Raw genomic sequence first — 144179 nt, forward strand, 5'->3', positions numbered from 1 at the left:
GTTTAACAATTTCATGAACAATTGTTCGAGAAACATTGGGAAAATGCTCACAGATGTCATCAATTGTGACGCGCCGATCGTTCCTCACGAATTCGTCAACTGAGCTCACCAGTTGGTCTGTAATGACAGACGGTCTCTCCGAACGCTCATCGTCGTGTGTGTTCCCCCTCCCCATGTTGAAGTTGCGACACCACCGCCGAACAGACGACTCGCCCATTACATTGTCTCCATACACCTCCTTTAATTGGCGATGAATATCACATGGGCGAACGTTTCTTGCATTGAGGAATTTAATCACTGCCCTCACTTCACAACTGGCGGCGTTCTCAATTTTTTTAAACATTGTAAACAATCACAGAAACAACACAGGCAATGCTAGCGTCACGCAACTTGGCTCAGAGAAGGCAGACAAGCCACTGAAGCTATCTGACCTCGTCCAGCGGCTACTCGCGTCGTCAGCACTTCATGCGGCACGAACGGGTACTACTTTCCGGATGACCCTCGTATTTTGTTTACATGAAGTCAAATCGAGAACGCATTTAATTAATCCATCATAATCCTAATTAAATTTAATGTACGCAGACAAACAGAGCAATTATTATTCGCTCGGTTTTAATGAATGGTATTGATGGAAATGAGCTCTTACGGCTAGTAATATTGAATGAATGTAAAACTCCAATAGCCGTAAAGTTAAACTGTTTACGGCTATTGGAGTTTTACATTCATTCAAAATTAATGTATGGTCATTAGAAAAATCTCCGCACGAATGAATTAATTGTAGTTGTAATTTAACGCAGAATACAAACCTTGTTTTACTCACCGTTTGTCGTTTTCCGTAACATTTAATGCCCATGGGATTATCAAGTTTTTGTGAATGGCCACCCATCTTTTTTTAACTGTAGGTTGAAAAACATTACTTTTCGCATCGTCTGAATATATATATATATATATATATATATATATATATATACATACACACACACACACATATATATATATATAATATATATATTTTTAAAGTTAAACTGTTTACGGCTATTGGAGTTTTACATTCATTCAAAATTAATGTATGGTCATTAGAAAAATCTCCGCACGAATGAATTAATTGTAGTTGTAATTTAACGCAGAATACAAACCTTGTTTTACTCACCGTTTGTCGTTTTCCGTAACATTTAATGCCCATGGGATTATCAAGTTTTTGTGAATGGCCACCCATCTTTTTTTAACTGTAGGTTGAAAAACATTACTTTTCGCATCGTCTGAATATATATATATATATATATATATATATATATATATATATATATACATACACACACACACACATATATATATATATAATATATATATTTTTAAAAATTATATATATATATATATAATTATATATATATTTTTTTATATATATATATATAAAAAAAATATACATATATATATATATATATATATTTTTTTTTTTAATTTTGAACGGGCACATACATTTCTGGACACAATGTAATTCAAATATAGCAATTTTTGCGCCAAAAATTTGCGTGAAATATTATACAGTTTTTTCGTTCAATTGCTTTTAAATAAAAATGATTAAACGCCGACTTTGCAGTAATTCGGTGAACATTTTAGTTTGCACTTTTCGAAAATGAAATATTAGGTTGATGACTGTTATAAAAACACGTGATTATTGAATTCATAGTTCCAAGAGACCGCCAATAGGTCAGGTAACTTTGAATTAAAAAATTTACTGAGGTTCGACCAGTATTATAATTCGCATCGAATTATTTTCGCTCGTGGACAATTGTTCCAGTCACCCAAAGAACGAAAGGATAATGACGTACAACAGTGAATATATCCTAGACGTATATTTTGTATAAATAAGTACATAGTAATTTAACAATTTTATTATCTCCTTCACAGGATAAAAAAGAACAGTGTGAACATAATCACAGCGAGACTAGAGAAAGAGTATAACAATTAAAATGGCGTGAGAAATTGTTTGCGCGCCCCGAAATGGAGGCGCCGACAGCCAACTTCCTTGGCGCCAAAATACCGCCATTTTACAGAGTCCTTCGCGAAAGTCCCTTTATTATTTTTTTTTGATTTAGCACAGCTTTCCGATTCATCGAGCATCGATAAAAGAGTGAACAAAATCCAACATTGAGATATATGTATATAAAAAAACAAATGGGATACCAACAAATAACGCTTCGAATTCATGTGCACTCTTCCTTTCTCTCACTTTCTCTCTTTTTCTCTCTCTCCCCATCGGTCAGCTTTGGCGTGGTCACTCAATGGGCGCAATCTCTCCAAAGGGTGCGTGAATGGCGGCGCACAGGACGTAGAGGAAATAATGGACTTGCCAACGACCCTTGGGAAGAGAGCGCCCAGCGTTTCGCGGATGTTTCTCTCTTCGGTCCCACTTGCGAACCGCAGGGGGAAAAAAATCACACCCTTCCTCTCCCCTCCCTCCCTCCCCTCCTCCCCCCCCTCAACCATTCAACACCATACACCATATCACAAGTACATCAGGGAGTCAAAACAAGTGGTTTTCAAGTGGTTTCATTCTTGTGAAAATGTGTGTGTGTAAGAGATAAAGATAATTGAAATGTACGAATTTATTTGTTTTACAAAAAGAAAAATGTTTTTTTTTAAATAGTATTTTAACGTTTACCCCGTTTCGCGTGATTGAGTCTATTTCGATTTCATTTAGCAGCTCGTGGGAAAGGCGCATCGAGGCGATGACATCATACTTGCAGTATGTAAGTTTCGCGACACTTTATTTTTTTTTTACTAACTACCGTCGCCTACGATTACTCTTCATTTCCGAGTACTCCATTACAGTTTACATATTTTAAATTCTCTCGATCGTTTACGTTAATAACCTACCATATTAATTTTATTAATTTAAAGAGTTTAACGAGAACCACGTCAATTATTTATCCTTGCCCGTGGTTTTTTTTCTTCTTCTTCTTCTTTAATTATAGTACAAGCAAACCTAACAGCCTCTGCTCTCTATACTCACATATATGTACTACTTTTAACCATTGCAGGTCCCCTTCCTCATCTTTTATGCTATTTTAAAAATATTTTTACAACCCGCACGAAAGCGGGTTAATCGGACGCCGCGGAAAAAAATACGTTCTGGTTATCAATCGGAATCGGGTCTCCTTAGCAAGCCATGCGGTGGCTCTCGGGGGAAACATAAAAAATGAATATATGTGATTTTTGTCATTTTCGAAGGCTCGGAGAGACCCTCGCGCCCCGACCCTGCCTCCTGTCCCCGCTGCCCTCCCTGAAGGGTCAGCGAGGCGACCAGAGGACGAACGTGACCGCGGACATCCGATTTGAGCAAAGGGAAATATTTTTGTAATACATTGATAATCATTTTCCGCATCTTTTGAAAGTTGAGAGTGTGTGTATATATATATACCTAAACATACATGCATGTACATTTATATAAACATATGAGAGTCCATTTAGAATGGCGTTCGGGTGTTTCTAAGTTAAATTCTACCGAGTATCTGCTTCCTCTCTCTCCTTTCTTCAGTGCAAATGTTAATGTTGAAAAGAGTCTAGGAATCACCCCAGTCACTTCACCCAATTTCTTCTTGTTTCATCATTGATTCTAACTCAACCCCTCAAATGTATCCCCTTTTTCCCTCTCGTCCCTCGGCAATCCCACACCACCAGCACCAACACCAACACCACCTCGGACACTGGAGGTGGTGCACTACCGTAGATTCAATCCTCTTCTCTGTATATATCGCTCTCTTTCCCACCCCGCCTCTTCTTCACTCTCTCTCTCCTCCTGGTAGAGTGGGGATGCAGGGAGAACGGGGGGCACTCGGGGGGGAGGAAGGAGGAGGGGTGGAGGGACCCTTGCGCATCCTCCACCCGTCAAGGGTGGAGGATGATTCCGTCCGGAGATTCCTCCTCTCTTCACCGGGGAGGAAGGAAGTGGTCCCGGGGTCGATGGGCGCCGCCCCTGAACACCGCGCGTGGGCCTCCCCCATTCCACCCAACTACTTCAACCTCTCTTCAACCATTCCACCCCCCCCCCACCCCACACACCCATTTTCCACCATATCTTCCTCTTCCGCGGTTCGTCTTTTCTCCGGACTGAGAGATGGACCCACCGCGCGCTCTCGCACTGACTCATCTCGGGGGGAAGTTGGGGGGGAAGTCCTATTGCAGCCTCGCCTCTTGCATTTGGCCCGGATAAGAGGCTAGGGGGAAGGCCGCGGTGGGCAGGGCCTGGGGAAGTGCTGCGTATGAGTACGGGGTCATGTAGTTTGCTATAGAGAGGGATGGAGAGAAAGAGAGAACAAAAGTATTATAACAACTTGGACAAGTAGAGACATTGAATTTGAATTGATTAATTATTTAGTCATGCGGGTTTCAGTTCAGTTTATGTCATGCTTTGGATCTGGTAGAAAGGCTGAAATGTTAGTCAAAAGAAATTTTACTTGTTTCCCCCACGGACACTTATGCCAAGACTGTCGGAAATATTGACTCAGTATTGCCAATGAAAACTGATTTGACATTTTTGTAAAGGCTTTTTACGGCAGGAGGAATAAATCAATATGGTGAGATAAAAGTGGTTGTTTTCGCCACTGTATGGATTGAAACATGATAGATTTTTAAAAGCCTGCGTGCAAGAATATGCTTCAATTGCAGATGATGCTGGTTAATGTGCGATTTCAAAAAAGGCACAACATCATCATTCCTGCACCAACATTTTGACATGACAGATAAATTTCGGAAAAGAGTGAGTCAGTAATCAGTTTTAATTCGAAACCTTCGGCTAAATTAGTAACCTTAGTCGTAAAAAATGATGATAGCATAAGTTTTATTAAGATGCAAGGAAAATTAGCCAGAATTGGATTGAAAAAATGTCCTAGATCACCAAATATTGCCTTTATTCTTAATGGACGACATAGTCTCATTCTTAAAACGCCAGCGATAAAATTAAACATGCCGGGAGGAGAGATTCTTCCACTATAAGTTTCCAGCATAATATCAATAAAATTCAAACGACTCAGGCCAGTCCTGAGACATCCAAATCAGAAACTGTGATATTCATGTGGACAACAGCCGAGAGGTTGTTATGCTTAAAGCATTAATTTTTAGTTCTCTTTCGGGGTTAAAAAAAATATGAAATAGGATATAGAGTATCAAGCAGAAATACACCACTACGTCATGCTTTTCACTTTTTTCTCACAAAATTAAAAAAAATAAGGAAATAGGTAAGTCAGTATTAGAGCTCGTTTGAAAGATTTAAAAAAACTCAGAGGCACACGCAAAAGGTTGGGGTTACAGAGAAATAGAAAGAGATAGAGAAATTTGAGACCCACCGTACTCACCAGCTCCGCCAGCGTACGCAGAGTACTGCTCGAAGCCGTTAGGGTACTGCCCGGGGTAGGCTCCGGCGGCGACGGCGGCCGCGGCTGCGGCGGCTGCCGCGGCTGCAGCGGCCGCAGCAGGCGAGGGCGAAGAGGCGGGACCGGCCGCGGCTCCGCCCGCCGAGGACGTCGAGGATTGCGTGGGGGAGCCCAGGGAGGCCGCGGCGGCGGCTGCTGCGGCGGCCGCGGCCGGCGAGTAGTCGTAGAAAGGGTTGCCGGTCAGCGCGGACATACTGGCGGCGCCCGCCCCGGCGCCTCCGGCCGCCCCACATCCGGCGGCCGTCCCCGCGCCCCCGAGACCTCCTCCACCACCACCGCCGGGGCCGCCGTTGCCCGCGGCTGCAGCGGCTGCTGCCGCCGCTGCAGCCGCGGCAGCGTGCGAGATGGACCCGTGGTGATGTCCGGCCAGCTGCACCAGTCCGGCGGGTGTCGCGGTCAGGTACGGTGATGGGTAGACGTAGCTTGGTACCCTGCGGTCGGGATGTAGACGTTAGTTAAAACCTTACCCCTTGCCACACACCCCCCTGCCCCCTTCCCTTCTTTCCCTTCTTCTAAAAACGGTCCCATTCCGTGGTTAATGGAACGACAGTGCATGCAGCGTATGTTTTGCAAACTACTCAAAAAACACGTGTCACAAATCAGTCCCCATTAGTGCAGGGTTAAATAAACGTGAACTCCAATCAATCCATCAGGCCACGATGTAAGTCTAAGGAATTAGAAATCTCATTCCTGTGAGACGGGAAATTTATTTCGGAAACAATTTGAATACGTAATGCTCTAGTTTTTTTATTCCTTCCATTTAATTTGTTCCGGAACAATAATGGTAGTATCACGGAACAAGTACTTTCGAATGTGTGCAAAATGAGAGAAATTATATAAGCTGTACTTAGCAAAACAATTTTTGGTTTAAATGAAATAACATTTGAATTCATTAAGAGAATCATTGATAATATTAGCCACTGCGTTTTTGAATATCTGAATTAAAGAGTAAAGGAATGCCGAATTTAATGCACGTTGTAATCACAACCACCAATGAATCCATGCATCACTGAATAGTCTTGGCACAAGAAATCATTATTTTAACTAATATTACCCACACAATTCTTTACGTTTATTTCACAAAAGAGGATTACTTAAATTCTAGTCTAAATTTGACCCAAAACTCAAACCGTGCAAAGAGAAACAGTAGGTTCAAGAAATTTATTCGACATGAAAAACCTCAAGCAAGACGCATTCAGTATCTGTTGCTAAGCAAACCTTTGCATCATCTTGATAATAGCCAAAGTACTATGAATAACGCGCACATGACGGAAATAATGGTTTATTATTGCCCAAAAGTAAATGAGGTTGTAAATTGGTCAAAGATATCTGTTGAATCGTGCGTAAAAGGAAGTACATATTGCTATTTTTCAAGAAAAATGTCTGATTTGAAATGGCACAACATGATTTGTCAAGGATCTCGCTATAACCTCTAGCGCCCAAAAGATTGCGTGATTATCGGCCCTCTTAGGTAGCAAAAGAAAGAGCAGTGTTTTTAATCTAGGCATACTCCTATCCGACAAAACAGAGGTTGTAAATAAAATCTTCAGGTTTAGTAAATTAAATTATAAGTACTTCACTATTTTAGAACCATAATTAGGTTTTAATGAGTACTTCAAAGGGTCCAATTAATGGATATAATGGGAAAGATTTTCATAGACTCTTCCTATATTTATCTTTAAGAGGTAAAAGCTTATTGGAGGAAGCCATAGTTGGCTGGATACATGTGCATTTTTTTAAAGCGGGACACAATACTATAATAGTAAAAACTTGGTTTTAGTCTCTCGGTCTGAAATTACGCTATGGTCATGTGCATACGTACTATCGCAGAGTTAAATTCCGTTTCCTCTTTCACTTCCCACATTCCTTCCTCACTCATTACTTATTCCCCTCCCACTGACTGCTCACCAAAAGACGCGGTAACCAGACGAAGGCTGGCGCGCTGTTTTCCGCATCCCTTAAAATTATTATCAAGCTCGATTGAATTCCCCAAATATTATGTCGCAATTGTTGAAAATAGATTATTTGATTACTCCTCCCGTTGAGTAAGGTCCGAGGCAGTTAATTTTCAGAGTATTCACGAGGAATTCCTGCCCGTGCCTTGAGGAATTTCCCGCACTTAATAGTTGGGAGCTCAGTTGCGTATGAATAGCCTGGCCTGTAAATGAGTGGACTACTGACGCAATGGATGCGTTATAACTTCGTGTCCGGTCCTGCTAATGAGATATATCGTTCTCGCCAGTCATCCAAAGGAAGTCGACCTTGGGAATGTTTCGTTTTCGTACCTTCTTGAATATCGGAGGATAAACAACCCATGATAGAATCGCAGTCTCGGCTACGGTTGCCAGCTACCAGCTTGTGTAAGACTGTGACGCAGTTCACTGAATTGAATATTCCAATTCGATGATCATATTGACCCAAACGAGAGTGTTTTATTTAAGTATACAAATATCGTAGAAGTATTGTTTCAGCCAAGTTGAGGCTAATGACAATTCAGTAAATGATTGATTATATTGATTGATTTAATCTTGCGTACTTTTCTCATTAGGATGTCCATAGACCGAGAGCATACGCTCGATTTGGGGACTTCATAGATTCCTCCAGCTTAGCCTCTCTAGTTTGGGTTCGTTATTAAGGACGAGTTATTGTTTTTACTTTGTTCTGTGACCAGTACAGATAATGATTAGATTTATTTAAGCACAAATATTATTATTTGGCAGACGTGAAGACAGAAAGGACCGTATGAAAGCCAGAATTACCCTCTGGCAGATTTCACTCTGCCTCCCATACTCACTATATAAAAAAATATATATGTATATATATATATATATATATATATATATATATATATATATATGTATATTATATGTACAGTCTTATGTAAAGTCTTATATATATATATATGTATATTATATGTACATACATATAATATACATTGTAGAAGCGGTAGTCCTGGGGTAGAGAATTGGAATAATGACTGGAGGGCCTGGGTTCCATACTCGGGTATGCCTCTGGGTACCCTCATCTCCTCCTTCCAAGCTGTGTAATTTTTCGGGTGCCAAACTATCCTTGGAAACCGCTGCCGATACAGGGTAAGGAACTGGTCGCCCTTAATATCCTGTTTATGTGTGAATTTCACCCACCGTTTAGGGTGAGAGTAGCTAGTAAACCTTAGTACTAGGTGGTCTCTATCCTGTCCGATAAAACCGACCTCAGTGTTGATGATTGAAATTTTGGAAATAATTTTCGGTCCAAAGTTTCATTTACACTGTAATTACATGTAATGGCTATTATTTTTGGTGTATTAATATTAATTTTTTTCGTGATTATTTCCGTGAACAAAAATGATGTAGGTCACTTGTTTCCGGCAATTTCATTCCTTTTTATTTTCATGATGGATATAGGCGAGAATGCAGCTCGGATGGTCAACCGATGGAAAACGTGGAGAGAGGAGGATTCACTTTAAATTTATTCCTTAAATCCGGCCGAGGGTAGAAATTATTCGCGATGGTTACCCAATTGCGTTCTTGGGAAGAGTGCACAGGGATTTCACGTGAAGGACTCGGCTCTTTCTGATTTGAATAAGATTCGATACATTACAGCAACACCGCAACAGCCATTCGATTAGACCGTGAATCGAACCCGGGTTCCACGATATATTCTCCGGGCTTCGTTATATAGACAGACTACCAAGGCTATCTCATACGCTGTGGATTTCTAACGGTCTTCCGAAAAAAATTGAAGACGATGTTCTGAATTGAAGAATAAATATGTCATCAAGACATATTCGTCCTACTTACAGACAGTGAACCTAAGTACAACACATATGTGTACGCCTTCGTCTTTATTATTTGCTTAAATCCCATGCATGTTAGCCCCTTGAGTTATGTTAAGGAAGCTGCTAAAAGTGCCGCAAAATTAACTTTTGCGGAGTCGTACACCAAAAATGTTCTAATAATAAGGAACGCCGATGTACTGAAGAAGAAAGAGCACACCGGCGGGTAATCTGGCTCAAATTATTGTTGCGGCATTATCAGCAGCGGGAACGGTCGATATTTCCCTGGGACGTCCGCGACCCGCACAACGTGTAAGTGTCGCGGAACGCGAGAATTTAAGGGGCACGAAAGCGAGATTGAGCATGTGGCTCCGGCACGCTCTTCGTCCGTCGAAAGGGTTGAGGGGGCCATCCTCGCTTCGAGAGTCTTCATCCCTCCACCCCCTCGCAACACCTCGCCCCCTCACACACTCACCCCCTTCGCCATTCAGCCCACCCTTCCCCCCTGAATGTATTTCCTCCACCCACCCTCTTTCAGGGCTTCTTCCCTCCTCTTCCACACGAGTTCACCCTTTTCGTCAATCTTCACCTCTTCCTCCCTCCTCCTGAAGGCGGAGGTTGAGGGACCACACTCCATTCGGCTCACCGGCTTCAGCTGTTTCCTCTTCGAGGAAAGCGAGCCGCTAAATTAGTTTGTTTTCGACTGGGGAGCATGGGAGCGGGGATTTTTTTTACCGGGCGGGGGTGGATTGGGAGAGAGAGAGAGAGGAAGGGGGTTAACGAACTCCAGGCGATGAGGGACTGGATGGGAAGGGGGGGAAGGGGGATGGCAGGGGAAGGGAAGGGGGAGAGGTTGGGAGGGCATCATCCATCGGTTGGTGGGAGAGATTCGAGGGTGAGAGGCGGTCTGGGCGGAGGAAGAGCGACCGACCCAAGGGAATAACACGGCGCGGGGATGAGAGGAAGAATAAGGAGTGTTACGGCTAGGCGAAAGGGGGGCACCAAGTGGAGAGTAGGGGTGGGGAGGAGGATATACGTCTTGGGCTCGGGGTGGCAGCGGGTGTGGTGGGTGAGTCGGCAGTCACTCGAAGGAGAGTGGGAGGAGGAGTCTTAAGTCGAGAGAGAGATGGATTCAAGACTCGACGAGAGACGTCCCAAAAAAATGCTCATAGGTGTCTGTCTCGCGTCTCTCTCTCTTGGAAAAGGAGGTTGCTCTATCCTCACGCTTCATTTGCGCGCCGGGTATCCCCCCTTTCCACATCACCTCCGGTGGTTTGCGGGGACAAGGCGTAGGAGATGTGCCGGATTTTGAAAAGTAATTCGCCTCCATTTATTCTCTGAAAAAAGGAACAATGGAGCCTCGATCTATTTCTTGTGCCGACTTATGTGAATGCATTCGACATTCAGGTCCATCGATCAGATGTCCTAACGCCTTATTCAGGTGCCTATCCCTCCTTCAAGGAATAGCATCCCAAAGGTAATATTTGCATGTCTGTGGTTGCGGTGCTTTGTTGAAGCGCATTGCTACGGTGAAGGTCGTCCGTGGTGGACGAGAGTACGGATAGGAGGCGTTTTTTAACCTTTAATGGTGACCACGTGTTTTAACCCCAATACAGTAATTTAAGAGAGAGATTTTTCTTAAAAATGATTTGAATACTTGCATTTGTTTGAAGAGCTATGAAGGCATCATCTACGTGAAAATTTAGGCTAAAAAGTGACAATCCTACGATCAAGTTGATTGTTATATTCCTCCATGAATAAATCTGGCGTAATGCTTGGCATTATGGATTTAGCTATGATGTTTTAAAAGGTGACTTTTTGTCTGTTTAAAGACCAATTTTTAAAATGTTACGTATCAACCTCTTGCAATAGGACTTATCAGACAAATAATATGGTCGATTGTCGGTTTTCTGGTATCTATTCTTCCGTATACAGAGTTTTACTTCAAACATATCATTTCCTTACATTTGGAAAGGTGCTGTCACTATTGTACTTCATCTATCGCTTTAATCGTTAATAGTTTTCACGAAAGCTTAAAAATTCATTCTTATCTATTTAAGAATGAATTTTACTGGAATATCAATTGATGTAAATTTAAATGTCAAAGGTTAATTTAATGAACAACAAATTTGAATGCCCCTGGAGCGGCAATGCCTCGTTTCCTCCAGTGAGTAAATAAGGTCAACATTTTCTGGCGCCAGTTCTTTAGTCTGAAGCGAAGATTTTCGTTACAGTTAGAATGAGCTTTTTTAGAAATAGAATCTACTTTATCAATAGGGAATGACTAAGTTTAGTTTAGCTCAAGGAATATTTTTTCGTTGCAAGTTTCTCAGATCAATATAAAGAGAGTCTCATTATTTCATGAACCAAAATGAGGAATGTTTTGAGATCTCTAGAAAAGTTATCCAGATAGGGCTAATTTTTGTTTCCTAAAGAGAAGAATTCATTCATTTCTTGTTGTAACAATCCGAGGATTGATCTTTGTAGTCGTTCATTAAGTCCTTTTCCTCCGTAGAATAAACCCTCCATTCTTCCGTATTGTTTGATATTTCTTGAAATCCTGATACCCATCTGTTTTTGTATTTTGCTGAAGCTGTACGTCCTTTGTTTTTCATCTCGTTGGCTTCCCTTCAAAAGGAAGACAATGGGATACTGAGGAAAACTAGGAAAGACGTAAGGACATGAAGACATTCACGGGTTTCAGAAGGAAAGCATTCTACGCCAAAATCATCGCCAAGCATCGACTTAATGTTTTTCAGTTTTCAAACTAGACAAAGAAATCCTGCCAGGGAGGAGATAGTTGACCTCATAACATTCTATCTCACAAAATTTCTCGAATGAGGACATATTCGTTTTCTACCCTTCCAGACTACATTTTACTCATTCTGAGAACTATAAAGTGATACGTGGTCCCCTCACTCAGACGTCTGCAGCAGAACCATCATCACATTGACCCCGGAACTCTCGCAGGTATTCAGTTACAACCTCGGCCTTTTATATTTTTCCGCCGGCGATTTTCCATCCAGAGCATTAAAAAAAACCTCCTGCATTTATAAATACCCTAAACAATGTATCCTCCCGAGGTCCCTGGAAGTTGGAACGGGGCCCGGAGACTTTTCTCTCTTGCACACACACACCCTCACTAGCTCTTTAACCACATATTACTCTGAACTGAGAGGGAGAGAGAAAGAGCGAGGGTGGGGGGAGATAAGATGGATGGCATGGTAGGTTTTGGGTGGGAGGGGGGAGCGAAGGAGGGTGAATTTGGGAAGGGGTGTGCTCGTGTTTTACGCGCGGGCATAGAAGGTAATGGGGGAGGTGTGGGAGGGGAGGATTTAGATGCGGAGGAGAAGATAAGATATGGGCAGGGATTTTTTTCCGGGAGACCCAAAATAAGGCTCGGATGCGAAGGGAACGTAGGGGATGGGAGAGAGGGTGGAGAGGGAGCTTGAGATTTCCTCCCCGCGTTGTCCTGAGGGGACGAAGGGTCATGGAAGGTGGAGGCGGGGGGTGATGGTCGGGGGGTCGCGTCCCAGGGTCGGAGCCTCCGCTTTGCTCACTTTCCGGAGACACATCGCACGCGCGACTTCCCTGCGGTGTCCGCCCCCTTCTAGACTCTTCACGCTACTCAGCTCAGGGCTCACTAAAAAATGATCCATATCGCCCTGGTCGATATGAATCAATATCGATACGGTTTCAATGTATGTCGCAATTCGCAACAAGTATATTTAAAGGTACCTCCGATCTCAGTTATGACATTGTCTAATTGGCCTATTTTATCAAACCCCAATCGCTTGTTTGTTTGGTTCAAATTGAAGAGCTTAGGAAATTAGTAAGTTTTGTACAAAATTTCATCCATGACGATTCTATGCGTCTTTTTTTACTATTAAAATGGATTTTTTAGAATAAATTATTAAGCCCTAGGGATTATCCCCAATTTCAAGGGTAGCACTTAAGGGCGTGTCTTAGTCCTAGTTCCTGCTGAATATCATGTAAGCTCGAGATGAATATTGACGATTGAGCATTGAGCAGACTTGATTGTTTTATTTGCAGCAGAAAAAATGATAATATCCCAGACTCGAATTTCTGCCGTTAATTGAGAAGGTGTTCAACATTATTTCCATTTTATTATATTCTATTATTTCATTCCTTCTCACTGGAGGAAATTGCAATAGGTGAACGGGAAAAGTGGTGATGGTAGTTTTCATCGCGAAAGATACGATGGAATACGAGACGATTGAGAAGGACATTCGGTAATAACAATTCGGTAATTTCACATGTAATGCCGCAATGAGACGTAATTGAATTTAATTTTCTTTCTTTTTCACCCAAGTGCATGGATTCAAAATAAAAAATTGTGACGTGAAATTCGAAAAAACATCATTAAAAAACGTGATTCTCGTCCATTCATTTACATAGAGACAAAAAATTTTCACACACAGCGTAAGTGAGTTTGATTCTTTATTGAGAGTCTGATTTATTATTCTTCGAGCAAAAGGAAAAATATCACGAATCCTAACTTCCCAAGGGCTTGTGCACATCTGCATTTCGGCATCCTTTCCTCCTATCTCCTAGCCTTCTCTCGTCCTTCCCCCCCCTTCCCGTCTCCCGCGTCACTTCCGGTTCGTCATCGTCCATCTTCCGCCCTCTTTCGACGCATCCATCAATCCGCTTGTCTCCCTCCACACCCGCCGCAACCTCATCTATGTTTAGACCTGAATGACACGTCCCGCCCTCGGCGATCGAAGCGCCTTCCCTCGAAATATTCAGAGGAAAGAGAAAAACGAAGGCTTGGTGATCAGATCGTATCAAAATTGGATGCATCACGTATAAAACCACATGCGAGTAGAAAGTGAAGCGATTGGGGTTTTTTTTGCATATTTTAGCAGTTAGAATACGGCGTCGGGCGAGTGTGAATACCAGCTCAGAAAATGTGTAAAAAATTAAGCTCTATATATGCACATACTACCTTGATCAAAAAGTTCCCGGAATAACCACCGTGTGGCGCTCCCATCGTTCCGATTTGAGTTCTGTTTTTTTTGTTAAATTGGTACATCTGTTGTTGATATTCCCTTTAAATCTTAGTGTCATAACTTGACATTTGCAAAAGTTACGTAGCCAAGAGTACATCTATCTCTGTGTGTGTTGGCGATTTTTTACAATTGCAGAAATGGATTTAAATTTGCAACAACGAACTTGTATTAAATTTTGCGTAAAAAACGGATTTAGTGGCGCACGGACGTTGGAAATGTTGGAAAAGTGTTTCGGCAACGATTCTCTAAAAAAAACGGTCGTTTACCAGTGGCACGAGCGGTTCAGAAGTGATCGTGAGTCAATCGAAGATGATGAACGCAGTGGCAGACCATCGACATCGAAAGTCGGTGAAAAAATTGATAAAGTAAAAGAAATGTTGGTCAATAACCGCAAATTAACCATCAGAGAAATAGCGGAGGACTTGAACATTGCCTATGGATCCGCCCAAGACATTGTGGTTAATGATTTGGGTTTCCGTCGTGTAGCAGCAACGTTGGTGCCAAAAGACCTCAATTTCATGCAAAAAAGAGACCGTGTTGACGTCGCAAAAGACATGATTTGCGAGGCTGAATCCGATCCCACATTCATCAAAAGGATCATTACTGGAGACGAGACGTGGGTTTATGAGTACGACACGCAATCCAGACATCAGGCAAGTGAATGGCGTTCACCAAATGAGCCGAGACCAAAAAAACCACGTCGTTTTCAGTCAAAAAAGAAGGCAATGCTGACGGTTTTCATGGATTACAACGGTGTAGTGCATCATGAATTTTTGCCAGAAGGCCAGACAGTAAACAAAGAGTATTATTTGGGCGTTATGAGACGTTTGCGTGAAGCAATTCGCCGAAAGAGACCAGAAATGTGGGCAGAAAACTCGTGGATTTTGCACCATGATAACGCACCGTCGCACAGTGCTATCATTATTCGTAATTTTTTGACGAAAAATGCAACAAATACCATCCAACAGCCACCGAATTCACCTGATTTGGCTCCCTGTGACTTCTTTCTGTTCAATCGAGTTGAAAAACCATTACGGGGAACGCGTTTTAGCAGCCGAGAGGAAGTAATGGAAAAATCGCAGGAAGCACTGATGGACATACCGAAAACCGACCGTAACTTTTGCAGATGTCAAGTTATGACACTAAGATTTAAAGGGAATATCAACAACAGATGTACCAATTTAACAAAAAAAAAAACAGAACTCAAATCGGAACGATGGGAGCGCCACACGGTGGTTATTCCGGGAACTTTTTGATCAAGGTAGTATAGCATCGAGAGAATTAACACTAAATAAGGAAGAATGGAGGGCTACAGTAAGCCAATCTTAGGATTGAAATACTGATGATGATGATACATGTGTATGTGTATATATATATATATATATATATATATATATATATATATATATATATATATATATATATATATATATATATATATATATATATATATATATATACTGCATCGCCAAAACACACACATAAATGTATATCTGTGTGTTCGAATGGGTTGCGTGTATGAGTGTGTGTTTGTGTGTGTATATATATACACATATATATATATATATATATATATATATATATATATATATATATATATATATATATATATATATTTGGCGGTATTTCGTGTTTGAATGTATATATATATGTGTGTTTGTGTATATGCATATGTATGTATGTGTGTGTGTATATATATATACACACACACATACACATATATATCATATATATATATATATATATATATATATATATATATATATATATATATATATATATATATATATAGTTTCTGTTTAGCATATATTTTTTCTGACTTGTTGAAAAACCTCCGAGAATGAGATGTTATCAGCCTAATTACTTGGGTGTCCTTGAAAGTGGATTGAAATATGGTCGGCTTGAGAGAGTAGTCACCAGCTGCTGGAAACTTCAGCCTCTTACACGCCTCATTTGAGACCTGGAGATAATTGCCCCATTGGGAAAAAGGCCACTTGAGTTCCGTGGACACGAGGCGTTTTTCACGGGGCGCAAGAGAAAAAAATTCTCATTACACATTGCCAAAAGTGCTTGGAGAGAGCTAATTTGACGATAGTAATCACTTGCTCTTTTGAATGGGACCGATCTTTGAGTGCGAACATTATTGACGCAATACCTCACCTTAGCGGCAAAATTTTTCCTTAAATAGCTTTCCGTATTTCACTCCTGGGACGAATAAAAAACGCTTGTGGAAGTTTTCCAAGAGAAAAATCCGTTGACTGGATCGCTATTCGGGCGTCGGATTTCCCAATTACCAAACACCGAATGTATAGCAAAACTTACCACGAATCCATTCAATTCAAGGTGAATTTCCGAGCATGTAGATCTATGCAAACCTCTACTTGGCATCATCTTCTTGCCGGAATTAACATCTTAAGGTAATTTCAATGAATTTATTTGGCTTTCAAAATGTAATCCATGTAATTACGCCCTTTCCCAGGGCCCTCCCACTTTCCCTCTCAAATCCGGATGTGAGAATTTGTTTCGCCTCGAGAATGACGTAGTTCATTTGAATCTAGACAGCGCGTCGCTAGTTGTGGAAGCCATGGTAACATGGCTTGTTCGTTTGACTGGTCACACATTCGATGAGTAATTGGGAGATACAAGGCGCTCAGATCGCGAATATTTTAAATGGTATTTATTCGAATGAGAATCTCCAAACGGAAGTAAACTGGCTTGCGCTGTGACTGTGCACAATATCCTGCTCTCAACCGCAGTAATCACCCGAAATTCGGTTTCATAAGCGAGGGTGGAGCTCACCTAGTGCTAAGTTCAACTGTGTGTGAAATTCACACATTAACAGGGCAATAATCGGGTCTACGTCGTAATTATTGCCTCTGCTGTATTTGTGGTTTCTCAGGGAGATCTGGTACCCAAACTATCGCACAGCTGGGGTTAAGCTGATGGTACACAGACGCATTACCGGGAATCGAACCCGGAACCTCCAGGCAGTAGTCTAGCGCTCTACCCCCTGGACTACCACGTTCCCTATCTTCTCCGTATAACCTGAAAATGTATTTTTTGTAAACATGAATTGCAAACGCAGTTTGATACTTCGAAAGCAGCCAGAGTGATGATCCTCCCCCACAACCGATTCGTTTGATCCGAAAAGTATTGAGGGACCCTCGTTCCAATTCACCCTATTTCTCCTCGCTTGTACTATATTTCGAGGCATGAAACCAATCTTGTCAATCTGGCGTGATCCACCGCCAGATTGACAATTCACTCTGACCAAAAAGCATAGCGGGTGCAAATGCAATGACGAGGAAAGCCAACCACACAGTCACTCGCGAAAAAAAGACAAAAAAAATAAACCATCCCTTTTAGATTTAAAAAAAAACAAAAAATCCTAAGAATAGAAGGCTCGGGAGGGTTGACTTGCTTTCTTTCGGGAAAAATAAACGGAGAGGGTGATGAGGAGAATATATAAGTAAAAAAAAAGGAGAGAAGGGAAGGAGGAAACGAGGCGTATCCCGAAAGTCCTTGAAAATACCATGGCCCACATCTCCCGCATGCGCGAAGACGGCATTCTCCGGCTGTCCTGCCCGAGAGAGGACGGGGCCCGCCACCCGATGGTGTTTTTCATCGGATGTGTGAGAGGGGGTACGAGCGAACATGGGGGCGAAGGGGAGTAGGAGCGCGGAGAGGGTTTAGGTGCGCTCGTTCTTGTTCCGAGCGTTTATGTGAGTCCGAGAGAAAGAGAGAGATGTCGGGGAAAGCGGCGGTGGGGGAGTGGAAGCAAGGATGTAGATTCTGGAGGAGGGGAGAAATGGCCCAAGGCTTCGGGGCTAAGGGAAGAGAGGATTTAGGGGTTGGGGGTGGTGGGGAAAAGCCCACTTCGTCTCCCTCGAAAGTGGCGCGTAGGGATGAGAGATGGCGGGCAGGTGGCGTAAGACGGGTTGGGGGCAAGAGTGGGGGTTGGGGGGGGGGGGATGGCGGAGTCGGGGGCTTCGCAGTCGAAATGAGACGAGTGGGAGGGCAAGTACAGCCGAGGGTGGCGATTTGATCTGGGGGTCGGGGCGTTGCGTGGGCAGACCCCGTCACTGCGATTACGAATCAGTGCTATCACCTATGATATGAAAACGCTGAGACCGGATCTCTCCGAAGGATCTATTGCTTTGCGATTAAGTTGTTTCAATAAATTCAAGGACGGAGGCAGACTGGCGCATCGGCATTCCACGGGTCAAAACAAGCGCTGTTTCGAATGAATAACAATGCCAAATATCGCTATTGCGTGCATGTTGGCTTTGGGAACCAAGCCAAAGTCCAGTTTCATGTTGGTTAAAACCGAATTGCGCTCTGTCTTACACGAATGACAAACTTGTGCAGTCGAATGTTTGGCAACCAAAGCTGGCTCCGCCACTCAGATGGGCTAATTCATTTCCTCCTCTCATGTGATCGGACATTCTTTTCTTTTGTTAATTATTACGGTTAGTCCAATCGGAGATCTATCTGAATAGTTTTCGGGATTGTTTGAAAAACCATTATATCATTAAATCATTATATCCTCATTGAAATACGTGCCGTAATTTAAAGTGAATGGTGAGATGACACCGTTGGAATTGTCACGACGACTCAAGATGTGGGTTCGATTCATTCAGGTGCTCCATTGAGATCGCAAATGACACCCTATATTTATTTAGATGAATTATTGCGGCAGTATTGCCGTAAACCCTTTATGCCTTGAGCGGGATTCGAAGTTCCGACGCTCGGAATATCAAACCGGTGCACTTAAAACCTGGTTGAATGGATTGGCACATGGAACCTCCTTTGTCCTTCAACCGCCCTTTCTTTGACCTTCGCCGAATGCGGCGGACAACTCAGTCTATATGCCGCACCATTTTACCGGCGCACAATCCGTTAACATCAATGCTGGTGCATGGAATATTCCATAAATACAATCAATGCTAAATGATGAAGCACTTAATCCGCCCTGGACAGCGCCAAATGTCAACCTATCCAAATCCATCACCCTGGAGTAAAAGAAAATATTTTTTGGGTGAGCGAGGTGAGATGGGACAAAGACTGGGCATGTTTGACCGAATGATTAGAGTTAGAAAGTGCTATTAGCAGTAGTCTAAGGGTAGGATGTCAATCGATCCACATGCTAATCAAATCTGTACCCTATCTCATGAATAATGCTGAAAAATATCCTGAAACGTCATACTACTCGCCTTTATTGAAATAACTCGTTCTTGAGGAAGGAATGAGGAGTAAAAGTTGTTTCGGATACCTTTTATGATAATATTTTAGTTAATCATGGAGAGTAAGGAGCTTGAATAATGTAAAAATATGATTCAAGTCGTTTGTTTTGATTTTCCGGGTGCGTTAGTGAGCAATTACGAATAATATCACCCAGATATGAGCCTGAAGAACGTTTTAATTGGTGTCGTCTTACACGACACTGAGTTGTGAATGTGTTTTCGATCGTGACGATGCCATGAGAGGAGGAATGTGCGGAATAGTGCGATGGGAGAGACGGAAATGGATGAAGGAGGTGCAATTGGTACGTGCAGATGAACCGAGACCATCGACGGGGGGGGGGGGGGGGTGAGGAGAATGAAGAGAAGAAGGAAAAAAGAGTAACGCAGGGAAACGGGGGAGATGGAGGGAAAGTGATGCAGCGGATAAGGAGGAGGAGAGGGTTTGGGCGTGGAAAGTGAAAGGGAAAAGGGAGTGGGGGGGGATGAGGTAGGAGGGGTAGTCGGCGAGAAAGCTTTTACATTGGCCGAATGGAAAGTGCGAACTGCTGCGGGGTGTTCGGGGATGGATGGAGGGGGAGGGCGGAGCGGGGGGTGCGGAGAAGGGTGACGGGAAGGGAGTGAAGGGGGGGAATGGCGGGGGACGGGGTGAGGGGGTTGAATAATGGGTATTAATAGACAGTTGGCTTAGGGGGGCGACGGGGGGGGGGTGGCGAGGAGGAGCCCCTGAGAAATCTTTTTGGCGTCGACGAAGCGCGAGTGCACGGGGGGCGAGCCTTGGATGTCTTGCGGTTGTATCTTCCCCGAGTGACCGCTAAAGTCTTCCCGACGTTGCTGTCGCGAAAGACAACCGAATGGATAGAGGCAGCCATTTTGTCGTTGGACTGAGTCAAATGGCGAACTTAAACGGTCGTTCTTATGGGCCTAAAAGTTTTGAATAAATTAATTTCCTCTACCGCTGGGAGACTAGGGCAATGTGCATTGTCATTAAAAAGTGTGTTGAACTTAAAACAAGCTGGTCCTGACATATTCCATTAAATCTTTTTAGCGTGTCTCTTAGAGTGATCATTAAATATTCAAAAATATAATTTCCATTAAAATATATGGATTGTGAGGGGATGGAATGAAATAAACAAGTGTTAACTAGTAAAAATTAGTATCACAGATATATCGATACATAATCTAATGAAACTTTATTGATTTAAATATTTTCTGTGCAGATGGAGGAAACCTTGGCAGCATTTGGCGATTGCTCTTCAAGCTTTAGGAAAATGATCTCAAAGGTTCGTACATTCAAACGGCAAGAGTTCCTTGCTGTTGATTACTTTGGAGTGGTTATGGAGCGTTGTGTGTCGACGTCAGCACGAAAATTCAAATCTCCATTATATGTGTACAATATGAGATCAGATACTGCAGTTGAACCCCAGAAAAATTATGTATCCGTAAAATATAATTTTTGACGCTAAACGATGTTTATTGATGAAATAACGTTTAAAAGTGGAAATAGGCGTTTGGTTATCTACATGACAAGAGACAAATTCTTCTTGATTAATTTAGATGCCAATTCCTTTTGATACAATACTTCAGATGCATGAAAAGTACAAATGCGTGCGCGATAAACATGCTTATCACGTACTAGATAATTGCCTTCGTACTCCCCTCGGTAGTGTAATGCCATGCGGGCCCCTTTTCCAATAGGTAGTCAGTCGTGCGCTCGCTCCGTATTTTCCCGCCCCACTCCTTGACAAAAGGTTCCTGCGGCACTCTCACGAGGGGGTGGGTGGGGGGTGAAGAGGGGGCGGGCGTGGATTCTCCGATAAATCTTTCGTGCTCCGCGGCGGATCGAGGCGAAAGTCAAGGCCTGTGGGAGAAGGACTCGTCTCTTTCGTCAGTCGGGCGCCCTCGCGCGACGGCCAACCGATGATGCGCCACTTATTTGCCGTCAGCACGCCGCGGGCAAAATGGAAGAGTGGAGGGGTGGGTGGACGCATTTGGCGAGGGCCGCCGCTGATGTATGAAGGATATAAAAACGGCGGGCCCAACTCCTGGCGCAGGGAGGCGAGGGGAAATATTCCGGAAAACTCTTCCCCAATCCTCCGGTTCACTTGGCGCTCGCTTCCTATTCTTTCAAGTCGCTACGATGGGAGGCAAAGTGGAGGAAGTCGCGGAGGATTTCATGGCAATCAGAATACACGAAGTACTCAAGAACCTCGCTCTCTTTCTAGTCATCTAACATTAGTTATGCTCTTTGTCTTTTCCCAATAATCTCTTAAGATAAAACGTTGAAACGGGTAACATGATGAAGAAAACGGAAACACGATATTGTTGGTAAAAAAAAATGATAGCTAAGTGATGACTGTCTTGCGTTTTTCCGAGTATTAATGCTATTTCGTCTATAGCAGGTGCACAGGAAATTATTATATTTCCAAATGAGTCAATTCAAAGGAAGAATTGCGAATGAAATTTATGAAATCGTTTACGTGTCTCTGGTCTTGTTTTCAAAATACCACTTTAAATTATTTTGATCGTTTTCAGGATGGAAAAACTATTTACGATTTATGTATTTATATATTTGTATATGGAAAGAACAAATCTATTATTTTGTGGTATGATCAAATACATTGTTTTTTGATCGTAGGAGTATAAAAATTATTAAATTATATATGCATAATGACTTAAAATGGCATTGTAATTGATAGAGAGTATTTTATTAAATACGTTTGTGCGTAGAAGGACATCATTACATAGAATTGTAGCTATAACATCATGATGAACAGGGGAGGTACATCAGTCAGATAAATGTGGTCTGTGGTGCTACGAGTATTGTTCCAAAATGATGGAATAATGCATGAAACATTCTCCTCATAATGTCCTCAGCTGAGGACAATGCCTCGCTAACTTAAGAACTCTAAGAAACTGAGCTGAAAATCGAGGGTTACGACTGATTCTTCTAGCGTGACATATCTCGAATTTCTTATGCACATCGGTAGGTGGCTAGGGTCACTGTCGCAGTATTTCTTACAGTTATTTTTAAATGCACAACGCTGGAAATAAAGAAGGGCCATCGCGCAGGCCACCATCCGGGGTTTGGGCGAGGTGAGTTAGGACGGAGGGATGCAAACGCCCGCTACGCAGGGGAAATGCAAAGGATTGTTTGGGCTGTCAGTTGGACAAAGGAAAAGTTTTTTTCCAAGCATATCTTTGGTAAAGTGGGGGTGCGGGAGGAAGGGGCCTTGCACCCTCCTCCTTCCCCCTCTTCTCCCTCCCCTGTTATGAAAAAAAACTTCGATAGCCAAAATCGTTTCGGCGCCCTTACCAAAAGTGGATGAGAGGGATAAAGAGAAATCAGAACGGGTTAAAACGGATGAGGACAAAAAAAATTAATTATGCGAAGGGTAAACTGGAGATGGCGAAGCGGTCCGCGAAAGAGGGTGGTGCACGCGGCTAATTAGGCGGAGTCGAGGCGAATTCCGCCTACGCGTGGGCAAAGCCATCAAGGTTTCCCCTTGATCCCCTCGTCTCATTCTCCGAACTCCCTCCACCCCCCTACCCCTCCCCCCTTCCACCTTCCCCACCACGCCACACACGGCGGCTACCCAGCCTTTCATCCTTCCTCTTCGTCGTCCACGAGCTCACCCAAAGCGACGCGAAGAAAGACGGCCTCGACTGCAGGCGGAGAGCAGATCCCGGACCATCCTGCACGATTACGAAAGGAATGGATGAGGAGGAGTTGCTCGGTGGACGAAGAGAGAAATGAGAGGGACGGGGAACTGACTGTGATAGGGAAATGCGGAGAAATCCCACGTCCCCAGATATATGGGTGCTTGAAATATGGGGATCACCTTATGCGGGTGTAATATTTCTTAGTTCAACTGAAATATCCGAATTTTGACAATACAATGATGATCAATTCAATCGTTAAATAAAGAATTATTTATTCAGGAAAAACAATTCAAATTTCAGGACAGTAAAATGTTCCTTGCATTACGGACACAAGAGTTAGGAACATTTCAATGACTTAATTACTCGGATTCCCCGGAAAATTTGTGTGTGTGTTCTTACGAAAAACGATCAAAATTCCCTTTTCTCGTTTAAATAATAAGGTTTATAGACTAGAGAATAAACTCTCTTGAACATTAAGAAGCAGTATTCGTTTACAAGCACCTAATCGGCACCTAATTCAATACCTAATCGTGAAAAATTCACCTCACGTATGATTTTAGCTAATTTGAAGTATTTGTCTTGTGAAATTAGCTACTTTTTTCTTTTGATCTTTGACTATATGTATTCGGTTAACATATTCTGCACAAACTATCAACCTATGATGTGAAAATAGATTTTGTGTGCAAGACTAAATGATAGAGAAATTATATCGGAACTGTAAATCTACACAATACTGGTATTTAGCTCATAACTTTCACTGAATATGTACACATGTACTTCTGCAAAATGTTTCAGTTGTTTTGGAATGGAAATATATATAATGGGTTATATGGCATGCAAATAAATGGCCAATCAATTCTTTGAAATGAAGAGTGAAATATTGAATTCCGAGATGAAATAACAAACGTCATGGTTAAACCCGCTGAAATCCAATATTACAACTGATTACACCAAATGAATTTGCTTTCTGAAATTTTCAATTGACTAAGCGTACGTGGTACTCTAAATTAAGATCATCACGCAATACCTATACTCTATTCTTATTCATTTCATGCAATTTCGAATGCAATTTCAGGAAACTCATTGGAATGTTTGGTGTTTGACAGTATAAGACTCACGGTAAATTACCTGCTCGTTTTCAACGTATCATATAATAGCCTTCTTATGTGACGCACAATTTTATTTCTTTGGACTTGGTAGCAAATTCCAAACTGAAATTATTTATTACGATGTAAATGGGGTGCAAAAATATTATATAAATACACACATGTATTGCAGACGCGTACTGTGTCCACTTGTAGGAACGCAGCCAGTAAAGTGAATGGGCTGCATAGGAGGTGGTTAAATCTGCCAGAGGGAGATCTCTGGCTTTTATTCGGTGCTTTCTGTCTTCATTTTTGGAGCATAAAAAACAGAGATGGAAAGGAGCGAGAGTGAGGGGGGGGGGTGCGGATGGATAACAAGTTTGCTTTTCTACGTGATGGAGTTTTGAGGCCCTTGTCACGCATATATTCCCTGATATTCCATCATGATTTCCGATACCATCATTATCCGCTTGGAATTCTCTCTCGGAATCGGGGAGGGAATCACTTTGGTTGGCGGCGTTGCGCTCGCAGCGTATCAGTACGAGACGCCGTTGGGGTCGGGCTTTCTCTCGCCGGAGGGTAAACAAAAGCCCGGTTGCTGAGTGACATCGTGTGCCGCTCGTCGATTTGGACCTGCTGATTTCTCACGGAAAATACAAAATTCTCTCGTTCGACGTGGCGCAAAATGTTTGAGCGACGTTGATGTTTTGAGTCGTTTCGATATTTCCCGACGTAAACCCCCATGGATCATCAATCCGAGGATTGATCCTCATAATCTATTTGGGTTTTCCGAGCGTGTGACGCAAAAATTGTGATAAAAATTGATATTTTTAAGTCTTGCTATCTTTTTCGATATTCACCTCGATGTTTTCTATATCGATATATTCATAATGACGAATTGGCAATCAAAGGATTCCTTCCCCAGCCCTCCTTTTCTGTCTGTTTGTCTCCGCATTTACTCAGTACGCCTTCCGTCATCTCCTTTCCCATGTAATTCTTTCCTTCCATGGTCCCTTGAGTATTGTATTCGGCAGTCTATCGTTCTTCAGACCGTCTTAAACTAGTTTCTTCTTCCTCCCTCTCATTCTTCCCCACGAAGTGAATTGCCGTTCGCAGTTTCATGGAATGCTTACGGTTGCGAAAGTACGGACAACTGATGTGCAGCAAGCACTCACGGGTTAAGGGGCGAATTCACATTTTAACGCACCGCCGCTGGAAGCCTGCCCATCACTTTCATCCCGGAGAAATTTCGGTACGGAGCTCGATAAAGTGATAATATTAAGATATCTTGTAGCAGGTGATTACTTTCACTCCCGCCACACACTCCCCACCCCCTAACACACACACACACCCCTTTTCCCGAATCCTCCCTCGGGAATAATTACCCGGAACTGCTACCACGCTGGGGAGAAGGTAGGGATTCCGGGAGCGAGTGGGAGAGAGTTGGGGTGACCCACGGGGACGGAAGGAGTAGAAACGGAAGAGGAACGAAGGGAAGGAAGCGGACGAGGCGAGTGGGTGTGAATAGGGGAAGCGAAGGAAGAATGGAAGAGGGAGAAAGAGAGTACGAGGAGTAGAGGAAGGAGACGAGTGTGAAAAGAGAAATTAAGAAGGAGGGGTGGAGGTGAGAGAAGAGATTAGTGTAACGAAGGTGAGGAGGGGGAGGGAAGAAAAGAGAAAGGGAGGGGTTAGAGATGGGAGAGGAGGGAGGGAGGGAATTAATGGAAGAAAAGAGGGCGAGGGGAGTGGAAGAGAAGTGAAGGAGTGGCTGGGAGGGAGGCGGCGGAGCGGGAGGAAGAGCTTTTGAAGCCGAAATAAACGACAGAGACTGATTGCAGGCAGGTGTGGGAGGACGTGGGTGGGTGGGATGGAGAAGTTCCTGGGGGGATGGGGACAGGAGCGTGCCAGGGAAGCTGGAGGGGGCGGGGACGAAATGGGAGTGTGGTGGAGGGACGGGGAGAGCTGGATGTCGCTAGACCGAGAAAGACGGCGCCTACACACTCACTCTCTCGGGGGAGGCTTGAGGGGGCGGGAGAGGAGCGGGGGGCAGAGGGGAAGGGGTAAAGGGGAAAAAGAAGAGGTAAAGGAGTCTTTAGTCTCTCCCTGGCTGGGTGGGGAGGGGTGTTCTTCCCTCTCCCCCCGAAGGAGTCCTTCACGAGTGGAGAGTGTTTATGTCCTCTGGTGCTACGCCCCCCTCCGCCCCTCTCTCGTCCTCCCGCCTCCGCATTTCTCCAACTCCCTCTTCCCTCCCGAGAAACACCAAAAAATATCCTCACCCCCTCACTCCGTGGCTCCAAGTCCACTGGACCCTCCCCGAATCTTTAACCTTCTGTCTTTTAGCAGCGAACCCTGACTTGATGCCATCATCATTCGCGTCGTGTCCAATTCGTTAAGGCCTCCACGTTATAGTTCCTTGAGTTTTTTTTTTTTTTTTAACGGGTCACCTTTGTCGCCCGCCAGGAGTTTCAACGCGCGTAGGGTATATATTTCTGGTTGTCCGATCTTACTCATTCTAAGAAACCGTAGTAAAATATATTTTGTTTTTTTTAATCTTATCATTTTTTAAATGTCCTCAGAGTAACTACGTGCGATTTGTCTCTCTCGAATCCGAAAATTTTTAATGCTTCGGGGTGAATGTTTTTCAGGGTAAAGTACGCACAGGGTGAGGGGCGTGTCCCGTCCGTTCCCTCGTTCCGTTCCGCCAGCCATTAAAAGTGCGATTCTTGACGTTTGATCAGCACCGGGTTTGACCGACCAAAGTTTATTTTAGCCCGCGTGGGCTCACGGGGTGATATTTTTACAGCATGCGGAAATGACACCTCATATTGAAGTACTCGTCTCGAGGGACGAAACATTTAAAGTGCTGTCTTCTCCTACTTTTTTCTTCTTCAAACCGTGAAGGCGGGGGCACCGGGAGTAGGTTTCGACACGCATCTTTAACTCGCGTCGAGACGAATGCCCACGCAACTTAATATTTGAACGTCTTTCCGCGCGTGTGGAGTATTATTTAACTTTTTTTTCCTCTTGGCGGTGTAGATCCTGAGATAATTTCGTACCGTAAGTCACAATCAATTTCACGTGTGCGAAACAAAAATTTCCAGACTCAACACCAAAATTTCATCCCAAACCTGAAATTTTTAGTTGCTGTTGACATAACGGCAATCAGCCAGGAATGGATATGGAGACTCAGTAAAAGGGCTTTCTTCTAACGTTGCCGGAAAATCTTTTACTAATTACTTCAGATATTTGCAAAAAAAATTATTACCATTTCTTATTTTAAACATTTAATCAGAAAAATGTTATTTTAGTGTGAAAAAGCGGTGGGAAAACAACATCACAGCCTGATCAACAAATAAATTTAGCTTCATCTGAAATATATCCAAAAGCGGGAGGAGAGAGGGGCGTTGAAACCTTTTTACCCCTTGGATATACGGCTGTAAATTAGCTCTAAAAGATGATCACAGCTGGGTTTTATGCAAACGATTTCTTCGTATGAAGTGAATTTCTTACCTTCATCTCATCAAGTAAATTTTGGGAAAATTGTCGAAAAAAACTTTTTAATTGTTTGAATTGAGTTTTACAGAACTTTCTACTTATGCACTGCGGTAGAGAAATTCTATTTCCGACGTTGATTCACGAAATAAAAACTATTTTATCGATTTGATGAGGTATATAACGAGAAATGTCGGCATTATCGTCCATATCGATTAGCAAAACAGTAGACGAGTGTGGTGGAGCTGTCTTCGATACGCTCAGCCTTGATGTAAATGCGATTCTTTAAAAAAAAAAGTAGACGCTTTTTCGAAATGATACGCGAAGTATTAATCATTCCTAGCTTGAATTTTTGTCTAAACACTTTTTTATCTGTATTCCCTTGTAATTTTTTTTCCCTTGGTATCTCGTTTTTCTTTCTGATGCAGTCTTATCTCACCGAGAGACGTTTCACATTTTTTGGCGAGCGTACGTCTTCGTTTGAGTGAGCAGGCATTTTTTTCCTACTCTTAGTATTAGCGATGCATTAACTCTGGAGAGAAGTGCTCTCATTTAAATTGTTCCCTCGTGCGGCGCTCTGCCTCCGAGCGCAGGAAGTGGGATTCCCACATCTCCGCATTCCCACTTCTCCTCATTCCCGTCCTCCTGCCCTCAGTTCTCTCTACGTTATCTTCTGAAATTAACTCTTCCTCAAGCAGCTGCTCCCACTGAATTTCAAAAGGGAAGGGAAACGGTTAAATCTTCTCACAACGCCACCGAATGACACAAACTAACTCCTGATATCCTTGGCGAAAATTCCTCATCGAAAAGCAATCTCTCTTTCTTCTTTGCGAGGGCCTCCCTTTATTATTCAATTCACTTGTAATCTTTCGTTTCCATTCGGGCACTGATCAAAAGCAAAATAGAGACTTCTTTCGATTCCCCGGAGCGCACATCACAGGAACAGAATTCTGCTGTCAGTTTAGGTGTTAAATGCGGCATAATGAAATACTGATATGTTTCCTTCAGATAATTGCGTGAAGCCCAAACACAAAAATAAAAAAAAATATTGATATAAATGAACTTAAAAAATTATCTGCAAAATTCCAGTTTTTTTTAAATAAAACTTCACTCAAGTGATAATTATTTTTCGCTCGAAGGACGAAAGCAAAATGAGGTCTCAGAGGAATTACGCCGACATTTTGAAAAACATGTAACACATGAAAAAGTGCTATTCTTAAATTTTTTTAACTATCAAAAACTTATTTCAGTCGCGATCGGTCACTAATCATGAATTCATAAATGTATTCATTTCCGAGATCAGATTGGAAAATTCATTAACCCTGCTAATCAGTAATAAGCCGCGACTAGAGGGCAGTAAAGGAACTTTGGTAGCGTGGCGGTTTATGCAAAAACAGGATAAAATCGTGATTGCATCTGTGTGCTTCTAATCTCCGAGAAAACTTTTGGCTTCCCTGGCCTCGTGCCGAAAAACCGTGAAAATATTTTTACCCCGCGCCACTTTTCCTTTATCGGAAACACCCTGTTCGAGCATATCAGCTGAGTGAAACTTTCAAGGAGACCTAATAAAAGTTTTATCGGGTGCGGAGAACTCAATCAGAATAGGAGGAGTGTATCCCAGTTGAAATAAAATATTTCAGGATTACGGCTCGTTTGTATGAGTTAGAATACGTAGTTGCGAGGTCTTCCTTCCATGAAAATAAAATGCACGAGTGATTGATTAGAAGTTAGAGCTCCCAAAAAGATGCTCGAAAATGTGTTTATGGTTAGGTAATGTTCTACCAGTGCGGCAAAAGAATCCGTGAAGTCTTTTAAATGGGAGAGTGGCGGACGGGGGAGGGGGGGGAGAGAGAAGGGGAGAGAGAGAGAGAGAGAAAGAGAAAAAGAGAGAGAGTCGGAGACGGAATCCATGCCAAATGAGAAATACTTCTCCGAGTTCTCGACCCATTTTTTAAATTTAATCTTTCGTAGGCGCCCACAATCCACATAACGCGTAAACTCGAACTTTCCCCATTCCAACTGATTTACACCTTCTTTGTCTTTTGAGAAAGCCCACTCCTTCGCCCAAGTCTCGCTGATCCCAAAAACTCTGTCACCATCAAAAGCATCCTCCCACCACTGCACACCCTTCTCTCCCCTTTACAACCCCGTCTACCCACGCCTTCCCGCCCCCCACCTCCCTCTCTCTACCCCCACCTTCCTCAGTCCCGACCCACGAAACCCTCTTTTCCCCCTCTCCCTCCCCCACCAGACGACTCCCTCCCCTCCCACCGATTCCCTATCACTCCTTCTTCCCCCCATGCGTCGTCCCCGGATCGCGCATCCCAGCCAACTCCTCCTGCCCTTTGGACTCCCCGTCCAGTCTCAAAATAGAAGCACAGTCGTTCCACACACGCTCTCTTCCAGCCTCAAGATCCTTCTTTCCCCCTCTCCTCATCCCCCTCCGTCCACCGCATACCCTCCGCCCCTCCCGAGAGTCTCCCCTACTCGCCTCCCCCTTGCTCGCTGCCCCCCGATTCCCTTAATCTTTCCCTCCTGCCCCGCACGCCCCCCCTCCGCCACAGTCACCCTGGGCTGCCTCCTTGCCCAGAGGTACGAGCATCACGCGGCCACCCCACCCTGTCGCCGTCATAGACGAGGTACCCTCGAGCAATCTATGGACTCCAAACGAATGGACATGGGAGAGTATTTTAAAATTATAAAACGTTAGCCAATGTTTTCGGAATGTGTTTCCGTATATTTTCGTCTAGGACAAAATTTTAATGGAAGGTACTTGTCGTCTTCCTCAAATCCGGGATTGGCTTGTCGCAAGCTCGCCCGAATCCTCCTCTTTTATCTGTCACTGCCTCAATTATTAGATTTATCCGAGCTGTGTGTAACTTAATTTCCATCGTTTCGCTGACTATTTCTAATCATTTGGATCTCACACCTCATCCTCGGCCTCTCTCTCTGTTTTTTCCCTTCCATAGAGCTCCCCTTCGTGGAGTACAGTCAAATATTGCGCTTCGGAATTTGTCTGCCTGTATAGTTGTCCTCATACTCTTGCCGTGTCCTTCAATAGAATTTTCCCTTTATCCTCTTATTGAAATATTCAATTTAACCTTACGCGTCGATGTAATCTTTTGTCGGTAGAGCCATCTTTTCATCGAGTCTGTTCGTCTTTATTAAGTTACACTGTCTTCGCCGTCTCACACTTTTACAAGTCTTTCTGAATAGTTTCTTCATTTCCTTGCTCGTTGAATATGCTTTCAGTATTTCTTGTCACTGACATATTACCCTTATTCGCTAGCTGGGTTATTCGTAAGCCTCATTGCCTTGTTCGCTTGGTTTATTTCGCTTGCCATGCCTTTTCTTGCTTCTTCAATCGTTAGTGATCCAGGTACCAAGGCAGCAAATATCCTTCGACTTTTCAAGTGTGTCCTTCCCAAGTGTTCTTTGAAAATTATTCCCATTGCTTTTGCCACAGACCATTACCTTCGTTTAACATATGTTTAAGTTTTCTCTTTTCCTCCCCATCTTTTTGATACTACTTTTATCCTCGTCAGTTCAGCGTCCTTCTCTGCAAAGTGTTTACATGTTGTTCGCAACTTTTAGAATTCTTATCCCTTCTCCGAGTAGGTGTATTAATGAGAATGTTTCATTATTTCCGCTGTTTTATTTATGTGTTAATTTCTACCAGGTTCGATTAATGCCAATTTTTAGTTTAAAATACCGTGCTTCATCATTCTTGGACGACGGAATTAGAATTTATTTCATAACCGCCATAAACTTGAGAGAAATCCGCAGTGTGTTGTCTAGATGGGTGTTTCAAACACGGGTAACCACTTTAGATTGATTTTGGAGACTGAGTAAATGAAACTCAAAAATGATAACCTCTCCGTGTAGTTAGTATATGTGTTGATTATCAAGTCGATAAATGTTAGACTTCCGGAGTGCTGAACACCAGTCACGAGCCGCATTAGAGACTTTATGACCGATGATAATGATTCATTCCGTATCCATCGCGGAAATAATTCCAATCATACGTCCTCCTTTGCGTCAAGCCTTTGTTCTTCTTTCCGTGCGGTAGTTGCACTTGTCCATTCATTGACCGACTTGAACCCACTTTTGCTTCCATTCGAACTTCCCACCCTGTGTCGTCACCATTGATCTTTCCTCCCCCGTTTGATTTTCGGCCGTATGGTCTTTCTACGTCGCTTTCCAAATCCCTGCATTCGTGGGCGTCTTCCTGCGTGGGCTTTTGCTGTGTTTCCTGAGCCAAGTTCTTCCGACGTTTTTCCCTCTGACTCTCCATCTTCCCAAGTCCTTTCTCACCTCCACATCATCTGCGTGTCTCCATTTTTTCTCATTTTTATCATTGAATGTTTGCTCATCTCTGGGTGCCCACATTTTTACGCCCTCACCTAAGTGTTAAGTTTCTCCGTTTTCATATAGCGAAGTTGACCGTACCATTATGACGTAATGACGATAATGTGTTTGAGAAAGTTCTTTAAGATAGGATGACTTGATGATCTACCTACGATTTCATCTACCCGAAGTTTCGATCGCCCCCTCATTCAAAGTCGCTAGGTCTTGTTTTCTTTTTAAATTAAAGAATTAAAAGTGAATGATGATCCAGAATTTTTTTTGACTAATTGTTAGTTTTCTCATGCTATTTCCAGAATTTTTCCTAAGATTTAGTTTAATCTTTAACGACTCTTTCTCCTCATAACGCTGACACTATTGATTTCATGGGTGTATTCGGCGTACATCAACGAAAGTAATAGTGATAGGTTACTCAAATGAGGGACTGGGGAAATTTAGGAAAAATATAATGTATTCTGTAGAAGAATTTCGGTTCATATGTTAAGTATCAGAACCAACGGATCATATTAGTTTTTTCCTATGTGTCGATTTCAATATTATATGCTCCATTCAATTATTTAGTTTTTCTTTCTGAATCTTTTTGTTGTTGAATACATGGCAATAGTTTTGCACATAGCTTTATAATAGAAGAAACCGAACTCGGTATCGCACAGGAAATGACATATGTATAAGTTGCTCGTTTATACTCCTGGCTATGAATTAGAATTGGGCAAACTCTCTTTATAGTGCTGAATTTGGTCTCGCGCAGCCCGTGGAACTAGCTGTACCCAAGGTGGCAAATATCCTTGGAAACCCTTGTTTTGTGGCGGTTTGAGGTAACACGTTTCTTTTGCGGTCTCGTTTGCAGTACGTCTTCTCTACCCACACTCGACGTAAGCAGTAAGCGCCGGTGTCATTTATCAGTAATTGCAGCACAATTAAAATGGATACTGTAACTCATCCGTAGTACCACAATCATAGCATTACTTTCTTGTCAATTCTGAACGTAATTTTCTCTCGCCAATGACCTTCTGCTCCATTTGCCAATCGGGTTTAATTTCAAATATTGTATTTTTTTTAACAACAGGAAATTCATTAAGGTCGATGAAGCATTGGAGGAATGAACGGAGTTGTTGAGAACGTCAAGGTAGTGGTTCTGACTTTATGTCTAGTAACGCGTGATAATCTCAATATTTCAGCAAAGCATCTCAGAAAAGTTTTTTTCTTTCGAATCATTAATTAATAAGCTTTCCGTGCAGGTTTTCCCGTAATTTTTGCTTAAAAGAGAGTCAATTCAACAGGATTTTTTATCTGTGATGCTCATATTTTTATTCAAAAGCATTATTAAATGTATGAAAAAATGTCTCAGTTAAAAAAAAAATATTTGAAAGAGGCGTTCCTCACTATGTTTCGCCAGATATCTTGCTATTATTGCCTAAACTCTTTCCTTTTTCGAATTTCTCGTTTTGAAGGGGGAACATGAGGCGTTTGTGTGATAACATTTGGCATTTTTTATGCGTATCTCAGTTTACAATTGAATCAAACTGTTAGCTACCTATCAAAGATTAATTATTCACTTTCTGCATTAAAATTACCACAGAACAATTGTGCCCTTTAATAATTACATAACACAATAATATGATGCTTTAGGTCTAACTACATGTATTTAGGTCAGTAAAATATCATCCTTTAATCGATTTTTACGAGTTTTGTAATTTTTTTTTGAGCTAAAAAACTTAAAATCTTCTTTCCAACGGTTGGGATGAAGAGGTTTCAAAATACACCTTCGAAATGATGGCGTTTTACAACTTATCTTTCATGAAAAAAATGAGAATATTCAAGCAGTATTATTATAAACATACTGATGTAAAGTTAAACAGCTATAATTTGATACGGATATAGCCAATGAGATCAGTATTTATGGTATACATCCCAGGAACCTCAGAAGGTTAAGCGCATCCTTCTATAAAGAGTTCTCATTACTACTCAGAGCGCTCCCTGCATCTTCCATGTGATGGGTGGAAGCTTACAATGCGCCAATTTACCTAAGTGCACATCATCAATGGAAACGCATCGCCCAATTTAATGTCATTCAACAGAAATTATGAGTTGAGAACATTCGTATATTGCCGTCATAATCACGGAGATTCCGAGGCGTCGCCCGTTTAGGTATGAAATGGAAAGGAGAACCCGTTGGAAGAGATTCTTTTCCTTCCGCTTTACTCGGAGTAGTGACATACATATGAGGGATTTATATTGCTCAAATAATTGTTATATTATGATTATATGACTCAGCGCATATTTAAATGCATATTACACCTTTTGACTCGCAGTAATCACCTAAAACTTCAGCATGGGTGAAATAAATGCCTATTATTTATTCCAATTGAAGAGTTCTTCTTATATCAACCAAATGGATGTGCATGGTACCCAACTAAATACTGCAGTTGTAAGGAATATGCTGCAGGATGACAATACGACGGGAGGACTATCAGAACTACAGAATCTGCGCGAATACAGGAAATGTAAGAGTAACGCAGTCCGCACAATAGTAATCATTCCTGGATTATTTTCTTTAGAACTGAAACCCCATAGACCCTTGCAAAAAACATCTTCGCACCCCAAGGTCATGCGCCGTTAGTGTCTATTTTTGCTGTACTCCTCGGGGTACATGCCGACGTCGGATCTCTGGAGAAATGTTTTAAGTGCGGGACAAATAAAAAACTTAGAGGACTTCGTTCTGCCATTTCCATGTCGCCACTCTTTTTTTTTGTTCGTTCCCTTCCTCCCTCTGCCCTCTCTTTGCCTGCGGGGAGAAGGGGAACGGGGGGAGGGGGCGGGAAGGGGAAATAATGATCGCCAACCACGGCGTCAACAATGCACGCTCTCGATGGAATCCTGGGTTTATTTTGGAGGAGAGGACGGCAGCTGCGGATTGGGGAGGGTGGGGCGGGTAGGGAGGAAGGAGTCGGTTAAGGTGTCGGAAGAAGAAGACAGAGAGGGGATTATCGAGGGGGTGTGTTTAGGGGGGGTGGAGGGTGAGAGGGAAATGGTGAGTTGGTTAGGAGGAGGGGGAGGCGTGGGCGGGATGCTTGGGAGTCGGGAACGGGAGATATCATCTGGAGAGGAGAAATTCAATAGAGGGCAGAGGACGGCAGATTTCTCCCCAAGTCATGGGCGGAGGTGGGAGGGTGAGGGGAAGGGAGAGAGGGGGGATCGGGGTGGACGCATTCCGAGTGCGTTACGCCTGGTCGGGAGTTATTTCTGCTCTATCTGGAGTGGAAATCGCAAGCCACGGGCGACCCTTCCCTCGCCCCCCCCCCCCGAACGCGAGTTAGCGCTCGCGGTCCCCTTCATATCTCTTTTCGCGTCACCAAATGGCACATGTTTAAACAGCGGAGGGGGGTGGAGGGGATGAGGGAGGTATTGGGGGGTGGGGGAAGAGGGTGGTGTCGGTGGAGAGAAGAGGGAGGGTTTGGCCGGAAAGGAGGAGCTGACGGCAGGGAAAAGGGTGCGGGTTTGAGGGTGAACACTCAAACGAGAAATCTTTCCGCGAGGGTAATATCGCGCGCGGAAATATCAACGTGATTCCACGGCGGTCCTCCTATTTTAAATAATCGGAAGAAATCCTAAATGCACATTAAGGCGCTCCCTTAACCTTGTGAATGGATATTTTAGTGGAATCCGGTTGATACGCCAAAATTGGTAGTAGTAGTAGTTTTTAGGGGAGGCGACCGACAGCTAAGGTCATTTGCGCCATAGGGGATGGACAGGAAAGGGTGAAGGGAGGAGAGAAACCCGGCGTCGGCATCAGCCTGCTCTTTACGAAAGGCGGCAAGGGGTCCGCAGCTTAACGTCCCATCCGACGGACTCACTCAAAGTGCCCTCCATAAAGCACCTCAAATAGGGATGGAGATACCTCTGAAAAATATTCAACACCGCCGGGATTTGAACCCGCGCCCTCAGGGTGGGAAGCCAGTACGTTAGCCCCCGCACCATCTCAATCCCCGCCAAAATTGGTCGAGAGATATCAAGAGATAGAGGACATCGTGTCAGGATCAAATTTAGGTTAAAAACTGATTTTTTAAACTGTGCTTCGCATTTTTTGGTCTTATATTGGACGATAAAAACTTGGATGTTAGGTGACGACTCTTCCGACGGACTGCTTCTTTTTGAAAAATATTCCTAACATCCCTGGAATCTGTTGCAGTGTTTAATTAAAGTCTGTCCGTAACCCTTTGACGTAGGCTAATGCACGCTCATCCTAGGGCACGAGATAGCCGCCAAGCGCGGAATATTTATAGATTGTGCATGAACAGATACCTCTTACACCCGTGTTGGTTATGTGTAGTTCTCTATCTTTTTGATGTCAGTTCCTCTATCACCCATATTTATTCATTATGAAATTTACGTCGTCCCCGTTTTATTTCTCTTGACTGAATTAGTTAATCTAAACAGGTGCATCTAACTTGATTGCGGATTTAAAAAAACTGTCATGAAAAGTGCATCCGTGTGTCATTGGAACCGTGCGAGCCATTCTGAAAATTTTCAATTATTCGTAGGCTACTAGAAAACTGCATTGGGAATACTTGTCACAATAAGTACAGCGTATTTGTTAAATAAATGCCAACTGAATCAAGAGCAGGTAAATACTATTATTTAAAAATGCTCATGGGGCATTTTATGGGCCACTGCTGGTTCATTTTACGCATTCTTCAGCGATAAACTCTTTATTTCTCCAGGGTCATTTTACGAAGAATTCCTGCTCACCCATAAAATAAAGCGAAATTTGGTCCTAGAGGTGAGGTCGTTAATTTCGTATACATATTAGTGCTTTCAAGTATGTTAGATATTTTTAGGAGGAGGATATTTAGGATATTTCAAAATTATTCATATATTTGTTATGATTTGACTTTATCGTGAGTTTTTCTACTGTTAGTGGTAATTGTCGCCCCCTAACAGTCTTTTTTGTAATTGCACAGTATTTGGTGCAATCCTCCTCCTCCTTTGAACCAAGTTTCACTCGATGACTTGCCTTTAGAATTGATCTCAAGCGTGATGAATTAACAGTTTTCACAAACATTAAATGTGGTTTAATTTATGACTTCATTCGATAACCGTGATTTATTTGGAACTACGCCTTCTGAGAAAAAGCAAACCGCGGAAACACAGCGGGCACGCGTGTTCTAGACTCTTGTGGTGTCATAGAATAAATAAACAGGAAATACTTTTATCATCATCGCGCCACGTGCTGTAAGAGTCGGAATTTACGGGGGGTTCGGTGGAAAAATACCGTTGTAATTGATTATGAAGTGCGTGCTGTTAGTTTAGAAGTCCCCTGTCATCCATCATCCTGGAAAATGTTTGTTTGTGACCATAGAAAATTATTTTGAATGCGTTATAATCACAAGGATGTTTTCCTTCCTCAGGTGGTCATGTGATGCATTTTCAGAGAGAATTTTCCATACGCTTCCTCTACCTGTTAGTTCACACTTCAGTTTTATTGGGTTGAAATGCGTTGAAGCTCATCCACTGAATAACTACGTTAAAACGACGCAATACTTCAACCCGGTTTTAAATCCCCCGTCTTAAAGTGCACAATATTTTCCATCATTGAGTAGAGGGTGGGCTCGCTAATCTCTCACTTAATCTATCATCAGAAAATCATCATCCGTATCAGAATTACTCTGGGTATGACCATAAAAAGATCAGCTTTTGTTTTCGATAGGCTGTGCTAGGGAAAATTAGTACTAACAGTGAGGTCGTTAATTTTGTATATATTCTCGGAGCATATGAAAAACATTTCCGACGATTCTGAGCGCCCTCAACTTCAACAAACAGTGATTTTTCGCGTTGTAGCTCTTCCTGAGAAAACGCAAGCATCGTAGGGAAAGGAATTAGCTGCTATAATGCCCTACTGTACGAAGATACAACTTAGAGGGTTCAGGACTAGGTAAGCTCTACCGAAACGCATCGATTGCCGTTTTCATGAGTTCGGTTCTTTTGAGAGAGCTCTAATGTTCGTGTATTAGGGTGTTGTGAGTGGTTCCTGTAGCCCTGATCACTCAACGGGCACCGAACTTATTTTCCCGTTCTCAGCGGGTGATCTGCGGGACATCAACCGAGGTTCCACCGGCCCGATCCCCCTTTTATCACCCCCCATGGTGATAGTCTCGGGTGGATCGTGATGGGTGGTATAGAAAGGGGAAGTATGGTCGGGCGGGGGGCGCCGGGGTAAGACGCCGCCTCACGGACGGACGGCGGAGTTGGTGGCGGTGCTTTTGCATTTGGGGACTCGTTTGAGGGGGGATCACGTGCGCAACACGTGTGCGCCACTCCGTCCGCCCCCGGGGGCGGGAAGAGGCAGCGGCGGGCGATGCAAAGGTGACGAAGCAGGCGGGCAGGAAAAGGGAAGGGGGGGACTTGGAAGGGGAATGGGGATTCGTAGAAGGGATGGGCTGAAAACTGTGGAGGGTAAATGACCCAGGAGGATGAGGGACGAAAGCAGTCGGAGGAATACTTTGCGGGTCGCCGTTGATTTATTCTAGAACTTGATTATTAGTGTAGGGAGAAATCGACTGTAATAAACATTTACACATCTATTAATTAATGAAGTTCGACGTCTTTATGTAAGAAGTGGGCACCAATTGTGCGAGCCTTTTCTCTCCAACCCATTCAATGGATTTATCTCTTACCTAAGGCAAAACTGAGTTACCTAAAAGATACTTTTTTATAGGGGATCTATTTTTTTAGGAAATCTACCGGTTAAGGTAGATTTTCGATGGACAAAACTTCCAAATAAATATCTTGTATCTTAACAAAAAATGAGAATATTCTAATGTACCACAAGCCCCTCTTCATCTCCGAGTACTTCCTTCTTCCCTTCATTGCGTCCAACATCCCTATCCTATTCCAATCTCTTACTCTATTGGTTAAAGTTTATCCCCTCTATAACAGTCTTCAATATCTCACTGCCGTTAAAAATGCTTTTCATCCATTTTCCTGTCTCCTTATGGTTTTTCCTAACAATTCTCTCCTCCCCCACCATAGTCAGCACCTTCTCATTTGTTTTCTTCTCTGTCCATTTCACCTTCTCCATTCTTCTCCACAACCACATTTCAAAAACCTCCAATCTACTCATATCAGTCTGCTTCAATGACCACGTTTCCGCGCCGTACATAGCTTCGCTCCATATCAAAGTTTTAACGAGTCTTTTCTTAATATCCTTACTCAACGTCCCCGTCATCAACTCCCTCCTCCTTGTGAAAGCCTCTTTGCCTAGCGCAATTCTTCTCCTTACGTCCCTACTACTTTGACCGTGTTGGTCCAAAACACCGAGTTAGGTCCGACAAAGGTCCGAGATACGTGAACTGTTCTACCTGCTCTAGCATTTACTCTTGTATTTTAAAATTTAACATTGCCTTTCTCCTCCCGGAAAACCGCATAAACTGTGTTTTATTTATATTGATTCTCATCCCGTATCTATCGAACTGAGTTTCCAATTCACTCAGCAATGCTTGTAACCCCTTGGCTGACTGACAGACTAGGGGTTGGCCATCAGCAAACCTAACTAATTTTACGAATTCCCCGCCCACTTTCATTCCTGCCTCGAGTTCTTCCCATGCCTCTTTGATCATTTCCTCTGCATACAGGTTGAACAGCAACGGTGATAATGGGCAACCCTGCCTTACACCTCTTCCTAACACTGCCACCCCGGACTCCCCGTTCCCCACTCGCACCGGAGCAGTTTGAGACATATACATTTTGCCGATTAGCCTACTGTCCCTACAATTATATTCCTATTTTCTGCAGAATACTGATTAGTTTTTTCCAAATTCACTCTATCAAACGCTTTTTCGAAATCTACGAAACAGGCAAATACCTCCTGGTTGTATTCTATATTCCTCTCGATTAATAATCTCATTACTGCAATGGCATCACGCGTACCTCTCCCCTTCCTAAACCCAAACTGATCATCCCCTAAGTAAACATTTGCCCTGCTCTCCATCCTTATGCTGATGATCCTAAGAACAACTTTAGCTGCGTGGGAAATCAAACTAATTGTCCTGTAGTCCTCACATAATGTAGCCTTTACCTTTTTCGGAATAGGAACTAACATTTATCTCACAGTCTTCCGGCCAGATTCCTAAGCTATTGTTATTTCTTATAAGTCTTCACCTAGGGCCACAACTAATGGTATTCTTAGGCACTATCATCTCTTTTTATTGATTGAAGCAGATCTGAAAAAGTCGTGATATGAATATCCCACCCTACTAACGCCTCGAAACGTTTTCGGGGGTAAATTTTGGCTTTACTGCATAAAGTCGAGTGGAAGAGGAAGAGCCAGCGGATATATGAGTTACTATATCTTCTGACAGCATTTGACGTTTTCACGCCTATTACTGCTTGTTTTGGTTTTTACCGCGTAAACGGATTTTTACACCTAATTAAGAAGCTGGTCCAACGTGAAATAAAATTTGGCAACTACTATGATATATCTAAGTAATTTTGGCAAACATAATTTGACTATGTCAGTTTTTGAAACCCTTGTTTTTCATATTGTTTCTCATGTCAATCGCTATTGAGCTCTGCCCTGGTCAAAATTTGGACTAATTCGTGGGGAGGAAACTCCTTGGGATAAGTAATTAGGTAAGGGACTAATTTTTTCTCCAACGCATTGCTGTTAGCTTGCGAAAAACGAAATTGATCTGGAGCGGCAGTGATGTGGTATTTAATAAGATTAAGCCATTCCGCACTATTACGTAATATTTATTTCAAGTCAAGAACGGATATGTCTGTAAAACACTCATGTAAGTGAGATGGATGTTGGGAGATGTACTCACCAGATTTATTTGCTCAGATTCCTAAATTACTTGCAGTTGTGGCAGAGGTACGAATGTATTATTGCCCTGAGTTTGTGTTTGATTCAATGAACAGTATCCATGAGTCGGCGTTGATTCCTCCATTCGTATCTTACATCGTATTATTTGAAGTCATAGCATTGCCTAACACCATAGTTAACGCCGTAAAACCACACATTATAATTAATCATTTTTTTAGATCCACGTGCACACTTTATGCCTCACTTCATTCCGTTCAGCATTCCCATTTTTTATTCACTTTCCTTTATCACGCTTCCTCAACATTCTCTCGTCTATCTAAGTCTTCAACATCCACATTAATTTTAGTATCTTCCACTTTTCTGTAACTAGGAAATAGGATACGTAACCAGTAGAAATTAGTTGTAAAAATAGGTCCATGGTCAAATATAAAAATCATTTAACTACGCCACGATCACAATACGTAACTTCGTGAAAGAGGACTGACAGTCAATCAGTGTGACATATTCGGAAAATCTTTCAGCAACAAATCATTTGGGAAAGTGTCAAATGAACACTAATGATTAAATATCATTTTAAAATTTCCGCACTCATAAAATGTCCCAATGATGTAATGTGCTTAACATAGACAATCAACTACTGGTTGTCACTTTACATCGCTGAGTAACCTCCCAAAAAATAAGGCAGTACTATATCGAATGTCATAAAAAAGTATCCTCCGTGGATCCTTTCATTCAGCGCGGATCCTTTTCATCAAAGCCAAAGAACAATTTATGGCTTCCTAAAAGGATGATAATAGTTCGTCTTTACGGCTATTGTCAACGTGAGAAATGAGTAAACGTTTTGAATGTGGGGAAAATGGCGGATAGTTGGGCAACCATTACGAGGAATTCCCGTTATTATTTTGAATCCTGTTCCAGACCCAAGCTAGTCCTAACGCCCGATTCCGAATCAAAGACCAAGGAGTGAGTCAGTGAAGCTCCGCGTGACTCTAATGAAACCTAACAAAAATCTTCAAACTTTGGGCGAGACGATTTTTTGATATTTATCCGCGCGACGAGGGGGCGTAACTCATTCGAACGAAATGTCAGCCGCCTTCGAGAGGAAGTGCTTTTATTTATAGTCATGCTCAACTTAGGTCGGGCCCTGTTCCTTTCCGGGACTTTACAAGGAAAGCAAAAGAAAGAGAAAACCATCCCATCTCCAACGACACCGACACTCTTCCCTCTCTCTCTCTCTCTCTTTTCGGTACCCCCCGAAAAAATAAAGGAAAAGAGAAGAGACAAAGACCGCGCCCTTCCACTTCGCCCCCTCCGCTCGCCGCTCCCGAGAGTAATCCATCCATTCCGCAATGGGAGGGGCGATCTGTTGCATTCGAACGCGACGATTTGGAACAATTCGTCTTTCTCCCTCCCCCCTCCCCCCCGTTCCTCCGAAAGGGAGACGGAACATTTAAGGCCGGAAATGGGAACTGCGCGGAGAAATCCGACGGAGAACGGGGAAGAAGGAAAAAATGAAAGAGGCGACAGAGAGGGGACAACCGACCGTGGGGGGGGCATGACTGCGCCCCCCGGAGGGTGGGTGATTCAGGGGGGGGCGGTTGTCTCTGAAGGAGGCGGGGGGAGGGCAGAAAGATAGAGAGAAAGAGAGGGACGCACAACGTTTACTTTATTAGGGTGATATTGTGAGAGACAGGAATAGGGAGGAGGGAACCAAAAGGAGAGTCGATGTAAAGATAGGCGCCACCCTCACGCCATACGGTGGAAAGACGAACGGATTATAGGGTTCAAGGGGTGGGGAAGGAATTAGTGTCGGTGGCATAGGGGAGGTCAAAAATACGACGACGAGCAAAGGTTTATAAACCTCCACTTTTTCGAGAGGTGATGCGGTAGGTTGGAGAAAGATGTCCCATGATATGGGGGCGTGTTTCGTTTGACTTGTAACGGTGACTGAAAAGTGTAAAAGATGGCGTTCGTTCGCTTGGCGTACGATTCAATTACGGGTGAAGACTCTGGGAAAGGAAATGGAGAGAACAGACATCCAAATGGTGAATGTTGGGCACACGTCACATTATGGGGTCATAATTGCCATTAAGTGACAGTCCCGAGACATTTTTAACAATCTTTAAGTGAAAGCCGCACCATTACCCACAGCCACGCCATTACCCTATCCTAGGCCTCATCAGGCTCATCCGAGGGTCATGTGGTACTGAAGGACTAAGGCAGTTAAAATTAGATGGAGATAATTTACGTAAAGTTACTGAACTTTTCCACTTTTAGCGTGATATTATTTTGCATAATTACAACAATATAATAACATTATCGAAACAATTCTAGCGCGCAGTTATCGGCGAAAAATCGACGTCTAATAACATTATTCCAGATTGATTTGTGAAGATGCTCGAATGTCTAGGTTGGTCTCTTACTACGTCTGTGGCGTTTCTAATCCTCATTATCGATACTGTTTCGTATATGGATGCGAGGAATCATTAATTCATTCCCAGATAATAGGAATAATACCTGATATGCTTCTAGAGGAGTCCACTACTTGTTTGGTGGGATAATATTTTGGCATGAAATTATTTATTTTAATTTCCAATGGTAGATAGTATTTGGACTGATTATTAGAAGGGATGAGAGACAACGTATAATCGATTTTCAAAAGGGATCTATTTAACTATACGTCTTCGATTTCAAGTGATAAGCTCATATGTATTATTCATTAACTATCTCAATCGGGAACATTCAAAGAGAAAACGAGGTTACGTTCACCTTGTTCAGAGAAAAATTGAATTCCATAACTTATATTGCAGATGAAATATATTTAAAGCGTAAAATGATGCATAAGAGCCTGCCGGCCTTAAGAGCCTTATAATTTTTATTCCATGGATTATTTTTCTTCGTGGATACGATTTCTTTTCTTTCGCTTAATTTTTTCCTTTAGTGTCTTCAATGCCTCAATTAAGGCACTAAGTCGGAAGTGATAACCACGTCTATGATCACTTTAACCAATGTACATATCGGAAAGAAAGAATAACCTTAAAGATTCATCAACGTATTATTACTTAATCAATATTGGATGTATGAGAAACATCTTTATGCCATTTTGTAACTAAATTTCTATCATTTACTTGACTTTTCGCGAAAACTTCTCACTTTTGGCCAAATAGTCTTTTCGCCAAGGTAAAGCGCGAAAGAAAATTAGCGCTATAATGTAATATCCTAGATATTTGATATAATTAATTAAATTTCTATTTTAATATATCCCTCACCCTGTACCCTGCCACATATTTCGCCTAAACCGCTGGACCTGCTGACGAAAAAAGATACCGAGTCATCGAATTACGCGATCAGATTAAAAAGCAACAAGTTTCTGAGATGGGTTGCCATTTTTTTAAGGAATTTGCGTTCATTTAGGAATCGTGCATTGTTCAGTCGTCGGGAAAAATTGATCGAACTCTTTGATCCGCTCGTCAAGGAACGGTGGAGCACCAAATGCATTCACGTGATGCACGGGAAGTACATGTGTTCGATGACTCACTCCGTCGGTCGAAGTTCTCTTCTTGAGGGCTGCGAAAAGTGGTCACTGTGTCACTCTAAGGAACCCAATGGGGAAATTGTTCTACTCACACGCACACGCCAGAAACTCCCACACCAAAACTATTGACCGTGCACAGAAGGAACAAATTTGAAAATATATATTTTTTTTATTTTTTTAATGAGAAATTCGAAAGAACACAAAAACAACAGAAAGGAAACATTAAAACCCACAGCAACATCAAAACAGCAAGGAATAAATAAAACAAGCGTTAAACAAGTGTGAAACTGATGGCGTCGTCATATTTTAGATGATGGTTGCAGCCATATGGGATTGAGTCGGTAAATGAAAGGTCAAGGTGGGATAATTTTAAATCAAACTCATCTCGGTCATCTGATTTATCTTCAGAAGGTCAATGCAGATTTTTGATCATGGCGTTTCACATACAGTTGATATTTAGTTTAAAATTCTTTTTAGAAGAAATGATTATGTTAATAGTGTCGCGGTTTTAATTTTCTTAACCTGAAGTTTCCTATTTTTGTTGAAGCTAGATGTTATATTAATGATATATTAATAATCGTGGATTATGGATAGGAAACAATTTTTTTAGTTACAGTGATGAAATAATATAGCGTAAAGATCGTGGGAAATTTGAAGCGCATGTCCGATAATTTATTTATCATCGAAAAGGTTATTAATTTCTATATTTTGATTCGTGTAACCATAATGCAATTACTACAAGACGTTAACACTGATACATAAATGGACAAACTAGTATAATTGCTTAATGTGCCAGTGTTGAACGAACTAACCAACCAATTAATTGAACAAAGGAATGCAGTGAATTAAAAACTAGTAACACTATGTGCGTTAAACTAGTGTTTAAATTAGGCGTGAAACAATAGGACTTAATGAACATATTTATTAATGATTTATTTGTTTTGAAGCGATTGATGGAATTAAATTCAATATTTGAAACTCAAGCGTTAATCGTTTTAATTTATAATTATCGCGATTTAAATGTGATGTCCCTAAACCTGTTCCTATTACATGAGCTTTATTATGTGACTGATAACTATTTCATAGTTTTATGGGCAGCGAAGAGAAACGCCTGAATTCACACAGGGTGTTTATGAAATCTCAGGCCGGACTTGAGCGCGAGTCAAATTAGGGACTGGAATCTCAGAGAGGACTTGGAAAACGAAACAGGCTTCTTAGGGGGATCCACAGGAGCAAGTCTAGCGAATTTTATTGAGGAAGAAAGTCCTACGTTCAAGTCCGCGTCCGATGCAAAAGAAAATGATACGTGCTTCTAATGGCACTTATTTCACAGCGACGTACGACAATCCTCAGAGTTAAGTACCAAGCTTACTCTCTTTTCAAAACGTCATCCTGATAAATGCGTCCTCAACCGTTATTCTTAAAGAAAAACTACCTCACTACCCATTTACCCTCCGAATTCACCATGATCCGTCAAAATGGTTCTCAATAAGTTTTTCCTTTTAAGTTTGTCACATCTTTCAAAGCCTTAATAATTATATTTTTTTATGTGGAAATATTTCTTTCAAAAACACATTTTCTAAATATGTATTATGAGGTGAAACCTCGATGGCATCTCGAATACTTGGTCCCATCCATTACAAATCATATTTGAGAACCATCTGTCTTGTAGAAAAAGGGGAAATGATTAGGTTGGAAGTGGACAAGAAATCTAGAGGCTGTGGAAGAATAAAGTAGAAGCAATAACCGAGTAAAAAAAACATTTGAAAAATCTACTTAGTCGTATAAAAGTTGAAAGTACTGTCAAAAGTTTGGGCAAAAAATGACTGCAATGAATATTTAAGGTATTTTCTTATCACAACTACCCTGTATTGTGACTTTCCGAATGGCACCATTAAATCGCCTGATATCGGAATGACCCCGTGCTTAACGACCTAGGGATTGGTGAAGGAATATGCTGCCCAAGAAAGCATAAACACCCCGTGTGTCGTGATGGGAAAAACCAAAGGTAGGAGGTGAGGCAGCAGGCGTGGTAGGGGTAAGAAAGCGGGAGACGCAACACCTACGTGAGACTATGAGGAGAGTAAGAGAGAAGTAAATATGCGAAAATGGAGGGGGAAGGGGGGAGGATATGGTTTTTTTTTCATATCTGTCTAATATCAGATCATATGGAAATGGAAAACGATGATGAATGGGTGAGATAATTAAAATGCTAAATTAATCCATTTTAATCTCATGTATATATAAATATATTTTTTTAAACCGGGGGCCACACGTGAAAAGCAAAAGAAAAAACTGTGAGGGAAACATTTTCTGAAAAAATAGTGTATTAAACGCACACTCACTCCAACCAACACGCACAACCAACCAACCAAAAGAAAAAAAAAGAAACCAGTATGTAATAATAAATATTCATCAAAAGAATTACGAAATGGAAATCTTCTGTGATCCATTCGAGAGACGCACCGACCAATCAGGGCAGGATGTCTATGCCCTCAGACGGGTGCGTGGCTGAGGGAAGGGAGGGAGGAGGGTGCACACCTCTCTGCAGGCATCTGTGAGACGCGAGACCCCTCTGCTCTATCCAGGGCCACTGCCACTGCAACGGCACGGAGAGGTAAGCCAAAATCGTCCTCCACAAAAGGAAATATTAGATCTCGCAGTGTGTGTGTGTTCAAATAGTTTCAGCAGTTGAGTGTTTTTGGCGGTCGAGAATGTTCAGTTTGGGGTTTTCATACAAACGAACAAATACCTGCCGATGTTTGGCTCTTGAAAGTCTCGCCTTTTTCTTTTGTCAAATGTCTACCTGAACTCCTTTTCTCAATACATCGGCGCAGGAATAAAAAAGAGAACGGAGGGACGTTTTTATATGTCACATGAATGAGAGGTTTTGTTTGAATTTTCAGGAGGCAGTCCGAAACATAACAGGAATCAAGTATTGTTTAGCTCTCAATATGTTTAGATTAAAATCAATAATTTAATATTTTCAATTTCATGATATTTGCTTTAAAGGACTACAAAATTTGAAGTTGATACAACGTTTCATTACCATTCGTATTTTGTATTATTGTTTATGCCAAATGTAGCCGATTCAACGCTTGGCATGATGTAATTTATTAATGATCTACTGTTAAATTGTTTATGAAAACATGCAGCAAAACCTAAACCATAACAAGTTGGCGATACCGTTCGAACTTGAGTGATTGTTTTTTATTCGCATAATTATTTCCAGCCATGTGCAGGGAGGAAACTTGTAATCATATTAGAAGAGGTTCACAGGAGAGTAGCGAAGAGGTCAGTCTAGAATATTAAAGATTGAAAACCATTAAAAGATTTTCGGCGTTCCAGATATATCACTCAAAAAGAGAACAGGTAGATTTTTGAAAACGCCTAATTAAAATTAAATCAAGTATTAATCCGCTCGAATAATCACCTAATCAAGTCTATAATGACGTCGTCCACTAATATCCCAACGTCCATTGATCTACCTTACTCCAGGAATATTTGAAATTCAAATGATTGGCTTTGTATGACGATATCAATAAATTGAGGACATGATAAATCTGGCGACTGTCCTAACTACATTGTTCAAGGATGTAAGCTTCTTAGTACACGACAATATTTAAGACTGAAGACAATTCATGTTCATAGCTCATTGTTAAAGTAAATGACTTTTATTTTGGGCTCATTCATCTATTTTAAAATACTCCATTTAGCTCGGTAATAATAGCCACCTTCCAAAAAATTCGACGCCTGCCTCCATCATGCGGAGTAAAATTCAGCTCGAGACAAATGTGTCAGTCTGAGGGCATGCAGCCAAAAGGGCCGATTTGACTTAATGAATATTTTTCACTCAGACCTCATTTGACTCGACAGTTTTGCCACTTTTGTTTTCAAATTGCCCAGAAATAATTCAACTCCACAAACAATTGTGTGTTAACTAGCGAAAAAATTAGTTTTAAAAAGTACGTGGAACATTGGTATAAATCCATTTTTGAATATAAATCTAGGTTTCAATCCTTTAAACTTAAACGTGTTCGAATCCTTCGATACGTAATATAATAGCTTTAGAAGTAAATGGAAGCCGAATACGACATTCGGACTTTGAATAAATGAATATTTGTTTGTGATTTAAAGATATTTCTAATTTAATTTTGTCAGTTCTTCCCGATGTTTTGACACTTCATATTTGTATCTCATACTTACTCCGTGAATAAAATCTCCTGCGTAAAACTATGAAACTCTATCGAATTATCAATAGTCAGATCTAATTAGAAATGCTTGGAAGTACAAGTATATTCGATTTAGAAAATATCCCCAGTAATATTAATTATGTGCCCTAGAGAAGAAAGTAATTGAAATTTTTGTACCATAGTCTTAAAAGCAGATGTCCGATTGATTTTAAATGATAGATGTAACCATAATTTCTAATTCTTTCGGTCATATGACTACTGTATAATCTAACGCGATGACTGACCTCTGACTGTACTTAAGGCGATGCCTAACGCTAAATTACTTACAAAGATAGCCTTAAATGTTCAGATAATGTATTCCCTCCATTTTTTTGCGCTAATTTTCCTTCTTCAATCTTCATTTGTTCCGGAATACGACGGATTAAGGGCGCAGGACGCGAACTGGGATGGCCGCCGCTTCGTCTATCGCTTCTTCCCCCTTCCTAGCCGACCCGCTTACGACAAGCGGCCATGAAAGCTTTCCACGCGAGCCAAAACAAACATGGCTCCTCCCCATTTTTGTTTGTTGACTTCTTCAAACGCACTTTTCTTAGTGGAAGTATTTGCTGCACGTTAGTTCGACGAAAGACGCAGTGCCTGTACTTGCATACAAATTCTCACTTCCTCCATCGGGCATTAGAACTCATACGCTGGCGAATTACCTCTTTCTTATTACAATGAACATTCAAATGAATATTTTATGCAGAAAGAAGGGTAGAAAAATCTTATTTGGTAAAACATAATGGCCATACCGTTAACATATTATTATCATTGCTCGAAAATATCAAGGAGAAATATACCTCTCTGTTATTTCGCCAAGAAAGTCGTGTAATCGAGCTATCTTGATCACAAGGAACTCGGGAAATTTTAGAATGACTTCTGGGATTTATTCTTCTTTATCAAGGAATGACTTTATTTTTCATTATATTTTTATTATTTTGGATATTTAGCATATTATGAATCTTAGTCTCGGGTGGTAATGGCTAACTGTGAACTAAAAAAAATAACGTTTGGTGATAACTCTCTTTAAATTTGTTTTTCGTTAATTAAAATTTGTTGAAACGTCTTACTAAGCAGTGCACTTATTTAATAAACGACAGAGACTTGAAGCTGATTTGATTTATTTCAAAAATATTCCAAATTTTCCCTTACTCTTTGCCATTACCAATCAGAAAATTTTTGTCTCATCGGCAATATACTCGTAGCATGTTTAGAGTTGATATACATTGAATTAAAGGGAATTGAATTTTAAAAAATTTGGCTACAAAGGGTCCATTTATTATCAGTAAAACTACGAGTATTCGCAATTAATTTTCAACAAATCGCGTCAATGTGCAGCAGAGACATGGAGAAAAAAATGATCTGGGTGGAGTTAACATACACGTGTGGGCCTAGCTGAATTTTGAATTTTTCATTTATTCCTACCATCAAAAATATATGTAATTCTAACTCGTTTCAGACAACCTATGCTTCCATGATACGACTTGCTTAATTCACATCTGGCGATGAGCAGCGATATTTATAGGAACCACTCATGTTCTAAGTGTAACGTACTGTGGAACAGTGAATTGCTTTAAAATGGAAACCCAATGTTTTTTTTTCATGCTGTTCCACCAAGTTAAGGCCTCTTCAGTGAGTTGTTTAACGCATTGCCCCAAGTAAATTAGTGTAAGTTTCCTTACAGTTTGTGCCTTGTCAACTTTGCTGCATTATTTAAATGCTAGCTTGATTTAAGCATATATTTAAGTAAATTTTCTTTCTATGTCTTCAATTAAATATTACGGCAGCGCCATGAATAGGGAATTTGAAAAGAAATGGTCATTATCAGAGTGCATGATCAGTTGAGTTCTTCATACGATATTTTTTTCAATTAAATCTCTTTAATATGGGCATTCGTAGATTATCCAAAGTTATAACAACGCATTCCGTGCAATTGGTGATTTTCTATCTTCCTTTTCTCTTTACGTTCATTTTTCCACAACATTTTATTTAGATCAGTGCAAAAAAGTAAAACTTAGCATCTCTTCTTCTCACATTTTTAGACATCTTTTGCTTTTGGAAACTGCGAAAGGTCTAAGAACCAAGGGGTACAACGAAGAACACGTCTTCCTAACACAAACCACGCACGACACGACGGCCATACGGTTGAAAGAAAAGTGATTGCGCTCTGCTTACGATGACATACATTTAAATGGACATTTAATCGTCAATACCGTCATCTACAGGTATATCAGTGCTTGTACATAATGGGGTCTTTCAAAGCTGCAATTTAAATGGTTAGCGTAAACAATGCATTGGTAACCCATTTTTTTCCCCAACTTCGACCGCCTGAGACGTTTCCGAAAGCCGCAGGTAAACTACAGCCAACCGGAAGGGCATCGCCTTCAATAATATATCGCGTTCGATCGGTCGCACCTCCGGGTCAGAGACTTGCGCAGCGGAATCGTGTCGATAAAGAAAGTGTGTCTGTGGCTCGTGGAGTCTTTTCCATCAACTGATAGTTCATCTCAAATAGCTACGAAATATATATTTTTTTTTTATTTGTTTTTTTTTCTTGCAAATTAAATTCATTCCGCGTACCAGGAAGTGACTCTCGGATGGTCCGTTTCTCGACTCAAGGGATGCAACTATGTATATGTATATATATATATATATAAAATATCTTCGAAATGGAACGCTCATCGGCGACACACAAATATATAAAAACACAGATGTAGATTTTTAGAATATAGAGACACAAAGAAAGGACACTCACAATTTGTTATTTTACGTTTCGACAGCACGGCTGTCGTCTTCAGAAAGAAGAACTTCTGAAGACGACAGCCGTGCTGTCGAAACGTAAAATAACAAATTGTGAGTGTCCTTTCTTTGTGTCTCTATATTCTAAAAATCTACATCTGTGTTTTTATATATTTATATATATATATATATATATATATATATATATATATATATATATATATATACATATACGTATATGATGGTTCTGTGAAATAGCCGCGAGGGTTGGCCACGATACAAGCGGTGTGTGTGTGTCTGTGAGTACAGCATTAAGTGTAGTTATGTAGTGGGAAGAAAGAGGGATGGGCAAAGAGAGAGAGAGAGAGAGAGAGAGAGTGAGAGAATTACAAAAGCTCGGCTTATCCTCAAAAAGCGCTCAAACTCACCCATACTGGCTCTGTAGAACAGTGGGATAGGCACTCCGGAGGCTCGCGAACGGGTAAGCTGGAAAGACAAAAAAAGAAGAGTTCATGCCATGTAACCTGAGGAAAACACTTGAGCCAGCCAATAAAAACTAATCGTTTCACAATGCAGAAACAATAAATCAGTAAGAAACATGTAGGCATAACAAAAAAAAAGTGTTAGAAAAAAAAATAGGATAAAGGCATGCGCAAATTATTTTTTCACCTAAATCATACGGCCGACCGCGGTGGCCGACGGGGTAGAGTGTCTGTCTCCTTGCCATGAGGTCGTGGGTTCGTATCCCGCCGTGGACTTGGTTGTTTGTGATGTCTGTTTCATCACTTAAAATCATCAATCCATAGTCCTTAATAGCTCTATATGCTGAAAGAGGACGTAAAGCCTTGGGTAAATCAATAAATCTAGCAAACCAAAAAGATATGTTTTCAAAATTTTTCTCTAAATGATCCATCACTACTTTAACAATAAATTTGGAACAGACGTTCATTTCAGGTTAAAGCTTAACCTGAGTGAACTTCCATGCTTTTGACAATAAAACAATGGCCAAAGGAAAAAAAATACAGAATCGTCCACATCCACGACGGGACTAGTTAAATAATTTAATGATCTCACAATGGACAAGCCATACATGCATCTACCTAAAATAGAATACAGGATAATCCTGTATAAACGGGATTAGTGGTGTCCAAGAATGCCTGATGAGTCATTATTTATCCCCAATACTAAGTTAAATAAACAGCATTTTCACAGGCTTTCAAATGGCAATAGCTCTACGGTCAAGTCAACGAGGGTAAAATGAATTCCCCTGGAGGTTTAACGCCCATGGCCTCCTGAATGATTCTCATACAGTACTAACCAATCGTACTCTGTATATCAATAGCTCCGAAAATCCTTTTGAAGCGTGGATTTTTTTTTTAATTAGGAGGGCTTTTGAATTCCAGAGGACTAGATTAAATAGTATTAAATACGCATTGAAATTCTACAGGTGACTCTCTCAATTCCTCATTATAAATCCTCACTTCGACTTAACTAAGTAATTTCTTCAGGAAAGTTTCACTAGAATATTTAATTCATTTAAGTTTCAGTTATTCTCTGCTGGTGCACTTGCTTCACAATCTGAATTATTAGTTTAATCAATTTATATGCAATATTTGGTGAAACGTTTTCTCAAAACTTAAAAATCACTACAAAGAATGCTAACTCACAATGGAACTAGAAAAGAGGAAGCAAAGAGGAGTAAAACATGTATTGTATAACTGGAACCATAAGCTCAAAATATTGCTATTGTTTATGAGGCTAATGAATAATTTTATTTCACATTTTATCAAAGTTAAGGAACTTTATTGATGCCACTTTATTTGGCAGTGTACATTCCATGAGAGTCGGAGGAAACTATTGTTAACGGTTACATTATTACGTTCTATATAATTGATGCGTACCGTCTGCCTAATTGTTATTTTTGTCTTCGTTGACTTGCGCACGTCCCGGAGATATAAGACCTTGAAAGTTCTTTTCTCTCAGTGTCCGCGTTTTCAGGATGTATTTACTGTTTTTTTCGTTCCATTTATGCTGTCAAACGCCAGAGAGTGACTATTCAAGTAAATAGCACATCGATTTTTGAATAAGAGTGTTCGCTATGTGTCATCAAGATATCAGAATATTTCCCGAAAATATTTACTCCCATTTCATAAGCCGGCGAACTATTAGCGGAACCTGCTGCGTCAATCGGCTGCTTCCTACCTGAAAGGTTCCAACAACCGGCTCAAGTAATTGGTTGTGGGCGGAAGAGGGTAGGAGGGCATTTAATATGCTTTAACCCTTCTGAACAGTTTGACGATAGCAAGTTTATTATAGCGTAACAGAGGTTTTCGGGGCCAAAGAAGAGTTAAATTTATATTTCTATAATATATATATTTATTTATTTATATATAAATTTAACTCTTCTTTAGCCCCGAAAACTTCTGTTGCGCTATAATAAACTTGCTATATATATATATATATATATATATATATATATATATACATATATGAAATACTAAAGGAGTTTACTGTCCTGTCAGACTTATGGTAAATCCTTAAAGTGATGTCAGAACTAATTCCGTTTCTCAATCCATTTACGGTGCCTATTTATCCTTATCACTTCCTTATCTGTGTCAACTGCGAAGCCATGTTCTATCAGTCGAGAACCGCCTTCTCGTCACGGATGAGAGCCCATTTTTCGCCCAGTTGTACATACGTGGTCGGTTTCTCAGTCGACCGTATGCCATTTTCTCCACTCTTTTGGTACTAACTTTTTATTCTTTCCAATTACAAAACGTAGTGCCTGCGCGCAGGATGGTGAATCCAAGACTTTTTATGTCTGGTGGAGCGGAATTCTTTCCACGGCATCGTCTCCCTCGGCATATCATATTATTCCTTGAATTTTGTGATATATCGCTACAAAAATACGTTTCACTGCCGTTGTGTCATTAGGTATCACTTATTTTCCTTCGCGTTTGACAAGACCGGGTTATAAATATTTCCCCGGATACAGAGAAATGTGATACGTAAAAATACATCTTCCAGTATCTAATTCGTTAAATAAAACACACTCATAAACTCAGGATTCCGTTAATAGTTGTAAGCGTGTCGTTCCTTTTAAAACAACCTCGAATTACTATTTCATGTGTAATAAGAGAAAATCGGTCGACGTTCCCGGTACACAAATACACGCTGAATTTATAACTTTTCAAATGGCCTATGGTTCAGGGGCGTAGCGATACACCCTCACCCTAAAAGGACAAAGAGCGATAGAAAGAAATGCAGGGGTGAAGGGTAGTCACTCTCTCCAAATACCAAGTTCACGTGACCTCGATATTTTTGATGCGACGCAAACACGCAATGAACTTCCGGGAGGAGAGGAAAAGACAGTGCATTTTCTTCAATTACCCCATACCATTATAATACCCTTCGCCAAAGCTATGCTATACTCACTATCACATATAGACAATGGACGTTAAACTATTTCGAAGCCGCGACGGCACAGCGACGTGATATAGTATAGAAATGCCATTTATATTTCGCTTCGTTTTCATTCCCGTTCCTGCTGCTTGGGAACTAAAGCTTACTTTTGCCATTTCAGCTGCTTCAGTGGTTGGAAGGAAATGAATTGAGGAGGCATTCACCATCCACAGTCATTAAGCATCAAGGTGGGTTTTAATAAGTGAAAATAGAGCTAATCCTGAATTAAGTCTTAAGGGAAAGTCTTGAGGAAAGCCAATCATGACTTTCAGAGCAGGGCACCCAGTTCCATCCCCTGTGCCACCATTCTGTTTACCACGAAGTTCTACCAACTAAAAAATCTCTGCTCTCGGATTTTAGGCTAAGTTGTGCCGACGTATCACTCGGGATTTGAAGCCGGGGCCACGCGGTTAGTAGTCGAACGCTTTACCCACTACGCTAAAATCCTCCTCATTGGACATGAACAATTCGAAATTGTTTATCAGACTGCGGCTTCGGACATTTTTATACATGTATGTACTTTGAATATTTTTAAAAATTGGGAAAAAGGGTGCTCGTTGGAATTTGCAAGATAATGCCAATGGTTCTTTCGCACCCCATTACATTATTTTTTAGGGATCAGGATGCCTTTCTAAAAAAATCTGCCATCTCTGGAATTCAAACCCGGGATTTCAGGGCGGGAAGCTAGTAAATTAATTACTGCAACTCTCAATCTCCTTCTTCTTATTCTGTTTGAAAGTTAATATTTACTTATGTGTTCCCTTATCTCTTTATGGAAATCTATGATCGCTACATAATCACCCACTTGTAGCCACTCCTCAGATTATGCGAGTACACTTTCGGAAAACCTTCAGTCGGTTAAAAAATACGAAATGTGTATCTAGGATAAATCGCTTAGCGACTAGGAACTCAATGACGAAACCATTGGCCTATATTACTCATTGAATAATATCGACCTTCCAACTAAATAGCACTGCGGAAATGAAATCTTAAACCGGCCGGTCTCTCTAAAAAAAATGACTTTGTTACTATCCGGAGAGTCTTTTCATGAACACGTCACTTTTCGCATTTTATGACATACTCCATGTACACAGATCGGCAACACAATTTGAAACATAATCAACACCATAATTTAACTGCTAATGTTAAATTATTATCATAGTAATTATCCCAAAAGTTGGTTTTGGCAATAATGAGAGTAGAGGTCACCCACAACTAAGCCGTAAGTGGTTCCAAAGTCTCACATGCAGGTTTAGTTCATTTCATCTCGCCACCATTTGGTTTTTAGTGAAATTGTACTTCACATGGAATCATCGAACCGTTTAGATTTTGGATGTTGTTATCATGAGTGTTCACTGAGGACTTCATGTACCCGTAGGGCTACAAAACCTACAAATAACTCGTATTAAATTAGTATCAGCCAATACTTCTCTCGTGGTCGAGTGAATATAATAGTTTCATGGTATATCACTAAAATAATTTATTCTTCTCTCACGAGTTTGATCATATAAAAGTTATTTAAGCCAATTGATGTAAATAAATCGATCCATTTATTACAAAAATATTTATTTTCAAATATTGGAGATGTGATAGGCGATTCAGTAGAGCATTCGGATCTTTATCGGAATACCAGTTAATACATCCAACTAAATAAGTTTACATTGTGTGATTTTCTAAGCAACTGAAGTCGCAGCAGGCAAGGGGAACCAGTATCCTTCCTACACTAGTTTTGTACGATATACAAGGCTTGTGTGAAAAGTATCATAACAATTTTTTCATGACGTGCGTGAAGTGCTGAATTCAGACCGTCGGTTAAGTGTGCACATGATCGCTAACCGTATTGGTATTGATAAGATGACAGCACACACCATTATCACTGAAAATTTGATGCGATGCGAAAGTTCTGCGCTTAACTCGTCCCGAAAGGTCTTTGACGGACGAACAAGAGCAGAGTCCAGTGTCTGCATGCGAACACCTTCTACAACGGCATCGCATTTCCCCAAACCCTTTACAGTCCCGACTTGGCACCAGCAGACTATTTCCTATTCCCAAAAGTTAAATTTTCCCTCAAAGGACACGACCATGGGACCCTAAGTGTCGTCAAAGAAGCTTGCACGCGTACCCTTTAGGACCTTCCGGAATCCGCCTACCAAGGATACTTTGAGTCGCGAAAAATTGCAAAATTGTGTCGATGCTCAAGGGATGTACTTTGAAGAATTTGGAAGTATTGTAACAATATCTTAAATAAATATATTTTTCCGAAAATTTTCCCGGCACTTTTTATACATACCATGTAAGAAGAACACTACCCTCACCAGTCAGAACTAACTTTCGGGTTGATTACTGTCATTTGTGATAGTCTAATTTTTGCTTTCAAGCTTAACAATTTCTTCCCAATCACCATATCACATCGACCGTACAATAGGACGTGTATATTGACTGTAGAATTTTCCGGCAATACCCCAATTCCATGTGTCGTCTGGAGGTCATCTTAACAACAGAATTCAATCTGTCAGATGGGACGGTTTAACTGTCTGATCCTTTGTCGCCTTCTTTTTCCTCCATCCTCTAAAAAATCCCTCTTCTCCATATTTTCTCGCTCATCCCTTACTTATGACGACAAGCCTTACCTCAGAGCTTGGTTTACCACCATTAACGGCTGCAATTTGAGTCTGAGAGGCCTGACGAAATCACTTTCCTTCGCGTGAACCATTGGTTGTGCTTACGTTGAACAAGCGAGCATTATAGAGACACTATAGACTTGGAAGAGTTCCCCTATGAAGAGTTAGCGGGGTAGCTTAATTGATTCAACAAACATGCTCACTTTTTTTATTATTACCATGTCATATGTTGGTCTAAAATAACAGAATACAAAACTGTCACGACGAAATGGCTTCAAGGTTATCGAAGGGAAACTTCGATAGCGGACAACTACTTTCCGGCCCTAGTTCGTTTGGCGCATTAAGTTTAATGTTTTCCTTTTTTTCATTCAGAGGTAATCCTCTATATTAGGTGGTTTTAGATGATGGCGTGGCAAATGTTACGTATCGCACTATGGATACCTCTTATTTGCACTAAATTATCATCTACGAGGGTCATCCGGAAAGTAGTACCCGTTCGTGCCGCATGAAGTGCTGACGACGCGAGTAGCCGCTGGACGAGGTCAGATAGCTTCAGTGGCTTGTCTGCCTTCTCTGAGCCAAGTTGCGTGACGCTAGCATTGCCTGTGTTGTTTCTGTGATTGTTTACAATGTTTAAAAAAATTGAGAACGCCGCCAGTTGTGAAGTGAGGGCAGTGATTAAATTCCTCAATGCAAGAAACGTTCGCCCATGTGATATTCATCGCCAATTAAAGGAGGTGTATGGAGACAATGTAATGGACGAGTCGTCTGTTCGGCGGTGGTGTCGCAACTTCAACATGGGGAGGGGGAACACACACGACGATGAGCGTTCGGGGAGACCGTCTGTCATTACAGACCAACTGGTGAGCTCAGTTGACGAATTCGTGAGGAACGATCGGCGCGTCACAATTGATGACATCTGTGAGCATTTTCCCAATGTTTCTCGAACAATTGTTCATGAAATTGTTAAACACCATCTGCATTATGCAAAAATTTGTGCAAGATGGGTCCCTCGCGTATCTCAATGAGCTGGCGGCGAAGGACTATGCAGCAGGAATACAGAAACTTGTCACACGTTATGACAAATGCCTTAATTTGCTTGGAGATTATGTTGAGAAGTAGTTTAAAGTATCCTCTTTCAAATAAAATTTTTTATGTTTGTTAATATTTACTTTTGTCTTTTTATTTCACGAACGGGTACTACTTTCCGGATGACCCTCGTACTTCTTTAGTTATTCATACCTTCTGGCTACCTTAGTGCCACCTAAAAAGCATATTTTCTCGCTACCCCCCCCTCCCTCCCTCAGCATTCTCAATTATACCACGACCTCTTAACTATTTTGTCCTCTCACTATGTCTGCCTTTTCCAGTTTTCACCAACTAATATAAAATTCCTCCCTTCTTATTATGATCGTCATTCTTTCTCTCAGTTCAATTCATTTTCTAAATTCTTCTCTATGCACGGCTCAAATTTCGAAAGCTTCCATTGTACGCTCCATTTTTCAATAGAAAAAATAATTGGGATAGTTTTCCTCTTGTTGTTTTTGCCTTCCTCAAAAGTGTTTTTTGCTGAAGGGAACGTTTTAATAAAATAGAGAGACGACTTGGGTGGCGGTTCGAGCTTCAGTTCAGGGTGTTATATGGGTTTCCGACCAATGCATCGTGTGTTTATGATGGGCGGACCTTTCTAAGTTTTGAAAGAACTGGTATCCCTTCCTCATCCCCCCTTCTTCTCCTTCCCCTCCTCCTTTTGGGCTTTTGTGTCTCAAGCATCGATCCTCTCGCGTTACGCTGCTTGCTCCTCTGGGGGCGTCGAGTGCGTTGAAGACGCAAAGACCGCCCCCACTCCCACCCTCTTTACCCTCTAAACCTGTCAAGCTCTCTTTTCATCGGACTGCTTTTTATCACTTCACTCCTTTCCCATACTTCCGTCCTCACAGGGAGAGAGGGAGCGCATTCTATAATCCAAACCGACCCCCACTCTCCATTCATCCCTTTATCCCCGAGCGACTTAACGACTTACACCCTGCCACCTGTTCTTAAATGTTTCCCAGACTGAAGCCGTCCTGAAACATTTTTTCTTGCGCCAGTCCTACTATAGGGCGGGCGTTATCCAACTGTTAATCCGTTGCCCGATCACGGTGCCATGTAAATGCGAAATGTGGAGAAGGGAAGATAAAAGAAAGTGACGATATTTTAATAAGTCACAGGTATACATAAGCAGTAATTTTTAATGTCGAATGAAACTAATCGAAAAACGATGCAACGCACTTAGTTTTAGGACTGCTGAGGACGTTTGGTGGTAACGCTGTCGTTGTTATTTGCCTGGATTCATTGTATCGTGTAAGCAATTGGAGAACACGTTACCAAGGTGTTGCTTTAAAAAAATTGCAACGTTGCAATTAAATGCAAGTTGCCCGGTGAGTGAGTTGTCGTCACTACTCAACAGTCCTAACGGTAAGTTCCCGTCTCTTATTTTTCTTCAGTTGCTGATAGCGTATCATCAAAGCGTGACTTTTTACGTTTCTCCTCGTGGTGTTCACATTGTTCGACTCTGTGACCCTTTCCTTTGTTCAAGCTCTTCGTGGATTTCACACGGTCAACTGTTGTGTCGTTGGGTTTCGTCTATTGATTCTTTGTCTAACCATTCATTTGGTTTTTACAACGAACGTCAGGGGTTTCACTTAAGTATTCGTCTCGGTCTATGAGAAATGTTACATCACTTCATAAAATAGTTTAATGTTTCCTAATATATACATGTGGATTTTTCCCTAAGAGCTAAAATCTCTGGGTAATATTTTTCCTTTGCCAATGTTTTACAAAAGATGAAACGGAAGTGACTGTGACATTTAAAAACTAATTTCCACTTTATCGAAAATTATATACTCTTCGCTCATTCTTAAAAACTAGACTGGAGACAGCGTAATTATTTTTAAGGCAATATATTATTTTTGCATGATATTCTGATGGACTTTAAAGTGAAGAGTCGGGCAAAGGGCAGATAATCACGGCAGCAGCTTCACCGCGATCACATGACTGGGCATAAGCCAAATCAAATTCTTTATCGTTGAGAATTCATTTATTGAACAAGATGTCTTTTAGCAAATTTTCTGAAATGACACCCTATTATCTTTTAGAATGAAATGCAGAGGTGACAATACGTTTTTTCTTGAATTATTTTTACCATTGTACACCATTTTATTTTTCGAATATATTAAATCTTTTGGCGTAACCTTAAGCGGTATATTTTTCTTAATAGTAGCTCAACAATCTTCCTATTAGACCTGCTTACATATAGAGAAGAGTTAAAGAAGGTGGGCAGAGGGGAAGACTAAGGATTAAATTTTAAATGTGGCGGAGAAAGAGAGTAGGTTAAAGGCAGGAAATGTGGGTGGAGGAATTAGTGAAGGGTAGTAATGGTCGTGATGGCAAGATGCTGAAGGCTGTGATAGAAGGGAGAATATTAGTAGGTAAGTGGGGATGAATATGAAGGAGAATAGGCTTTTTAGACGGTATGAAGGCTGAATGAAGGTGAGATTAATTGAAGAAGGAAAAAACTTGAGGCGAGCAAGAGGAATTTTATCTAATACATAGCAGCACGGAATTGTAGTTAGGGACAGCCCTAAAAACCTTCCTTGAGAATTCAGGCTACTTTGAATGATGAAGGCTTTTAGCAAATGCATCGATCTTCTGCAAAATATCAGGACATCGTAAAATGCGGATCTCACTGATTGCAAGAAGAAACAACGTAACTTCGTATTCTTTGCCCTTGGGGGAGTCTAGCTCGAGATCACGTCGACGAAAAACGTGCTATCACTTACTAACTAACCGGATCGGCAAGGTACCTCCTCATGCCACAGATTAGTATGGTTTTCTCTAAAACTTTTCGAAGGCGTAAATTCAATATGCCTGTGAGCAGGTTCGCGCTTGAGCCATTCACTTATGCCCACGTGTTACAAAAACACCTCTTTCTAAAGCGATTGAAGAAATGTGGCATGCCAATAACAAGTTCAAGATAAGGGTTGTGTTATTTTGAGTTTTTCTTGTGCAGATTCCCCTCTAGAACTTGTCTGTGTTTTCAGTTATAACTTGTTTCTCGGTATTCATTCCACGATAAGGTGTCCAGTTTTCAATGTAGTCTTTCTTACTCTGCGTTGTCTCAAGGATCCACGGACAAGATTCAAGAGGAGGAGGAAGACCGACCACAGTATTAGGAGAACTTTGGAGCGGAAGACTTAAGTGAGTACCAATATAATTTTAACAGTAAAAAAATTAAATTAATTTGGTTTTTACGTTCTTGGCAATAGCAAATCACGTGAGACGAATATTTGAGAAGAAATATGATGTCATGGAAGGCGTTTAAAATAGTGGATGAGAGGGGCGTGGTCCCCTTGTACCTCCCTAAAACCCCCTGAATCCACCACTGGTCGCAAGTGTCGACAACAATTCAACCACCTTCTATGTGTTCTTTCTGTCCTCATCCTATCGCATAGCTTACTTTTATCAGAACACAAGGCTTGGTGTGTTTCTTTCATTAGTCTAAACCATTGCGTGATGGATTTTCCAAGGGGAATGTTGATTCCGAAATCCAACTGCATTTTCCGCAGTCGGAATCCACGACGCAAACTCAACGACATTTCCAGAAGCCCTCATTCGAGCGGTCAAAAAGCTCCGAGAACTTGTCCGCATTTCCGAAGTCCTATCTCCCTGACTGACCATACCCCCCCACACACAACACCCTTCAGTCCACACGGAAAGGGAAGGACTTTGAAGGAGCTGATCTAATTCCAGCATAACTGGGCTGTGCGAATCCATTAAGTACTGCTACTAAAATCAATTGTTTGCACTGGTAGGACTGTTTGACATTAAAATATTTTTATTCAGGTCGATTGTCACTCCCATCTCGCCGAATTCCTTTAATACCCACATGGATACACAAACACACACACGCACACATACCCTCGTTAGTCTCAAAATACTTTTCAATTTTTATCGAAATGAATAACAAATACTCTCAACTTGAATGTGGAGCTGTGTCTACCCGTTTAAATCTATCGTCGAAAGCGTTGAGGTGGTAGGCAGCTTGCACAGTTGTGAAACAGACTTTTTGATTTTTCACGCCGTTGTGTAGATTAATAGCGAAGTTTCCTTTTGCTTGAAAATTGAGTCATTCCACGCAGTTGGACCTGAATTCATTGCACCAATCTCCAAGGATTCAATAAATTCTTAATAACTAACTAAATATAAATATTAGTCCATGATCGAAGAAGGAAATACATTGAAAAATGCTGTTGACGAGTTTTTATATACCGATTTTTTTCAATCAAGCCAATAAAATATCTAAATAATCGGAATCGATCTTGCGGCGAAATTTATTGCGTCTTTTCCATCCATAATTGAATTGTCCGTAGTAGACAGTGAATTCGCTTCGGTACGATACACGTAACGTGTGCACAAAGGAAACAATTTCAGCCCTGTTTTACGCTGGCCGACGAGAGTACAATGAGTCAAGGGAAATCGACTGACGACCTGAACGCCCGATAATTAATGAATCCTTTTCTCCCGCGCGCAATTCGTGACCAGAGCAGTGGGGAACATCACGTGCGGCAATTCGAACCTGCCGAATATAAAATTATAATGGAAGACTATAATCACCAATCACACTAATGACTGGAGACATAACACCCCCTGCCACCCACCCTCTTGATCCAATGTAGGGTATGATGCATGCGTAAAAGTTGTCCTTTCGATGAGTCAAATACTATGCGTAATCGATATTTATGGTCGATTATCCATAATTGAGGTAAACAATAAAAATTTTATCGATTTTCCTCTACAAAACTCATCCGAATTGAGCTCTTCCTCTCGAATTTTTCTAATCAACAGAGCGTATATTTTTTAAATGGAATATGCCGCAGTTCACCGATTTCAATAATATCACCACGTTTTCATCACCAAATCGCAGCAGACGAATCGACGAATCGAAGTCCCGCCCCACGTGGCTGGCCATTTGAATTTTTGTTCTTAAGCCGATATCCCACCCCTTCTCCCGCCCCGCCCTCCCCCCTCCCCCCGCCCCTCTCCAACCCCCGCATCGCTTGTGAGGGAATGGGTCTCCTCGCTCGTCGGCCACCCCTTATCGCTCCCTCTCTCTCCCCCTCTTCTGTTTACCCGTCCCCAGCGCCTTCACTCGATTCAACGACCCTGGAGAGTAGACGACCGGAAGGGCTTCTTATCGTCGAACTAGCACTTGATAAATGCGTGGGGATATGGGAAGAAACGAACGCAGTGGGCAAGGAAGAGTGGTTCGAAATAAGAGAACAAGCTCGGGAAAAATATGTTCACATAAGTTCGAGAGATTAGGTACTTCTGGAACTTTAGGACGAGTTTTAAGCTCATGCCGTTTCGGCCGAGTGAAATTTTTCTTTTTCTCTCGAAATAAAATTCTTAAGTCATTGGCCGCTCATACGATTGATTCCCCCTATCCGAAAGTTCATCAACCTCACTTTGTTCTCATGTGCTTACGTAGAAGGAGGAGCTTAAGTCGCATTTTTACGATTAAAAAACATTTGATTTCAAAGGGGTAAAACTTCTTAGGGACTATTGCTGTATTTATGGAAATCGCATCAATGGAAAAACTCTAGAAAGACCTTAGCTACCAATCCTGAAGAAGCAAAGCCTAAAATATTTTCTCCAATTGCCGTGTCAAAGCATTTTCTCAGTTCTTTCGGCAATTTCAATGTGTTCAATCTGAATTATTCACTTCCCTAATTTTTTCTGGGCAGGCAAGTGTTCAAAGCGTCAAGAGCCATTCTGAATTTAAACTTAATTGTCTAGTTTTTGTAGCAAAATTTTGTCTATATACCTACGAAAACCATTAAATATGATTAAATATTTTGCGGGTACTTTCAACTAAAAAATATTCCATATTTAGTTAATGAAACAGGAGTGACTATCCGCGTTTTGGTTGAATACCATGAAAAGAAAAATTTTACGTAAAAATGTGAACAATGGAGGTAACACGTGGTCAGCAACTGAAAGGACTGTGCTCTAAAATATGCCTGGGATTCCGAAGAAACTGCGGGAGATGCCGCAACAGTAACTTTTAACGGAGTCATCCGCTCATGTGCATTTCAATGCAACAATTTCAGAGTGTAAAAATCATTCGCCTTCATCCCAGTCAAGACGAATGATTTTTACACTCTGAAATTGTTGCATCGATATGCCTGGAATCTTTGAACATGTAAATTCGGTAAATTAATAAAACAGTTCTTCTTTTCGTGGTAAATTTGGCTACTGTACACCATTCCCAGACAATGAGTGTCTTAGAGACATAATGGAAGGGAAATCCCCGATGAACATGACCAAGAGACAAATATGTAGTCCAGGGAGAGAGGGATGTTAGTCGGAAGACCTCCCAGAGAGTATTGGAGCGAATTTGATCTTTTTATCGGGTTGAAATACTGATGATAATGAGAATCCCTCCCTTTTTAATTATAAAAGGATTGCTTATTAGGTTTTTATCGCGAATATCCAAGACTCGTAAATATATGATGAAACAATAAAAAATGTTTGGAGCATACGAATAGAGTCAAGCGAATCAGTCCAGATTGGTCGAAATATGAGTACTTAAAATCATTTCGCATGTTGACTCTCTAGAGTGGCGGAAAAAGAGGGGATTACGTGATAAGGTAAGCTCGAATAGGAGGAGCCTATAATTCAATATATTCGTGGAAAATAAATGAATAAAGATGAATATTAATTTTGTCTCTCTCCGATATTATCGACGGAAAGGAAAACGCTCTGCTTTGGTCATTGACACGCGCTGCAATGAGCATGAAGGGACGATATAAATTTTTCGCAAATGTTATTCATGTCGAAAAATTAAGTGTGGACGGACTGATGTCAGCATTGAACATTTTACTAAGGTTCCCAACGAAACTCTTAGACTCACCCGCTCCCTCCCTTGATAAATACGTACCAATTTCGGCAGCGCGGTGATCGTACGGTTTGCTACGACACTTCCAAAATTATTATAATATTCACTCCAATCCACTTAGGTGGAACTGGATTAAATTTCCCGTCCGGCAGAAAGACGTTCGCCAATCAAAAAAAACATCCAGCATTTCCGGAGCCACCCTCTCTCCCCCTCTTCCCCCCCCCACACACACACACGCTGGGCAAACACGCATTTAGGCGATTCCGTTCAAATTGACTGCTCACACGCCGAGAGCCCTCGAACTCGACTTTGACGAGAGCGACAAAGACTTGCAGCGGGTGGGAGGGGGGTAGGAGGGTTGTGGGAGAGGGAACAGTGGCCAAGGGGAAGGAATTGACGTCCACCACAGCCCGCATTATTCATGCTAATCGATGGGCCCAATTTTTATCTTCAGCAACATTCTCCTGCGGTAATAGGCGCACCTGACCTCAATTCCTCCGCAGTTAAAGGACTTGTCCTTAAGGCCTCTTCACCTCCTCCCTCCACCTTTTCCCATCCTCCGATCGCCGTCGCCCGTAATCTCCCTCAAACAGCCCCATCGCTTCCCTCCCCTCTCACTCTCGTCGCCCTCCCCAGCCATTCTCCCCTCGACGCTTCTTCACTCCCTTTTATCATCCCTTGCTTTCCTCGCGTTTCCACCTTTCTAGGTTATCTCCAGGGCCTCCTCCCCGCCCACTAACTGATAGGCTGACGGCACCGTCCACTCCCACTCCCGTTCTTCTCCCAAAACCACCCTCTTCTTCTCTCTCCTATGCGAGTATAGTGCTAGTTCAAGGGTAGAGTGACCGGACACTGGTCGGGAGGTCCGGGTTCAAACCCAAGGGACACCTCTGGGTACCTCTGAGCTTCACTCACCCCGTGTGACGTATTCGAGTAGGCACCTGTGACCCGCTTCTCAAAGCTACAAGCCAGTTTATACAAGTCATTGTAATTTGAACAAAGTAAGCCTGCTGATTATAATAAATGGTGCAACAGTTATACCTTGCTTACATTACACAGTATGCGAATTTGGACGTTTTACATGAAATCTAAGACTGTTTTCATAGGACTAGTAAATGGAATTCGTGATACGAGCTCAAGACCTTCCAGGGAAACCTCAAGTGGCACAGCGAAAGTAAATGGCCGCTCAAATGCATGAAAAACTAAATACTCCTCCTGAGTCGGTGCAAGGTGAGCTATACTAACTTATTGTTGAAATTTATTTTAGTTCGAGTTGAGGTCAACTCACACCTAACAAGTCAACGTTCGAGTCGACTAAATGCATTTTAGTCGATTTCGACTTTTCACCCCTTTTAATGAGATTTATTGCAGCGTTAAATGTCGACCTCTGTCCGCTGCTTGCCTATCAAAACCAAACTTCCGGTTGATTGCTAAGGTTTGCGGCTCTTCTATCTCACCCGCTGCTCTTTCTCGTTCGTTCGTCCTCCCTCGCCTTGCGATACCAACCCTTTCCTTCTCCCTTAAGGGCCTACTCCTCCTCCTCCTCATTTCCCTCCCACACCCTTCCCTCTCCTAACCCGCGTGGACAAATAACGCACGCTTGCAACTGGCCGCGATCGTCCACGGCCGCGAGGTCTCCCCCTCCCCACCCACGGACACTCCCGAGGGACCTCTCCACTCCTACACGCCTCCCCCGTCCCTCCTCACAACCCTCCCGGCTCTTTTTTCGTGCCGTCAGGATAAATATGGCGGATAGAGAAGGAGAACTTTTTTGTAGTGGTAAGGAGAGACGAGGTGGGGTGGACTGGGGACGGGTAGGGGCGGGTGCGTGGGGGGGGGGCGACGCGAAGGGTGCGCACAGGTGGTGCTCCCACCCCATTCCCTCCCCTTTCCATTACTCTTTGGTGGTCGTGTGGAACGCACACAATGCGGGGGGAGAGGGCTTCCGAGTGCTTTGCAGCGGAGAGGAGGGGAGGAAAGGGGGAGGAGTTCGAGGGTAGGGTGGGCGAAGAGACGAGTCCGTTGTTTTTACGGGGGGGAACGGATAACGGGGGAGGGGGGGCGCGAAGTGCGTGCGTGTGTGGCGGCTCTACTTGGAAAATTATGGCAGATGAAAGGGAAGTGAAGTGAAGGGGTTTCGGAAATTGATTTATTCCCTCTCGGACGCGGAATTCGGATAGTCTTTCCTCTTCCCCACGCCCCCCCTGCCCTCCCATTCACAACCGAGGCGGAGGAACTATGACTCCGGCCTGCAGGGTGGGCCTCCCTTCTGGGGGAGGGGGCAGGAGGAAAACGTGTGCATGTGTGCTCGGACCTTCCCAGATCATAAGGAGAGAAATTCCGCTCTCCGAAAAGGTCTCCGTCTCTGCTGCCATACTGTTCGTTCCGAAAGGGTAAATAAATGATTGTGAGCGATGGATACGTCGTATCTGATCGGCTTAGGAAGAGGCCAGATGGCTCACGAATTCCGGAGGCATTTCTTTTTTTTACACTAAATGTCATCACGCGTTCATGTACAAGAGAACGAGACGTGGCGAATTGGACCGCTAGTTCAGCCAAAAGAAATAATTTTCGTATTTATTGGGACTTTATTCTATCGCTAAGGTAATATTTCATCTCTAGTACATTTTTCAGCCTTTCTATTTGATTAGCATGAAAGTAAATTTTGTGATCCGTATTTATTTTATTGTGAAATGTATTCAAGGGCTTTTTTTTGTACTTAATCAAATGAGTCAAACATTTTCAGATTTTAGATAGTAAAAAATCTGATTTGCACGACAGATTTTGCGTATTCATTATGTGAATTGAAATATGGATGTTATATTTTCCCTCGAACCGTAGTTGTAAATATTTATTTTCGACTACGATTTATTCTAATTGAAAAAAGCTACAAATTTCACGAAATGACGTTAATATTTTAGTATTTCGGATTGTATTCAGCCAAACAAAACGCTGTCGCAAAAATAGTTGTTTGTTTTGTACCAAGAAAGTCAAATTTATTCCGTAAATATTCTATACATTATAGATCGATTATGTAGAAACACTCGCGATAGCAATATCTAGACGGCCCAATAAAACACAAATATAAATAGAAAACACGTAACAGGACGAAGGTCATTTTACGTGTTTTTTATTTATATTTTCGTGTTTTATTGTGCCGTCCAAGTGTTATATATGAACAAAAATTTATGAGTGCGTATATTTATAATTTACGAAATTTTTAATTTAGAGAAGCGTTGACGACAATGATAAACAATAAATCAATTAAATTGATGCTTAAATTAACATACAAATGTATTTGATATTTTTATACCTTCCATAAATAATGCTAATGATAATATTACCATTGTCGTAGGCTATGAAAAATGGATTTAAAAGTTGCTCATTCCTTCCTAAACACTCCTCCCGTAGCACGTGGTGATGAGATGACATGATGAGAAAAGCCTTAGGCACTTGTGTCCTAGGTGAGGGGAGTAGTATTGATTGATTGGGACAAAGTGGGCCGTGACGGGAAGTGTATGGCGGGGAATGCTCAAACAGAATGGAAAAAACACTGCAGGGGGTGAAAGGGGATGAATGGGCGTGACGGGTCGAATGGCGAGCGGAGCCCACGAGGAGTATCTGCTGTCAAAGGCTTTCCTCGTATTCTTCCCCTAACTCCTTGTCTTCGGAATATCACGAAATATTTTGGCATCCACCAAACCATCTGGGTGAAATATTGAGCAAGAACGCGATCAAATCGGTTGAGGAGTAATTTTCAACCACGTGTAATGTAGGAGTAAAACTATCTGAAAAAGTTTTGGAGGGATAATGCTTGAAAATTCAACGAAATTACCATGAAGACGTAAATATTATCTGAACATCAAAGTAATTTACATTAAAAACATTACAATCGGAAATAATAACTTAAATGAAATTATCAGAGAATTATCACTTTTCATCAATTGCGCGCAAGATCAGTTCATTTGTCAGATACGCGTTAATAAACGCTCAATTTTTAATTGCGAGCCGCACAAAAGTATAAAAAAACACTGATTCATAAAAGTAGAGTTTTACAGAAGGAAGGGTAAAACTGCAATATCCTCCTCTTTCTGAATTTTCCCGTCTTTCAGTCAAGGGTGTGGCGGTACAAATACTTAAATTTCCCGAGCGGTGCGCTTAATTTTTGGCAGTTCTTCACTTTTATTCCGATTGTGGACGACGGAGAAACGTAGGATAACGAGTTTATTCTACCAGCTCTATCCTTGTCCTCGGTAAGTATTCCAGCAGTGCCAATTTCAGCTTAATACAATCATTATTTCATTTACTGAACAAAAATATAAATGTTCCACGTGCTATTATTTATAGTTATAGGGTTGCGAGCTATCACTTAATGCGAAGAGAAAAAAAGGAGCCAAGAAAAGGGGAGAATAATGATTCACGAGGAGGAATGCTAAATGAATAAGGAACAAGGTATTCTCGAATCTAATGGAACTCGTCTGGGTCCCCGCGTTTCAGCCCCTGGATATTCAAAGATGTACATTTATCAATCCTGACTTTTTGTGTACAATTTTCTCTTTATAACTTGGCTAAATGATCCTGGCAGCTTGGAGAAAAAACTTTTTAAACCATTTGGTTAGGTTTCTCATGAGAGTTATCCTTCTTAAAAGCTGTATACCTGCAGCTGTTCGTATCTTAAGCTATTTTAATATTTTCAACTTATTTTCATTTTCTGCGAAATCATTTTACAGAAAAAATATTTCATCGCATGAATTGAAGTCCCGTAAACCTTAATCCCCAAATACTACGGTACAGTTTGAGAGAACAATTATTCAGGCTCATAAATATAAGCTTAGGTCTTTATGCTTTAGCTGACTTATTATAATTTTATAGGCAACTCTTGCCCCCGAATCGGTTTTTGTTTTCAGCCCACGACAATTATTTCTTAAACGTGCAGTTATATACCTTTGTACACGGGTATTGTACAAATAACGTCTTTATGGCGTTCACTTATTCTTCTTGCACACTATCAATTTATAAAGCGAAGTAAGCTATGTTTACGTTTGTTTTATTCCTTTTTTACCATTATTTATTGCTAGTGTGTATATATATATATATATATATATATATATATATATATATATATATACTAGCAATAAATAATAGTATATTTTATTTATACACACACACGAAGGGAACGTATTGTATGAAAAGGAAGTTCCTGAAGTTTAATTATTCTTCCCATCTCAATGCAACAAATTTAGAGTGTAAAAATCTTTAAAGTTTCTTTGGAATTTATTCTTCCCATCTTTAGGTAAAAAAAATGATTAATGTAGCGCTGGAAAACAGTATTTAATACTATTTCATGCAAAGGCTGCCGTATGCCAACGCATTTTATCACGTCCCTCATTCATAGCTGTTTTTTCTCTTGTAGTTTGTAAAATTTTAACGTAAAATTTGGGCTTTGGTCATCTCAAGATATCTTAATGCTTATTTCAAAGAATCAGAATGCCGAAAAGCTACTTTTTGCTGAGAAGCTTTCTTGAGAAACCCCCTGCCGAAAGTGATGTTGAAATCTTTACGTAGGAATGTAGACTTGAGATTTTAAGGCCATTTTTGTTTTATAAAGGAAGGGTTGAACTAGGATTTTGGTCCTGTTATTCCAAATTCGTTAGGAAAATTTTAATTTCCGAGAAGAAATCGCAAAGTTTCAAGCCGTAGCTTGAAATGCCATCAAATGATGACGATAGTCGTTCGATGTACCCGTTTCCTTAATTTAAAAAAAGGGGTTGGGATACCGACCCAGTCGAAATCTAGGTGGCTCAATCAATGTGGAAAGGAAACCTTTCCTTTACTCATTCCAAATGTATCGCATCCTTAATATTTCGTGGCCATGTTTTCCGAAACAGTTACGTCTGCAAACATTATGTCCCGTCTGCCTCGGGAACGCAATCCGCGCGGCGACTGTTTATGAATCGAACTGAGGGAACCGAACGCGGGAGCATGACAAGGAGTATAAACAAAAGGAGTTGAGGATGTTTCAGAGAGAGGAGGAAAGAGAGAGAGAGAGAGAGGGGTACGAAGGGGATATTGAACCAGGCACCTCACCAACCAACCGTCTGCGTGGGAGGCCGCGGGACTTCTAAAACCCCGCCCACCCAACCCACCGGGGGCGTGCGGTAATATTGCTAAAAAAAAGTGAGGGAAAACATGCAAACCGGTTGTGGTGTCTTGGAGAGGGACTCGTCAAAAATAGAGGAGTTAATGAAACGCGACGCATGGGCCTGGGTTTTACGAGGGAGGGACTGGAGAGGGGGCGGGGGTGTGGGCGCGGGATGCGCGCTCTCTCTCTCTAATATAGCGGCCCTTTTATTCCTGCAAGGATGACGCACGAGGGAGTAGCAGCGGCGGGCAGGGTCCGTCTCCCCGAGGGTGCAAAAAGTGTTTACGCTCACTTCCAAAACCCCTTTCCATATCCTCTCTTCCCCCCTCCCTCTCCTTCCCACCCAACTCCCCGCCTCCCGTCTTCCCTTCGCTTTCTGTAATTCCCTCGCCCTCTTCTTCTACTTCTTGTTTCTTTTTCTCTTTACTTCTAAGAGCGCCCCCTCCCCTCAATCCTTTCCTCCTCAAGGTAGGGGTCGAAAGAGGAGAAAGGCGGCGGGGGCGGGTGAAAGGGGAGGGGGAGAAAGAGAAAAATGATGCCGGCCGCCGCCCATATATTTATTTTACCTCGTTTTCATATTTGGCTCCAGGGTACGCGCGCCTCTGATTCAGGAGGCTAAAGTTAAAACTTCCTGGATTACTTCGCATTTTGTGGATTAAATTTCCATCCATCGACTTACATAGAAATGAGCGAAATGCCGATGGTAATTCGTCGCAAATGTTTACTCTGTTGAAAACGGTCTCATAAAACCAGAATTATATTCGAAAACGCTTGGGTGGCCTGCGACTCTAATGAGTTACGAATGGATTGACGCATTGAAAATTTTCGTCTCCTGCGTCTGGCTTTATGTTATCGTCGATATTTAGCACAAAGACAGAGAGAGGGCCGATTGAATGTAAATATTTTTACTATACAGTGTACGTAATTTTATACGAGTAGAAAATATTTTTCTCATGAAAGTGGCATAATTTATGAAGGAAAGTTTTTGGTGCTTTATTTACTGTTGATGACATTTTTAAACGTGTCTAATAATCATTCTAGCCGCAAAATTAATTAAAATCACAAAATATTATTTTCCGGATTAGTAAAAACAAACACCATCATGGCAATATTTTTTAAAATTAGAAATTCCGAAAATACGGTTATAAATACGAAACATTGATGTTCGTGAAGTGGAAATGGCTTCAATCCTAAGCATTTGAGTTTGAATTGAGCATGCACCAACACTTACACACGGAGGAGTGTTAATTTTGTTCTTATTTTCTAGTTAAACGGTGATTGATAAATTATTCACTCACTCTCAAAGGCTAAGGTTATGCTTATCAAAAAGAAATTTCACTAAAATCGTCCGGATGAAAGTTTTATTTTGATCAATCCATGTCAGTCAATTGTTTGTGCCATTTGAAATAACTCGTGACGTGTATTATTATCATACGGTATGCCTGTTTACTTCTTCCTTCCTGCACCGTTCTCTTTTCCACTACAAGGATCATCAATTGGCCTCCGTTCGGTTTGGTGCCCGTCTTTATCAAAGACACTTCAGCAACAGCTGCCCACTTTCTCCAAACAGGGCGCTTATCGTTTTGATGGGGAGGACGTTGGTCGACAACGTAGCGTTTCGAAGCAGAGGCTTCCTACAAAAACGGCGCATTGAGATGTGTACTTCAGATAGGACTGTGCGATATTCATTTTCATATATCGACCGTCGCCATATAAGAAACATCGATGCGATGACCAAATACCGACATGATGTAATATATTTGGGTTAATCTATGATTAACAATCTCATTGAATATATCAATCGAGCAATGGAAATATGCAGACACCAGATCAAGTAATGTCGACCAATTTGTCCTTATATTCACATAAAATATATATAGTCCATTAGATCCGCTGTATCGATTTGGTCGGCTATTCGTCATATCGATCGTTGATGTATTATTTCCTAATAATTTTCGACATCGGCCTCTTGGATAAACAAAATATCGATATGGTGTCGATACATCGCCACAACCCTGAGCAATACCGGAGCTACGCAGTGGACGCTGGGGACGGTGTGTCCCTCTCGGGTCTTTTTGCGAAAATCCTAACGGAGCGGACTCTTCGTGGATCTCGAGCGCTTTCGACGAGGACGAGGGGCGGCAGCTGAAAGCGGTGGCTGGGGGGAATGGGGGTGGGAGGAGGGCCGGCTCCGGTCCCAAGACGGCTCCGTGACGAGTGGAGAGGTGACGTAACGCAGCGATAGGTCGATACGCGTGGGTTGGGAGGAAAGAAAATTGGTGCGGTCGATAGCTTCGATCTGTCCAGATGCGAAATTGCACTATCCCAGTTCACGTTTTTAACTTCCTGTTGCTTCGTGCGCAAATGGTTCGGAGGGCAGGGTGAAGACCACCCTGCTCTGCCTCCGTCCCCGATCTTGCAACTTTCTTCTCCCGTCGCCACTGGGCCATTTGAAACGCCATAATTCTCCCAGTTCTGAACATTTCCCGTCTCTGTGTTATGTGTAACAACTTGAAAATTCCGGATTTGGTATTAATTTTTCACGAAGGTGTGTACTACAGGATCAAACTCAGGATGGAAATGTTATTTTGGCTATTATATCTCTGCGTATTTTTTGCCGGTTATCTTTCCTTCATATTTCGACATAGCATTTTCTTCTTCATTCGTGCATACATTTCATACCGAAACCTTAGAATCTCGTCTCAGATTTGAACAAGAAACCACAATAGTTGCATTAGCAGAATTTGTTTCGACAGAGACAAAACAAGATAGATAAAATCTAAATAGATGGTCTAATACGAACACGGAGTCTGCGCTAGTTTTTTCATTATAATCGTGATAGTATTATTATCGTTATACAACATATCCTTATACTGATGACGTTTGCTCCTTTTTGCCTAAAACTGGCCCACCATCCACAACTAGGTCGTCGGCATTAAATCTTCAAGTGGAATTTACCAAGCTTGTCTTTCCTTGCCTTTCAAATTTTCCAAACGTGAAACGCAAAAATTAATCTCATTTTGAGCGATGGGGTGCCTAAAATCGATAAAAATTGCTATTGAGAATGATGGTGACGACCATCATTAGATAAAGCGGGAGAGTACGTATAATATTGTAGGGGTGGAACATTTGAATTACTTGAAAAAAAAACATTCCCCTCGAAGCACTATCATTTGATTGATTTTGTAACTGTGCAAACAGTGAACTGCGCGTGGAAAAAATACCATTTTAATCGATTTTTTCGCCAGTGAATTATTCCTTTTTTTACTGATTGTAATCTTCCGCTGTAAACGTGATAAAGTTTGAGTTACTCCCTTGGTACGGGCACCGGATTCGAAGGATTTCCTATCTTCCTACTGTTTATTTCATTTTTCCCGAGAAATTCCCACCGGAGACTCTTCGGCAAGGCGCTACACCTTTGTCTCTGTGGGGCGTGCTTTATTCCTCCCGGGCCTTGCTTTCTCCTTATCCTTTCAATCGTTTTAATCGCTACAGTTGACAACCTTTCCTCGAGTGTTAATACGTAATCCCAGGGTGGAGATTTGGTTAAGTTCTCTTGCTCCGCGAGAGTGCTCACTTTTTGAGGATGGGGCTGAGGCAGCAAGATGCTGGCGCGAAGGAGGAGCTAAGGAATCCCGACCTCCATTTCTGCCCATCTTGGCAGCGGCTACGAGGAAGTAAAGCGTATTGGCAGTGGTAGGCCAGTCGCGGGGACATGAGAGCGGGAGGGGAAGGAGCGATGAGCGGGAAGGGGAGAGAGAGGTAGGTGATGTGGGAGGAGAGCCAGAGACGGAGGAGAGACTGGAAGGCCCCGAATCCATCCTCTCACGACCAAAAGTCTAAAAGGAATTTATTGTAACACCCCATCCTTATTTTTCACCGATGAAGTCGTATTGGTCAGAGGGTGCTCAGTTCTCAAAAGACGACCGTAATGAGGAGAAACTCTTCGGACTTCACGCTATGATGCACGCGAGCTCTAAAAATAGAAGGAGTGGGCATTTATCCTGGGACACTTACAGCTTTCGAGAACCAAAGCGCATGTCACAACTGCTGATATGGCGTTCCGGATATGAAGGAACTTTTAAAGATCCATAAAGGGTCCCAGAAGTCTTAAACTCAAGCAGCTTCTTATCTCAAGACGTAGTTAAACGAAGGTGAAGATTCCCCTGCACTTAGTTTCAGGTTGCCAGGAATGACAGACCAAGAGAAAGATTGCTCTCCATGCCTGTTCTCAAAGGGACCCGGGCGCGAAGGTCCTTGGCCATTTCCATACTTTATATTTTGACAAATAAATCTCATAAGCTCAATTTCACACGTATGGTACTGATCAGTGATCAGGCAAACAAAAATGTGAATGGCATCGCTTATTTCAACCTTTTATAATTTATTTGGAGCGCAGATGGTTATTGAGCGAGATTATGGGTATGCCATTCCATTCCAGGATCACTGGGGTAAAACATGAATTTGTGGCAAATTTATATTAAAATCGCGGTTTTGGATGTTACAATTCGAATACTGGATGGGTTAGTCAGGTGGGTGACGCAACCGCGTCCTAACCCAAAGTCACGCCTTCGGCATGGGTGTTGTGTCAACTCTGGTGGTTCGGCCCCCGGCAACCCGGATGGCAAGCCAAAGGCTTATCTGCTTCTCAAGGGGCGCACGGAGAGCAAAGAAATAGTAAATATGTCAGCTATCTATACCTTTAGTTTGGTTTGGTTTATTTTTTATTAATTTTGAAAATAATTCGGCAATATACCAATTTATTCCTCGTATACCCTCACACATCGAAGTTTTCCGGGAACCTGTTCGTCGAAGTTTCACCGAAATCTATTCCTATTCAAGTATTGATCAAACTACCTCAATTGCATGCGTCTATTTTCTATCTTTCTATTCGATACCTGTGCCCATTGGAAGGATGAAATCAGCGGCACTCTCTCGAGAAAACGGACTGGAAAACCCCGCGGATGCCGGAACACACGTCGCGACGGTCACCAGAGGGCGCGAGGGGTTTGGCCCTCGTCGCATTCTCCCGCCCGCGGAAATTCCGCCCCGTCACTCGCGGCGGTGGCTTCAGGTGCCCTTAAAACAGATGAAGGTGCGTCGCCTCGCGTCCCGCGCCCTCCATCTTCGTCGCATAAATTGAGCACAACGGCTTGCACGCGGACAGCCCCTTGGACCCGATGCACCCGCTCGACAAACATGCCATTCAAGCCGCCAGCGTCGCCCGCGGAGAGAGGCTTTAAGTTTCATAACGTCCGCCCATGCATTTTTGAGAGGAGGGAGCTCTATTTATATAGCGGGAACTTAGACTCTTCAGCTCTAAAAAGTCACGGAACTTAGCGCCACGGATCAGTCGGGGAAGAAACAAACATTCATCTCCTTTTCTTTAGTCTCCACGCTCCAATGGCTGAAAAATATAGATCTGTTCGTCGTGTTATAAACCCAATGCGTATCTCCTTCCTCTTTAGCTTCCTCCTTAAAATTCAGAGAAGCTAATGGCCTGGACCCTCCACGCATGGAAACCTTCCGCCCCAGTACGACGGTGGTGAAGAATCGTGTTGCCGGATATCGTAGTCATTTTTTTAGTTGAATAAAATGAAACTTTTGACTTATTTTCCATTAGACACTCGAAAAACTGAGCATTGTCGATCAGAGCGCAATATGACTGCAACGGCGATAATGATAAACTGACAAAATTTAACCCTTTTTGTCTGTTGTTCATTCTCTTATATTTTGATGATCATCAATTAAGTCCCTGGTCAGTTCCGTATTGCAAAATATATCACAGTAAAAATGAGTATTAGCCAATAGACAATATGCTTATACTCACCCCATACATTGGCTTAAAATCCTATTCTTTTATTAAAGTGTTCATTTTATAAGTTGAATCGTGGAACGAAATAAAGACTAAGCTGCATCACTTTCGGCTTCTCTTCTTGGAAAATTTTAATGTCCATTGAAAAAGAAGGACTATCATAATATTCCGCAGAATATTTATTGATGTGTTTCCCAAGGTTTTACGACATCATCAGTTGGCGTTGGCACGGTAACACCAGGTGATGGCATTCCATCAATAAACATTCCCTGGAACAGGATGATTGTTTTTCTTTTTGCAATGGAGATTAAAATACAGGCGACTATCTCGTTATTCTTCCTGAGACCAAGAAAGTTTAAAGTTAAAATGAATGAATGGGTAGCATCATTTGTTTTCTGACCTATTGTCTTCCCCATTTTTCATTTTAGGTACATGAGCGAGGATATCTTATCTCTAAAGTTGTTTTTACAGATACAAAATACAACGAAGTAATGCGTTTCAAAAAGTCGTAAAGAAAAACAGTCACATACGCCCTTACTTTCTTATTTTGAAAACAACTGGTCGTTTCCACGTAATCGTCTTCCCCAAGATGTGTGAAGAAATGTGAAACACGAGCGGAAAAGAATCTTGCAAGAACATGAAAAGGGAAAATTTCTTAGCCCGAATAGATCTTCAAACCCTCTGTGACGCACATGAGGGTTTCGTGTCTATTTAAAACTTGAAAAGCAAAAAAAAATCGATTTCCCTGAAGATGGCTTATAAAATATTATATTTTTGATAAGAATTCATGCCCACGAGGTCCACTTTCCACACATATATATTCATTGTGAATTTTGTGATCATTTTTAAATGACCCTTTTAAAACCGCATGTTTCGCTTTTCCTTTCTCCATCATGGTGGCTGAGCAGTCGAAGAACGACATCATTATTTTGACATCACGTTACTCAAGACTCATTTTCATTTCTTGTACCTCTTTCATTTTCCCCCTCAAAGTCGAATGGCCTTCGAATTCAATTTCTTGATTTTATTCCTTCTCTTCTCTCTCGAATTATTTTCCATTTTTCTTTCTTCGACGAGTGGAGTGGTTGATTGGAAGTCATCCATTCAGATCTACATTGCAATAAAAATTCTTGGTTTGAATAACGCTATACCCCAAAGCCCCTGTTCTGCGCAGTTCGTGCACTGGTTTGGTGCAAAGTGAAGTTATCACAACGGTATTTTTTGTATCAAAACAATCAATTTTTACGCTGATTTCAGGACAAACATCTCGCTCAGGTAAGAAGTGAATAGCCGATTAGACAGATAAAAAATCGCTAAATCAATAATGTATTTGCCAAGCTAATCCGTAGTGGGTTACAAAAATGTAATGAGAACAATGTTTGGACTATTTGAGCCCACTTAACAGTGCGGCCAAATACTGGACCAATATTTCCTTCTGCTGATTAACATATTAATGAAACAATATTGATTTATTTTGCCATGAAAGCTTTATAAGGAATCTGGCTAAAAGGATTTCTTGTGCTGTCTAAGAAATATCGCAAATATCTTATTTCGATGAGTCTTGTCAAAAGAATTTTCCAATGTTTGACTTGATAAAAACTCCTAAAATATACGAGGAATAAAAATATTCACTAGAATGTAGGTACATTTTCCTAGAAAGTTGGGACATGCAATTAGGAAGTGAAGTGGATAGCGTAGAATTTTCTGACTTAACTGGGGAAGAAAATAAAATAGGATGAGCACTTAGATTAATCATATAGAGAAATGACATCCTTTCCTTTGTGGCATCTTCACAACAACCAGCTTTCTTTACGTACGAGTATTTATCTCCCTTCTGATTCTTGCTTTGAAATTACCCTTCATACCATCCTGCCCTCTTCTTGTTTTCTCCTCTTATCTCTCCCAACATTCACCTCCTTCGCGATGACGTTACAGACTCTAAAGCAACTCAATGAATTGATGCCAGTCATCAGCCGAAAGTCGATTTGGAAATGCATTCACTTGAGTAAATGTTTTCTGCACGTCCGCCTGGCCTCTTCGCTTGTACCTTCACCATTGGCTGTCGTGTCTGCCCCCCGAAAGAGAAGCTTAAATGTTACGCGAGGCCATTGTGCTTCTGCATTTGTACTCTTCTCTGAGAACTTCCTCTCTTAATGCTGACTAGCATTGAAAGTATACTGCTTGCCAGGCCATTTTTAAGCAACTGTGGACTGAATTTTCAAATAGCAAGACGCATGCAATTCTTGTTACCAAAATAAAACAATGTAAAAGACCTGTGCATAAGGTCATCGATGTACAGTACTCGATACTCACAAGAGACACTTCGTTGAATAATCAAGGCTTCATTATATTTATTACGAAAGTTTCATTTAAGATCTTGAAGGACCTTTTATTTGTTTTAACGAGAGCTTTTAAGTTTGGCTACCCTCGGTTCTAATTGGATATAAACATAAATGGTGGTTCTTCTCCATGACTAATCAGTTATCGCTTCCCCACTCGTTTCCCATGAAAGTTAAAAGTTTTCATACCTTCATCAAATTTGCGCTACATTTAATTTTACCTAAGTCATGCAAATACCGATATAATCGTATTATACTAAATCAGATGAGTTTATTAAAATTATCTCTTCTTCCATTTTTACGCTACTTATAAAATAAACCACGTGAGATATATGGCGGTACCCTAAACTTTGATGACATTTGCACAGATTGGACAAGTATTTTAGCTCTCAGGCGCATGCTTCTTGCCCTTGGGTACGGTAGCGCCCCGTATCTGTCGCATTTCATCGTCAAACGCGAGTGTAAGGGCAAACTCAAGTGGCCACTCCTTCCGAGAAGGAAGTGGGCCTCTCCCTTATCTCAAAAGGCATTCAGTATGACACGCTGTCGGCGCACGGCAGTAAGAGGGTGACGAATTTCTCGACTGTACGTTTTTGGCTCTTGGCATCTTTTTTTGAGTTATTTCCAGTCTTCAAAAACCGCGCTGCTCTTGAATTTGGCTTAATGAACGCGTGAGTATTCTTTCCTACCCGTCTTCTCCATCGCCGCAGCCCTCCCCATTCAACCTCCTCCCGCCCCCACCACCATCCGACACCGATTCTCTCCCCTCAACGCCCCACACCCTCCTCAAGCCCCTCTGCCCTCCCTCCCTTCATTCTTTTCTCTCCCGGCCGTCCCCTCCTCACTCGCTCCCTCCTCAAACACCACCCTCCGCATCCATTCCTTTACCCCCCATTTCCTTTTCTCCCTTTGCGGCATACCGAAAGCACTACCGCTCCTGGAAGATAATGTCCGCTCCAGAAATAGTACTCAATGCGTCTCCGTTGCCCCCTTCCCCCTTGGGCGCCCCCACCCCTTTTGCCGCGCCCCCCCTGGACTCCTCTCGTCCGATGCCTATCCTCCTCCCCCAGCCCGTCCTTGTCTTCCCCGGAGCGAAAGGGGGCGACTAGGCGAGAGAAGGTTGGCGATGGGGAGGGAGGTGAGGGAGGGAGGAGGACCCCTTCCCCCCCTTCCTCCGTCGTCTCCCCACACCCTTGCCCGCCCACCCGCGCGGCCCCTGCACGGGCATCTGCTCCCTGGCACGAGCGGGGAGCAAGCCCCCTTTCCCTCCTGCCCCCCTCCCTTCCCCCCTACACAGCCCCCGGCGGCCGTGGAGCCTCCCTCGCCTCCGCCGCATCTCTCAGAGAACGCCGGAAGGATCCGCGGTTCCCCCAGACACCCTTCCCCCTTCCGCGCACCTCGACCCCTTCTTAAGCCGATCCCTCCGTCTTCCAAAGGACGAGGGAGAGGGGGAGGAGCGGTGGGGGTGGGGCGAGGGGGTTCGGTTGCCGTATCTACCAGGGTGCCAACGTCCTCAAGCCCCACCGCGCCTCAATCCACCCTCTCCCCTCTTCCCGCAGTTCTACGTACGAGATAACTCGCGGACGCGGTCGTTAGCCAGGGCCGACGGGAGAATGTTGTGTCGGGGAATTCCACTAGGGAACTGCCGCCCCCTTGAATGTTTTGCGTTTGCTGTAAATGAATCTTTCTCTTTAGGGTCATCGTTGCTCGACTGCTTCTGACATCCATCCTGTTCCCGTCGAATCACGTTTGTATTTTCATCAACACATCGGCTAAATATCCTGGGCGTAAAAATCTTTTTGGTTCTTCCTTCGTTTCTGCCGCCGTGACACGGGAATCAAATCCGAAGTTTGTGGACGAGATAGGTGAGGGTCATTGGTCGTTATGACTTGACGGCGTGTGAATTACAGAAATTTGCATGGGGAGGAGAGCAACAACTTCCTTTCCCAGTGAAATCATTCCGTAATTTCAAAAGTTTTGGTGACCAGAAAAGTGAGCCGCTTGGAATTTTTAAATGATATTTTTCAAAGGGATCATCACCCGAGATTTCGGATCCGGGACCTTCGGGTGAATTGAATGAACGGGGCGACAGCGCACCCGGAAAAATTGCGGCGAATTCGAGAAATAGCCAAATACCATAAAATATTCGGAAAAATGGGCCGAACTTGAACTAAAATTGGGGTAATGATGCTCGGATCGGAAATCGATGTACGCGATATTTCTTTCAGTAATGAAATCATTTAGTTTTTCGCGTGGCCTATCTAAGTTTCAGGTTCTGGTACAAGAACAATGATATTTTTAAGGCCACTTTGGAACGCGGAATGTTGAACGCGCAGAGATGATGGATTTTTCACGAAATATGATCTTATCAGACTCCTAACACTCTGGAGAAAAAATGGGGAAAAGAATCCATCGGGAAACTCATCAAAATGAAGTGACCACCATGGCAATGCGGGATTCTCCTCACTAGGCTACAACCTGCCGTCAACTCCTTCCATGCTGGCGACTCGAAAAACATTTTTCGCCGGGGCCCGAATACAGTTTTTGGCCACCCTACGGATGGAATTGGCGCTGATTGATGGTTCGAGATGGCCCAATTTCACGCCGGATACCTATACACCCACGCCGAGCGTAATGAAATAAGATGCGTTGGCAGATTTTAAGAAAAGTTCAGAAAGCACTTAAATGTAGAGTGTATTGCTATACAAATCAGAAAACCTGGTATTTGAGACAATTAGAGGATGAGTGTGATTTGGGGGCGTTTGGCATTTGGTCCGGAGAAGGATGGAGGAAATAGGTTGGACGGAAAGGAAGACTTACAGAAATTAGAATGATGAGATATTTAGAGGCACCTTAGTGGGATGCCGGAAGCCTTGATAGAAGGGATGATCTTGGGTATTAAGCGGGGTAAAGTGATCGGAAGAGGATCGGCTTTTTACACATTATGAAGGCGGGTAGAAGTTGGGAAGAAATGAATAAGGAGAAGCCACAGGGAAAAGAATGCGAGGTTATTACCTGGCGTAGAAGATAATAGTTATTTGGGGCTGCCCTAAAACCAGCCTATGATAGGTAGTTTACCTTCTAATTGAAGGGAATTCGGGGATATTATCCTCATTTGATTCGAGTCCCCCACCTCAAGTATGGTAGTTGTCTGTTATTTCCAATGGTAGAGTATATAGTTTAAGATTAGTCCGTTCTGATAGGAGCAATTAAAATCGTTTCTCCCGGGTAAGGTGCTTTATTTACGCCATCACAATTTATTTGTAATACCCGTATTTCACTGGTTTCGGATCTTAGCGGTGAAACGCAATTCACATTCCTTGACGCATCGGTAATGATTTTTCTATTCGACTGCAAATTCGGGTTTCCGTGGTCCACGTGGCAGATGTTGGAACATAACTCTAAATATCACAAATTTCCAACTCAAGCAAGGTCTATCAAAGGTTGATACGATCGGTTAGCCAACGCAGTCTGTAAAGTACACTAAGAGCTAGCTGAAGTGTAGCGTGCGAATTATGTAAAAGCTGCCAGTGGGACTTAATGTGCTAAGTTTGGTGAAGTTTAAAAGGAAAGAGAGTTTGGAGCTGAACATTAGATCCTAACGAATTTGTCACTTTGTGGCTGTGAGTACAATAAAATAATTAATTTAAAGGCTATAGGAAGTAGTTACTAATGCTAGTTTTGGGTAGCTAATTTAGTATCTCCCGGTATTTCATTTTTCCAATTCTGTCTGTTACCGGGGCAGTTCGATGATGGGAAAACCTGATGTCAGTGGAATGTGACGGAGAGCGTTTGGTTACAGCAGAGATAAATCACAAGGGACCGAGCAAAGGGTTCATCGGAGGGATCCGCCAGTGCTTATGAAATACAAGTAAAGTAGAACGTTCTATTTATTTATGGTTCACGGTATGCAGTACTGGGGCGTGGAGCTATTCCTTTCCTGACACGTTGTGCTGGTGACATTCTTTTTCCCTGGTAGTAGTAGTAGTTTTAAGGGGAGGCGACCGACTGCTAAGGTCATTTGCGCCATAGGGGATGGACAGGAAAGGATGAAGGGTGGAGAGAAACCCGGCGTCGGCATTAGCCTGCTCTTTACGAAAGGCGCCAAAGGGTCCGCAGTTTAACGTCCCATCCGACGGACGGCGTACTCACTCAAAGTGCCCTCCACAAAGCACCTCAAGTAGGGATCGAGATACCTCTGAAAAATATTCAACACCGCCGGGATTTGAACCCGCGCCCTCAGGGTGGGAAGCCAGTACGTTAGCCCCCGCACCATCTCGATCCCTTTTTCCCTGGTTTTTAGTTAAATTTCTTGTAGGTGAATCAAAACCATAAGCTAGTTAATTGTTCACAATTATTCAAGGAATTTGCCCAATGAGAACTAATAAAAAATAATTTGCGCCAAATTAGGTTTGTAATAAAATGTGCTCTCTATCGCTATGTGATTGAACGAAATACTTAATTTCTCGTTCAAATATTTATTGGATATCAAGATGAAACCATGCATTTTCAACCCGCTTACATGTGATGCAGTTTGATTTCTTGGATTTTATATTTCATCCAATTGAGTTTGAGTTTTCCTTTAATTTAGTCTAAGCTGCTGGATTACAAGCGTAAATGTTATCAGTACTCTACCTTTTTAATTAGCGCTGCCAAATCAATAATTATTACTGTGCCGCATTACTTTTCAATTCTTGAGATATCTATGTTGAAGCTGTGAAATTTCCATAAGCATATTATTCATGTTTCGGAAATTATTTTTTCAATTAAAATACCTATTAATGGCAAGTACACGCTCTTTCGTCGGAAAGCATACGGTCCTTTGCATTTAAATATAAGGTCAACAATTTTTTATCAAGGTTTTCAGCAAACTAAAGCATATTATTAGAGTTTAAACGAGGTGACAGATTAAAATTAAGTGATGAAGTAAAAGAAAGAAAAACTTAAGTTGCATCGACAGGCTTCAAATAGTTAGCGCTGGATACACTTCCACGGCATATGATTGTACTGAGTGGAACATCCAATACACTTCGAGACTAGCGAAAACCTCCCTTGCTGATGTCATTGCCGCAGTGAGATGGATTGAGCTTTTCCCTATGGCTTTTGCGTTTTATATCCGGTCATTAGTCATTACAGGACGCCAACGTCACGCGTTTCCGACGAGCTGGCCCCTTTTATCAGGAATGGCGACCGTTTATCAAGGCGATTGAGTTGATCTAAGCGGGACAATACTGCTTCTGAGAACGTCCAATGGAGAATATATTCTCTTCAATGTCCTTACTACTATGTATCGAAGTTTGACGGAATTCACTTCTCCAATTTCATCTTTGAAGCCGTTCATTTCTGGCGACGGGAACTGCCGGATGCAGTTCACGGAATGAAATGAAAAGGTTCGAGTCACTGGTGTCCAACAGAAGAGTGGGGGAAGTAGTGGAACGTACATTATAACCCTTTTCCCACCCTCCCTACTCTCTCATTCTTTCTTTCGCGACGAGTGGTATAAATCTCTTGGAATACCCTTCCCTGCACACTCATCCAAGGAGGAGATAAATACGCGATTACCATCGTTTTATTTCCGATTGCCTTTCCTCACGCCTCGCTCGCTTTAAAAGCCTCATCCACGCTCCTCGCCCACTTGCGAACGGTAAACACGCGTCCCACGGCACACGCATCGAATCCTCTCGCCGGAAAAGCGTGGCAGGGGGCCCAGGGAGCCATCGTCATCATTTCGTCGACTCTTTCACCATCCAATTTCCAACGATCGCATTCAATTTTGTCACCCGCCGCGTCGTGGTCAAATCAACTTTGGGAAACCAGCCCTTAGATTTTCTTTGTATATTTCTTAGTATCATGTTGGGCGAGAGTGAAATAAAGCAACTAACGTCACAAATCACGACTTTGCTTTACTCTTAGCAGCAAACTTACTTGATATTTTATAATGGCTACTGCTATTTTGTCACTTCTGCTATTGCTATTATCACAGTTTAGTCACCGCGAGCAAGTCTATGATCACGAAGAAAGCGGAAACGTCCTTTATCGGACCTCGCCGTGATTTTGAAACGATGGTCGGAAAAAATAAGAAAGGAGAAGGAATTTTAGACAACTGCCAAACCGGAAAGGAAATAAGATTTGCATGTATTGAGAAGGGGATGACCGTTAGGAGATGGGGTGGAGGGTACATAAGGAAAAGCCAAGGAGAGGAAGAAAGAGAAAAGGTGGCATGGAGAGGATAGCGAAAAACAGAGAGAACTGGATAAGGTGTCTGGCTGGAACCTACAACAGCAGACCATCTATGTTGATGCCGATGATTACCCCTGAAACCCATCACAGTAAGGTTTCGATATAGCCTAATAAATATTTCCTTTCACACGTTCATTCCCAAGTAATTTTATGGATCGCATTATTTCACTGGATCTGATTTTCTACACACGCCCATAAAAAAATGCACTCTGTGAGAGTATGTCACCCAGTCATCTCTCGGACGAGTCTTAAAATACCTCAGCACAAGCCTGGCAACGAGCTGCTCTAGTAGAGACCATGTGGCGATTGCCTGGCCACACGAGTCGACACCAGAGTACTTCCTGGCGTATCCTGGCGAGGGGAGTCGAGCATGTTCAATTGCAGCAGTCTTAAAAGGGCCGCTACTTGGATGCGGTTGCAGCGAAAAATTTGTCAGAATAAGCGACTACTCGCGACCACTCAAGTCGTCACGGGTCTGAGACATTTTCATCATTCCCTCTGCCTAAGCCGAAATGGCTACTCTGTTCTTTTTTTCATTGAGACGTCAATAAACTGTAACATAAGCCAAGTAAAGTATGCTAACTAAGGTGAAGGAAGGATTCTTAAAGGATGGTTGGACCGCCGCAGTAAATGTCTTTACTAGAAAACACCTCATGCGCCTACTATGAGATCTACTCCAAGTATTTAGTTTCCTAAGTAGGAGAGGTCAATTCTTGCGTTGTCTGAAAGAGCATGAATGAGCGCGTAGAAGCATGTAGAGTGATTCCGTTGTATTTTAGAGACGCCAAGTGATTAGAGCATATTATACAGAAGTGGACAACTTTTTGGGTTGAGAGTGCTGGAAAGATTCCCTCGGTTTTAAAAATCGAATCAAAAATCAAATGAATTCTCCTATTAGATCCTCCCGAAAACATTTTTAATTGCGGCATCAAATATTTGACCATGCTCGGGGGGATGGATTAACAAAACACTCATCAAAATGTTTTGTTGCGAAAAACTTTACAAAAGTACGCGAAAATAATTCGCGCCTATTTTGAACACAAACGCAAGCGAAGCATGGAGCACGTCGACACGATCTCGAACGGAGTTCAAATGCAAAAAAGAAAAAAGGAGCGCAGTAGTGCATGCAGCAGAGAGGTGACATTCGTCGATGTTTTGCAAGCACTCCAGGACTGGAAAACACGAACGCCCCCTAATGGCAGTGGGTAACTCATAAATATCGCCGCAGGACACTTTGGCAACACCGATCGCTCGTCGGACAAACGTTTTATTTCCTCTCCCTTCTTAACTCCTTCAGCTGCCGTCCCTGTCGAGAATAATAAAAATAAATTTCGCGGAACTTAAAAATGTGAGTTGCGCACGTCGACACACGTGTCTCAACGACCTCGTCCCAGGAGAGGAAATAAATGCGGTGAGGGTAGTAAAACCGAAACGGAATATTCGGTCGTGTGTGTGTGTATGTGTGATGAGGTGTGGGAGGAGGGAGGGAGGGAGGGACGTTAGGAGCTCGCTGTGGGGATGACGAATTCAAAACGAGTGCTTAGAAGCTCTCCGTACAAATTGAGTAGAATAGAAAAAGCAGAGGATTCAATGAAAACTCTTGCGCTCGGACGTGAAACGTCGATGTCACTATCGATCGCCATCTGTTTCTCCTCCCCCGCCTGAACCCCCAACCGCCGCCCGCGGGAGATGCACGCACAAAAGAGAGGAGGAGGCGACCTTCTTTTTTTTTCCTCCGTTTCCTCACGGACCGAATATTAAAACGACAATGGATGAAAATATTTTATGAGCGGCATCGGAAGGCCAAGGGAGGGTGGACGTTGGAGGGAAAATAAGCGGCGAGAAGAGGGAGGGAAGGGTGAGAAAGGTGAAGTATTGGACAGCAGGGGAGGAGAGTGGCGTCGGACGAACAAAAACGTCTCCGCTATGCTCTTTCGTTCGAGAGCGACGAAAGGAGTGTTTTTCGGTAAGAAGAAGAAAGAAGAGTGAAGGAAGGGAATTGGACAAGGGAATGAGAAGAAAGAAGAGGAATTAATTCAGGTCAGAGGACGAAAACTCGTTCAATGTTTCTTTTTTACCATCCATTTTATGATTTTCGAGTGTGACATATGTCCATGAGAAACAGCAGGCGACACAAGGAAACTAAATGGTCATTAAGTGAAGAACACAATATGTATTTCCACTGTTCTTTATTTACGTACAACTAGTTTCAAATTTTTACCTGATAATGATGCCTAATCTTTGAAACTTGTTGTACGTAAATAAATAACTGAGGAAATATTTGTGTTTTTCTAACTGGTCCCCATCCTAATATCCTTTATACTTTAATATCTCGCTCTGAGTAGATCGCACGCCTTATAGGGGGTATAGTTCGGGCTGAATGGCCACTTACACTCGTTTCAGAACCAACTTTCGGATTCCTTATTGTTCCTAAATGCTTATTTAATCTAATCTGCCAACCCATGTCCACTCTTGTGACCATGATAATACCTTAAAAAGCTTGGAAGTAGTTGGAACCAATCCTTTATAATTATTCAAGTACTAATACTAGGGACAAAAATCTAATTTTTTTAACACAAAACTGTCGCAGAATGACGACGGTAACAACACCGTACATAAGAAAAGCAGATGAGAAATAGTTTTTTATTGATAGCAAAAATGGTGCGAGAAGCTAAAAATAATTGCAAAAAAGAATGTCAGAAGCACCTTTCTCTGCATCCAAACAAGAATGCGGGTTAATTTAGCACCGGGGGGAGTGGGGAGTTGGAGGGTTAATGTACTGAAAAACTGTCAAGTGCTACCTGAGAGGGGTGGAGGGGGGGATGAAGTGTGGAATCGGCAGGTGGAGAGGGAACACGATAAAGGGATCAATTATCAAGAAGTGGAACCCTTAAAAGGAATGATTTGACAGATACTCACCGCACTCACCTGGGGTGAGATTCCCCCTGGGTTTGGCCCCCAGAATGGCCAAATTGACGTTTGCTTTCCGTCCGTCTATGATTGGATTAGGCTCTTTGCACGCCCTCTCCGCTGCTGTCCTATCCCCCATGATCACCTGAATAGGAGATGAAAAAATGAAGACTATTAGTCTCGTTGGAGGACTGTACGCACTCGTGTGGCCCAACAGTCTCTCGAGAATCGTCAAGCATTCTCGAACGCATTTCAAAATATCATGAGACTCAAAATGGTGGGACGTTTGCACTTATTTTTCTTTTTTTGCTCGAAGGCAACACAAAAAATATATTATTATTAGGTAATCTACCGGTTAAGGTAGGTTTTTGGATGGAAAAAATTACTAATTCAACAATTGCAAAAAAAATGTGAACCATAAATTTTGCGACATGAATATTATTTTAACGGCATACCATTGGTGCATAAACTACGGTCAACAACCGCTGATGTTAATTTAAAAAAAAACTATTAACATTTTCAATTTCACGAAATGTCACCATTTTCCGATAATTTTAATAATTTTGATTTTACATCTATTTAAAATGAGTCTTTATTAACGACTTTATTTACTCACTCTTCGTAGATTAGCAGTTATGTCCAACTTTCAATCATATTAGTTCATATTGATTGCTTATTTAGCGGGCCAGTAACGCAACAATGACCAAACTACTAACAAAATATTTACGTAAAAAAATATCACCATAGCCACCAAAAATCAATATCAATCCATAGGATTTATATCAATTTATCATTTTAACGTATTTGTACAAAATATTATCAACAGAAGTAATTTCGTGTTAGTTCTCATTCTCTCCTCATAGGAATATATTTTCTCCTTTTTACCGAGCTGAATGATTCCTTTACGAACGTGAAACATTAAGTGAATTCAACATTGTCTTGTTCTGAAAGCGGACGCCTTTTCTTTTCTTGTTGGAATTCTATGTATTTTGGTTCTGGAACACAAACCTTTAACTATACTACAGAGGATCAAACAATGTAAGGTACAGAATTATTTGCTAAAATATGTACTTTCCAGATTATCGTTGTTACCACATAAACTCTCAAATATATGTATTTATAAGTTGATGTCCCACATTCTTTCTTTTTCTTCGTTTCTTCATTTTTCAAGATACCACAGGCCCTTCGACAGTAGGTATTACTGTTTATCCCAGTCGCACGATCTTGTAAATTCTCTGTGTGGTAAAGCAGTCAAGTGCATGATACCCTTTAAGATGAGGAATGTCGTTTTAACTTGCCCAACAATCAATATATTATTACCTTCCCAGGGCGTTCACATTATTTTTCACATTCAATACCATCGCTATCAAGCACTATGTATTTAAGACACTCGCAAATCTTCTGGAGGAATAACTCCCAAAATGTATTAATATTGAATATATTTTGAATATATTGAATATATTTTGAATGAATATATTTTGTCTATATTAGACCTCCGTCGTGAAAAGACATTTTCTGTAAAATTCTACTGCTAACCCGGCTCCGTCCAAAATTTATTGATTCTGCCTTATAAACACACTTTTATTCCATTCAGTTACTGTTCCACTGAGTTCTGTAAATTAAGTAATGAAACTGTCAACGTCGCGTTCGATCAGGCACCACTGGAGGCGCTGGGCTTGGGAGGAGCGGCAGGGAAACATGTGGTCCGCCTTCAGTACGGGTTTGATCTCGCTCGAGTCATTTAGTTGTCCGTAGCGATTTTTGTTGTGCAAGTTTTTTCTATTGTGTTCTAAAAATGAGTGACATCAATTTCGAGCCAAAGTGTGCAATCAGTTTTTCCTTCAGACTTGGACAAAGTGCAACAGAAACTCTTGCTAAACTTCAGCAGGTCTACGGAGATAGTGTTTTGTCAAGAGCCCAGGTTTTTCGGTGGTTTAAGGCATTTTCAGAAGGAAAAAAGTCGATTGAAGATGAACCACGAAGCGGAAGGAATTCATCTTCAGGAACCGATGAAAATGTCCACAGAATCCGGGATCTTGTGCGAGATCACATAGTCGGTGGACAGTCAGAATGATCGGGGAAGAAGAGTTGAATTTGACTCACGCCACCGTTCATCAGATGTTGACCATTGCATTGGCGATGAGAAAAATCTGTGCAAAAATGGTTCCAAAAAACCTTTCGCAAGACCAAAAGGACCGGTAGTGTTTGGCCAGTCAAAACATTCCTGTGACTCAGTCTCCTTTTTCGCCTGAATTGAGTCTTTCTGACTTTTTTCTCTTCCCGAATTTGAAAAATCCCCTCAAGGGAACTCATTTTGTGACAGTCGAAAAAATTCAAACGGCTGTAACCGACCAGCTGAGGGCTATTCCAGTAGGAATCGGAGTTCCAGCACTGCTACGAGGAGTGGAAGAACCGTCTCCAGCGCTGGGTGGCTTCAGAAGGAAGTTATTTTGAGGATGACAATGTAAAATTGTAATTCGATCAGAATAAAAAAAATTTTTTAAATCAGTCTCAATACTTAATATGTAGACCTCGTATTTCAAACTCTTCGCTACAGCACTTCAATGTGCTATACTGCCAACTCGAATTGTACAGGAAATACGCAACAACATGAGATACAAAATTAAACAAGAAATACAACGAATGTTAACGAAATAACTATCTAAAAAAATAGATGACATCCGCTTTCTGAACGAGAAACTTAAGTGGTTAGAAAAATCAAGATAAGATATCCGATGAGTTATAGGAGTGGTATGGAATCTCACTTGAAAACAGAGGATAGTCGTTCGCTAATGTGGACGATTTAATATGACTAACAAACGCTAAGTTATCCCATGCATGTTCAGAGAGCCATCAAAAGTCACGAGAGGCACCTCAATGAGAGGGAGTCATTGAAAGGTCACATTGGAAAGAGAGGTGTCACGGCATACGTCACGTACGGCCCTTCGGTTATCTTCTGACTGTGAATTTGTACACTGTATTTGAGGTTCACATTTTATGTGGAGCATTCGACACTTTTAACAAAGGAAGTTGATTGAGAGGCTAGTGCTAAATATTTCAATCATTCACGTGGATATAGGAAAAGGAAAAGGGAAAAGAACACATATAAAACGCAAACACTGGAGAGGTGGGGAAGGCGGAATCGAGCGGATCACAAGTTGAAAAATATTTTCTTGATCCCTGACGAAGGCCTCAGAGATAGCCGAAAACTTAATCTAAAATATGAGGGTCCTTATACGTGTTATCTATTTTATTTTGTGTTCTATTGTACCGTCCAAATATTAAATTGCTCTCGAGGCATATACACACACACATATATATATATATATGCTTTCGTAGACGTAACACGGAAGTGCCGAATAGTACAATACACAGTAACACACAATATAGAAACACAAAAAAAGAGAAGAACACTCACACGTTATTTCTTGATATTTCGACGGAAACAATCCGTCTTCCTCTGAAGATATAGCATTACTTCTATATCTTCAGAGGAAGACGGATTGTTTCCGTCGAAATATCAAGAAATAACGTGTGAGTGTTCTTCTCTTTTTTTGTGTTTCTATATTGTGTGTTACTGTGTATTGTACTATATATATATATATATATATATATATATATATATATATATTATATATATATATATATATACACATATACATTTATATATGTATATGTATATATATGTATATATCTATATACATATATATATATATGTATATATATATCGATGATATAGAAACACTCACACGAGCAGTAAAATATTTAGACGGCACAATAGAACACAAATAAAAAAGTAGCACTTAAAAGAACACTCATATTGAAGATCTGGTGCCCGAAAAATAACATAGCTTGAGTGGAGCTGCAGGTGCCCAGAGACTTGCCCGGGACTCGAAACCGAGACCCTCCGGTCAGTAGGCCAACACTCTAACCCTGGGATACCGCGACCCATATATATACATATAATTTTATCTAAATATGTAATACCTTTAAAAAATTGAAATAATTAATAACCCTCCCCATTCATTGATGCGATAGCTAAAATTCCTCCATCTCCCCAGTTTCCTATGTATCTTATTCAATTTCGAGAAATCCAGCGCGATTACTGAATATCCCTTGAAACTGACCCTCCCCATTAGCCGCTGGGAAGCAAAAGATGTTAATCACTATCTCACGAAATCAAAACAAATGCGTTATTTTGGGCGACGTCTTAAATTAGGAGAGCTTTTTTTCCGCCTTTATCGCAACGCAGAACTAGTCTGAGACATTGCTATCGATCAACCTGATTAAGACGCAATGCCCTCCAATGGGAGAGTTCTCGAGCTTCTATTAATGATGCGAGCGCGGCTTCAGTATATTCCCTTCTGCGAAAGATGTCAGCTGTCGTCCGAATGCTATCGATTGCCGAGAATGTCCACGCTGAATGGGAAGTTACTTCGATTGATTATTCACGGAAAATGTACCCGCAAAGGACATGCAAAAGGGTGAGGATGGAATACAAATAAAAAATACACAGGAACCTAGTTGTCGGCGAAGGTAATGGGAATGCGTAGGAAGTGTGTTCTCTGACAGTGGACCAAAGAAGAAGAGAAAGAATCCATAGAAACATGGTGAGAATGCTGAAGAATATATAGGCAGACAAAACTGTGAGGAACGAGGATTTTGGATGAGGAAAAGGCAATAAGGGAAACTCTACAGCAAAGCAAAATTAAATGGAATTTAGCACACCTTGAGGACAAGTGGATTAATTAGGAACATAACAGAAGGGAAAATTAAAGGGGAAATCCAGCGAGGAAGACTCAGAAAGAAGCTAACAGGACAAATTAAAAGGGTGTAAAACAGAGAATCAATCCGGGGGATGAGGAAAATGAACACTGAATCGAGAATATTGGAAGTCTGCAGCAAAACCAATCTTAGGATTGAAATACTGAAGACGATGATGAGGAAGTGTGTAAGTAATCTTCTGGCACTGATTGTAATTATTATCTGTGGCATTCGACAGATAAGAAGAACATTACCCTCCGAAGAGAAAACACCTATCACAGCATCACTATTTGTCAAATACCAACTACCAACACAAGTGAAAGTTGTCCATAGATATGTTTGTATCAGGGTGTGAAAATATTTTAAGAAGGGCATAAACTGGGCATAAATTTTACAAAATTGAAGGCCAAAATTTTTCAATACCGACCAAAATATATTCCGTACGACATATTGCACGAGTATAACCATAGATGAACGAAAAAATTTGAGGAATATTAAATTTATAACTCTTAAATATCCTTAAGAGTAGACGTGAATCGAAAAGGAGTGTTGGGTGTGAACTAGTAAACATCAGATTTCGGGCACTCGTCCGTTCCATTAACTTTTAGAAGATTCCTTTTCCCTTCGACCCCTTCCTTCATGTCATAATTTCTTTTCTTTGCGATTTCTTCCCTTACTCTTGATCCTCCCACGATGAACATTGCCCATCCCCCGCATCTGCCTTTCGTTAGGCCTGCAAGGCAGCCCATTAAACATAGACTTAGAGGTGTGCAATAACCCTGCGGGTCTCTCTGGACTAGAGTCAACTGTTGTGTTAAAGCGAAAAATGTTATAAAGCCGGAGACTTCATTTCGAAAATTAGCTTTGGAAAATAAACTTGCAGCATTCATTTTTAATTGGAACTGCAAGTACATTCAGGACATCCCCGATGAATAAAGAAGTCCACATACGAGGTACATTCAAGTTCTAAGGTATCCCAAATATTTTCTCAGGACTGGGAGTAAATTAAAAGATGCGGTCGTGCTTAAAGTGCGTAGGAGCACTTTGTAAACACTAGAAATAGACGGATGCTCCGTATATTCCGCGGAGTACGCATAGCTTTTGCTGGAGTAAGAATCGTTTTCAATACTCAAAATGGCCTCTTTCAGTGTACACGAACAGCGTGTGATCGTCAATTTTCCCTCCCCTTGTGTGGTTAACACAACCATCGACATTCGAAATGTCTAAATCAATCGTGATTCGGGTGAGAGGCATTTGGTGTTATGGGACTATGAAGATTTGTGTTAAATGTACGTTCGTGGGCGCGTGACAGTACAAAGAAGGCCAATCATCACTTGACAACGAACCCCCAGAAGCCTCTGCTACTCACCAAGAGCGATTTTACTCTGCGCTAAATCTACAGAATCATTCACGGCGATAATTGAATCATGGTTTTGAAATCATAAAAAAATGTGTACGTCTATCGAGAGATTACATTGAGAAGTAAAAGAGGTTTTGATTTTCCGATAAAACTATTTTATTCGAAAAAATTAAAGAGACCTTTAAACCTTGAATGCATCTAGTAGGAAACCGATTTTGATAAGTCATTGCAGCAATCACATCCCCACATGGATATGAATAAAATAGAACTCCGAATGTATACAATTTGCTATCTAGGTTACGACAAAGTATTTTAGATGAAAGTTGTTTAGTCTTTTTCGAGAATATTTTCTTTCGAATTTAATTTAATTCGAATAAAGTAAGCTTTATTTATGATTCCAGGAGTCATACTAGCTCGTATTTGGCTACCATGTATTCAGCAATGCACCCATATGAGTAAACACATTCGCATAATGCTGTGGGTAAAACACATCAATAGAAGGCTTATAAACGAAGGGTATTAAACATAAAAATTAGTTTTAATTCATCTTAAAGCTTTAAAAGTGTGAAGAGGGAGATGGAAACGATCAATAAGAAATTGTCGAGAAAAAGGATTTTTTTCTGTATGTTAAAGGATTTTCAAAGGTATACCAATCACTGGAGGAGCATAAAATGCCAAAGCTTTTGCGTATGAATTTGCGAAGTGTAGTCTTCGCTTGAGAATGGAGATGCTTGGGAAAGCTTTGATGAATTGTTATAAAAAAAGAGAAAGTGCAAGGACTGTTTTTAAAGTACTGACAGCATTTTAGTGATGCAGGATGTAGTGAAAATAATGTTAGAACGCTGATATAACTTTCTGATAACCTTTTAAAAACAATTAAAGCATGTCAAATTTTAAATATGTATTAGAGAACCCAAATAAAATGATAATAAGCAGATACAGGAATTTGAGCATTTGATCAATCCTACATATTTATTGCTACTCATGAAAAAACATGTTTACATTTCGAATGCGATTCGCAAGGAAGAAGAATTACAGGTGTGACAAATCGTTCCTTCAACCCCAATCACATAATCGACAATTCCCAGTTCCCTTTTGTTGATAATTATCAACTGTAATTATCCATTGTGACTGATTTTCGGTTTAATATATCAATGAATATTATAACGAAGCCTAAAATTATTCACTTGAAAACGGGAAGCAACGGCTAAATCAAGTGATGATCGAGCAGGAAATCGAAAATTCACATCATATAGTAAAATGCGGATTGCAGCTGCTAAACCGGGTTTTTTTGTCGAAATATATTGCGTTGAGATTAGATTCTCTCTTATCTCTGTGTTTATAAGAGCGCATTTTTATCTCGGCACAACTTATTTCGTAAAACCCGGTTTACCAGCAGTATTCAAGAGCCATTTCATATCATCGTCCTAATCCGGCGACGCACGACCAGAGGCAAGTCCGTGCAAATAATAATGATAATATATATATATATATATATATATATATATATATATATATATATATATATATATTATATATATATATATATATATATTATATATATATTATATATATATTATATATATATATAATATATATATATATTATATATATATATACACACACCAATGGAATGTGTGTGTGCGTGTGTATGCATGTATATACGTATATACACACATATTCCATTTGTTTGATCATATTGAGAGAATAAATGAGAAAGTTTAATGTTTAATCACCAAAGATGAAATAAAATAAAATGCAACTTAACACTGAGGGAGTAAAACGAGAAGATCATGGGAAAATGTGGTCATAGCGGCTTTTAAGACAGAGGTTGATAGAATCGTAGTATTAGTAGTTTAGAGGGGAGGCGACCGACAGCTAAGGTCATTTGCGCCATAGGGGAAGGACAGGAAAGGATGAAGGGTGGAGAGAAACCCGGCGTCGGCATTAGCCTACTCATTACGAAAGGCGCCAAGGGGTCCGCGGCTTAACGTCCCATCCGACGGACGGCGTACTCACTCAAAGTGCCCTCCACAAAGCACCGCAAGTAGGGATCGAGATACCTCTGAAAAATATTCAACACCGCCGGGATTTGAACCCGCGCCCTCAGGGTGGGAAGCCAGTACGTTAGCCCCCGCACCATCTTGATCCCCTCATTTAGGAAGAGTAACATTAATTCATTATAATAGGAAGAATATCATTAATTAAACAGCATATGAATGTACTAGAAGCCAAATAATTATTCAAGGTCAGTTACATAAATAATTTCAGGAAAAATATTCAAATGAGCTATTTTTGATTTTGTTAAATCCAGAAGTGAAACAAATGAATATGGGCATGTCAATTAAAAATATCCTTTTATAAATTAAAAATGAGTTTCCGACGAAAGAAATGAAAACAAATTAGATAGTGTTAAGGTGAATTGGTGATATACGCATATTGGTCCGTGAAATGTAGGTATAAAACCGATATGAGGGGAGGGCTTGGGAGGAGATATTAATGTGTGTCTGTATTGAAGTATAGTAATGTAAGGCTAATCGAGGAGAAGAAACGGAACTAATGATACTTAATATTACGAAGGCAGAAAATCAAGCAAGGATTGGCGTGGAAAGTAATATGAAGAAAAAATAGTTTGTTAAACATGTTAATTTTAGAGGGAAATCTTCAATCAAAAGAAGGTGGAGCCATAATCAGTCAAAGCCAGTCACCAGGACAACAGAGTCTTATTAAAACCATAAGTATCAGTAACTGATTTCGCGATGATCCCTTGTAATGTTCCAAAATTTGGAAAATTGTGCATGAGTTGAAAATGTAAGTGCTTTGCTGATCCAACTATCTTTCATCCTCACTGTTTCTATCAATTTCATTTTCATTTTCTTCTCCAGTGAAGTTCCTCGAAATCTTCCAGTAACCTGCGTTTTATAAATCAAATTTCACCAATTTTCTCATCGAAATATTACTCATGGCAAAATAAAAACTCATGTAAGCATCAGCCTTTTGGTTTTGAAACCAAATATCACTTACATAATTGTATAATATAAAAGCAGTCATCAATTAAACCCTAAGGTTTAACACAGACCCGTAACGTCAGTTTACTTAATTCGTTCTAATTACGATATTAAAACTCTCTCAACCGGAAAATTATTTTTACAAATGAAGAATTGACGATTCCAGGCGTAACTTTATGGAATCGATTCATATTGGAAATGAATAATTGTAACTTTGTGATTCCATATAAAATTTATTTCGATAATTAGGTCTACCTGTAGATGACGTTGAATATCGAAACCCGTTGAATATCGAAATTATGTACGATGTACGAACGAATGTAATTGACAAATTGTTATATCAATGCTCAAAGTTCAATGTAAAGGTCGAAGGGTTGTTTTAGGACTAATACAAAATAAATAAATAAATTAATTTTTTGTGTAATCACAAAGTTACTATTTTTTCATTTCCAATGAAGAATTCAACTTTCATTGTCAGTCGAAACTCTTTTCCATGTCACTTTAAAACCTATTTATGAAGCGAGTGCCCCAGTTCTACTTCCTCTCGCCCTGCTCCTGACGACAGATTTGGGAAAGTAATTCTGAATAATTGAAAAATGTATCGATGCTTGAACTTTTTTTGGGTTTCCCTAGATTGAATTTGGCCCCGAAGCATTTCCAGTCTGGATTTTTCGATGAAAAATCTTCTCTCACGATAGGAAACACGTGCGGTAATTTCCTTCCATGATTAATAAATACGGGAGACTCCAAGGGCATCCCCAACCTTTCGTTTCATCGATCCTTTTCTTTCATTGCAATCCATGCCTACTACTTCCAGGGCGAAGTTCAAACGCGATTTCCAGCATTTCAGCTCATTTCACAGTCGTCATTTATAAATCGCAGGGTTAAGAATGGGTCACTTGCCTGCATTTCCTGCATTCAGCATTCATGAATCTGCTCCTATTTGATCAAATTTTTACTCTCATTGAAGTTACGTACTTCTTTCACGATAAACTTCGATACCCTGCGATTGGTAAATTTTCTTTAGTGTTGTGTGGAAGAAATCCGCAGAACGATACGACCCAAAGATATCTGGGTTAGCCAACGTGATAAGTTTTCACGTTATCCCTTCAGCTAAATTCTCTCAGTCGTAATTATTTGGATGATGAAACAAATCGAAAACTCTCCTTGGCAAAATGGTACACGTTTCAAGATTGATCAGGGAATTATGATGAAATGGGCGATGAATTGGAGACCTCACTCTGTTGATTAGAATCCCGACAACAGCGAGGATGATGACTGATTAATACAATATATTGACTTAGGTTTTTAAGTAGCAATTTATGGTTGATGGAATCCACAGTAAAATGAACTTAGCCATGGGCACCCTCATGGAGTCTTTTGGAGGAAAAGCCAATTCTTTTAGCCACGTATCTAAACCACTCTTTCCTTTTCTACCAGAGTCAAAACAATACTCAGCACTTCCACGCATGTATGTATTTACAACGATCAGCTTTTACATTCCAGGGTAAAATTTTCAGGTTTAAATACATAAACGACACCTGGTCGTTTTTGTACGCGAAATATTCTTTTTGCACAGGTAAAAAAGGAGTTTCACAAAGTAGAGCCGGGAACAACATCATTTCTGTCCCTTTAATATTATTTTCTTCGAATAGCGACGTGTTAGCCCAAGTGTACCCTGCTACTGACCGGTGGCTTATCCAGATCAAGCCAGTAGAATGCCACTGGGCATCCTCAGCTTCAACCAACCTGTGTGCTTTCACGGGTGAACGCGAGATTTTCTTGATGATGCCAGTTCCTTCCCAAAGGGGGACTGGAATCTTGCTGAGTTTGAATTTCACGAGACAACTAAGGGCTTAGTGCAATGTGAGCTCCACCTTCACCCATCAAATTTTCGGGTGGATAACTATTCTTTTCCGTCCTATCGGAGGAATTATCACTGCGATCAGGGGTCTTTATTCAAGGAGTCCGAGAGTGCGAATATGGGGGTCTTTGCCGGCGGGAAATGCTTCGCATGTTTGATTGTGCAGTCCGGAGTAATCGCCCCCGATTTAGGACACCACCTCCGAAACGCGGAAATGCGAATAGGCTTCGAGAAGACGTTTGCATTGATCCCAATCGAAGTCGGCCCCTCCCCCACCACCCCCACCTCCTCCTCCCTCGGCCTCCTCCCCTCACATCCCCTGCCCGCGCGCCACGCCTAAACATCCCCACCAACCCACGCCACGCATCCGAATGAACCAGTAGGCAGGCAGGATCTCCTCCATTCGTTTTTCCGCCAGATGAAGAGGGAGGGATTTTATTTTTTTTATGGAAGACGTTTTTAGTCGGAAAATCGTAAGTAAGTTTTTTCGGTTCATGTGTGAAGCCCCTTTCGCCTTCCAGAGTTCCCCTGACCCATTGTTGGCTTCTCGGCCGGGCCTGAACGATATTGTATCTTTTTTTTAAGGGGAGCACTCCGCGCAGAGAAATTTGAGTGAAGATTTCCCCTGGCTGATCTAAGGTTCAGAAGCTTCGTTTCGATCCCAGTTGGTGCTCGAGACAATTTAAAATGGATATGTTCCGTCGATTATTTGGCCTGCATTTCTGGAAATCATACTGTGAAGTCCGATTGAACTCTGTGGTCACCTGCAGGTACTTAAGCGAAAGCCTGCACTTCGACTTTGCATTATGACTCCATTAAGATGCAATCAAAACCTGCTAATAAATGGCGTACTCACGTTGTACGCAATGCGAAAATATCGCAAAGATCACTGAAATAAAATACTAATGTATCTATCCATTAAATTTTTTATTCGTTACAACTAGTTCCGACGCATCGGCGTCATTCTCAGGTATTTCAAGTACAGGTAGGAACCTGAGGATGACGCCGATGCGTCGGAACTAGTTGTAACGAATAAAAAATTTAATGGATAGATACATTGGTATTTTTACTACAGTGATAACGGATTTCCACAAAGTTGAACCCGAAAACATCAAATATATTGCAAAGATATTTTTATCCAAAAATTTTAGATATCACTTAAATAAACACAGTATTAGCGATAGATGATCGAAAATGGGTCAAATAATTCCTTTATCTGGTTCTTTTCAGGTACTGAAAGGTTAATCTTAAATTACTATTGCAACTATAATGCCAAAAGGCAAATCTTAAGAGGCTTCTTTGAATGTAAAATGCAAAGGTACTAGTAATATAATACATTTATTAGTCTCACTCTTCAATTCTCTATATCATGCCGCAGCATTAATAACTTCTTCATGTTCTTGAATCAATCATATGCAGTCCTTCTATTTGAAGTCGAAGATCCGTGGTTTAACTCCCAGTCGAGGAGGCCTTTTTGCGCTTGTGATCTGCTCGATTCAGCCTTCCCAACCATTCCTGTGTTGTGTTCCTATCCCTTTTGCTTATATCTCTTTCCATGTAAATGAACATATATATATATATATATATATATATAAATATATATATATACACACACACACACACTCACAGGGAAAGAAACTGGCCCCCCTACCCTGATGTGAGAATTTCACGCGATGCCGGGCTAGGTGAACTCTACCATCACCTACCAAACCGGCCTTCGGGTGGATTACTGTATTGATGGTTTTATACGTAAAACACAATAAAAACTGAAAATGAGCCATAAGAAGCATGGCATTGACAACTTACATGTATTGGGGTTAGCTTTTTCCTTGTGTAGCCTTTTAATTCGCATCCCCTCACTAGAAATTTAGATACGTAGCTTTGATCAAAGCAATTACCTGAAAATCGGACCAGGGTCCCTCTAATTAGTAGCCGAAAACTGAAAGAGGGCTCTATTATTTTTAAATCATTGTATTAATTTTCTCTTGCAGAAAGGAGTTTACCATACTCAAAAGCTTCCACGTAGCCTGTGATTTAAGTAAACGAAATAGTTCTAAATATATGAATTCTTCTGGAATTAACGTTCTGACGAAGGTTTCAACCTATCGCTTGTGACTGTTGGTATACTTAGTTTCATTCATTGTCATGTTAGTTACACTTAGGCACCATCGCCGTTCTCTGGTACTTCTAACTTCAGTCCCCTAAATTGCTTTACTCAATGCTTGGTCCTTGAACTATCAAGCAACATATTCCCGAGTTATAACTAAACAAATGACAAGATGTAGTGTATATTCACGTGACGACTCTATCTGATCTCAGATTGTTAATTTTGCAGGACATTCAAGATAATTTAGAATCTTGTCTCAATGAAATCTAGTTTGAATTCAAAATAAATTATAAATCTCTGAAGAAATGCATACAGATAATAAAGGATATGAATATAAATCCTAATCCTCGTAAAAATATCAATGCACATATATCAACGTCTTCACGAATAAATCTTGAATATTTCCAACTTAACAGTGGGCTCACATTATTTACCTGAAAATCTTGTAGCATAACATTCACTCAGTGTTTATGTACACGTAAAAACATGATCATATCCCGTTACCATGTACGTGTATATAATTGAAGAACTAACCCTCGATTATAGATGTCGTTTTTCTTAATAATTGTTACCACTTTCGTGAGTTCTAAAATACTCGTTATTGTTCCTTAGGATAAGTGGTTTATTGCGTTATTTTTTAGTAAAACGCAATGGAAGGAGGGTGACTTGATATTTGATTAATTCATGTAAATCGTAGCATAGAACATTCTATTTTAACTACTTGTAAATAAATATAATAGCTTGTGTAAAAGATTCTGATCCTTGAATGAGAAATAATAACTCTAAACATGTTCCATGGAAGTATGGTCAAGTTAAACGTTCCATTGTAAACGTGTTGCGCAAAAGAATTCAAATGCATTGAATGCAGGTAATATTTCGCAAAAATTCTAAGAATTCATTACATTAAGACAATTAAGCGATTTCATGAATTTTACTTCTAATGCATTCAAAACGTACTTGCTGAAGGTATATTGGTGGAAAGTTATTGCCAGTAAATATTACAGGTATGTATGATTTGAAGGACAGATGTCACTATGGCATAAGGCATCTCGTTATAACCTACGTAAAAACCCGGAATTGGCTAGTATTCTCGATATATTTATTTTTATTTGAATACATTCATGATAGGGCAAATTTTACAGTCGCATGTGGTGACCTTTTTTACAAAATTCTTCTCAAGATCTTATGAATACTATTCCATCTGAAGATATTGAAGCAGCGGATTGATTGAGTATCGAAATGGATTTTGATTATTTGTCGAGGATCACATTTAAAAGATTAGTAGAGTAGAAGGATCAATAAACTCTCCAGAAAATTGTCTTTTGCATCGAAAATTTAGCATGTAAATGCAACATTTTCCGCTGCAAATTACCCAGGAATAAGGTTTATTCGCGCAAGTTACATTTAGACATCTCCTGCTTCATGGGAGTACAACCTGTTGCCGTCAATTCAGGCGAAGAATGACCGAAGAGGAACTCGCTGTACGATAAGATTGATATATTTTTATGTTATTTGTCAAGTTATTACTGACTATTTACGCGAAGCTCACTGGGAAAAAACATTCACGTAGGAATTTATGAATCGATTATTTTCGGAAAATCTATTCCTCGGATATTTAGAATTTTTTTTTTCTACCACGTATATCCATTCGAACAGAATAGTATAAAGAGATTTGGACGATAAAAATTTGGATATTAACAATGGAATGTAATAAATATCTTATTCTCACCTCCTCAAGATTGCCCTATATTTCAAAATCCCTATGAATAGCAATCGTGGAGTATTAGCAATGAATCGCAGATATTACCCTTCAGTATTTATCCTTTCCATGTTATGATTAATTATTCTTAACGGTAAGTGTTAGCGACATGTTTACCATGGGAAACGGCACATAAATACCCATATTCTCGACTAAATAAAGGCACTTTTGAAGGACGTGTTTACTATTTCAAATAATATGGGTGTACTATGATTTATAGTTTATCCAAGTGATACAAGCCAATTATTAATTGAAAAGTGATTGAATGGATAATGACTTTATAAAACTCTAGAATTAAGACCCTCTGAAGTGTACATATATAACGTACACCGTACATTTTTCCCTCCAATTCATTTCTAATTGCATGATTTTACTTTCATTAATTGTGGAGGTTTCACAAATGCATATGATTTCCAGCTGCCGACCTTATGCCACTTCGACCTTAATCCTTGTTTGACGGGATTGCACATATTCCCGGTTACATTTTTTCTGATCCAGAACCAGCATTTTGACGATGCACAGAGAGCAATATCATTCAATTTTCGTGATTAATTAAATTTTCCAATTTAATGTCTCTACAATTAACATATTACTTCCTGAGCAATGAATACTTGGAAAGAATTGGATTCATCGATGAGTTCTACGATTTATAAAGCTAGCTTTGGTTTGCGTGTTATAAACAAGCATTGTGTTTTCATGTTTATGGAGTTGACAGTCGTCGCTTTGTCTCTCAAAGGTTGTTTTTTTGATATGAGTTGGCGCTCTTTCCTACTAATTCTATACTAAGCCCGTTCCGAGAAGTTCTAAAGAAATGTATGTAACGTTATATTTGCAAATAACTAACAACTTACATTGAAAACATAAAGAGTTTGAATACATCGCTTTTAAAACAACACGAGGGCAATTTTTTGATGTGTATAACAATCTGCACTACGAACATCACTCGTACAAAATGTGTTTCTCTCACAAGTAAAAGAAGTGATATATCATGGGATAGTTTAGGCTACAAAATATTTTAACACTTAACCTTGCAGCTGATTAGATGAATGGATTGTGGCGTCTCACTCAAAACGCAAAATAGTCAATTGTATTAGCAAACTATTACAGTAGTTCCAAATAGTGGCTATTTTGTCAAGGAAATATATGTTGCAATTATAGCTACTGGTTTTAAGTCGATTTAAATATAATATTTGTGTAATTCAAGTATATATTTCTAAAATGCTTTCCGAGGATTTTAGAACAAGTTGTAAATGCAGTTTAAGTGTAATTGTAGGCATATTAAAAAATTGAAACAAAGGTTAAACTAGATCGTCAGGGGTCCTTTAGCAATCCTTGCTTTATGCTACAGAAATTCCACAAATATTATTTAAATTTAATGCCATATCACCGAAATCAAGAGTTTTTTCATTGTTAAATTTAAACCATTAGAGAAACATAATAGTTAATAGTATTGACGTGCAATAATATTTAAATTTTTGAAAATAAATAAGACTTCGGTGTAGGAATTATTTTAGACTTGCATAAAGCAATTATTGTTTTGCTTTGGAAAGTCACCGGAAAAAATTAAGCCAACTATTTATTCTCAAAACATGCGGGAGGAAATTGATTTGCGGTGACCGCTATAGGACTGAAATGAGCATATATAATGTATACAAAATAAAATATTATCCATAAAAGGAAATCATCATTATGCAAAAAAATGGATCATTGGGAAAACACATAAAAAAGGCAACAATAGTCATTCCATCGAATCATATTATTATTACAGTTGCGTGACAATGCAAATTTAGAATACAAAATCCAATCCTCGAGTGCATTTCGAGAGGCTCTCGACTCGGGAGAACGTAAAAAAAGCAGGATGTTATCTTGGAATGAAAAGTGGAAGGCAAAAGGAATCCTAATGGGCTGGTTGAACATTTATCGGGAATACTAGACTTAGGCGCCCGCCAGCGCCATTTCCAAACCCCAACTCCGCCGACGCCACACGTGAATATTTCAAGCGTAAAGGGGCGACTCACGACCGCCAGTCGCCACAGCTGACCGCACGCTCCCCCTCTCGACTGTAGTCAACTGAGCAGCCCTCTCGTTTGCTCTTTTTTCATACCCGACTTCTCAAAAGCAATCCTGTCTCACTAGCTACAGCGTTGATGTCGCATCACAAAAGTCAAAACTCCCACGAGACGGCTAGCCCCACCCCGTCTCGTCCGGGTCGGGCCGGGGCCCACACAGAGAGCGAACAACATCTGGTCGGCCGCCCCTTTGCGGCCTACCCCGGGAAGAAAATGGCGGGAAGGGAGGAGTAGAGTCGAGACAAGGGGAATGTAAGAAAGAGGAGAATCGTAAGACTACTACTCACAAATCCGTATCCCCGGCTCTTTCCCGTCTGACGGTCAGTGATGACCACCGCTTCCTCGATGTCCCCGTAAACGGAAAAGTGCTCCCTCAGCGATTTGTCCGTCGTGTGGTACGGGAGACCTCCGACGAACAGCTTGGTCCACGTGGTGTCCTTCTGCTGCACCCCACCCCCACCGCTGCCCCCGACCAGTGAGGACGAGGGCGAGGAGGAGTTGGAGGCCTCGAGGGCGGCGGCCGCCGCAGCCGCGGCCACGGCCGCCTCCGCCCCCGGGGGCAGAGCCGAACCCGGCATGAGCATCCTGGGGGCTGTCGAGACGGTCGGATTGAAGAAGAGGGGGCCCGACGAGGGACTGCCTCCTGAGGTGTCCGCGGAAGGGCAGTCAATCGTGGGTTTCCCCCACGAGCTGCCCTCTAAGTGGGTCAAAGCCGTCGACGGCGTCGATGCCTTGGGTCGGTTGACCTCCTGGGGGGTGGTTTTTACGGACACAATGTCCGGCGGGATCCTCTCCAAGAGTTTGAGGAGCGAGAGGGACTGAAGCGACCTGAACGCCGAGGACGGTCTCCTTTTCTTGGGAATGGTGAGGGTGGTAATGGCTCACCCGTCTAGAATCTCACGCCTGCGGATGCCGCGCCTCCTTCTTCCTCGCACTCTGCCCCCCTCTCTCTCTCTCCTCGGGCGCTCCCACCCCACCAGCGGAGAAGGAGCGAGAAGAAGGCCCGAGCGGGAAGCGGATCCTTTCAGTGCGCCCGGGGGGAGCTCTTCCTCTCTCTCCCTCCCTCTCACGCTCTGCCCCCCTCAAAGGAGGGACAAACGCCGTGCCCAGCGAGGATCCGCCCGCACAGACGCCGGTTCTGCTCACCGCACTGCCCGAAAAGGGAGCTTCGGGTGGAAAGATTCCTCCGCCTGTAGACGAAGAGGGTCTTTTCCCACCACTGGGAAACGGGAGACAATCGGCGCTGTGGCGATGAGGATAGGAGAGACGGAGTTGACTGCGTCTCTCTTCGGATAGGAGGACGATGTCGACTAAGCCGGCAGCTGACAGTGGCGGCACCTCGAGACTGTACGCGCGCGACCACCTACTATCTCCTCCTCCTTCTCCTCCCCTCCGAAGTGCCCCCCCTCTTTTCCCACTCACGATATTATTCCGTGGCGCGCTAGTCCCTCCCGCGGGGTCGTCCTGGCCGTCGTCCGCCGCGAGGTAGTGCACGCGCGTGGGCGAGGATCTCCTCCTCTGCTCGATTCCCCCTCCCTCAAACTTTCCCCGTCTTCCTATTTATCCCACGGCGGGAACGCTTGTCGCGCGAGAGGAGGAAAGGGACGGTGAGGAGGGAAAAAGCTAGATTTCGTGTGTGTGAGAGAAAGAAATATTGGAGACGAAGAGGAAGGCTGAAGAGGATGATGGCGGAAGGGGGGAGAGAGAGAGAAAGGGGGTTGTTGGTGAGGAGTGCCCTTTTCGCGCTCTTCCCGTGTCCTTCCTCCTCCCTAACCGAATCCGCTCTGCTAACGCGGGCGTGTCGTTGGTGCGTGGGTGCTCCGCGGGGTGGAGTATAGTGATAGGGTGCGGGGGCGGACGAAAGAGGGTGCCCCTTACGAGTAGGGGAGAGAGCGAGAGGGATATGTGCGTTTGTACGAGACGAGGCGCTCACTTGAATGACGACATAGGAGGCGAACTACGCGAAGAGCCGCCCTCTCCTTCCCCTCTCGTCTTCTCCGGGACCTCCTCAGCGCCGCTCAGTGCCCTGCTAACGGGGGGCCCCCAAGGGAGCAAACTCACGGCCTCTCTCTCTCTGGGGCTAAGGCGGGACCCTTGCCGCGCTCAAGAGCACGCGGGACGAAAAAAAATATGCATATATATATATATATATATATATATATAGAAGCACGCGTGTGTACGAACAATGTCTTCTTCCTCTCCTAAACGTTTCCTTCACGATCTCAATTCGCGACGGATTAAAATGCCGAAAACTGTAAAAGAGGATTCAAAAGGTCAGTTTCCTTTTGCTGCCGCGAGGTGTGGAAGATGGATATAGCACACAAGCTTTTTAAGCAAGATCGACTCCGGACGGAAACGTTTAAAAAAAAAACAGTCGACGTAATTCCTATCGTTTTGATTTTCTGTTTTCAGACTTCCTCTCCGAGACGAGCGTCGTCCCTTCTCGCGGCGTCGGAGGGAAGTTTTAAGCGGAGTTTCCCCGTGCAGAGTGCGCTCGCGCGCGCGTTTTTCAACGCGGCAGAGTCGGAATGCAGAGAAAGAGGGAGTGTCGCGTAGTGTGGGGGGGGGATGAGGGGGGTATGTGGAGAGAGAAGACTGATGGAATCTTCGAAGTCGGAGTCCCAATTTTCCTCCGGGAACGTCTGGCCACTGTCGATGCCGTTCCTCTGGCTGCTGCCTGCGCGACTTTTTTGCCCGTCCGTGCCGCCTCGCCGTCCGTTGCACACCACCAGAACGCCGTTCCTTCCTTCCCAGCCCCCAGTCAAAAGCACACCACGTGTCTTCCGGCTGTGCGTGCTCCTTTGGTATTAAAGGCGACTAAAGCGCCTCCGTCTCAGGGGTGGAGGAGTCTGCAGTGTGACAGGTCCCTCCTCCCCCGCCCTTCCCCTGCCCTGCGCCCCTCCTCCTCACATCCCCATCTCCTCCCACACCCCCCTCCCTTCCTCCCTCTCTCTTCCCACCGTCGTCGACGTCGTCTGGCCGGGGGCCCCCGGTGCTGCGACGGGCGGCGACGAATAGGAGAGCGCTTCGTGTCACCTCTGTGTCCCCCACCCCATCTCCTGCTGTCCCCTCTCCCCTCTTCACCTATCATCCCATCCCACACCACCCCCTACCCCCTCCCCCGCGTCCACCCACCGTCCACGTACTCGCCACCCGCGAGATTATTATGAGGAAATGGACGTGTGATAGTATGTAGACTATTGTCGCTCAAGCGTGGTATTCAGCCTCAAAGGTTGGAGAGTATGGCTACTACAGGGTCCTGGATTCGATTCCCGATGACGTATCTGGGTAACTTAGTCAGTCGTACCTGAGTTGTGTGATTTAATGGGCTCCAAATCATCCTGCGTAATCACTGACGACGTAGGGAAAGGAACAGTCTCCTTCCCTTCATTACTCTCATGTGCGCATTCTACGTGACGCATGGAACTTAGCATTGGGTGAACCCTATTTTTACCCATAAAATAAAACTTAATGGTTAGTTTTGGTGGTTAAGTTTCAGTGTTGCCGATAGTATTCGAGATATTGAATGAATAAGAGCTCATTTCTATCAATATTCGAGATATGCTGAAAAGAATCCGCGCGGATTCCTGAAAAGCGTTAGCATCCGATATTCCATCCAGATTCGTACACATCCGCTTGTTTCCAGTGGTCCAATCCAAATATTGATGACGGTAGTTATGAGAGGAGACGATTGATAGCTGAGGTCATTTGCTTCATAAAGGATCGGTGGGTGATTTGGTATAGTTATGGGACCTTCCATGGAATGGGGCAAGGGTGGAGAGAGAAGTCAGACGTCGTCGTTAGCCTACACTTAACGAAACGCGCCAAAGGGTCGTACTGACCCCCCTGATTGAGGGAGGGAGTGCTGCATTTGAAGTGCTCTTCACATAGCTAGTGACAAAAATGTGGACCGGGACAACACTAAAAAATTATTCCTCCGCAGAGATTCGAACCAAGGAAGGGAACTAGACCTGAACACTAGCCATCGCACCAAGCCGACACCCATCCCGCTCTAACGTGAATGATTTGGTACTCTTGACAGTCACTTGATTGGAATAGATTGGAGTCTGTCATCCGATTACGATACGAGAGATCTTATGTTTTAAGATAGAGATTAAGATCAACCGTAGAACTCTAATGCGCCAACGACATTTATTTCGCGAATTGCCAAGGACGTATTTTATGCCAAGGAGCCAAGTTTGTGATCATACCTAATTATTATTGTATCTTGACCATCGCCAGAAGCTCGTCTCTAATGCATTGGTACAGTGTCAAGTACTTGAAGTTTCTGTATGTCATATATTCGTGTAATATTTTCGTGTAAATCTGTTTGGAAGACTCACTAATATCAATGACATTATATATACATGACTTCGCAGTTAGTACCTAGACTTCTTCTAGTAGTATGTAATCTGAAGTCGGTTCATTGTATTGACTCACTTCCTAGACTTCAGTGGTCGGTCCTACGAGCATTTAAATGTTGAGATAATGCTGATGAGGGGTTGAGAGAATAACACATATTATTTCCGATCCTAATAAATAAATTTAATGCAATGAATAATTGTATTCACAAGGTGCTAATGTGCATAGTATTTATCACATGGCAATGTTAGTGTACGAGTTAAAAACTCCTCCATTTACAATCAGTGTTTATGGTTTCTCCGGTGCGGTTATTATTATTATTAAGAGACGGAATGACAGATTGAGAGACGGTTTGGAAGGAGAAAAAAAGGTCGGATAGAGGGGTGGAGAGCTCAGTTGGAAGACGGGTGGCACCCGGGTTTACGGATACCCGAGAACATGAGTGGATCGAGCTAGGATATTTTCGAACCCTTTAAAAAAATACCACCTTTTCGACAGCACTTAGAGAGGAATGATCGTGTTGGAAGGGACCTATCTCTCTCTTCTTGCTTAAGGGTTTGGGACTTGGCGTCCCGTTCTCCGCTCGCACAAATGCCTTCTTTGGGTTACCATATTTTTTCTTTTCCTCTCTCGTCCATTCCCTCACACCCTGAAATTTCACTTCGATTCCTCCTTTTCACCACAATGACACGGCCACAGTCAGGACCTCTGCTTTGAGCTTAAGATTGTGCGGCACTTGGGCCTCCAATAATGATTATCGATGTTTAATAAACACTAGCGTAGCAAAGGTAAATCAGCATTGCGATAGTTTTGCGGGCATGTCGAGTAATGGGGAGTGTACAGAGTATATTGGAGAGTATGAAATATCGCACATCAACTGTTCCGCCCCTATCCTCGACTAAACTATTCTATTTACAATCATTGCTTATGGTTTCTCCAGTTAAATTTTGAATATTAAGAGACACAATGACATATTGAGAGACTCACGAGAGCACTCACGAGAGCAACACAACATTTGGACGGCACAATAGAACACAAAAATAAAATAAATAACACGTAAAAAGACAGTTACATTTCAGAAAGTTTAAGCTTTCGGCCTTATCCAGGTCATATTCACCTTCGGATGGACTCCTTTTACGCATTATTTAAGTTATATATACTGTCCGACCGCGGTAAGGTCATATTTGGGTCAAAATTAATCTGGAGTTTATTCACCCCCTGCCACACACCCTAGCGGTGGCTTATAATATCCTCGACTACTGCGACTACCTATTGTTGAAATGCCGATGTTGAGGATAAGGGCGAAATGAAATGTGTACGCTAATCGAAAATATATGCATATGTCAACCATATCGTTCATTTAAACAATGATAATCGACCCTAGATTAATCGAGTCCTTGAACTTATCCACGGTCGATGTTATAAAATTATCGACATGCTGTCGATATACCGTCGTATCGTACAGCTCTGTTTGGAGGTCTACCGGGGGTTAAGACCTCTTGGCTCGGGATGTCCACGTACTCTTTCGTGTTTGGGTGGCAACGGTGAATCGAGGCGTGCGTGGGACGGGGGTGGGTCGCACGTGTTGAGAAGGCCTTGAAATTTCCGGGAAGTCGACCTTCTCAAGGGGCGGAGGGGATGAGGTCGGGAAGAACCGCCAAAATGTGTTTGCCCATGCAAAAGTTCAAGCTACGTTTCGCCAAAAACAGTTTACGTATGACAGTTGGTCCCCAACATTTATGCTTGCTGCAAGGTTGAAAGAAATTAAATGGCATAATATTCGCGAATGTGCATTTGAATATCTTTTTTTTATCTAAAATATAGGAACAAAAGTAAAATTTAATTCTTTACTCACGTTATAGACCAAGAAATTGACCTTAGTAAATATTTCGGTGGCAAGTAAAAAAAATAACCAAAATATAGATTTTTTAAACATAGAAACACAAAGAAAGGACAATCACATATGTAGTTTGGACGTTTCGACGGCACGAACGTCATCATCAGCTGATGTCCTCTCTTTGTGTTTCTATGTTTTAAAAATCTATATGTGTTTTTATATATTTGTGCGTCGCCGAAGAGCGTTCTATTTCGACGTTATCACTTTCGCTACAGCTGTTGTGAATGATCGAGATTAGTCAAGGTTTTTTGTACGGCTCGTAACTATCATCAAGTGTCCGCTAAAATAAGATGAATCGTGCATCGGCGTGAAGAGGTTTACATAATAACCCTTGTGCTGTGCAATACTGCAGGATTACCAGTAGTTGACCGTTAGAGATTTATTGGATTATTTCAACTGCCTGGCCTCTAGTTAATTTTGAAATATTCGTATTAGCAAATTAACAGCAGGCATTTAATCTATTGATAAGACTTTCAAAACCTCATTTTCTACCCATGTGGTTAATGTATATACTTATTCTAAAGGTGATTCCGTGGTCTTTTAAATTGAAGTAATTGAAGGGTGCGTTCTAGTTCTTCGTAAAGTGATAAAACGTGTTCGGTTATTCTGATCGATTTTTGATTTTATCGTACAGCATTTGAAATCAAGTCGACCGTCGATTTGATTCAATATCGTTGATCGATGATTTGTGCCGTTAAGAGTGCTGTCAGCGAAATCTTCCGTTTAATTAATAAAAGATAGGCGATTCAGCTTTGATTTCCATTGGTAAAGCCGGACTTTCTTTTTCAATGCCCAGCCTATCGGTACATCGTAAGACTTCTATTACTTCATCGACATGGCGTGTAAAGTCTCACGGTTGCAAAACTATTATGGTAATTTTGAATTTTGCATCGAATCTACTGTTCTCTAAGAGCTCCCGTCAAATTTTTCGATGTGATTTTGTTCTGATGTTTCGTGTCCTTTTAATGGCGGTTTTTCACGAGCGCGATAGTTTTTAACCTATATATCTATTTTTAGTCTTCTAATCAGTGATAATCACTGGGACTGGTCCCCCAAATCCTCCAGGAATTTTTCAGTGCGTGGTCTGACTAACGCGTATTAGAAAATTATCACCTCGCTTTTCCATCGCCGTATATTCCAACTTTGCCTTTCCCTAATTCCATTTATTTCAGGCACAATATACGTACTTTTCTTCTTCAACTCAGAGTCCTCACGACGTCGGTTTTAGAGTCCTATTAGATCGAGCGCAGCAAAGAGAAGTAAAAATCTGTATAGTATCCGCCGTCACTTTGTGGAAACGATTCATAATGAATAAGAAATACTTAGTTTTTCCACACAAACTTTATTTTTACGACCGGGTTTCGACGAGGATCGTCATCATCAGGTAATTATTTCAGAAATATACACACATATATATACCCTTGCAATGCTGAACATATGAGGTGAAGGAGTAAGGGACAGAGTTATTGGTCAGTATGGCTAGGGGGGGGGGGGGGAGGGATTACGGGGTGTAATTTGGTCGGAGAGTGGGTGGGGACGGTTAGTCCTTTGGGCAGGCAGGTAGAAAGAGGTTAACGACGTATTATACACCTTCAGATCTCCTCTCCTCGACCTTTCACTCCCACATCAACCGTTTCCCTCCAACAGCCCCGAGAACAAGGGGGACCCCCCCCCCCCCGTTCTCCTTCCTCTTTCTACCTGCCTGCCCAAAGGACTAACCGTCCCCACCCACTCTCCGACCAAATTACACCCCGTAATCCCTCCCCCCCCCCTAGCCATACTGACCAATAACTCTGTCCCTTACTCCTTCACCTCATATGTTCAGCATTGCAAGGGTATATATATGTGTGTATATTTCTGAAATAATTACCTGATGATGACGATCCTCGTCGAAACCCGGTCGTAAAAATAAAGTTTGTGTGGAAAAACTAAGTATTTCTTATTCATTAAAAATCTGTACGTAAACTTATTTTAAAGATCACTAAAAATTATCAAAGGGTGCAAGGTTACGGGAATCACTCACGAAGCAAAGTTTAAATCACAAATTGAATATTTTGCGTACAATAGAAGCGGATCTTTTCAGCGATGATGTTGAATATGAATTAATGGTCCCACGGTAGTAGAGACTGTGACGGTAAGATTTGAGGGATCAAGTGCTGAGTTGAAAGATTTCAATTGTCATTTTCTCCGTGAATGGTTAGGTATCAGAGTTACTGCAAGGTAATAGCGCTAAAAAAATGTTTTTTTTCAAATGCCAAGTAGTCTAGTGTGAATGATAGTTATTTTATCTAATACTCATTTTATTGCTCATGCTCACAGCTTTTTTCGCTTGCGTTGAGATTTAATTGACACCTAATTAATACCGTGCATGCGTATACAATAAGTCGCTGTACATATTTTCTCCATTATTGTAATTATTTCACATATAATTTGGCAACTAAGAATTTAAGTAGGGCTAAATTGTAGCTTTGCACGTTCGGTGTGAATTCACCCCCTGCCATTTACCCGAGCGGCTTGCAAAGCACCTTGCATATGTGGAAGTCAGGTCATATGTGATGATGACTTGCGATTGTTGGCTACCTGTAAAATTCTCTTGGACTCTTTCAAGTAGGTTTGCAAGTCATTTTTTTGCGATCACTCCTTTCTAAGGAGAACCGACGATAAGCCTTGTCAGGGATCTGAATTACCCTGAAATATATGAGACAACAGGGTTTAGGTTCCATTTCCTCGGTGTAGGCTACCAATACCTACATCTGCATACAGGTAATACCCTGCAAGCCGCCGCAAGGGCGTGTGGCGGGAGGTGTTAGGTCATCCGTAAAATGAGAACAAAACTACATGCAATTTCAATTTATTACTAAGCTATTTATGTTTCCTTTAAAAGGAAAATTTAAATAAATATCCTAGGTTATATCGCAGACTTTTGCAGTGATTTGATGCTGCTGAGGTGGATTTCGAGTTTTTCAGCGTATGAACTGTTATGTGACTTGAATTTTCCTTATTTTTGCGGCGAATGTCCACGGGAGCGAAGTTGTCCTCTTCTAAGTTCCGTGCGAGAATCTTGCCGCACTGCGAGGGAAACGCTGGGCCACATAATTCTGGAAACATAGCCCAAATTCCACCTTGGTACGTCAAAGGCTATTCATAGAGACCGTGAGGCCCTACGACTCTTATTAAAAATAAAAGAGTTGTTAATATATATTTTCTTGAGACTGTCCTGGTCACTGTTCCACGAATTGTATTGAACAATAATGTATTATGCCGATTTTAAACATAACATATCTGTCTCCAATCTGTCATAAACCGTGCCCATGATTTTGAATTGTTACATACAGTAACTAAGATCATCAATCACATTAGCTGAGTTAAAAGACGGAGAACATATGAGAGACTGTCCCTCCGTCTTCCAGCATTTGCTTTTACCGTTGATTACTTATTTATAATTATTTATTCATCGATATTCAACTATTATTTACGTATATTAGAAGCCCCTCTATGGTAATAGACGTGCGTAAAGGATTATTATTATATAAATCTCGTTGCAATTAGGCAATTGTCCTGGCGGCAACGGTCAAGTCTGGTCAACGGTCACTCTTAAAATGCACATACATATATACACAAGACGAACAGATATGAGGCAAAATGTTCTCATATACAATGACACTTAAAGATTACCAACCGCACCTTTACGATCACACATGGGCTAGGTTCACACCATGCATACAACGCTTCGTCCATCGCCGCACTCCGTCCATAATCACGCACTCTTCAATTTCATATACCCTTCAAATTCGCGCGCCGTTAACACATCATTCACTTTTGCAATACAACTTCTTACGCCGTTCACATCACGTACAGGACAATATTTTTAATAAGTGCAATTGTATAATAATCACTGGTCACTGAAGTTTATCACCCAGTGGCTACTTTACACTTATTCTTAAAACTCCTAAAATTGGATGGAAAAGGCTCAAAGAAACCTCTAGGCAGCTGGTTCCATTCTACAATAGTTCGGTTTAAAAAGAGTATTTTTCCTTATTTGTTTTTTGCGTTCTTACTTTTTATTTTTAAACGATGGTCGTTTTTCCCTTAAAGTTGATCTTTTCTCTCTCTTTCCATAAATCTTCCCATACTTCGTCATTTTTAACAATTCTATGCATCGCGCCTAACCTACTCATTTTTCTTTTATTTTTCAAACTCTCCCATTTCAGTATATCCAACATTTCTGTGACACTATCTGTTCTTTTGTACCTTCCGAGTACATATCTTGCTGCCTTTCTTCGAACTTTTTCTATCTTTTTAATATTTCCCACCTCATATGGATCCCATGCTGTGGACGAGTATTCCAGGATAGGGATAACCAGCACCTTATATGCTTTTCCTTTTGTGGCTACGCTACTTCGTTTAAACTTTCTCATTACCCAATGAAGTACTTTAAATCCTTAGTGGTTTGAGTCAAAAGGGTATCACGACGACTGTCCATTAAGGCAAACGCATTTTCACGTGATGTGTAATGACATCGATTACACATCAAGTTGCTTTAATAGATTTGACTCCAGTGTTGCGTCAGCGACAGCTGTTCGAAGTTGAAACATGTTCAGTTTGCCTACTGTTACCATGAAAATAACGTGCGTGCGTAACAAGCAATGTGCTGCGTTGAAATTTTCCTTTCCTCTGGATAAATCTTCCGCCCAGTTGTATTTAATGCCACCGGGGCCATAGTAAGAGTGTGCTTTTAATATCTATAGCACAACTGTACGATGGCATAAAAGGTTTTTGAAGTGGGGAGGCAATAATTTCAAAGGAAGGTGGACCCTGAGCTCTAGTCACTGCCGCGCTTACGGAAGTAAACATTAACACCGCAGTTGTCATTTTGAGAAAATTTCATGTCATAAATACAGAAATTCTCATTGGACACCACTCGCACGTTAGTAACGAAAAAATTAGCCACGAAGCGTCGTTTGCAGGAGGTGGGTTCCGAGACTGTTTATGACCAGGACAAGGGGACGTTCGCGTGCAAGTTTGTTCGCAGTTGAAGTTCATGTGTGTATATATATATGCCCTGCGAGTTACCACCATGGTGTGTGGCAGGGGGTGAACACACACAAAAATTAGCCACGAAGCGTCGTTTGCAGGAGGTGGGTTCCGAGACTGTTTATGACCAGGACAACGGGACGTTCGCGTGCAAGTTTGTTCGCAGTTGAAGTTCATGTGTGTATATATATATGCCCTGCGAGTTACCACCATGGTGTGTGGCAGGGGGTGAACACACACCAGAATAATTTAACCTAAACATGACCCTACCGCGTTCGAGCAATGTTATTACGACCCACTATCCTTCTTGGAAAAATGACGTCTTAAATCTATCTGTTCTACTTCTAAACTCTCAAATTTTATTTGAATTATCTCTCCTAATGTAATACGATGGGGGCAATAATGTATTTTCAACACCAGTGCTTAAGAGAGACCCCAGCCTAGCTGCTCTAATATTTCGGATACACTACTAAGTATATCATAGCAACGTTTTACATATCTAGCTCCTCTACGCTGCACGCGACCCAATTCGGCAATTAATCCAACTTCATGAGGATCCCATGTACTGGCAGTATATTCTAAATAAGGCCCAACCATTGACAGATAACATTTCTCTTTGATATTTTCATCACATTTACCAAGTACTCTTCTAATAAATCCTAATTGTTTGCTAACTTGTCCACATATATGTATGCGTTTCACCGAGGAGAGATCGTGAGAGAGGGTAACGCCTAGGTATTTAATTGAGTCTACATATTCCATTTCATTATTCCTTGTTGCAGGTAGGTGAAGAGTTTCTTTCTAATCAATACACTTTAGATAAATATTGGCTGAATCATTTTCATCCTGAGATCAAAACAGCAATGGTTTGCTTGAAAATCTTCGGCTCCGGAAATTTCAAACACAAAAAAGTACTAAATTTTGACAAAGTTGTGGTCGCATCGTTTTTTTATTAACATTCAGGGCATAGTGTATCAGCATTTCATACTGTTACGCGAAACTGTAAGTGAATCATACTACAGGATTATACTTAAAATTCTCCAAGATAGGGTAAATTCAGAATGCCATATTTAAAAGCAACTGGTTTTATTATGTTGCATTTAAGACAATGCACGGTCGCAGATTGCAAACGTTGCAGGACACCTAATCCTCAATACAGCCCAGACATGAGTAAGGAGTCGCGAGACTCCAAGTGACCCTTTACTGTTCCTCAATTTGAGGAAATAAATTCTCGGGAAAGGTTTTTATCTTCTCGAGAATGGTGTAGAAAGACAGAAACAAAGGCGGAAGCGGAAAAACATCGGGAATAATAATGCACAGAACGAGTGGCCACCCTGTTCAACTTAAAACGTGCGTAAATGACTAAGAGGCAATGCTCAAAGAAGAGAGTCGCTGGCAACGAAAGAAGTCCGATAAAAAATGTGCACGGCTTGAACGAATCGGGGGTTTGGGCAATTAGAAGAGAATTCCAGGGAAGAATAAGAACCTATGAAACTCATTACTGGAAATTCAGGATTAAACTCAGATGAACGGGCAGGATGAGAAACCAGGAAGTGTACAGGAGAGGATGATAAGTTAAAAAGACCATATGAGGTAATGTAATATCGGAACGTAAGAGCCAATAACATTTAACGCATTGAGACAGAATGCTTCCCTTAGGGTTTGTAACTAATGGAATGTTAAAAGAAGTTTGAATCTCTTACAGGAGAACGAGGGAAAAGAAGTCGACCGAATATTGAGGGCTGTAACAGGGGGGAGAGCCAAAGATAAGCACGTTGAACAAACACCAAGGGACGAGTGAACAAAGAATCAGACGGGAGTAAAAAGAATTAGGCTCGGATAAAGAAGAATGGAGGGATGACAAATGAATCACTACTGGGATTTCGAGAAACATGATATCTACATCGATCTGACAGCCGATCGGTGATAATCGCACCAAATGGTTTCAAGAAATACGTAAGATATTTAACAAAGAGCCCTTATCCATTAGTGGCTACTGCTGATTGTTTATCAATTTTTATCAATACACTTTATGACATTTACTAATGTAGAAAATCACAAAGATGTAAGGAATGTACCTACATATTTGGAAATTTCCAAGGTTACCCTGAATGAGGAAAAATATATCCAGACCTGCTCCAGCAAACGATCGAGCGGTGGCCGAAACCTAACTAACAAGTCCAGCCGAGGGGTCTTGTCTTTCTCGGCTCGGAAGAGGGGGTAACTGCATACGCTGTCCCCAGCATGACAATGCCACTTTGCTGCGAAGTTTATGAAACACCCTTCCAAGTTTTTCAATCGGGAGTCCCTGATATGCATGATTTTTTTTGCAGCGGGATGGATTCGTTTGCGGAGGTCTCCAGGACGGCCTCCAGCCCCCCCCCCCACCCTTTCCACTCCCCTCCCCCCCCCCCACAAGTCCATCCACAGCTACGCCACCACCACTGACAAACTGGAGTGATGAAATCCGAGCGTGCCTTTTAGAGGTGGTCGGTTGTTTTACTTCGCTTGGTTTTATTTTTAAAAATGCGTCCCCCTCCCTCCACCGAGATTCTCCCTCTCTCTCCCCTCTCAACCCTTTTCCCCGCCCTCACGTGGCGCCTTGCGCTAAACAGGCGGGGGGTTCAGGAAGCTCATCTTTCCCATTCCTATCCCGACGTATATCCTCTTTGCCTTTTCCCTCGTTTTCCCCGAGAGACTCCTCCTACCCCACGTGGCCACCCCCTTTCCCCCTCCCCCCGCCGGGTGCAGCGTGTGCGCCCGGCTCTTCCGTGTATTCACCCGAGACGGAGTGAGAGGAGAGAAACTCACGGGGGGAGGCCTTCGTTTGAGTGGAGAGATGCGTGGAGAGATGGGAGGGAGTCGACGTTCTAGCACTACCTTACGTAACGGATCCAAAGACGGTGATTTCGACGGGGGGTCATACGCTCCTTGATGCAGGGTCTAATGGTTGAGGCATTTGTAAAAATGTTGTAAATCCGCAAACTCGATATTGCGGGAATAATAAATTTAGCTGATGGCGAACTGAACGAAGGCTACGAGTTTGCGGAGGATGTTTTGTTTTCTGATACCATCGCCTTCACCCAAGTTGTGTGCGTTTTTAAGTACCAGAACTTGTTGAGAAACCATAGGGAAAGAAATTAATCTGATTTGCGAATGAATCGCGATTTGTGGATCTTAATTGCGCCAGCTCTACTAATTTTTTTACCTTTCAAGTCAACCTTTGGGTCGATTACTGCGTTCTTTTTCGAGTTTAATGGTTGGGTTGGAGATTAGAATTTTGTGTATTAGTTCTGTTGAAAAATCTCGATTGGGTTAATCTTAAGTTTTACGAAACCCTTAGATTCCGCACCCTGGATCGATTTTTTTGGTTGAGATTTGTTGTCCCTACCCATCAGATTGCTCCTTCTGATTTTTACTTGGATCCGTATGTATCCACACATGTACGCACCGTTATTTTCTTCGAGTCTCCTCATTGGTCTTGGGTTACGCTGATACAATATATCTTCCCCTTGTTTCAGCGGAGCATGTACCTGACAGTTACGATGTGATCCTGATTAGCAATAAATAATCGGAAGTTATCTCAGACAAGAGAAGCGACATTATTTTGATTATGAATTTTTTCCTGTGATGTATGCTCAATAGAAATTCCAAGGTTGACAGCACTTTAAAAATATTCCTAGTTGACTATAGTTAAAAAATAATTATTCCGACTTAGACCATTATTATATTTCTTTACATCCTTGTATAAAATAAACCACACTTTTCAATCAGATGGTCGATTAAATTGATGTTTCAACAATAAAATTACAAAAAAAGTATTTTGTTTGCCCCAAATATTGTGGATTCATCACCAGCTGTCGACATACGAGGTCTGTTCAAAAAGTATCACGACGTTTGTGTTTCTTCAAAAATTATTTATTTATTCATGAATATCTATTTTGTCCCCTTCAAAGTAATCCCCATTGGATATTATACACTTGTGCCAACGTTTTTTCCAATCCTCGAAACACTTCAAAAAATCATATTTTGTGATCTTGCTCAGCTCCTCCTTCGTTGCAGTCTTTATTACGTCAATCGTAGAATAGCGTCGTCCTGCCATGAGCCTCTTCAGTTATGGGAACAAGAAAAAGTCACTGGGGAAAAGTCAATGAAAAGTCATCTTCGGAATGCGGTGGCTACGGCATCATTATTGTGTTGTTTTTGGTGCGCAAGAGTAATAATAAGTGAGCAGGGGCGTTGTGATGGCACAAAAGCCAATGTTTGTTCTTCCACAAATCCGGGCGTTTGTGGTGGATTGCTTCGCGCAAATTACGCATAATTTGCAGGTAATATTCCTTATTTACCGTTCTACCCTGGGCCAAGAACTTATGATGCACCTCGCCCTAGAATCGAAGAAAACTGCAAGCAAACTTTCACATTTGACCGAACTTGGCTCCGCTTTTTTAGGTATTGGCTCCTACTGCAGCTTCCATTGGGATGGTTGAGCTTTAGTTTCCACGTCATAACCATACACCGTCACTGGTTATGTATCTGTCACCAGTTATGACCCCCTGAAGCAAACTTGGGTCGTTGCAGACAGAGTCCAACGCCTCATTAGCAATGTTAATGCGTTTCTGTTTTTGGTCGAAATTGAGCAATTTTGGTACGAATTTCGCGGCGACCCGAGTCCAAATCATTGGTAAAAACCGATATGTTTAAGTCCTCGGCAAATTCTCTCACGGTCGACAATTCGATGATTGGCCAATACTATTTTCTTCACTTCATCAATGTTTTCGTCGGTTGTTGACGTGCTCGGGCGTTCGGCACGCTCTTCGTCGTTCACATCTTGTCGGCCCTCTGAGAATATGTTATACCACCGATAAACGTCCCTTCGGTCCAAAGTAGCTTCTCCGTATGCCACAGGCAACATTTGGAGTGCGTCCGCGCACTTAATTTCGTTTTTCACACAAAATTTGATACAGATTCTTTGATCAATTTTTTGGAATAGGCAAAAATCGAAGACAAGCCAAAACACGTTCAGGCAAAACAGCTGTCAACAATTAATGAACATTCAAAATGGCCGAACCTTTCGGCATAAGTGAGAGACATAGGTACCAATATGATGCCATAAAAAAATCGAAAATCAAATATACGTAACTCGCGAAAATTAAAAATTTGCGATACGTTTTGAACAAATACATGTGTGTAGAAATATATATATATATATATATATATATATATATATATATATATATATATATATTAATACCCTCCCCGGACTACAACCTTGACGTGGTGGAAGGGCTTATGCGTTCCGATGACCCCTAGAGCTGTGCTGGCGGGAGTAATAAAAATTGCTCCTGGAAGGGTCACCCATGCCAGATAGGTCGAAGGTTAGGAGCCAGACGAAAGGTAGTCCACGCAGCGTCTGTTCCTCAGTGAGGCGGCTGCAATGGCGTCTGACCCCAGTAGGGCGGCCAGTAAGTGATGGTGTCACGTTAAAAACACTATTGAGGAAGGCAACGGGAAACCACCTCAATTATCTTTCCCAAGAAAAATATGATAGACAATAGAGATATTTTGAGTCCTGGCAACCACGGGGCTCGGCCCAATCGGCCGTGTGTCGTGCCCGGCAGCGGGGGAGGCAAGGCTTCCGCGGTCGTCATCCCATGAAACCCTTGAAAGGGAAAACCAGCAGCAGCAGGACAGAAGACGCAGGAGAAGAAGACCAAATTAGTTCGAATAGGAACGTTAGGAATGGTTGGAATGTTAGGACAATGATGAGGACAGGGAAATTGGAGAATGTTAAGCGAGAGATGGAAAGGGGAAATATAGATATTTTAGGTCTATGCGAGGTGAGATGGAAAGATAGCGGGGATTACTGGAGTGATAAGTATAGAATAATATACAGCGGTGGGGACGAGAGCCAACGAGGGGTTGCCATAGTATTAAATGAAGAGGTAGGAAGAAGCGTAGTCATGATAGAGCAGGTAACGGATAGAATACTACTAGTGGAGATAAAAGCAGAACCGACGAACTTAGTTATTATTCAGGTATACATGCCACCGAGCAACCATAAGGAAGAAGAGGTCGATAGGATATACGATCAGTTAGAGGACATAATCGCGTGTGTTCCTGCAGGGAAACATTTGATAGTGATGGGGGATTGGAATGCGACGGTAGGCGAAGGAAGAGATGGAGATGAGGTCGGGGACTACGGTTTAGGCACGAGGAATGACCGCGGGGAGAAAACAGTTGAGTTCTGCAGAAGACAGGGGTTAGTCATCACCAACACTTGGTTTAGACACCACAAAAGACGCAGGTATACATGGAAAATGCCAGGTGACTCAGGAAGATATCAGCTAGATTATATCCTGGTTATACACAGGTTTAGGAACAGTGTGATAAATTCGCACAGCTTCCCGGGAGCGCATGCGGACTCTGACTACAATTTGGTTGCTATGAAATGTAGCGTCCGTTTCAAAAAAGATAAGGCAGGGGCGGCGAGTTAGAAAATGGAATGTAGAAGCATTAAATGGGTTGAAAAGGAAGGAATACAAACAGGCGGTAGAGAAAATCATGGAGGATGGTAAAGGGCTTAGTACTATCGAACAAAAATGGGAAATGATCAAGGAAGGGTTGTCTAAAGCCGCAAAAGACACTATTGGAACCGTTAACGCTAAAAGGACTAGGAAACCATGGATCACGGATGAGATGATTACAAAGATGGATGAGCGGCGAAAATGGAAGAATATAAACACAGAATTAGGCAAAATGAAGTACAAAGAATTGAACAATAAATTGAGGCGGGCAACAAATAAAGCAAAAGAAGCATGGTGGAAGACGCAGTGCGAGGATATGGAAAGTCTGCAGAGGAAGGGTGAAATCGGTGCGCCGTACAGAAAAGTTAAATCGTTATCGGGAAGCAAGAAAGGAAGACCTATGCTAACAGTTAGAGATAAGGCGGGTAAGGTAATAGTTGACGCAGGAAAGATCCAAGAGAGATGGAAGGAGTATTTAGAACAACTGTATAGTAAAGAACTTCGACCAACAAAGTTAGACATTGAAAAAGAATATGACGTAAAGGAAGATAGCTTAGGTCCAGGCAGACTAGACAACGAGATAGAAAGGGCATTAAGGGAGATGAAACTAAATAAGGCCGTAGGGGTAGATAACATTCCCGTGGAACTTTAAAATGCTTAGGAAAATGTGGGAGGAAGAGGCTATATGGGCTGATCCGTAGTATTTATGAGGAAGGAATCTGGCCGGAAGATTTCGTGAGATCAGTTTTAGTTCCTATTCCGAAAAAGGTAAAGGCCACGTCATGTGAGGACTATAGGACAATTAGTTTGATATCCCACGCAGCTGAAGTTTTCCTCAGGATCATAAACAAAAGGATAGAGAGTAGGGCAAATGATTACTTAGGGGATGACCGGTTTGGGTTTAGGAAGGGGAGAGGTACGCATGATGCCATTGCAGTAATGAGATTATTAATCGAGAGGAATAAAGAACACCACCAGGAGGTATTTGCTGTTTCGTAGATTTCGAAAAAGCGCTTGATAGAGTGAATTGGGAAAACCTTATGAGTATATTGCAGAAAATAGGAATAGATTGGAGGGAAAGGAGGCTAATCCGCAACCTGTACATGTCTCAGACTGCTCAGGTGCGGGTGGGAAACGGAGAGTCCGGATGGGCAGTGTTAGGAAGAGGTGTAAGGCAGGGTTGCCCATTATCACCGTTGCTGTTCAACCTGTATGCAGGGGACATGATCAAAGAGGCATGGGAAGAACTCGAGGTAGGAATGAAAGTGGGCGGGGAATTCGTAAAATCAGTTAGGTTTGCTGATGACCAAGCTTTAGTTTGTCAGTCAGCCAAGGGACTGCAAGCATTTCTGAGTGAATTGGAAATTCAGTGCGACAGGTATGGGATGAGAATCAATATTAATAAAACAAAGGTTATGCGATTTTCTAGAAAGAAAAAGGCCAAGCTTAACATTAGAATAGGAGGGCAACAACTAGATCAGGTAGAAAAGTTTACGTATCTCGGAAGTGTTTTCGATCTACACGGTCAAAGTAGTAGGGACGTAAGGAGAAGAATTGCGCTAGGCAAAGAGGCTTTCACAAGGAGGAGGGAGTTGATGACAGGGACGTTGAGTAAGGATATTAAGAAAAGACTCGTAAAAACTTTAATATGGAGCGTAGCTATGTACGGTGCGGAAACGTGGTCATTGAAGCAGGAGGATAGACGTAGACTGGAGGCTTTTGAAATGTGGGTGTGGAGAAGAATGGAGAAGGTGAAATGGACAGAGAAGAAAACAAACGAGGAAGTACTTGGTATGGTGGGCGAAGAGACGGGTTTGTTGGAAGAAATCCTATGGAGGCAGGAAAAGTGGATAAAGGGGGTGTTGACCGGCAGTAGGATGTTGAAGACTGTGATAGAGGGGAGAATGTTGGTTAAAAGAGGAAAGGGAAGGAGAAGAATAGGGATGTTGGACGGGATGAAGGGAGGAAGAAAGTACTCAGAGCTGAAGAGGGACCTGATGTAAAGTAGGATGTTGTGTTTTGCTAGGGGTCACAAATTATTTAATTAGTAATTATGTCCATCCAAAAACCTACCTTAACCAGTAGATTACCTAATAAATAAAATATATTTATTTATATATATAAAAATTTTTATTTTATTTTATATATATATTTATATATATATATATATATATATATTATATATATATATATATATATATATATATATATATATATATATATATATATATATATATATATATATTTGCGTAAACCCACCCACCCCTTCTCTCCCCATTCTTCGTCACTCAGAGAGATATACAAGTATATATATACTTGTAGTTTATATATATACTTGTATATCTCTCTGGGGAGAGAGTGGGAAGTAGGTTTGCGAAAAAGGTTTCTCTGATTAGGCCTCTGTCATCTCTTCAGAGCCAACACCGCTGCCCTGCGGGCAGTTATCAGCATGGACAGACGCGCGTGGCAATGAAAAAGAAGTACAGCAGGAATTATGTTTTCTTTACCGCTTTAGGAACTTAAATATTTATGTATGCTGGTAGAATTCACTGGTTTTAAGAAAAAGCATACTAATTTCCAAGGTTGAATCCGAGCCTGAAAAAAATGGTCTACCCCGGTCACTTTTTCTACTGGTACTATCTCACACAACGTAAGCTCATAAACCCTTACGGAATGTGTGGCATTTCGCGACGTTTGCTAAAATATTTTCCTCTTATTGGCATGGATATTTTGAACGGGGACTAAACCATGGCCTGTTGTCATGCTCTATTCTGCTGTTAACTAATATTATGAGTTTGTTTCAAGTAAACAATATTTTCCCTTTTCTCCAACTTCTTTAAATCCTTTTCTTTTTTATCGACTCAAAATTTTGCTAATAAAACATTCCGACTGCGGCACTAAAAACCTGAATGCGTTTTACTGAAACGATGGGAATGAAATGCATCGAGAGGCACCGCAGATGAGTCCGACCGGCGTAAACATCATGATGTCCCTTCCTTTGAAATACGCATGCGCTCGAGGTCGATTCAACTGTCTTGTGGGTGTAAGGACATAATAATCCTTTGATGGACCTAAGCGGCCAATTCAAAAATTTTAATGGCCATTTATACTTTGAACACCTAATTTGTCATTGCTGAACTTGTTTTATTACTCTTTTGAAGGAAAGCGATTTCTTGGGAATCCTTAAATGGAACAATTAATTGCTCTAGGTGTGCCTGCACCGCGTCAAAACTTGTTGGCGGTTCGCCAAAGTCGATTCTGACCCCATAACCGTTTTTGTCGTTAAGAATTGTGTTGATATTCCCTTACTCAACTCAATTCATAACATACAATCAAACGACTCGTGATAAAGTTGACTGGAGAACCTTTTGGCTATGGTTTCCCAGTAAGATCTGGTACCCGAAAAATCACATAGCTTGGGTGGAGCTGCAGGTGCTCAGAGAGGTTTGCCCAGGAATCGAACCTGGGCCCTCCGTTCAGTAGTCCAACGCTCTACCCCTGGGCTACCCCGACCCACAAATATTTTATGAGAAGTCCATATGTCTTTGAATTGTCTTAAATTTTTCGTTCGCTTTCTTCTTTTGCTACACTTAACAACCTCTGGATAATATATTTGGGTACCATGATAGCATAGGATTTTTAAAAAATCGCCCAATTCATTCAATTCATGCGATTTTTTTACTTTTCATTGATCTTTAGCAGTCGTAAATTATGATAATTTGTAAAAAATTTTGTGTGATATTGCGATTACGTAAATTTAGTCTATTCTCAATTGACATTTAAAAACCTTTTGGGATAGAATTCGTTTTCTTACAGATGGCAACAAAATTTTCAAACGATTTTCATAAGATTTTATTGAATGTATTATTTAAAAACTATAAAATATGTAGTATCTCATGGCGTTTCACCTTTTAACGAGTGGTCACTGGCGGTTGGCGATACTGAAAGCCCCGTTATCACTCACGTGTTATTGACATTGAAGTCTGGCGCTCCGTGCGAGCACCCGCTGATTTCACCCAGTGAAGTTCAGCGCACTTAATCGGGGGGAGGCTCACTCACTCCCAAATCGCGTGCCGTCTCGTTTCCTCCCCCAACGCCCTCCGTCCACGTCCACGCGACTGCCGAATCGACTCTTTCGCGGGAAAGGCGCTCAGGCGGAGGTAAGCAGGTACTGATTCGGCGGGGCGTTTTGCCCCAAGATAGCCGTTTGTCCTTTAAGCTGCGTCCAGGCTCGTCATTTAGGCTCCCGAATCGCTCGATTTAGGGTGGACGCCATCTTCAAAGGTGTCCAAGCTCTTTAGGAAGCGAGAGGACGCAAATTTAGGCGCCTATTTCGGCCTTCGGCTTTAGTGTATCCTAAATGCGCCATATTGCAGCCTCATAATTCCAATTGCTAGATGCGTGGTAACCGGTAGAAGAATAATCGCCGTGGCGGGAGTGTTTTATAAATGTTTATTACATTAAAATTGGTTATTTCTTTGTGAGAGTAAACTTTTACTCGTTTTAAAAACGAAGGATTAATTAATGCAAGATGAAAATAGGCGGAGCTTTCCTTAGGCAAGGGAAATTTGACGTCTGCCGCATGAATGTAGTTTAATTCTTGGAATAAATTTATTTTATCAAGTTATTGGATATTTAGAATGTAAAGATAAGAACATATTTCTTCGTTTGTTGCTTCATTTCATGACTAAGGACATCGTCTTTGTCATCGTGTTATTATCCATGCCTCATTTGTGTGCTTGTGAAATGTTATTTGAACATTACGAAAACTAATCTTCAAGTATAATGTTGTGTTTGGACAGTCTAAGCATTTAGTAATGCCCTTAGTAAAAATATACCTGTCTGTATGAATCCAACCGGGCAATCAAAGGTCGTTCGCCTAGCCTTTGCGAAAGGAGTCATCATTTCACAACGTAAGCCCACAAAGTAATAAGAACAACAAAAATGAAAAAGTGCCGACAAAGACTAATTGTAGGATGAATATTTAATTGATGCATAGCTTAACTTAAAAATATGAATCGTTGAGCAAGAGAAGTACGCATAATTATAAATAAACTGCACACTGCATATCTTAAAACAATTACCGACAAGGATTAAACACTGAAAAACTACCCTGGAGTAAAATATCATATAATTAGAGAAAATGTTTTAAAATATTTAAATGTTATACTATTTGACGTAATAATCAAAGCTAATTAAAAATAACGGATAATCTATAGAGTTAAATATAGTCCGATAAGAGGAAATGAATAAGAAACTAGTTCCAAAAACTGCCCAAGTTAATCAAAGCAAAAGAAATGAAAAGCTTTAATAAAAGACCGCCGAATGAATCGTAAAGTGAATTCAGAATTGCGAAAAAAACCATTCCATGGTTTTGCAACAATATGCAAATTTTCACACAAGCTATCTCAAATATCAAAATATTTACATTCGGACATCATCTGTTTATTCCTTATTCTTAGCTGCATAGATGGCAGTACTACTGCGTAGGGTGTCCAAACTCTAGCTGCCTTGTCATTAGGTGCTTAAAATGTAGGACCTGAATAGATTCTCCCAAAAGCCAAACGAGTCTAGACGCAGCATAATATTTGACTGAAACGTATATAGGATTCTTTTCGAAATTTTTCAAGTACTGGATTCGAGAAAAGTCGCGTTGCCCTAGCACTAGAACGCGTCTCCATACTTCCGCTTCTCAAAATACACTGGATGAATGTAACGACCTCAAACCTGCGCATGCATGTTGTGGGGGAATGCTACTTCCACATGCCACCAGGAGTGCTTCTGAAGTTCATTTTTTTGTGGTATACAAGCATGTGTGCATTAATTTTCAGCCTACCCTCGTATTTCGTAAAAAAACTGAATCTTTTTCACCAAAATCGCCTACTCTTTTTCACCATAACATGCGTCACAATGATATTTTGAAAATTAATTTTATAAAGAATAATATATCACCGCAAACAAACGTTTTTTTCATTAAGTTGGTATGAATTCTAAACGAATTCCAAAGTGATTACGGAAAATATTTCATTCCCTCCAATATGTTCTTGGCGGAGAAAGGCTAGTTTTTCGAGTTTCTGAATCGTATTTTAAAACTTTTTGACACGATTTTCATTCATCGAAAAATAAAACAGGAATCATGAGCATGTTTTTCGAGTCGGTGGAAGTTGCGACGAATCGCGTCACGTGAAAATAAAAGGCGGCAGTCGTCCTTTATTTTGCTACCTCCTTCGCTCACCCTTGTCCACTCGGATGTTGTCCATTGCGGCCAAGATGTCTGGGTGCAGCCGGAGCCAAGTAGCAGTCGGCCTGCAGACCCTGCTAAGTCCTTCCTTTCCGTGGGAGGGCGGGCGGTGATGGCAAATGGGTTTCGGTGGCGTGCCAGGAAGGTGATTATACATCAAGGTGCCTCCTCTAAGGTCCATGTCCAAAAGGATAACTCGTGAACATTGCATGCGCGCGGAGAGATCTTCAATTATTTTACTCGTTATCGTTCTTCTTCTAATCTTTGAGGGATTCATTTAAAACTTTATTCGTGTGTATTTTTGTTCTGCCACTGAAGACGTTGGAAACTTATTTTCTCATTTTACTTTAATACCCTGGAAGCCACCGCTAGGGTGTGTGGCAGGGGGTGAATACACACCAGAATAATTCTGATCCGAATATGACCTTATTCTTATAACTTAATATTCTTAAAATTAATTTGTAAGCCATAAATATTTTGTCATTTATATTGCGTTCCACCCACTTTTTAATTTTCCATGCTCACCAAAATTTAAATGACCATTTTACTGGCGGCATTGCGTATTCATTGTAGCTTAAAGAAATAAGATTTCGATTGTTAAAATGCTTTCTCTTTCTTGAATTTATTACTTGTGTATTATTCCCAGCCCTCTAATGGAATGCTTGGCACGCTATTGAAATGCTATCGAAAATAATCCGTTAAATCCATTGATAACGTCGACCGAATTTAGGAATTGAGTTTAATTTTGATTTTATGAGATGCTGAATGCGAAAAGCTGAGATATATCTTATAAATTGCTAAAATGTACTTGAAATGCTCATTCTTGAAGTGTATTAGGGGGTTTTGTTGATTTTAAGTAATAATAAAAGTAGTTAATAAGGGGAGGCAACCGATAGCCGAGGTCATTTACGTCAGTAAGGGTATAGAATTGAGTTTTTTTGGCAGGGGTAAGTTGTGGAAGGGTGGAGAGAAATCCAGTGTCGGTATTTGTCCATTCTAATAAAGAAATTTGTCGTAATGCCCACATTTATGGCGTCCAATCCGACGGAAAGTATGCCATATTTGAGGTGCTGTCTCCGCATAACACCCCTAGCAGGGATAGGAAATACCACCGGAAAATTCAACTACCGCTGGGATTCGAACCCTGGCCTTTTCTAGTGCTCTATCCACCACTCTAGCCCAATGCCGTTTGCTGATAAAAAGGAGATCAATCTTGTTAACCTATGATGACATGCCGGAGAAGGGATTCTACGTCAGCTTATTCATTAATTAGTCTCCTCAAATGATGCCATACTCTTTCTTCTAGCTCCCATTTTTTTAATGGAAATAAATTTCGCGATATTTTATTCATCGACATTCATTATTTTCACAATGACTCTTCAAAAAATATTTTAACCATTTTTTTCAAAAATATTTCTTTCTCGGGAAGCTGGGATCGTTCTTCAAGTCATCTGGATTTCAAACTTTTCTTTTGTTTCGTTTAGATACCTTGCAAATAAGTAATTTTGAAATTCAAGGATGAATCTATTCTGAAAACTAAACCACAGCGTGTGGGGGGGGGGTTAGAGAATCAAAATTGACCGGAAGATATGATTTTTATCGCTGTTACACGCTGATCCGAAAACTTCTGTTTACAAGTTTCGCAGGTGGAGAGGGTAGTCTCTGGCCGAGGTCGTGGATTTCAGAACGGCATTTTCAAGACATGGCAAAATATTTTCATTGCTCCCAGAATTCTGCTGTGGACTCACATCCTCTGTTTGCTTGCCATCCAACACATTTCCGAGGCACGATATTGCTGCGTTAATCGTAGCTTTCATTTTATATAAGCATACATCCTAAATGAAATCTCTCTGAACCAAGTCTCAATGGTAAACAAATAGCGTAACAATTACTTCATAAAAGATAGAAAAATATTTTTGCATGTGTGTCGTAAAGGTATGGACGTGGTAGTTCATCGGGTAGAGCGCTGAGCTACTAACTAGAGGTCCTGGGTTCGATTCTGGGATGACACCTCTTGGCACCCTCAGCTTCACCCTATGTAATTGATTTTTCGGGTAGTAGATCATCCTGGAAGACCGTAGGTGGCACAAGGAAAGGATTAGCAGGGTAATAATGAAGAGAATCCTTATTACCCTGTTATTGCATGAATTTCACTCGCTTAGTTGTTAGGACTTAGTCTACCCTACACGTTCCAAGAAACTTCGGGATATGGCGCAACAGTAGCTTTTAACGGAGTCATTCCCTAAATATGAATTGCAATGCAAAAATTTCAGAGAGTAAAAATCATTAGCCTCGATCGTGTATTTGAATGCCGGTCAAGGCGAATGATTTTTACACTCTCAAATTGTTGCACTAGTCTATCCTGGCCTATCCAACCAACCTTCGAGTTTATAACTGGGGTCGTAATTGTTAAAAAGTCCACGGGGTGCATGTTCATTCTTATCTCTGAACACTTTGTTTCATCAATGATCGATCCTGTTGTATACTTCATTAGTTTTAGGTCTTGAGCATGGAATGCGAAGGATATTCTTTCAGTAAAATACCTAGCACACATCCGGGAACCATAATTGAGGGAGCCTTGTACAATTCCCGGCCAAGGAATGACTTCTCCTCTGTCGAATTTTCTGATGTTATGTTTATTTAATTTATTTTAGTATCTTGCAAGCCACCGCTATGGTGTGTGGCATGGGGTTAATATACACCAGACTAATTTTGACCCGAATATGACCCCACCGCGGTCGGACAATGTTATTCTTATCCCTTATCGTTCGTGGAAAAAATGACATCTTAAAGCTATCTGTTCTACATTTAATCTTTCTAATTTTATTGATGAGGTCTCTCCTATCGTAGTACGATGGGGGTAATAATACATTGTCAACATCACCACCAAAAAGGCAGCCTTTCAATTTATACAAGAGCTTCAATCTGTAATTTAACCTTCGCTCCGTGATCGATTCCAAGTCTAGATACTCTAATATTTTAGATACAATGCTAAATTTATCATAACAACGTTTCACAAATCTAGCTCCTCTACGCTGCACGCGATCCAATTCGACAATTAATCCAACTTCGTGAGAATCCCATATACTTGCAGCATATTCTAAATGAAGCCTAACCAGCGACAGATAACATTTCTCTTACACCTTTTCATCACATTTACTAAGAACTCTTCTGATACTCTTCTGGACCCATCATGACCCAAACACCCCCTGGACCCGCCACGGTCACGTAGTCCCCGTGTAATTCATCTTTAAAAAATATCCCGTAAATAATCGACAATGTGGGCGATATGTTATCTTCCGGACGGCGCCGGTGTAGCGACGAGGGCGCAGAGGAGGGGATGTAAGGAGGGGGGAGGGGGGGGGTGGAAGAAGAAGCCAAGACGCCAGCCGAAGAGCTGCCGAGTCCTATTATTTTCGCACCGCGTTTCTTTTCGTTCCCGCACAAAAACTCTCGCGTCCACATGTCATCCGCGCACACTCGTAAGATATCCTCCTCCCACCCCCTGCCATAATCCCCCGGAGGAGGAGAGAGCGCGGGGCATCCTCCTCCCCCCGCATCGCGCAGCCAACCCGCCCTTGCCCCCACTTCCCCTACCTCGCTCACTCCTCCCCCCTCCCCTTTCCAGACTCCTCCCCCACCCCCCTTCGCTCCGCTGCGGGAGAGGGAGGGAGGGGAGAGCCCGAGTCCGCGTGCGCGACGGCTGCTCCGTCGCCTCCCCATCCCCCCCAGAGCTCTCTGATTCGTCCACCGCGGAGAAGAAACGCAGCCGGCTGCTCTCCTCCTCCATTCCTCCCTCCCTCGAAAATCCCTGATCCTCGCGCACACTTAAAAACTCATGGAACGAGCCCAGGGGGTCATGGAAATGGATGCATGCTGGGGGGGAGGGGGTTGGTTGGATCGTTTGGAACCCCCCCCCCCAAGGGTTTTGTGTGTACGTGGGTGTGTGTGATGGGGCCAGCGATTGTGCCCACGCATTGTATTCTGCGCCCACACACGCATCCCTATCCCCCAACCGCAACCTACCCCCCGCATCCCCAACCGCTTCGCCCTCCTTCGTTTCGAGGGTCTCCGCCGTCATCGAATTCCCCTCCCTTCCCCTCGCCGGGACACCCCTCGTGACGTAGGATTCTGTCGCCGTGCGTGTCAGAGGTATTATTTTTTGCTCTAGTTAGACCTCATTTGGAATATGCCGCAAGTATTTGGGATCCTTGGAAGAAAATTTGGCGAAAAGAATTAGAAAAAGTCAAGAGAAAATCCGCCAGATTCGTTGAATATTGTAATAATAAGAACACAAGCGTGACAGGTATCTTAGGGGATTTAGGCTGGGAGCCACTTGAAGTACGGAGAGAGCAAGCGAGACTTAGACTTATAGAAAGGTTCAGAACAAACGAGTTTAACGATGACACTAAAGGAATTATAATCGGTCCACGCTACTTAGGTAGATCAGAGGACGAAGATAAAATAAGGGAGATATATTCATTCAAGTACAGATAGATACTCATTCTTTCCCCGTACTACCAGAAATCATAATAGTAAAAAGCCGAAGTAATTTTGGAAACATTAAAAACATTTAATTCACAAGTCTGGAACAAAATTAAAGATTGCAAAGACATTAGGTCTTTTTTTAGGTGCTTGTGTATGTTAGTTGGTAGTTTGTGTGTTTGCATATTTGTGGGTTGTAAGGGTTTTTACATTACTGTATACCATGTTTTGTTTATGGATTGTATAAATTTGTGGCTTTTTCATGCGGTTTTTTTTCTTCATTGCGGGTGGTGCCCTGACACCCCCCACCACCCGCCCTTGCGGCGGCTTGCGGGGCATTAAGTAGATATATCATTGCCGCCATGGTGTGACATTGTGGTACACCCGGCTCTGAGTTCTTGTCAATGCTATTCATTTCTTAGGCATTCAGATGATTTGAGTATCTCAATAGGTTAGGTCTCCCAACCACTTGGAAGCATCCTTCCCCTTTAGATCACCGCAATTAAGCACGCTGGGTTCTGACTTTGGATGGATTGGGTGACCTCCGTACTTCTACCGAGGAGTTCTTTTCCCGTGTGGTCAGCGTTGGGATACAGAGTGAACACGGTTGGCATAATGGACCAAGCGGACGTGGGCTGGCACAATGATCTCTAAGTGTCCTTGGGCCCTGTCGAAGTCACACCTGACTCATATATCTTATAAATCGGAGGAGGAATACGTATTTTCCCAATGCATTACCACCCAGGGACAGAGTGATCCGATGGGCAGAGTGCCAGGTTTACGACCGCAGGGGCCAACTAGCTCGCTTCTGTCTGACGCATCTGATCATTCTCACCTTCGCCCGTGTGATATAAGACCTGGGAAACTACAGGAGAAAATTATGAAATATCAATTTTTCTGAAAAGTTTCAATTCGTGAAACACTCAGGAGGAGGTGCTGAATAAAGTATTTTCTTTGACCAATTTGATATCTTTCGCTGGTTAGGCCCCATTTAGAATATGCTGCAAGTATATGGGATCCTCACGAAGTTGGATTAATTGCCGAATTGGATCGCGTGCAGCGTGGAGGAGCTAGATTTGTAAGACGCTGTTATGATAAACTTAGCACTGTATCCAAAATATTAAGAGCAGCTATGCTGGGAATCACTCACGGAGCGAAGGTTAAATTACAGATTAAATCTCTTGCATACATTGGAAGGGCATCTCTTTAGCAGTGATGCTGAAAATGTATTATTACCCCCATCGTACTGCGGTAGGAGATATCGTGTCATTACAATTAGAGAGATTAAGTGTAGAACAGATGCCATTATTTCTACGAACGATAAGGGATCAGAATAACACTGTCCGACCGCGGTAGGGTTATATTCGGGTCAAAATTATTCTGGTGCATCCCCTTCATAATTTATTTACCTGCTCCGAAAGGGTGAGGTGTAAGCGTATCTACATCTATTAACTACTCTGCAAGCTGTCATAAAGATGTGTGGCATTGGGTGTTAAGTCATCGGCCATTCCACTTCTACCCCGTTATTTCCACTCACACATTTTTTGTTTTAGTATCCAGCAAGCCACCACTAGGATGAGTGGCAGTGGGTGAATGCGCGTTAGACTAATGTTTACCCGAACATGACCTTACCACGGTAGGACAATTTTATTCTGATCCCTTATCATTCGTGGGAAAAATGACATCTTATATCTATCTGTTTTACACTTAATCTCTCTAATTGTGTTGACATTTGCACCCCACAATCCAATAAAAGGGCAAGTGAAAGGAGTGCGATAACATTCGTTCAACATACATTGTACTCATTACAATTGTTTTACTGTTTGTAACTACTCCAATGAATACACTTGGAAGACAAATTAGGAACCCGCTTACAAAAGGGGGGCTCACATGTAATGCAGGCACTAATTACTAGTTAGCATTCTGCTCATGCAGAACGGACAATTCCTCTCTACCCTAGACGTAAACATGTACGCGCCTGTAGTTTATTAAGACCTCATCAGAACAAGATAAAGAGCCCTAAGGAGTCAAGTGACCCATTTCCGTCGGCTCTCTTATCTGTGTCTCCCCATTTGCCCTTAAGCATTTGATATATGCTGCACACGCATTTCAATCGTTCAAATCGAGGTTTAGGAATCCGAATCGGATGCCACTTTAATCTTCTGTTTTGGTCTCCATATTTTCTGAGGAATGGTAACCATTCGTACAACGAAACCAATCCAGAAACACTGGGAACCTTTTGGTTCGAAGGGTGCGATGTTATTAATGGTTTCTCTTCACCCTTCTCGCTCTCCTTAATTATTTCCCTACCATTATAATTCATCGGCCCTGGTTTGAAAAATTCATCTCAACAGCCACAAACCTCTCACAAAATTCCCCTCTATAATTCATTTAAATTACCGTTCTGTCCAAGATGAAGTCGCGACACCAGGAGACACTAAGCACTCCCTCTAATGACGACACACTTGAAACATTTCTCAGCAGGAATGCACCAATGGCGTCGAGATTCATTGGCGACGTCCCTGTCTCTTCGATTCATTAAGACATCATCGTCATCACTGTTCATTAATCCTAAGATTAGTGTGACACAGCTCTCTCCAATATTTCCTCCCAACGGCGAACGTCTTCATTAATGCGTATTTCTTCGTTTGAATATCTCTCAATATTTTGTTCTGTGTTTTTCAGTTCCGTGCTGTGTTTCCTGCGTTCACTTTTCCCTCAACGACTGTCTACATCAGGCCATCGTGCCTCAAACCTGTGTCAGATAAGGTACCATTGATCTCAGTTGTTATTCGAGAAGGCATAGCGAAGGCAGCTTAAGTTATTTACCCCATTAGGGGGATATATGGGCGGAGGTAGGATTTACCAGGGAATTGCAGGTGTGAGGAGTGGGTCTTCGATAGGAGTCCCGTGTACCTAAGCCATCGTTCAATAAATCCCGAGACTAACAAAGAAAACATTTGTTTCACAAAAATTCATTTTTATTCATCATTATAATCTCCTTCAAGAGCTATGCAATCATTCCAACGCTTTTCTAACTTTTCGATACCACTGCTTGTAAAACGATTTCTCCTTTTCCTCAAAATAAGCTTCAGTTGCAGCAATGGCTTCCTCATTCGAGCCAAATCTTTTTACTTATGAGCATCTTTTTGAGATCAGCAAACAGCCAGTAGTCGCTGGGGGATAGATCTGGGGAGTGCATATGGTGGGTGGGGAAGCAGATTGAAGCCCAATTCGTCCAATTTAGTCATTGTTTTCATTGACTTGTGGCACTGTGGTGCATTGGTCCAAATGAAAGATGATTTTTTTCTTCTTCAAGTGCGGTCGTTTTCTTTGCGATTTCGTCCCTCAAAATCACTAATAAATAAATATAATAGTCGCTAACAGAACAGTAGGTTAGGCCTTTCAGGGATCTGAGATACCAGCGAAAAATTCAGCTCCCGCCGGTATTCTAACCCGATCCCTCTGGATGGAGAGCCATAACTCTTGCCATCAACCCGACCCACGTTACCCCTTCTTTTCATCAGATTTTCCATTTTAACTTTTTCCTTTTCCAACTCTTCTTAGAAGCTTTTATTTAATAATTTCCGTGTTTCCATTCTGTCTACATCATTCTCCTATAAATATTGTATCACATTTACAGTTCTTCCAATTTTCTCATTTCGGCTTTCGTTATTCTCCGTGTTCCACCAACACCGCCGCCATTTTCTTCAAATGCTTCTTTTCTGGTATTTAATGGTGTTCGATTGACTTTTCTGGGAATGTGTTCTCTTTGTTTAGAAGTTTCCGCTGTATTCTTCTTGCTTCTTTGAATTTCATTGTGTTGAGTAAGCCCCTCACAAATAAATCTTAATTCAGCCGAAATGTTATAGCCATATTTCATTTAGTTTATTTAGAGTTATCTCACAATAATGGCAGAAGAAGTTTCCAATACGGTAATTTACAATAACATCTTGCACAGATGTTATTCACTGAATAGTGAAAATACATTATCTTCATTCACATCAATATCCATTTGCTGAAGTTCATTTGAGATCCCCTTGAAGAAATCCTAACATGTTTACTGACCCTGAGCCCAATACTTTCCGAAATGAAGTTGTAATCTACCGTATCTATTTCGGTTTTTTAGGTTTTCTGTCGCCGGCATTCACTTTAGAGAATAAAAAATAATTTATTTTTGCATAAAAGAGTGAAGTGTGCTTCGATGGATCAAATGTAGCAAACATTTAAGTACCAGGAAGCATAGTTCCAGCGGAAGAAGCTGGGAAAATGTTCAGTATCATACATGATTAACATGCTGCTCAAGTAGTCATCATTTTAGACCATTCCTCCTACACACAATTTGGATCTTAACAAACACTTTGTGACCTAATTTCAATTTTTATTCAATCTAAAATGAAAAAAAACATGCCTGGAGTTCTAACACAGATCACCACTACAACGGTCACACAGTCCTCCTTTATTTTACGCTAATGTCTTCTGCCGTCTGAGAAGGGAAAATGCGTCCCTAATATATATGTGTGTGTGTATATATGCACACATATATAAATATATATATACATATATGCACTACAGGAATTAACACAATCATGACATCATCAGAGGGGCCACTGAAGGGTTGACATAGTTCACCCCTTTGTTAGTCTTTAAGGTGTGTGAATCAATCCTTATATAGCTCACGGTGGGTCAATTTCCACCCGTGCTCCTCCAGTTGGTTTCCCACTAAGTTCTAGTAATCAGATTATTACATCGCTTGGATTTCGGTTGAGGCCGTCCAAAGGCATCACCTAGGTTTTGAATTCGTAATCCTTCCGTCAGTAAAGGAGCACTCTAACCACTAGGCTACCACCCCTTCACTACAATCCTCACATCTCGTACATATATTTTGACGAGGAAGGAGTATTAAGGTCGTCTACGTTCCATTTTCTCGTTCCATTATTTTTCACTTTACTTGACTCCTTGAATTTCGAACTCAACATTTTTAAGTTTTCCCTCTGTATTTCCCAGAGTGAAATTTTAATCCAAAGTATTTAATTCATATCCAATATATTGAACCCAATATTTTTTAACATATTTTCTTACCGAAATCTTAAGTCGGCATTTCCCAACAAATGCATCGCGGCGCGCGCCTTTCGAAGAGATTCGACAACTCGCAAAACAATTCATGCGTTAAAAAAAATTTCTTCAGAAAAGTGTTTGCAATGGACATTCGGACGCGTTTTCCTTTCTCAGACGGCAGGAGACATTAGCTTAAAATAAAGGAGGACTTGGTGACCGTTGGAGAGGTGATCTAATTAATTAAATAATGCTGAAGATCAAACGGAGGCACTTGGAGTGACTAACGAGGAAGTCGCCAGAAGGACGCGTGTGAATAATACAGACCGTGGAAGAGACTGAAAAAAAGAAGATGTTGAAGCCATTGGACGCACTCTGATGCACTCAAATAATTAGCCCAAGACCGTAATAGAAAGAGCGCGGGACTCCTCGAAGAGGCTGTTTAATAATAATAATAATAAAACTAAAGTTCTGTGGATATTTTTAATAGAAAGTGTCACGGGGAGAAAATAAGTGACGCAGAATTACTAGAATAACTTTAATGTAAGTGTCACAAGTCGGGAATAAAATTGTCGATATGAAGACGTTCCTAAAAGACAGGATTCTCGCGAAGACAATCCTCACGCCAATGGTATTGTGGATGGCTCACGACAGATACAAGCGCGGAATTTGACAGATAGATCGAATAATATTAAATCGACTCTCGAATTGAAATTAAATGTTGATTACCCGTAGACTGAGACACATGTAATCATTTCTTTCTTTCTCGCAATCCACGATCGCAACATAATATGGTTGAAAACAAATCGCCATAATGGAACTACGATTACAGCGACGACAATTGATTCTTTCCAATCGGACAGCCTGCGCTAACCAGTTCCAATCTGTGAAGCCCAGAGCGCGCCACAATTGCGCATTGGCAATTAAAGAACTTTGGAACGGATCCTTACCATTGTTCATTTGCGCTAGAAAGCGGGTGAAAAACGAATGCAACATCCCCGAGTTGATTTCTTCCAAGTTAATTAATACTATCAGAAATATTTCCATTCCAGTGATAGTTGTGACTAATTTCTTTTAATAATTTTCATTAAGACTGAACGGTAGTTGTTCTTAATGACTGCAACCGTTTAGTTTTAATAGGGAGACAATTTTCCAGGCATACTAATACAAAATGCGCCACATAGAAGATACATTGTATGTTATACTTCCTAAATGTTCATCATATTTTAGTCATTGAGAGCATAATGTAGGAGGGTAATGTGAAAAGTTCTCGGCCTGGCACAGAGACTGCGTTCAGAGAATCAGAGAAAATTTATGATTCCTGCCTGGATGCACGTGTCATAAGTTCGCAAGACAAGTTTCAACGTGTTTGTACGTATTCATCTACATCTACTAAATACCCCGCAATCCGCCGCAAGGGCGCGTGGCGGGGGGTGTTAGGTCACCACCCGTAAAATTGAACACAACCACATGCAAAATCAACACATACATGCAAAACTATACCCACAGTGACGTATAAATTCATGCAAAAATCCTTTCATTCTACACACATGCAAACACATATACTATCATCTAAGAAAGAATTGTCCCTTAGGATGCAGGAAGAAATTTATCCAATAATGTGCATTTGAAAAGTAGGAATGCGAAATTCCACTACCACATGGACATGCAACATTAAACGGTCTCCTCCCCAAGAACATAGTTAGGGAATGTGACCCTACGATGCAGGTAGCGGGAGGGTCCCCCCCACAGAGAGAGGCGTGGGATGGAAGGGGAAACTCGAAAACAGACAAATTAGAGCAAGCAGTACTGTATAGAGCAGCACAATGGCATTCTAACGCGGTCATGCGGGAAGGGTTTTGACAACAAAACACACGAGGATAGTGAAAGTACATGCAATTGAGTAAAACTAATTATTCCCTGGACGCTGAGGGCGGCAAGTGGAATTTTTGCTATCTATAACCCTTTGCATTGTTGCAGTACACATATTTCGTGTTTTTCGTTTAAATCGAAAAACTTGAATTTCGTGCTGTCAGAAAATTCTTCTTTTTGGATGGATTAACCCCCAAGGAAATTCATCTGAAGTTGACAAAAGTGTACGGCGGCTCTCGTCCTTCAACAGCAGCCGTTGAAAAGTGGGAAGCTGAATTTAAACGGGGTCGCACGACCCTCGAAGACGAACCACGTGAAGGAGGGTCAAAAACAGTAGCCACGCCGGAAACCATTAAAAAGGTGTACGATGTCGTGGTGGACGATAGGCGAGTGAAGGTGAGCTAAGGTCGTGGGGGGATATCGGAAGAAAGGGTGCGAAACATTAGGGCACAAAGAATTAGGGATGCAAAAGCTGTGCACGAGGTGGGTGCCGCATCTGCTTAATGCCGATCAAAATCAAATGCGCCAACGATTTTCGCCGCAATGTAAGGACCGATTCAAGAGGGAAGCGACCGATTTTGTGCCAAGATTTTGGGTCCACCACAACACGCCAGAAACAAAATAACAGTCGAAGCAGTGTGTGGAAACCGGTGGTTCAGCGCAAAGAAAGCGAAGCCGATCGCATCTGCCGGAAGGGTCATGGCCACTGAGTTTGGGATGCAAAAGGGATCCTGTTAATTGAGTACCTTGAAAAAGACAGAACAATTACAAGCGAATGTTACTCCAACCTTCTTGACCAGCTGTATGCCGAAATTTGCGAGAAGAGGCTTGTCTTGGAGAAGAAAAAAATCACATTTCACCTGGATAACCTGCTGTCCCTTGCTCAAAGAAGGTGCGTTGGCGATGGGAAAACTACGGGATTTGGGGTACGAATTGCTTTGCTATCCTCCCTATTCTCCTGAAACCATCAGACTTCCATCTGTTCTCAAACTTGAAGAAATTTGTTTCTGGGAACGAAGGCGTCCAATGAATAATTTGAGAGGGCCGTAGATGGATATTTTCACAGTCTTCCAGATTCATTTCCGGGACGGAATACTGATGTTGGAGAAACGTTGAATTAAGTGGGTTGAAGTCGAGGGAGGTTTGTAGAAAAATAAAATAATTTTTCAAACTGAAAATCGCAGTCTTCCATTGGCAGGCCGAGAGCTTTCCATTTTACCCTCGTAATATAAATCTTGAAATATCATCTTAGAGGAGGCTGTAGTGTAAGACATTCTTTCATTTGGTAAATTTACGCAGTCATTTGGAATTTGTGTTCTCGTAAATTTTCAAGGTAAAATCGGATAATAAGGACGAATTACATCGACGATATTGCTGTTAACATTCTTATCTAATACATTTGTTAAACTATTAAGCCGTACCAACCGCAGGATACTTTTCAAAATGAGTGAACAGATAAATAATTGTGATTTTTTTAATGAATGGCAGGCATATATTTACATTTTATTTCAGGTTAAAAAAAATAAGCTTGTCCAATCCTCGCATTTTTATTACGATTGCAAAAATATCACACGTCCACTCATTCTTGGTATTCCTGCGCGGAATGACGCCATATTTAAACAATTGAGCGCAGATGCGTTCCATATGTAACCCACGAATGTTTGCTAGTGTGTTTCCATTGGCTACGACCTGCGGATGCTGATGGCAAGGTATCCAGTGTATTTGCATTGCATGTTTTATACTTTACAAAACGTACTTATTGGATCTTAACCTCACAAAATTGCATCGAGAATAGTTGTTGTCCCTGCAATGGTTGATTGTGACTACCCGAAATTATGTATTGTAATTGTAGATGGAGTCGTATGAGTCAAAAGGGTTGAGCGTTGGACTACTGACCGGGGGCCCAGGTTCGCTTCTAGTTGACATATCTTATCACTCTCAGCTTAAACCCAAGTTGTGTGATTTTTCGGATGGCTACTAGATATTACTGGGATACCGCAAAGCAGCACGGAGGAAGGAAATTAGCACCCCCCACAACTTATTACCCTGATGTGAGAATTTCACTTGCGTACAGTTTTAGCAGTATGCGAGCTCTAACCTCACCAAGTACAATGGATGTGGTTTGGTTAACTACAGTGGAACAGGCCAAAACAGCAGGAGAGGGTCCAGAACGAATTTGTATGAGTGCTGTGAGAAATTTAGGTGCATAAAAGTTTCAGTTGTACTTTTCCCGAGCTTAAAAAAAAATTAAATGCACTCGCGCTGTACATTTAATTTCGTTTTAATCAACGCCATTCATTCTCTCTGACATAAATATTTGTGCAGCAAGCGTGTGCAAGCTCAAACAAGAATCGCCGTTGTGCGGAGACAAATCAAGATAGGACCACGAGAGAGGCGGCGTATTACTTCTCACGGACGCCGCTATGAGGCGAAACCTTACTGTGAGTGATCCTTAAAACAGTTTGCGCTTAGAAAGACCAGTCTCATCTTTTGTGTACAGACCTTATATATTTAAGAACTATGTCTATGATATTGTGGGAGATGATAAGAGTAAGGTGTTAAGCATGTATCGCTAGAGTTGGTGGAATCGTATGAAGATTATTATCTTGTAGGAAATTGGGCATTGAGGTGGATTTTGGATGCCAGTGAAAATTGCTTCGAAGCGAGCTTCGATTTCCAAAGACTAATACTCTTCATGAGCGCTTTTCCCTGGACTATTTCCTCCTTCAGTTCTCATTCTCTCTGCTGATGCAGTCTGAAATCCCTATCCTACCCTCTCCCAAGTCAGCCCAACATTCTACTCTTCCTCCAAATCCATTAGCGCCCCACAACCCTCAACGTCATCTCCCCTATCTCATCGCTCGAATCCCTTCGTCTACCTGCCCGGGTTTTCATTTC

General features: G+C 41.6%; 1 protein-coding gene across 5 annotated transcripts; it reads right to left on the reverse strand.

Annotated features, from left to right (window-relative positions):
• Window positions 1-2478: 2478 nt before the first annotated feature.
• On the reverse strand, window positions 2479-108598 carry LOC139688358 (RNA-binding protein 24-like). 5 transcript variants are annotated; one of them, XM_071585888.1, is made up of 6 exons: window positions 106099-108598; window positions 88899-89025; window positions 52082-52237; window positions 51841-51898; window positions 5346-5863; window positions 2479-4286 (listed from the first exon to the last, which is right to left on the reverse strand). In XM_071585888.1, exons 1-6 carry the CDS (start codon window positions 106393-106395, stop codon window positions 4177-4179), a joined length of 1266 nt encoding a protein of 421 aa, XP_071441989.1. In that variant the 5' UTR covers window positions 106396-108598; the 3' UTR covers window positions 2479-4176. The 5 variants fall into 5 exon arrangements, with proteins under 5 accessions (XP_071441989.1, XP_071441991.1, XP_071441988.1 ...); XM_071585890.1 differs by having other exon boundaries at window positions 5355-5863; window positions 88890-89025; XM_071585887.1 differs by having other exon boundaries at window positions 88890-89025.
• Between the last annotated feature and the right edge of the window lie 35581 nt (window positions 108599-144179).

This window comes from Hetaerina americana, unplaced genomic scaffold (genome assembly GCF_022747635.1).
Source record: "Hetaerina americana unplaced genomic scaffold, ioHetAmer1.1.p SCAF_2, whole genome shotgun sequence".
Classification (NCBI taxonomy): domain Eukaryota; kingdom Metazoa; phylum Arthropoda; class Insecta; order Odonata; family Calopterygidae; genus Hetaerina; species Hetaerina americana.

Coding starts and splice junctions, on each gene's coding strand:
- LOC139688358 (XM_071585887.1), bottom strand. CDS start 106,395: ATGCTCATGCCGGGTTCGGCTCTGCCCCCGGGGGCGGAGGCGGCCGTG. Junction 51,899..52,081: donor CGGTCGGCCGTATGATTTAG/GTGAAAAAATAA, acceptor TTGTCTTTCCAG/CTTACCCGTTCGCGAGCCTC. Junction 5,864..51,840: donor GTTCTACAGAGCCAGTATGG/GTGAGTTTGAGC, acceptor TCCCGACCGCAG/GGTACCAAGCTACGTCTACC.